General features: G+C 56.2%; 5 protein-coding genes and 1 long non-coding RNA gene across 16 annotated transcripts in view; 3 read left to right on the forward strand and 3 right to left on the reverse strand.

Moving 5' to 3' along the window:
- Positions 1–4694: 4694 nt before the first annotated feature.
- On the forward strand, positions 4695–48711 carry PDE6B (phosphodiesterase 6B). Of its 2 annotated transcripts, none has more exons than XM_033213369.1 (22): positions 4695–5162; positions 12846–12998; positions 13383–13472; positions 31793–31933; positions 32021–32095; positions 32731–32795; positions 34484–34550; positions 34789–34836; positions 36307–36456; positions 36793–36936; positions 37628–37693; positions 38984–39130; positions 40681–40788; positions 41052–41161; positions 41652–41739; positions 42323–42423; positions 42665–42772; positions 43500–43563; positions 43894–43968; positions 45341–45424; positions 46635–46788; positions 47868–48711. In XM_033213369.1, exons 1-22 carry the CDS (start codon positions 4695–4697, stop codon positions 47927–47929), a joined length of 2568 nt encoding a protein of 855 aa, XP_033069260.1. In that variant the 3' UTR covers positions 47930–48711. The 2 variants fall into 2 exon arrangements, with proteins under 2 accessions (XP_033069260.1, XP_033069261.1); XM_033213370.1 differs by having other exon boundaries at positions 47871–48711.
- On the reverse strand, positions 39766–42781 carry LOC117085002. Its single transcript, XR_004437748.1, has 2 exons — positions 42738–42781; positions 39766–42654 (listed from the first exon to the last, which is right to left on the reverse strand). It is a non-coding gene; the product is annotated as an uncharacterized LOC117085002 (long non-coding RNA).
- Positions 48712–50255: 1544 nt separating the features above from the next.
- Positions 50256–52533, reverse strand: ATP5ME (ATP synthase membrane subunit e). The gene is made up of 4 exons (XM_033213382.1): positions 52386–52533; positions 52085–52139; positions 51474–51572; positions 50256–50341 (listed from the first exon to the last, which is right to left on the reverse strand). Exons 1-4 carry the CDS (start codon positions 52521–52523, stop codon positions 50316–50318), a joined length of 318 nt encoding a protein of 105 aa, XP_033069273.1. The 5' UTR covers positions 52524–52533; the 3' UTR covers positions 50256–50315.
- Positions 52534–52626: 93 nt separating this feature from the next.
- Positions 52627–60326, forward strand: MYL5 (myosin light chain 5). 3 transcript variants are annotated; one of them, XM_033213381.1, is made up of 7 exons: positions 52627–52972; positions 56886–56993; positions 57191–57266; positions 58199–58303; positions 58796–58874; positions 59434–59482; positions 60188–60326. In XM_033213381.1, the coding sequence occupies exons 3-7, from the start codon at positions 57203–57205 to the stop codon at positions 60287–60289; spliced, it is 399 nt and encodes a 132-aa protein (XP_033069272.1). In that variant the 5' UTR covers positions 52627–52972; positions 56886–56993; positions 57191–57202; the 3' UTR covers positions 60290–60326. The 3 variants fall into 3 exon arrangements, with proteins under 3 accessions (XP_033069272.1, XP_033069271.1, XP_033069270.1); XM_033213380.1 differs by lacking the exon at positions 52627–52972 and adding an exon at positions 56141–56248; XM_033213379.1 differs by lacking the exon at positions 52627–52972 and having other exon boundaries at positions 56827–56993.
- SLC49A3 (solute carrier family 49 member 3) lies at positions 60124–68147 on the reverse strand. Of its 8 annotated transcripts, none has more exons than XM_033213371.1 (10): positions 67676–68147; positions 65126–65284; positions 64681–64894; positions 64409–64485; positions 63316–63453; positions 63108–63224; positions 62245–62397; positions 61846–62003; positions 61380–61445; positions 60124–61016 (listed from the first exon to the last, which is right to left on the reverse strand). In XM_033213371.1, exons 1-10 carry the CDS (start codon positions 67823–67825, stop codon positions 60722–60724), a joined length of 1527 nt encoding a protein of 508 aa, XP_033069262.1. In that variant the 5' UTR covers positions 67826–68147; the 3' UTR covers positions 60124–60721. The 8 variants fall into 8 exon arrangements, 7 of the variants coding, with proteins under 7 accessions (XP_033069262.1, XP_033069264.1, XP_033069265.1 ...); XM_033213373.1 differs by lacking the exon at positions 67676–68147 and adding an exon at positions 65580–66173; XM_033213372.1 differs by having other exon boundaries at positions 60716–61016; positions 61418–61527.
- A 21020-nt stretch (positions 68148–89167) lies between these two features.
- Positions 89168–137490, forward strand: part of PCGF3 (polycomb group ring finger 3) — a 61748-nt gene continuing 13425 nt past the window's right edge. Inside the window, exons 1-8 of the mRNA XM_033213383.1 lie at positions 89168–89398; positions 112075–112113; positions 112415–112555; positions 114390–114507; positions 115959–116055; positions 118863–118918; positions 126274–126384; positions 127419–127507. Coding sequence (XP_033069274.1) covers positions 114399–114507; positions 115959–116055; positions 118863–118918; positions 126274–126384; positions 127419–127507 — 462 coding nt within the window. The 5' untranslated portion in view covers positions 89168–89398; positions 112075–112113; positions 112415–112555; positions 114390–114398. The remainder of the gene's footprint in view (positions 89399–112074; positions 112114–112414; positions 112556–114389; positions 114508–115958; positions 116056–118862; positions 118919–126273; positions 126385–127418; positions 127508–137490) is intronic.

Here is a 137490-nt window from a genome sequence, read left to right on the forward strand (position 1 = left end):
GACTGGGTCCCCTGGAGGAGTTTGGAGTTGCCCACACTGAGCCTCCAGGGATTCATCAGCTACAGTTCAGGTTTCCCTGCCCTGGAACAAGCTCCTGAGGTGGTTTCCACGGATGCATTTCTGCTCTGGCAAACCATGGCCCCTGTCATTGACAGGCCAGCGCCTGCCAGCCCCGCACGTACCAGGTACCTATGTCTTTGCTGCTGTTTTGGGTGTGGCAAGAACTGTTGATTTTCAGTCTGCTCAGCTGACTTGTTGTTCGGGTTGGGCAGCAGCTCCTGAGCGCCTCACGTGAGGCACCAGAGACCGGAAGTCCAGTTTGGGCAATGGCAGGTGCTAGACTCAGAAAGTTCCACGCGCCGGGGCTCCCCCAAAAGGCGTTCTTTCCCGAAAGGCTAGTACGGTCTTGAGCTGCAGCCTGAGGCTGGTCCTGCCCAGCCACCTTCCTTTCCTCTCCTTCCACAGGTGCCACAATCACACCCTTACCTGGGGCTCCCCACCTGCTCCTCCTTCATCTCCCTTCTACCCCACACAGGGAGTCCCCATCCCATAAATCCACTTCCTATTCCATCTTGATGTCTGCAGGAGAAGTCCCAGATGGCCTTGGAATGAACAAGGCCCTCCCTTCTCATGTGTGGTTCTCGAGAATACCTGAAGAATGTGCCAGGAATGTAACCACCTGGTCTAGGGAGGGACCGGCTGGACAGCCCTGGCTCTGCTCCTGTGCCTCCTAGGGCAGGATGTCCCGCACACTGTAGCCCCGTGAGTCAGGTCACCCCTGGCTATGGAACCCCAAGCACCTTTGGGATCCCTCAGCTGTGGCGTGAAGCAGAGCACACATAGAGAAGGCTCCTTTCGTTCTGGGCAGCTTTTCCGAGCCTCGGGGACCGGCTCACCATGGATCCTAGGCTGTTCCCTGCTGCCTGCCTGTGAGTAATAAAGTTGCTTTCATAACTGGTTGTGTGAGTGTTCTGTCTCCCTGGACTCGTGCATGTGGGTTGATGCTGGTTCATGGTATTGGGAGGTCTCTAGAGTGCTCCCCTGAGGCTGAGTCTGGGGCATGCTGGAGTCCAGGGCGTCAGTCGGGAGTCCGGGCTGGGTCCAGGGCACTGGTCGGGAGTCCAGGCTGAGTCTAGGGCACTGGTCGGGAGTCCAGGCTGAGTCTAGGGGCCGGTCGGGAGTCCAGGCTGAGTCTAGGGCGCCGGTCGGGAGTCCAGGCTGAGTCTAGGGTGCCGGTCGGGAGTCCGGGCCGAGTCCAGGGCTAGGGTGCCGGTCGGGAGTCCGGGCCGAGTCCAGGGCGTCAGTCAGGAGTCCGGGCCGAGTCCAGGGCGTCAGTCGGGAGTCCAGGCTGAGTCCAGGGCACCGGTCGGGAGTCCAGGCTGAGTCTAGGGCGCCGGTCGGGAGTCCGGGCTGAGTCTAGGACATGCTGTCTTAGTCTATCTGTGTTACTGTAAAGGATCACCTGGGGCTGGGTCATTTATAAAGAAAGAGGTTTCTCTGGCTTACGGTTCTGCAGGCTGTACAGGAAGTCTGGCACCACAGTCTGCTTCTGGTGACAGCTTCAGGAGCTTCCACTCGTGGGGGAGGTGAAGGGGACCCAGCATGCCAGGGTGGGAGAAGAAGGGGGGTGGGGGTGGGGGCCAGGCTCTAACAACCTGAGCTCACAGGAGGTGAGAGGGAGAACGCCGCCCCACAAGAGGGGCACCAGCTGTTCGTGAGGGATCCACCTCCAGGACCTAATCACCTCCCACCAGGCCCCACCTCCAACATCAGGGATCACATTTCAACATGAGGCTTGGAGGGGACCAAGGTCCAAACAAATCAACGGTGAACCTGCTTCCCGGCGTCTGCTTCCTGGGGGTCCCGACTGACGCCGGCCCCAGGGTCTGAGTCTCTTGGAGACTCTGGAGCTATGGGGTGAATCAGTGCTTCTCACAGGGACCTTCCTGTGGCCTTTTTTTTTTCTTTTTTTTTGAGACAGAGTCTCGCTCTATTGCCCAGGCTGGAGTACAGCGGTGTGATCTCGGCTCACGGCAACCTCCACTTCCCGGGTTCAAGTGAATTTTGTGCCTGAGCCACCCGAGTAGCTGGGATTACAGGCACCCGCCACCACACCCAGCCAATGTTTGTATTTTTAGTAGAGACGGGATTTCACCATGTTGGCCAAGATGGTCTTGAACTCCTGACCTCAGGTGATCTGCCCACCTCAGCCTCCCAAAGTGCTGGGATTACAGGCGTGAGCCACCGTACCCAGCCAATTTTTGTATTTTTAGTAGAGATGGGATTTCACCATGTTGGCCAGGCTGGCCTGTGGCCTTTTTGTGGGCTTCCCCTGCCCCTTTAAATCAGGCAGCCACAGCTCTCATCTGCTGACAATCCTCTCTGTTCAACTGTCCTTGATAATTTCATTCCTTTCTACCAGTTCAGTGATTGTTTCTCCAGAGAGTTGCCATTCGAACATTCATACCCATGCCATCTACGTTTTAAAGATTTTTTTGATGATCACTATGGGATAATAGGGGAGAAAATAATCTTTAAAAAGACTGTAGTTCTCCTAATCGTGAGATGCTTGCTGCAGAGTTTCGGGATCCATCCAACATGGGAAATCAGAGCCTCTCTGGGATGCTACAGGGCTAAGATGCACAGTTGCTCAGGTTGTGCACAACACAAGAGCACTCCATTCACATGAAAACATCTTCGTTATTTTGCAAATCGGCTGAGCACTGTGTAGACACAATTAGGAATTACCTTACATGAGGCTCTACTAATTTATGATAGCAATTTTTTTTGTGTTGTTACGGAAAATTGGGAGACAAAAATGAATTACTGTTTTGAGATCTCATGCAGCTGGGAAGACAGATTGGCCCTGGGGAGGCAGCGGTGGCTGCAGTTTGCAGAGAAGATTGCCGCTGAGGAGGAATCTGTGCACACAACAGGCTCCAATGATCTGCACAGGGCCACATGGGGCTTTGGCCGAGGACTAAGCTTCATATGCACAGCACAAAACCCCAAGAGCTGAGCAAGAGTGGCCAACTGGGAGCCCCTGCAAGCTGTACCAGGGCGAGGCCCCTCTGACCAGGTCAAGTGGAGAGCAATGTGAGCTCGTCCCTGGGAGTCGGGGACTGCACCCGGCAGGCTCTGGAGGCTGTTCTGGGACTGAATGCAAAGCAGGCGACCCTCTACCCTGGCCCCAAACCCAAGCACTGCAGCGGCCCCGCAACCCCTGCCCCCACCCACATCCCCACGCCCCTGTCCCCAGTGAGAATTCACTATTTTTAGGAAAAAGGGGAGGCCTCTCAGCAGTTCCCTGAAAGGAAGCGACTTTGTGACTAAGCGGAGGCAGAAACGTCATGGTACAAGGGCACGCTTCGCACGCCCAGCTGGGCCTACGGTGGACGGCGCAGCTTCTGCACTCAGAGCAGCCCCGAGACAGGCAGCTGCAGCCCAGGGCCCTTGCAGAAGCTTCCCCGGGGCCCGGCCTCGTGCTGAGAGAACTGTGTGCTCCAGAGGGCACCTGGCTGTCATTCACATGTGCTCACACATGAACACACACACCTACATGTGCTCATACTCATGCTCTGTGCACACACGTATGCGCACACTCATGTACATGTGCACACGCGTCTACCAGCAGAGTGCAGTAAAAGAACCACATGAAAACCTTGCACCCTGGTTAAAAGCATGGTGACAACACGGACAGACAAACTGGAACAGATGGGAAGAAACCTCAAGCCCAGGATCTGGCGGCACAAAGGTGCCTGGAAAGCGGCCATCAGCGTTTTCATATTCAGGGAAGTTAGGACCACTGCCACCCGCCTGCCAGGCTGGCGCCCATGCCAGACCCAGCCAAGGTGCTTCCAGCCACATCACCCCTGCCGGCCAGCGGGGAGCTGGCCCAGGAGCCGAGAGTCCTGTGGGAGCAGGCAGGGCTTGCTGCGGGGACAGCGGAGAGGAGAGGCCGGGCTTCACTGCCAGGCAGCCCCCACCATTCAGGTCCTCCTGCTACTGACAGCCATGTGGCCTCAGAGCGGCGTTACCCCGAAGCTTGTCCCGGCCGGGGCGTGACAGCAGGTAAAGGCTGACTAGCGACTCTGGATCCCTCAGAGCGTGGGGGAAGGTGCATGTGGTCCCACCTCCACATCCAGAGTCCCCTTGCTGGCCTCTGGGCATTTGAGTCCTGGGTGTGCTTACCCAGCCCCTCTCCCTGCACATGGTGAACTGTGTCTCCCGGAGGCAGGGCCAGGGCCCCACCACCTCCCCAGCACCCCCAAGCCCAGGTCTCGGCTCCCAGGAGGGCTTGGAGCCGCCTGTGGGACCAACCCAAACCCTCAGGCAGCTCCGCTGGCAGAGAGTGTCTTGCTGTGTGTGGGATCACCTCCTCAGGGAATTAGTTCTCAGGGCTTGGTCTGCTGGAAGCCAAATGCGTGCGCGCAGTCGCCCATGACCCCTGCAACAGGCAGGAGGTCCCCCAGCGGTTACTCCCAGCCCTCATTCCACGGGGTCTGGTTTTCCCGGAAGGTGGGAAGTCCTGGGGTCCCAGCAGAGGGAGAACAGGCCCCCATTTGTGGGAGTGAGTCAGCTGACCCGCCCCCGGGGTTCCTAATCTCACTAAGAAAGACTTTGCTGAGGACAGGGTTTTCCCGGGAGTCCATGCGTGCCGGGAGCAGCAGCGTCTCCAGGGACAGGCAGCCACCATGAGCCTCAGTGAGGAGCAGGCCCGGAGCTTTCTCGACCAGAACCCCGATTTCGCCCGCCAGTACTTTGGGAAGAAACTGAGCCCCGAGAATGTGGCTGCGGCCTGCCAGGATGGGTGCCCGCCGGACTGCGACACCTTCCGGGAGCTCTGCCAGGTGGAGGAGAGCGAGGTGCTGCTGGAGCTGGTGCAGGACATGCAGGAGAACATCAACATGGAGCGCGTGGTCTTCAAGGTCCTGCGGCGCCTCTGCACCCTCCTGCAGGCCGACCGCTGCAGCCTCTTCATGTACCGCCAGCGCAATGGCGTGGCCGAGCTGGCCACCAGGCTCTTCAGCGTGCAGTCAGACAGCGTCCTGGAGGACTGCCTGGTGCCCCCCGACTCCGAGATCGTCTTCCCACTGGACATCGGGGTCGTGGGCCACGTGGCTCAGACCAAGAAGATGGTGAATGTCAAGGACGTGGATGAGGTGGGTCTGTGCGGAGCCTCGGGGAGGCAGCTGTGTGCATCTCCTGCACCTGTCCCAGGTGTCTGAGGGTCAGCTCGGATGCTCAGGCCTCCAGGGAGGCCTCTTATCAGGGCACAGGCTTGTTCTGTGCAGAGGAGGGAGTACCTAGAGCCCCCGCCCGGCACTGTGCCCTGGCCGCCTGCCTCGCCGGCTCGGAGCTTTCGGCTCAAGCTGACATTGTGTGGCCACTGAGTTGGTTAGACCTAAGTCTGGGAGCCTCAGCTGAAGCAGACTGGGGCCCAAACCTGGGTGTCCCTGATTCTGCATCCACGTCCCATGGTGGGGACCATGTAGGTCGTGTGAGGACCCCTGGCTTCCAGGAAGACAGCCCAGGTTGGGGCTTCAGGGCTCTCTGGGCTGGGAGGGAGGCCCTGCCTTGGGATTTGGGAAGAAGAGGTCACAGCTGAAGGTGGTGCAGATGCCCAGAAAGGAAGGAGAGCTGGGGGAACCCCAAGTTCCCACTGTGGCGGAAGCAGCTTTATCCCATGGGAGCCAACACTGGCCGCCAGGGGAGGACAAACCTGGGAGCCACTGAGCACGGGGGTCCAGGGTGGGATGGGGAGGGACGAGAGACTGAGAATTGAGACAGGCTCACTGGGGTCACTGAAGGCGGGAAGGCCAGGGCCTGTCCATGCAAAGCACAGGCTGGGGCAGACGCTTCCTGAGGACAGAGGCGGCCCTGGTGGGATTGGAGAACAAGCGTGGTGTGAGGTGCCCGCCAGACTGGGTGAGGGCAGTGGCCAGCAGAGAACTGGAAAGGCCCTGAGGGGCTGCCTGGCATGGAGGCTCCGAGGAAAGGAGGGTGGAGAAGCCCCTTCTCCCTGTCCTGCACCAGTCCCCAGCTTCCTCTCCCCTTTTCTGTCCCCACGGCTAAGGAGGCTGCAAGGGGCCCAGGCAGCCTCGCTCTTGCTGGATGGGTCTTGGGAATTACCCACCAGGTCGCCTGCCCAGGGGCAAGTGTGGTCCCTCCTTCCCAGGCAGCTGGGGAGGGAGTGGCAATCCTCTTTTTTTTTTGAGACGGAGTCTGGCTCTGTCACCAGGCTGGAGTACAATGGCACAATCTCAGTCCACTGCAAGCTCCGCCTCCAGAGTTCAAACCATTCTCCTGCCTCACCCCCCGGAGTAGCTGGGACTACAGGCGCCCGCCATCGTGCCTGGCTAATTTTTGTATTTTTAGTAGAGACAAGTTTCGTCATGTTGGTCAGGCTGGTCTCGAACTCCTGACCTCAGGTGATCCACCTGCCTCAGCCTCCCAAAGTGCTGGGATAACAGGTGTGAACCACCGCACCAGGCCGGAAGTGGCAATCCTCTTATCCCAACGGCAGTAAGCAAGCGGCGAGGCAGTGACCTAGATTCAGTAATCCCTGGGGTTACCTTCGTCTCCACCTCCCTCCTAAGAAGTGGGGCACCCACAAATCAATCATGCGTCAGGAGCGTAAGTTACCAGGAAGCCAGGAAACTTCGCAGTGGTGGTGCCTGGGAGGGACACCAGCTGCCTCCTCCCTCCCCTATTCCCTCCTCCCTTCTCCCCTCTCTCTCCTACTGCCCTCCTCCCTCCTTTTCTGCTGTCCTCCCTCTCTCCCTTCCCTCCTTCTGCATACAATCCCCAAGACAACTTCTCGTCCCCACCCTGTCCCAAGCCCGGGCTGTGTCCTTCTCGCCACCAGGAGTTCATCCCCTGCTGCCACCACCCCTTCATGCCTTTGTCCCCACCCAGTTGATGGTATCTCGTTCCTGCTCTGCGGGTCCCCCTCAAACTGCTGGGCTGTCCTAGGTCCGTCCCTTGGCCTGGCCTGTTCCCCAGGGCTGTTCCGGGTCCTGCTACCCCCACCCCCCGTGCCATGGCCACACCTGCCCCAGCACTGACCTCCCCTGAGGCCTCTCCCCTGCCCAATGTAGCTGGTGCCTCTCTGAGGGGCTGGGCGTGGTGTCTGCCCTCCATTCTGTGGAGTCTTAGTTATCTCAGACTAAGGGAACAGAGACTTGAGTCTAAATTGCCAAAAAAAAAAAGCAAATTTTCATTAAATGCAAATTTTCATTAAGTGCATCTCAGCACCCTAAGCACTGCCAAGGGATGGGCTTCTGGGTTCACATCTCAGTTTACAGAAGGGGAGACTGAGGCAGAGCACACCTCAGTCTGGCCCACTGAGCCCTCTTCAGGGGGTGTGAGCCACAGTGGCCGTTTTGGGAGAGCAGCACATGGCTGTGGTGTGAGAGTCCCTGAGACAGGGCGTGAGTGGCCGGCATGCCACACCTGGGCCACCCAGAGCCTCGCCCACCTGAGCCCTGTCTCCCTGTTTACACTGGGGAAATAATGTCTGCCTCACAAGGGAGCTGCAGTGGCTAAACCAGCCTGCTCCTGAGCACAGGGCTGGCAGGCCCCGGGGAACCAGCTCCTCCCTGAGCTGCGAGCATCCGTCCTCCTGGAGCTGAGAGTGTCAGGCCAGGGCAAAGGCGGCAGTAGCCTGGCCTGTGGGCCCTCTTGTTCCCAGGGGCCTTTCCCAGGAGCCACCACGGAGGGAGGGGCTGCCCAGGGCTCACACTCTCGGGCCTACAGGGAGCCCAGGCAGTGCCAGGCCACGTGGGACCGGCTTCTGGGAGGTGCAGGGCTTCAGCTGATGGCTCCAAGGCCCTGTCTGCTCCCAGAACTACGCTTGTTGTGTCACGGCAACCCCTAGGGTGACACGGCAGATCCCAGGGCCTGCACAAGGAGGGTGCTGCCGGGACTCAGGACGGAGCACAACCTTCCTGGAGCCCGGCCCAGGCCTGGGCATGGGTTGTGAACCCTAAAACCTTGGGCTCAGGAACCACAGGTCCCAGAAGGTGGACACCAGGCCCTCCTCCATCCCTCCCAACATGTCAGAAGCCAACGGGGCAGCCGGGTGAGAGGCCCTGCCCAGCCACCCAGTGTCCACGGCCCCCAGACAAGCCTCTCGGCAGGAAGGAAGCACAGGTCGGGTGCAGAGAGGTAGGAGTGAGTGGGCCTGTGAGATAGCACGGCCTTCCCCGTCCGCCGCTGTGCACCCCGGGCAGGGACGCCGCCCACACCTGATGAGGGGAAGGCCCGGCCATCACCCCTTTGTGGCTCCTTAGAGCTGCAAGAGTTCACAGCGGGGGCAGCTGGGATGGAAGATCCTGGCAGACGGGGGCGGGGCGGTGCTCGGCCACAGCCACCAAGTGGGAGAGCAGGACTCACACCCCGGCTCTGACTCTGCAGCGGTTTCTGAGCCCAGCCCCAGCCAAACAGCCACGAACCCGCAGTGCTGCGCATGCAGCCTCACCCTCCACCCCTCTTCCAGCTCCTCTCCCTGGGACTGTCACGGGAACCCACCCCGAAGGCCCATCCCGGGACCCTAGTGGGTCCCCTGACTCCTGTCCCAAAACACCTCATCACAGGGTTCTGCACGTCGCCAGCAATCAAGACCCTTGGACTCAGTCCTGTGGTGGTCACTACAAGGCTGGACAGAGCGGAGGCGTTGAGAACACGGGCTGGGTGGGAACCTGGAGACAGAGGGAGGAGGGCGGCAGGACCGGCCATCAGCCATGCTGAGCATAGACGGCAGAGGAGGCAGGGGGCTTGGGCAGTGGAACGGAAGGTTGGGAGTGCTTTGGAGAAGCCACAGTGGGTGTGAAGGCCCCAGAGCCAGGTCCAGCTGCTCGGCTGTGTGAGCACACACAGCCCCCTGGCCTGCTAGAGGCAGAGCAGATGCAGGGGGTTCCCAGGAGTCTGACAGTCCACGGCTGCCGCCGCTCCCAGGTGAGGCTCCTGGCACATCTGACCAGGAGGCTCTGGGGAAGGCGGGAGGCCCGGACTGGACAGTGGAGAGGAAGAGACCAGCAGGCAAGGACTCCCCAGCCAAGCATCACTACAGGGGACACAGAGCCCAGAGGGTACCAAGGAGGAGAGACGGGAGGCCAGCGGGGGACCCTCCCACCAAGCATCACCACGGGAGGACACAGAGCCCAGAGGGCACCAGAGAGGAGGGACGGGGGTGACGGCGGAGGCCACGTGTTAATCTTCACCATGGTGTGGCTGCATTTCACAACGGGTAATTTCGAAGCTGGCAGTCGGACGGAGAGGCCGAGCGTCCGTCCCTGTGGCTGAGGGGAGTTTGCAGGGCTGTCATCCCAGGAAGTGAAGGCTGGGCTGGGGTCGGGCTGCTGGGCCAACAGGGGCGGGGAAGGGAGCCACTGAGGCTGGAAGCTGCACCAGCCAAGCTGGGACCAAGGTGGCTGCGGCCTGGCTGGTACCAAGGGCCCATCCATGCATGGGCAGCAGAGTGACCAGACGCTGAGGAAAGGAGAGCTGGTGTCAGTGAGAGAGTGGCCGGATGTTTCCATGTGGGACTCTTCGCAGTCTTGATGGCAGATTTACAAAAAGTAAACATTCCCTGTGGTGTCAGGGAAGCTGAGGAGGGCAGAGTGCAAGCTGGGGCTTGGTACAGATGTTCCTGGGAAGTCGCTGGACCAGCTGCTCCCAGAGGCCCGACAAGGTACAGGGAAGGAGGAACGAGGGGCAACCTCACTCCAAATCAGCACTCGGAGGAGCATAGCTTCTGGCAGAACCTCCGCGGTGGCCAAGCCCCAGTTCTGGCTGCCCGCTCTGGACCTCTAAGGAGCTGTTCCCCTCGCTCCTAAGGGTGTGGGGGCTGGGGAGACACCAAGGGGCTGCAGTCACAAAACCTCAGGGTGAAGGTCTCAGTGCTGGGGCCAAGGGTGTATCTGGCACAGGCCTGGAAGGACCAGGGAGTGAATGGGGTCAGCGGTGAAGGAGAGAGGCTGTAGGCATCAGGATGGTAATTGCAGCCCACCCACCTCAGCTGGGAGAGCTGAAATGGAGCTAGGCACCTGCTGAGACCAGTGATACAGCCAGGAAGGCAAGGGATGCAGGAGCGGCTGTGAAGGAGAGAGGACGGCATCGCACGGGCTGAGAGAGCATTTTACAGAGTCCCGAGTGCACTTAAATCCCAGGATGGGGAGAGACTATGAAGAAGAGAAGGTGACAAATAGTGTGAGGTTCTTGGGTGGAGGGCAGGCCGCAAGAGAGAGGCGGGAAGGCTCTGTGGCTGTTCCCATACTTTCTTTGTGAAACTAGAGCTGTGAAAATGTGTGGGGCAGAGAGAAGTGACGGTCAGGTCTGAGATCCAGGAAGAAACTGGTAGAGACAAGGCTGGCAAGAGAAGTGAGGCTGAACATTCATCAACCGTAGCCTGTGTGACTATGGGGCACCATCTGAAGGTCACGTTGTGTGGATCTCTGTGGCGCCGTCTGAGGGTCACATTGTGTGGATCCCTGTGGCGCCGTCTGAGGGTCACGTTGTGTGGATCCCTGTGGCGCCGTCTGAGGGTCACGTTGTGTGGATCCCTGTGGCGCCATCTGAGGGTCACGTTGTGTGGATCCCTGTGGCGCCGTCTGAGGGTCACGTTGTGTGGATCCCTGTGGCGCCGTCTGAGGGTCACGTTGTGTGGATCCCTGTGGTGCCGTCTGAGGGTCACGTTGTGTGGATCCATGTGGCATCAGCTGAGAGTCATGCTGTGTGGATCCGTGTGGCACATCTGAGGGTCACGTGTGGACCTATGTGTGGCACCGTCTGAGGGTCATCTTGTGTGATGCCATCTGAGGATCACATGTGGATCCAGGAGGCACCGTCTGAGCATCCTTTTGTGTGGATCCGTGTGGTGCCATCCGAGGGTTATGAGGGTCACGTTGTGTGGATCTGTGTGGCGCTGTCTCAGGGTCACGCTGTGCTCTCTCCAGAATCGCTGGTTTATGTCCAGGTGTCATGCTGTGACGATCAGCAGCCAGGGAAGGACCCCAAGTGAGAGCGTCAGTGAGGTTGGCAAGGGATGGGTTAAAAGGCTGGACTCCAGGTAGAAAGGGAGGGAAACAGTCACAGAGAATCTGAATTCAGCAGGGAGCACACATGGTGGCCACTGTAGCACTGATGGCTGGTGGGGGAGACACTGTCCAAACTGCCACAGGCACAACAGGCACCACAACAAGCAGGCAGGAGCGTGCTGTGCTTGGCTCAGGGGACGCAGGTGCCGAGATGAGCTCTCGGGGGACGCGGGTGCCGAGATGAGCTCTCGTGGGACGCGGGTGCCGAGATGAGCTCTCGGGGGACGCGGGGGCCGAGATGAGCTCTCGGGGGACACGGGTGCAGAGATGAGCCCTCAGGGGATGCAGGTGGTGAGATGAGCCCTCTCTCAGGGACCACCCCTCTGCTTCAGATCCAGTAAAGGGATGTTGCCCCCACTGCCCATGCTGCCACCCCTGCCAGGGCTCACTCACCTGTCTTCCTGCCGCACCGTCTTTTAAACGCTGGTTTTCCTTCAACGCCAGCCCACGTGGCTATGGGCAGCAGCTGCATCTCCAAGAATCAGGAGAGGAGGAGCAGGAAGGATGGGTGCCATTTAGGAGCATTCTGGCACCTCGGCCAGCCCCCAGCAGGCTTCCTCTGGGGAAGGGGTGGAGGGAAGTTGCGGGGAGTCTGCCCTCTGCCGCTGCAGGGCTGCCGTCCCTAGAAACAGCACGAGATGTGAGGCGCATCCTAGGAGCTCCTGTTCAGCTGGTGCAGTGGCTGAGGGCAGAGCCTGTTATTTTTGCCTCATGGACTAGTGAGGAGAAGGCCATAGAACGGCCCTGTGCCTGCTGCAGGTCACACAGGTGGGAAGTCCAGACCCCAGCAGGGCCGACCCCGGAGCCATTGATCTGGGTCACTGCCCCAGGGCACCCTGGCCTCATGTAAACAAATGTCAGAAACAGGAAGTAAGAGTCTGGGGTCACATCCAACTCTCTGAAGAACAGAATCCTGGTCGCCTGGGGGTGCCTGGTCTCAGTAACCCTCAGTGCATCTGGGCTGAGGCAGAGCTCAGCTGACCTGTTCCTTGGGGGGCCGGAACCTAAAACCAAAGAGAGGAGGGGCTGCTCTGAATCTGGTGGGAGTGAGGGTAGGAGTGAGGGTGGGTGGGGAGCCCCCAGGAGCCAGAGGCAGGCAAAGTTCTCATCACAGTGGGCCCCAGACCGCAGGGAGCAGACCCCTGGGAGTGTGGGCCTGGGAAGCCAGAGGGGTAGCGTCCAAACCCCAGGGCTGCCAGGACTCCCACCCCAGCTTGCCAGCTGCACCTGCCCTGGCTAAAGTGTCCCACGAACAAGCCCACAATCAGAATGGGCTCATCCTGCATCCTACCAAGGGCTGTCTCTTGGGGAAGAGTGTAGAGTGTCCTGCAGGGGGCTGAAGGCAGGAGAGGGTGGCAGACACCAGGAAGCTTCAGGGACAAGGTGAGCTGGCAGGCTCAACAAGCATCCAGGAGGCCCAACGCTGCTGGAGGGTGGCAGGTGTGGGACAGCACGGGAGGTGCCAGGCAGAGTGGGGCCACCCGTGAGGCCTGTATAGGTCTGCTGGACTGAGCACTGGGGGGCACCAGCGTCCTCCGCACAGAGGTGCACGGAGCCAGGCTGGAGTCACAGGGACAGGCCCAGCTCTCACCGCCCAGTGGCCACGTTCCAGTGCCCAGCAGGGTCCCCGGGCGCCTCACACCTGGAGGGCAGCGGCCTCCGCAGAGTTTGGCAGCAACCCCAGTGGTGCAGGCTCCAGGCCCATGCAGCGACAGCCTCTTTAGCCTCTTTCCTCTCCTTCGGCAGTGCCCTCACTTCAGCTCATTTGCTGACGAGCTCACTGACTACAAGACAAAGAATATCCTGGCCACACCCATCATGAATGGCAAAGACGTGGTGGCGGTGATCATGGCGGTGAACAAGCTCAACGGCCCGTTCTTCACCAGTGAAGACGAAGACGTGAGTGCGGGGGTCACCTGGGCAGCCGCGTGTCTGCCTCCTTGCCTGCCTGCCCACCTGCCCGCCTGCCTGCCCACGTGTTCTGTGCTGCGTGTCTGCTGGGCTGCTGGGCTCTACATGCTCGTCCGCACATCGGTGTGCTCCTGTGTGTCTGCGCACACCTCTGTGTGTGTGTGTGTGTGTGTGAGACAGAGAGAGAGACAGTTTGCGTGCCCGCCCTGTGCACCTGAGCTTGCGTGTGCCAGTCCATGTCTGTGTGCTGGGCACAGCTTCCCTTCGTGTCTGGGCAGCCTCAGGAGGGCCTGTTTCTCCTGCAAAATACCCACGAGGGCACATGTCTGAAAGCTGGAATTTTAACTCCTCTTGTGGCAATTCCCGTTTCAGGTGTTCTTGAAGTACCTGAATTTCGCCACGTTGGACCTGAAGATCTATCACCTGAGCTACCTCCACAACTGCGAGACGCGCCGCGGCCAGGTACCACACGCTGAGCACGGCTCCGCCCGTCTCGCTGCCTGCGCAGAGGCCGGTGGTGGCAGGTGGTGGTGTGCTCGCCTGGCCAGGTCCCGGGCTGGGCATTGCTTTGGGGAGAGGAGGCCCCATGGCTTCTGTGGTGCAACGCCCAGACGCATCTGCCACCTGCCTGCGATCTGGCCAGAGCGGGTGTGACGCACCTGCAGAGGGGGAAAGGGGCACCCTTCCTAGAGGCTGCCCCTGACCACCTTGGGAGGAGCCAGCATGAGTGATGAGTGAGCAGGTCCGGCCCTGGCTGAGAGGGCACAGGGTCAGATCCGGCCCTGGCTGAGAGGGCACAGGGGGCAGGTCCGGCCTTGGCTGAGAGGGTACAGGGGGCAGGTCCGGCCTTGGCTGAGAGGGCACAGGGGGCAGGTCCGGCCTTGGCTGAGAGGGTACAGGGGGCAGGTCCGGCTCTGGCTGAGATTTTGGGGAGGGAGGCCCAAGGACCTTATGGAGTCAGGTGTGCCAAGGTGTGTGGGAAAATGCAGGGGGGTGACCTCCAGGGCAGGTGGTCCTCCCGTCTAAGACCCTGGCTCAGGGGAGACCTGGATGGATAGTGAGTGGGCCAGGGGAAGGAGGCTCTATGTTGGGGCTGGGAAGCCGTCCACACGGTGGCCTTGGGGCTGAGCCACAAAGGAGAACTGTAAAGACGGCGGGTCACCTCCTGCCTTCCCCATGTCTTGTTCTGCCTGTGGACGCTGCCTGGCCCTGGTCACCTGGTGTGAGCCTGCTGAACATGGCGAGAGGCTGAGGTCTTTATCTCAGCATCTGGAGGGTTTAGGGGCCTCCTCCTGGCCCCAGGCCTGCCTCAGGGGCAGTCTGGAAAGGCTGGCAGGGCCCCTGACCAAGCACCCCCAATCCAAGCAGGCCTCCCACAGGCCAGGGCCGTGGGAACCAGGGACCAGGGAGACCATCTGTGTAATTTATCTGGAATTATTGCAAGGTTTGTCTCCTCTCCCCATTTACTAATTTATTCAACCATTTATTTATGTCAGTCTGGATTTAGGAGTATTGTATGCTTAGGTTATAATTCAACACGGTTTTGTTTATTTTCTTGCTCATGTGAGTCCAGCTTTGGCCACTGGGAGCTCTTCTGCTTGGCTCCTGTGCTCTTTTTACATGACCCCATCACTGTGGGGTTTTGCTTTGGTTTGTTTTTTGGTTTTTTGTGTGTTTTTTATTTTTGTTTTGTTTTGTTTTGTTTTTGAGATGGGGTCCATCTCAGCCCACTACAACCTCTGTCCCCAAGTTCAGGCGATTTCCTGCCTCAGCCTCCCAAGTAGCTGGGATCACAGGTGTGCACCACCACACCCGGCTAATTTTTGTATTTTTAGTAGAGACAGGGTTTCACCATGTTGGCCAGGATGGTCTCCAACTCCTGACCTCAAGTGATCTGCCCACCTCAGTCTCCCAAAGTGCTGGGATCACTGGTGTGAGGCACTGCGCTCAGCCTGGCTTGGTTTTGAAATTCCTCGATTTTTAGCTCTACTGGGTGCCTCCACTCATTGTGTATTTCCTGTCCTGGTCTTGCCATCAGCCACTTCTCCAGGGAGCCCGGCTCCTTCTGTTGGAAGCAGTAACAGGAGCTGCGGCCCGGGGGCCGGCCGTGCTGGTTGCAGGAGTCGCTGCTTCCAGGCCGTCTCGGCCAGCACAGCGAGAGGCAGCCATGCTCTGCCAGCCCTTGCGTGTCCCCTGAGTGTGCACAGAGCTGCAAATGTTCCTGCACGTGACCATTGCGCTCGGGCTGACCTCTCCAGCCCTGGTCCACAACAGCACGGCGCATTCTGGCTTCTTCCTCTTGCTGCTATGTGAATTCCCATGCAACAGTGGAATGCCTGGGAGCCGTCCTCCGCCCAGGCACTTAATTGTCTGATTCCAGTGCAGGGGTATAGCCGTGTCAGGATTGTTCACCCGCACCCCATGGAGAACAGTGTCACCGAGTAGAATATGGGGTTGATGAAGAGTTTCTTTTGCCTTCAGTCTTACTGAGGCCAGAAGGCGGCTTGCTCTGTTCCTTCCCACCAGTGATGAGTGAGATTTCCTGCTGCTCTGCAATCTCGCCAGCATTTGGTGGAACTGCAATCTGATGGGTGTATGGTAGCATCTCATTATTGTTGTAATTTACAATCCCCTAATGACAGATGATGTCACGTGTCTTTTCATTTACATATCTGCCATCTGTACGTCTTAATCTTTGGTGAGTTGTCTGTTCAGATCTTTTGCCCTGTTTGATTGGGTTATTTGTTTTCTTATCATTTAAAGAGTTTTATTTTTATTTTTATTTTTATTTACTTATTTATTTCTTTATTGGAGACAGGGTCTTACTCTGTCACCCAGGCTGGAGTGCAATGGCGCGATCTTGGCTCACTGCAACCTCTGCCTCCCAGATTCAAGCAATTCTCCTGCCTCAGCCTCCCAAGTAGCTGGGACTACAGGTATGCCCCACCACACCTGGGTAATTTTTTTTTTTTTAGAGACAGAGTCTTGCTGTGCTGCCCAGGATGGTAGGAGGGCAGCTCTGTGATGTTTTTCTGGGGGTCCACAGTTCACAGGAGGCAGAAATGGCAAGTCAGGCAGAGCAAACATGAGGGAATAGAGAGCGTGTCCCTTAAGTTCATGGGCAAATGTCTGAACGGCCGTTTCTAAAGGAAAGGGGGAGAAGTGGGGAGCCCAGGCTTCTGGGCAGGAGAGACGCCTCTAAGTTCTTATGGCTGCTATCAACTTGAGCCATTTAGGTGCAGAACTGGAAACTGTCAAGGGTGACTAAGCCCTGCTTCTGGCATGAGAAAGTTAAACTTGTATTCAAAAGTAATGCTCAGGCCGGGCGTGGTGGCTCATGTCTGTAATCCCAGCACTTTGGGGAGGTCGGGGCAGGCAGATCACCTGAGGTCAAGAGTTTGAGACCAGCCTGGGCAACACGGTGAAACCGTCTCTACTAAAATACAAAAAATTATCCAGACATGGTGGTGCATGCCTGTAGCCCCAGCTACTTGGGAGGCTGAGGCAGGAGAATTGCTTGAACCCAGGAGCTGGGTTCTCCTCCTCAGGTCCTCCTACCCAGGACCTGCAGTGAGCTGAGATTGTACCACTGTACTCCAGCCTGGGCGACAGAACGAGACTCCATCTCAAAAAAAAAAAGAAGAAAAAAAAAGGTGATGCTGAGACCAGGAGCAGTGGCTCCCCTCTCTAGGAAGGCTGAGGCGGGAGAATCACTTGAGGCCAGGAATTTGAGACCAACCTGGGCAATATAGCAAGACCCCATCTCTACAAAAACGGAAGAGTGATTTGCAAATATTTTCTACCTGGATGTGGCTTGTCTTTTAATTCACTTTACACTGTATTTTGCAAAATAGTTTTAAATTTTATTATAATAAAGCCCAATTGGCCAGGCATGGTGGCTCATGCCTGTGATCCCAGCACTTTGGGAGGCCAAGGCAGGCCAATCACCTGAGGTCAGGAGTTCGAGACGAGCCTGGCCAAGATGGTGAAACCCCATCTCTACTAAAAAAAAATGAAAATTAGCTGGGCTTGGTGGTGGGCACCTATAATCTCACCTACTCAGGAGGCTGAGGCAAGAGCATCACTTGAACCTGGGAGACGGAGGTTGCAGTGAGCTGAGATCGCACCATTGCACTCCAGCCTGGACGACAGAGCGAGACTCCATCTCAAAAAAAAAAAATCCAACTTAGTATTTTTTTTCCTTCATGGATTGTATTTTGTGTTGTATCTAAAAGCTCATCACTAAACCCAAGATCACCTAGATTTTCTCTTATTGTCTGCTAGAAGTCGTATAGATTTTTGTTTTACATTAGATGTGTGATTCATTTTCTGAAAGGTGTAAGGTCTGCATCTAGATTAATTTTTTGTGTTGTTGTTGGCATGTGGAAGTCCAGTTGATCCAGCGCCATGTGTTGATAAAGGCCACCTTTTCTCCATTGTATTTGCTTTTGCTCTTTTGTCAAAGGTCAGGTGGCTCTGTTGGTGAGTCTATTCCTGAGCTCTTTATTCTGTTCCACTGTCGTGTTTATTCGTCCATGATACCAGACCGTAGACCGTCTTGATCACTGTAGGTTTAGAGTAAGTCTTGAAGTTGGGAATGTCAGCACTCTAATTTTCTTTCTTCTGCAGTATTGTGCTAGCTATTCTGGGTTTGTTGCCTTTCCACATAAACCTTAGAGTCAGTGTGTCAATATCCACAAAATAGCTTACTAGTAGTGTAACTGGGACTATATTAAATCTGTAGATCAAGTTGGGAAAAATTGCCATCTTAGAAATAATGTATCTTCCAATTGATGAACACAGAATATCTCTTCGTTTACTCAGATCTTTGATTTCTTTCATCAGAATTTTGCAGTTTTTGCATACAAATCCATAATTTTATTAGATTTGTACCTAAGTATTTCATTTTCCCATGGTAAAGTAAGTGATATTGGGTTCTTATTTCAAATTCCAATTGTTCATTGCTGTTATAAAGCAAAGCAATGGACCTCTGTATTTTAACTTTGTATCCTGGGCAGAGAAGAGGTGAGGGTGAGGTGGTCAGCGCAGGAGCCAGGCCAGGCCGGGCAGGGGGTCCCTGAGAGCCCGAGGCCTCACTTTCTCCTTGGTCATGTCCAGGGGGCCCACCAAGTACTGTCACAGCCACACCTTTAAAACCGAGGTCTGGGCCGGGTGAGGTGGGTCAAGCCTGTAATCCCAGCACTTTGGGAGGCCAAGACGGGCAGATCACGAGGTCAGGAGATTGAGACCATCCTGGCTAACCCGGTGAAACCCCGTCTCTACTAAAAAATACAAAAATCTAGCTGGGCGAGGTGGCGGGCACCTGTAGTCCCAGTTACTCGGGAAGCTGAGGCAGGAGAATGGCGTAAACCTGGGAGGCGGAGCTTGCAGTGAGCTGAGATCCGGCCACTGCACTCCAGCCTGGGCGACACAGCAAGACTCAGTCTCCAAAAAAAAAAAAAAAAAAAAAACTGAGGTCTGTTGGGCTGTCTGGCCGGGGCAGGCCAGCCAGGCATCCCAGCTCCTGGGGGATCCATGAGGCCCTGACCACAGCCCCACACACAACCATCAGAGACACACTTTTTTTTTTTTTTTTCTGAGACAGAGTCTCACTCTGTCACCCAAGCTGGAGTACAGTGGCACAATCTCGGCTCACTGCAACCTCTGCCTCCCAGGTTCAAGCGATTCTCCTGCCTCAGGCTCCCAAGTAACTGAGACTACAGATGTGCATCACCACCCCTGGCTAATTTTTGTATTTTTAGTAGAGACAGGATTTCACCATGTTGGCCAGGCTGGTCTCAAACTCCTGAGCTCAGGTGATCTGCCCACATCAGCCTCCCAAAGTGCTGGAATTATAGGCATGAGCCACTGCACTGAACCCGGAGTTTTTTTGCTGCTTATTTGGTGTTTTTACCTAGACAATCATGTCATCTGCAAACAAAGATAGTTTTCTTCCCTCTCAGTCTATATGCATTGTATTTCTTTTTCTTGTTTTATTGCACTAGCTAGGACTTCAAGTATAATGTTAAATGTGAGTGGTGAGAGGAGGGAGAATCTTTGCCTTATTCCCAATCTTAGGAGAAAGCATCCACTTTCTCACCATTAAGAATGACATCACCCAGCTAGGCACGGTGGCTCACGCCTGTAATCCCAGCACTTTGGGAGACCGAGGTGGGCCGATCACCTGAGGTCGGGAGTTTGAGATCAGCCTGACCAACATGGAGAAACCCCTGTCTCTACTAAAAATACAAAAAATTAGCCAGGCGTGGCAGCACATTGCTGTAATTCCAGCTACTCAGGAGGCTGAGGCAGGAGAATCGCTTGAACCTGGGAGGCGGAGGTTGTGGTGAGCCACGATTGTGCCATCACACTCCAGCCTGAGCAACAAGAGTGAAACTCCATCTGAAAAACAAAACAAAACAAAAAAAAGAATGACATTGTCCAGCGCGGTGGCTCATGCCTGTAATCCCAGCACGCTGGGCGGCTAAAGCAGGCAGATAGCTTGAGCCCAGGAGCTTGAGATAAGCCTGGGCAACATAGTAAAACACCGTCTCCCAAAAAATGCAAAAATGTTAGCCAGGCATGGTGGTGTGTGCCAGCAGTCCCAGCAACTCGCCACTGCGCTCCAACCTGGGCAACAGACACTGTCTCAAAAAAAGAAAAGAAAAGAAAAGAAAAAAAGAATGCCTTTAGCTCTAGGATTTTTGTTGAATTTTTAAAGTCTAGTTGAGGAAGTTCCCTCTATTTCTAGTTTGCTAAGTGTTTTTATTCTGAATGAATGTTGGATTTTTCAAATTTTTTTCTGCATTAATTGATATCATGTTTTTTTTGAACAGATTTTGAATGAGCTTTGCATAACTGGAATAAATGCCACCTGGTCATGTAGTGTAATTATTATTTTCATACATTGTTAAATTGGTTTTGCCATGTTTTGTGAAGAATTTTGGCATCTATACGCTGGGCATGGTGGCTCAAGCCTGTAATCCCAGCACTTGGGGACTTTGAGGCGGGCAGATCACAAGGTCAAGAGATCGAGAGCATCCTGGCCAACATGGTGAAACCCTGTCTCTAGTAAAAATACAAAAATTAGCTGGGTGAGGTGGCAGGCACCTGTAGTCCCAGCTACTCGGGAGGCTGAGGCAGGAGAATCACTTGAACCCGGGAGGTGGAGGTTGCCGTGAGCCAAGATCGCGCCACTGCACTCCAGCCTGACGACAGAGTGAGATTCTATCTCAAAAAAGGAAAAAAAAAAAAAGAATTTTTGCATCTATATTCGTGAGCTACATTGGTCTGTAGTTTTTCTTTCTTATAATGTCTTTATCTGGTTTTGCTATTAGGATAATTTTGACCTCATTGAATAAGATAGAAGTGCTCCCTCTGCTTCTATTTTTGGAAGAGATTGTAGTGAATTGACATAATGTCTTTCCTCAATGTTTGGTCAGATTCACCAGTGAAACCATTACGGACTGGTGCTTTCTTTTTGGATGATTATTAATTGTTGATTCAATTTCTTTAATACTCAGAGAACTCTTCAGATTCTTCTAATTCTCCTGGTGTGAGTCTTGGTAGTTTGTGTCTTTCTAGTGATCAGTCTATTTCATCTAAGTTAAAATCAAATTTTGAGGCATAGAGTTGTCAAAATCATTATTTATTTTCTTCTGCTTGCTTTAGGCTTAATTTGAAGTTCTTTTTCTAGTTTCTTAAGCTTTGAGTATTGATTTAGATCTTTCTTCTTTTTTATTATGTGCATTCAATACTATAAATTTCCCTCCAAGCACTGCTTTCCCTGCACCTGACAAATTCTGATAGGTTGTGTATTTTTACTCTTATTTAGTTCAAAATCTTTTTTTTGACAGAGTCTTGCTCTGTCAACAGGCTGGCGTGCAGTGGCGCGATCTTGGCTCACTGCAACCCCTGCCTCCTGGGTTCACACCGTTCTCCTGCCTCAGCCTCCCGAGTAACTGAGACTACAGGCGCCTGCCACCATGCCCGGCTAATTTTTGTATTTTTAGTAGAGACGGGGTTTCACCGTGTTAGCCAGGATGGTCTCGATCTCCTGACCTCGTGATCTGCCTGCCTCGGCCTCTAGAAGCGCTGGGATCACAGGCGTGAGCCACCGCGCCTGGCTGAGTTCAAACCCTTTTAAAAGGTCTCTTGAGACTCTGGCCCATCTGTTATTTAGAAGTGTGTTGTTAAATCCATTTTAAAGTTTTCAGCTGGGCCGGGCACGGTGGCTCAAGCCTGTAATCCCTGCACTTTGGGAGGCCGAGACGGGCGGATCACGAGGTGAGGAGATCGAGACCATCCTGGCTAACATGGTGAAACCCCGTCTCTACTAAAAAAATACAAAAAACTAGCCGGGCGAGGTGGCGGGCGCCTGTAGTCCCAGCTACTCGGGAGGCTGAGGCAGGAGAATGGCGTAAACCCAGGAGGCGGAGCTTGCAGTGAGCTGAGATCCGGCCACTGCACTCCAGCCTGGGCGACAGAGCGAGACTCCACCTCAAAAAAAATAAATAAATAAGAGAAACAACCCCTTTATCATGTTGTGATGCCCCTTCCACTGATCATTCTCCTTGTTCTAAAGTCCTCTTTGTCTAAATTAATATAGCTACCCCAGTGTCCTTGGATTCATTTTAGCATAGGATTTATTTCTTCATTCCTTACTTTTAAACTGTGTGTGTCTTTATACTTAAAGTGGGTTTTTTATAGACAACATATATATATATATAGCGTCAGGTCTTAGTTCTTTTTATCCACTCTGAAAATCTGTCAAGTGGTGTATTTAGGCTATTCACACTTAAAGTGATTATTGATATAGTTGGATTAATATATATACCATATTCTGAACTGTTTTCTCTGCGTTGCACTTCGTCTTTATTATTATCATCCCCTCTTTTTTCTGCCTTCTCTGGTTTTAATCGAACATCTTATCCCATACTCTCTCCTCTCTTAGCTTATCAGTTATACTTGTTTTTCTTTTTCTTCTTTTTCTTTTTCTTTTTGAGACAGAGTTTCGCTCTTTTTGCCCAGGCTGGAGTGCAATGGCGCAATCTCAGCTCACCACAACCTCCGCCTCCCAGGTTCAAGCGATTCTCCTGCCTCAGCCTCCCAAGTAGCTGGGATTACAGGCATGCACCACCACCCCGGCTAATTTTGTATTTTTAGTAGAGACAGGGTTTCTCCATGTTGGTCAGGCTGGTCTTGAACTCCCGACCTCAGGTGATCCACCTGCCTCGGCCTCCCAAAGTGCTGGGATTACAGGCGTGAGCCACCGCGCCCGGCTATACTTGTTTTTCTAAAAAAAATTTAGCATTTCCCCAGAATTTGCAATAATCATTTATGACTACTCTAAGCCCTCTTCCAAATAGCATTATACTGCTTCACTAGAGTGCAGCTATCTTACAGCAATGTACCTACAATTTCTCACTTCCACACTTACAAAATTTCTGTCATTTATTTTACTCATCCATGTGCTATAATCATGTAATATAGTGTTACTATTATTACTTTGAATAAATAGTTATTAGAGAAATTAAGAAAAGAAAATATGTTACTTTCCTGTCATTTATTTGTTTTCTGCTGCTGTTCCTTTTTTCACGCATATGCGAGTTTCCGATCTATCTCATTCTTCCTGTTTCCAAGGAACTTCTTTGAACATTTTCTGCAGGGCCAGACCACTGGTAACACATTCCTCAGTTTCTGTTTATCTGAGAAAGTCTTTATTTCTCCTTCACTTCTGAAGGAGAACTTTACTGGATATAGAATTATAAGTTAGCACATTTTTTTTCTCAACGCTTCCAATACTTCACTCCACTCTCCTTGTTTGCATCGTTTCTGATGAGCTGTTTCCAACGTCTGCTTCCACTCTTGGTCAGATGTTCCCCCACCCCCAGCTTCCCTCGAGGTTTTCAGCTTGGTTTTGTGCACTTTGAATATGATGTCCCTTAGGATCCGTTTTTTGGCATTTGTCTTTTTTCACAGCCACTGAGCATCCTAGACGTGCGGTCTGGTGTCTGTCAATAATGTTGGCAAATCTCAGCCATTGTTACTTCCAACATGTCTTCCCCTTCGCTCTTTCGGCTCCTCCCGGCACCCGCCGCCCGCTGTATCTGTCTCTCCGCTCCGCTCCCTCCACGCTCCGCTCGTGGTTCCCTCTGCGTTTCTCCTTCCGGACGGGCCGCGGCGCTCTGCATTTCCGCCTCGCTCTGCATTTCCGCCTCGCTCTGCATTTCCGCCTCGCATCTCCTGTGCTCCAGCAGCCTCCATCTCTTTGCTTATGTTACCGTCTGCTGTCGCCTGCTGCCTCCTTTTTCTAGTAGCTCCGTTAGCATATTGATCATCGTAATTTTACTTTTTTTTTTTTTGAGACATTGTCTTGCTCTGTGGCCCTGGCTGGAGTGCAGTGGCAGGATCTTGGCTCACTGCAGCCTCCGCCTCCTGGGTTCTAGTGATTCTCCTGCCTCAGCCTCCTGAGTAGCTGGGATGACAGGCACCCAACACCGCGAACCAGCTAATTTTTGTATTTTTAGCAGAGATGGGGTGTCACCATGCTGGCCAGGCTGGTCTTGAATTCCTGACTTCAGTTGAACTGCCCGCCTCGGCCTCCCAAAGTTCTAGAATTACAGGCATGCGCCTCCTTGCCCAGCCTGATCATAGAAATTTTAAATTCCCAGTCTGAAAATTCCCAACTTTGTGTCACATCTGAGTCTGGTTCTGAGGCTTGCTTTGTCTTTTTGGACTGTTGCTTTTTCTCACCTTTTAGCGTGACTTGTAATTTTTGGCCAAAGCAGGGACTGGGGCAAATCAGCCTTGAGTGTGGGGTTTGGGGTCCATCTGGCCCCGAGCTGGGCTGTATTGAACACTGGCTGCAGCTGAGGGTGCCGGCAGCTTCCACGCCCTTGCTTGTGGTTTGCTTTTGCTCCCATGTTAGCTTGAGCTGCCATAACAAAATACCACACACCAAGCGCCTTAGACAGCAGGCATTCGCTTCTGACACTTCTGGAGGAGGCGAAGTTCTAGATGAAGGTGCTGAGCAGTTCTGTTTCTGGCAAGGGCTCTCTCCCTGGCTTGCTGTGTCCTCATCCCATAAGGGCACCAATCCTCTCGTGGGGACCCCACACTCGTGACCTCACCTAACCCTAATCATCCCCCAGGGCCCTACCTCCACTCACCCTCGCATCTGGGGTGAGGGCTTCACAGATGCATGGGGGGAGGGGCACACAATCTGGTCCACAGCAGGGACCACCCAGCAACAGACCTCAGTTTTAAAAGTGTGGCTCTGGCCAGGTATGATGGCTATGCCTATAATCCCAGCACTTTGGGAGGCTAAGGAGGGCAGAACACCTGAGGTCAGGAGTTCCAGACCAGCCTGGCCAAAATGGTGAAATCACGTCTCTACTAAAACATACAAAAAATTAGCTGGGCATGGTGGTGTGTGCCTGTAACACCAGCTACTCAGGACGCTGAGGCAGGAAAATTGCTTGAACCCAGGAGGCAGAGGTCGTAGTGAGCCGAGATCATGCCACTGCACTCTAGCCTGGGCAAAAAGAGCAAAACTGCGTCAAGGAAGGAAGGAAGGAAGGAAGATCCAAGAGTCAGGCGTGTTTGCCCATTCTGTTGTCTGGTCACCCCAGCTCTAAACTAGGCAATAAGTGAATTGCCAACACCTAGGAAACCCTTTGTTTCTAGCTTCTCAGCCTGCAGGCGTGTGGAGACCAGCTCAAGGTTCTAACACGTGACCTTGTGTCTCCATGCGAGACTTTTGCACCAGACGTTGCCCAATCCTAGGAAAAGCTGTTTCTGGGCCTTCCCCTCCGAACGGCATTTTTAGGCATCCTGACGTGCAGAAGGCACAGGCCTGCCTCACGGCTCTTTTTGAAAATAAAAGCTTGTGATGAGCAAAGATTAGCCCCCAAGTTCCACCCAATGCCTGCACTTCGTCTGCCTCTTGAGCTGTGGAAGGAAAGCTGGTCACTGGGATTAAAGCAGCCTCCAGGCATTCACCCCTCCCTCTGTCTAGGGCTGTCACCTGGACAATCAGGAACTACCTTCTGTCCCAGGCACCCTCCGGACTGGAGGCCCCTGCCACTCCCTTTCTGAAAAGCCTCTCAGACACTCCCATCAGAGCCAGTAGAGGCCGCAGGGAAGCCATGGGTTAGGCCCTGCAGAGTTCAGGTTTCTCTCTGACCTGTCAGGACAGCCGCCAGTTGGGCTTAGTGGAGCAATTCCCACGGCCCAGCCGTCTGAGCTGCAGCAAAGCTGCGTGAAGGGCCTGTGGGTGCAGGGCTGCGGCTCCCACCTCCATGCCGGCCATGAGTCAGGACCCGATGGCTCCCTGCAAGGGCAGAGGACGTGCCCCGACTCAGGTCAGGCGTGGGAGGAGCGGGGGAGTCTTCCGTCTCAGCAGGTCTGACTCTTGCATCCTGTGAGCAAGCAGAGCCATTCAGAAGTGAGAGGCAGCCAGGAGGGGCGGGCGTGGTCTGTGCACACCCGGCAGTGGCGGGAGCCTGTTGAGCTGGCCAACTTCATGACTTAGGGCCCCACCATGATGCGCTAGATGGAGCTGTGCGGAGAGACACCCTAGCACAGCAACCCGTCTGCTGTAGCGAAGCCCCGAGCACAGGCAACAGTGACCCACAGTGGGGGCAGGATGGGTGAGCCTGGATGTCTATCACCTTTTCTTTTAATATAACTTTCTTTTTTTTTCCTTTGAGACAGAGTCTCGCTCTGTCACCCAGGCTGGAGTGCAGTGGCCGGATCCCAGCTCACTGCAAGCTCCGCCTCCCAGGTTCACGCCATTCTCCTGCCTCAGCCTCCCGAGTAGCTGGGACTACAGGCGCCCGCCACCTCGCCCGGCTAATTTTTTGTATTTTTAGTAGAGACGGGGTTTCACCGTGTTAGCTAGGATGGTCTCGATCTCCTGACCTCGTGATCCACCCGTCTCGGCCTCCCAAAGTGCTGGGATTACAGGCTTGAGCCACCGCGCCCAGCCAATATATAACTTTCTTAATATAACTTTCTAGTTTATAGGTTACATGATTGAATTGTAAAAATGGCTATGTTTAAAACTGGCTCTCAGAATTCCTGAGGATTCAACAACCAGCTCAGAATCTCACCGTGAGTGAGATGAAGCCCTCGGCCCTGATGCCAGGACACACAGTAGATCTGGCGGTGTCAAGGCCCTGGGCCCGGCAGGGAAACGTCTCCAGAAACAAGGCTCCTGGGGCTGGGGTTTCAGTAGGGACAAAGCCCATCCTAGCCACCAGGCTTCCAAGGGACGTTGGGGGCACCTGCTGCTGCTTTGAAAGTCCAGGAGTGCCATTCTCGGATTCCCCAGGCGCTCGCTGGGGTCTCTCACGCTGACCGCAGCCTGGGAAGACTGTTCGCTGGTGGGCCCACAAAGGCCTGGGGTTGGGACCACGTAGGCCTGGGCGCTTCCTCCCACCACGGCCATGGCCCCGGGCTCAGGCGTCGGGGGAGACGCTGGCCCTTCTCCGCGGGGTGGGCAGCCAGTGAGGATCCCATCTTCCCTGGCCCCTTAGGACCTCCTGGCCCCTCCTTCCCATACGTAATGAGAGGGCCGTGAGACAGCAGCTCCCCTTCCAGGGCCACATGCGTGTCTGCGCCTTCTGCCCCGCCGTGTCAGTGGGTCCCTCACTTCCAAGTACACCAGGCGGCCACCACTGTCACCCTGGTTTTACCCTGGAGCATTAAACCCAACCCCAGTCAATGCAGGAGGGGCACAACCACAGCTTCCATGCAGCCCAGAAGCCCAGGTCACTCGAACCATCCATGGGGGCTTGTGGATGCAGCAGGTGGTACGGGGGTGCTGGGATGCTGGGCACAGGCTCGGGGCAGGAGGGGCCCCACGGGACGCTGGGCAGAGGCTCGGGGCAGGAGGGACCCCCGTGGGATGCTGGGCACAGGCTTAGGGCAGGAGAGGCCCCCACTGCCCAAGGAGGGGATGAGTCCGGAAGACTCCAGGGTAGGCCTCGAGCCACACCTTGGAAAGGGGATGGGTCCCGCCCAGCACTGGATGTTTGACTTCACAAGTTCTCGACATTTTTAAGTCGAGACATTTCATGTAAGAATTGGGGTTTCTACATCTCTTGAAAGGCTGGGAGCTCAACACTGCTGGGTCTCCGGCCTCCTGGGCCACTGCCCGGGACAGGCAGACCCCAGGTGCGAAGCCTCAACCTGCTTTCTGCTCGCAGTCAATGGCCTCCTTCAGAGGCCTCAGGGCTTCCCTTTGATCTGGAGTTAGAATCGGGGGACGCTGCCCAGGAAGATGTCTGGGCCACCTGTGTGGGCAGAGAGGGCCCAGGAAGGCCCAAGGGTGGGGTCAGGGCACCAAGGGAACAGAGTGGAGGGGGTCCCCCAGCCCAGAACCACCCAGGCACCAAGACTCCCAGCAGTCAGGACAGAAACAGTTCCGGCACCCACACATGGGAGAGAGGGCCGGCGTCTGGAGGCTGTGGAGGCGAGAAGGCTGGCTTCAGGAGGCTGCGTAGATGCAGTTTCAAAGGTTGGAAGAGCCATTCCGAGGGCAGGGGTGTTGACGGGGGCACAGAGGAATGCCCTGAGCCTGAGCTGGCAGCGAAAATTTGCCCACTGCACACTGAAGATGCCTACACTTCAGTCAATTGCTGTGTGCACCAGCAGGCTTTTAACCGGAAAAATTTTTTTTTTTTTTGAGACGGAGTCTCGCTCTGTCACCCAGGCTGGAGTACAGTGGCCGGATCTCAGCTCACTGCAAGCTCCGCCTCCCGGGTTTACACCATTCTCCTGCCTCAGCCTCCTGAGTAGCTGGGACTACAGGCACCCGCCACCTCGCCTGGCTAGTTTTTTGTATTTTTTAGTAGAGACGGGGTTTCACCATGTTAGCCAGGATGGTCTCGATCTCCTGACCTTGTGATCCGCCTGTCTCGGCCTCCCAAAGTGCTGGGATTACAGGCTTGAGCCACGGCGCCCGGCCTTAACCAGAAAATTAAAAGTAAAAACAAGGAGGAAAGGCAGAGGCCTCAGGGTGGGGCTGCTGGGCTCAGACCACCTTGGACTCAGTGTTTGCCCTCACTGAGGCTCCAATGTCAACAGCAGTGAGGCTGTCACAGGCAGTGCAGGGGCTGAGGACGTTCGACCAGCCATCGACACTGTGGGGGGAGGGCTAAACCCTTTTTCCAATGTCCTTAGATGACTCCAAAAATTATATGTGAAGCCCAGCCCTCCCCTGAGCTCCAGCAGAGCGAGCTGCGGCTGTGCCCAATGTCCGGCCAGAGCTTGGTCTCCAGCAGAGTATCTGTGTGGTGGTCGCACAAGCGGCTCACACAGCCACACACAAGGGGCTCCCACAGCCAGGCACCCTTCGAAAGTGTGACAGGGGGCCGGGCGCGGTGGCTCAAGCCTGTAATCCCAGCACTTTGGGAGGCCGAGATGGGCGGATCACGAGGTCAGGAGATCGAGACCATCCTGGCTAACACTGTGAAACCCCGTCTCTACTAAAAAAATACAAAAACTAGCCCGGCGAGGTGGCGGGCGCCTGTAGTCCCAGCTACTCGGGAGGCTGAGGCAGGAGAATGGCGGTAAACCGGGAGGCGGAGCTTGCAGTGAGCTGAGATCCGGCCAGTGCACTCCAGCCCGGGCGACAGAGCGAGACTCCGTCTCAAAAAAAAAAAAAAAAAAAAAGAAAGTGTGACAGGCATTACTGCCTGCAACCCTCCCCGCACCCTGAGTGCAGAATGTCACTCTTCCTGTTTTACACGTGGGGACACTGAGATCCAGGAGTGAGCTGGCCTTCTGGAGGTCACAGGGCTGGCGGAACGTAGTGTCCTCATCGCTGTGTGTTGGGGAAATGAGGGCTGAGGTGCTCACCCTGCAGTGGGCGGAGGGACGTGCGGGGTGGGGGTGGGAGTGAGCCGCCCTCCCTGTGGCACACGTGTGGAGACAGGCCTCCTGGGGGCCACTGGCTGCAATCACACAGAGCCCGGAGGTCTGTGTTGGGCAGTAGCGCCACTGACAGCGTGGACGCAAGGCCCGCACGGGCATCAGCACCTGCACTCCCAACCTCACACAGGCTGCGGCCAAGGGGGCCTCGTGAGGCGGGACCCCCCGTGGGGTCAGACTGAATGGGGAGTGGGGGCCCCGGGGGGTTAGTGGGTCCCCAGGGAGGGCCTCCTGGGAAGGACTTGAGGCCAAGCCTTGGGAGGAGGAGGGCCCAGGATGAGGGCCTGGAGGCAGAGGCCAGGGCCCGAGCGAAGACGCTGAGGTTCACAGGAGAGAGACTGAGCGTGCGAGGGATGCATAGGGCGCAGGGGGTGGGACCAGGCCTCCACCTGCAGCTCTGGGTGAACCAGGCACGTGAGGAGAATGCACCTGGCAATTCCACATGTCTACAGCTGAACGTGTCTCCAAGCTGCAGGCCCTGGGATTATGAAGAGCGGGTTCTCCATTTACAGCCCAACTGTCTCCTGAGCCGCAGGCCCTGGGGCTATGAAGAGCCATCTCCATTCAGCAGGTCCCGGGGCTATGAAGTCTCCATTCAGCAGGCCCCAGGGCTATAAAGAGCAACCTAGCGGTCGGTCGCCATTTGCACCTGCTGTTTTCCTAAGTCCTGTTCTGGACCCACTAACTCCAGTGACTAAACTGACTTCTGCACATGTGCACGGGGCCAAAGCTCCTGACCAGTGCAGGGACACGGAGGGCTGGACATACTCAGATAAGGGCTGGGAAGCCTGGGAGCTTCTGCTGAGGGTGGCATCAGCAGCAGTTCCATGACCAGGACTGCAGCCAGGGAGGCTCAGTGATGGTGACTGCAGCCAGGGAGGCTCAGTGACGGTGACTGCAGCCATGGAGGCTCCGGGACCGTGACTGTGGCCAGGGCAGGAGAGTGCGGAGGCCACTGAGGAGGGTCCGCGCCCATCGGTGAGGCAGGAGTCAGTGTAGGCTGCAGACGGAGCGGAGATTGGAAGGCAAGAGTCAGGGTCATTGGAGAAACATGGCTCAGGAAAGGCTTCAGGGAGAAAAAGGTGTTGGACACCGTGTGGAGAGAGGCCAGTGCTTGGGGGCTGCTGGGGGGCCGGGCCTCAGCAGGGAGGGAGGGAGGGGCTCTGGAAACAGCAGAGCTGGCACTGAGGACGCCACCAGGGAAGAAGAGTGACGTGCATGGACCTGGAGGATGCCATTGGCTGAAAGAAGCTAGGATCTCACTCATGTGTGGGATCCAAAAACCCTGAATTCATGGAAACAGAGAGTGGAAACGGGGCTGCAGGAGGCCGGGGCAGGAAGAGAGATAGAGAAAGCAGAGACATTGGTCAAAGGGTGCAAAGAGTTCATTAGCTGGAGCTATGGGCTTCCAGGTCAGCCGTGCTGCTTGGCGGCCACCGCTGCCATTAACCACAGTACACAGGGTGCCCGGTAAGTGCAGTTTGCTTCCGAGGATTTATTATGTGGGAAAAGTTTTAAATTAAAATAACAATAAGAATGTAAAACAATACAGTAGAACAGCCGTTTTCATGGCATTGCATTGCACTGGGTGCTGAGTCATCGGAGATGGTTTAAGGTGTGTGTGCAATCTCTGTGCAGACTCTAGGCCATTTCATATCTGGGACTTGAGCATCCTCAGATTTTGATATCAGAGCGGCATCCTAGAACTAGTTTCCCTGAGGATACCGAGGGATGACTGTGTTGTATACCAAATTGCTAGAAAATCGATTTGCAATGTTCTCACCACAAAAAGTAAGTTGGTGAGGTGATGGATATGTTGAGTAGCTTAATTGAATCTTTCTGCAACAAATACATAGATCAGAACATCACACCAAACCCCGTAACACATAAACCCCATAAATACACACAATTATTCAAATGAAGATAAACTAAAATCATTAAAATCAATGTATTGGGAAATAAAGCTACGAACGTCTCACTGCCCTTGGCAACAGGAGAGCCTAGTCCTGTTCCCACCATGAGCTGAGTGCCAGGGGATAGAACTTCAGAAGGCCTGGCGGGGAGAGAGCCGGGCTAGGACGCCGCAGCGGAGGAGAGGGAGCTGGCACCACGCAGTAGAAGACCCAGCGGCCGCCGTGAGTGTGAGAAGGCGGGGCCTGGAGGGGCCTGGGTCTGGACCTTGACCAAGGAGGCAGAGAAAGGTGGACCCAGGAGGGCTCTGGGGTGAGTCTGAGCCTGGCAGCAGCACTAACCCAGCAGCCAGGGACCCGTGCGGTGGGACGTCCTGCGCAGGGTCTGGCCAGGACCTCGTGGAGTGCATCAGCAACGCTTCACTCTCAGATGCTTAGCGGAAGCCACAGGAGGCCCCACGTCCAGAAACCATGGCCTGATGTTCTCAAAGCCCAGCTCGCCACAGGCGGTTCGAACTGCAGCAGCCGAGAGGAAGAAGGGCTGGTCGGATGTCTGCCTCTGTAGGTCCAAGCGGCGGATTCCACTTCCCACTCATCCACTTGTGAGTGATCAGAGGATGTTTACCTCTGAAGGTCAAAGCAGCAGATTCCACTTTCCGCTTGTCCACGTGTGAGTGATCAGGGACGTGACCGCAGCCTGGAGGCCTCACTGCCAGCCAGTTCCCAGGCCCCGCGCATGTGGGTGCCACACGCTCAGATGAAACCTGGCCATGGAGCCACCAATCAGGGTCTGTGCCGGGCTCCATGGCTGGGCAGGTGGTCAGATGCGGGAGCGCACCTATGTGTCAGGCTTGAGTTGACCCCGTGCTGCTGTGGTCAGACAGGTGTGAGGGTGGGGTGGCCGCAGGTCCACAGGTGTGCCCCTCCCTGCAGGTGCTGCTGTGGTCGGCCAACAAGGTGTTTGAGGAGCTGACGGACATCGAGAGGCAGTTCCACAAGGCCTTCTACACGGTGCGGGCCTACCTCAACTGTGAGCGCTACTCCGTGGGCCTCCTGGACATGACCAAGGAGAAGGTGAGGCTTTGACGGCTCAGGGACCCCCTACCTGGCCTGGCCCAGGTCCCGCACTGACCGCCCCACCCTCACCTCTTCTCTGCCCAGGAATTTTTTGACGTGTGGCCTGTGCTGATGGGAGAGTCCCAGCCGTACTCGGGCCCACGCACACCGGATGGCCGGGTGAGTCTTAGGGGAGGGGCCCAGGGCCCGTCCACATGCCTCTGTTTCCCTGGCTCCAACTTCAGGGCAGGAGAGGGAGGGATAGGGGTGGGGTTTGGGGAGGTGGGAACTGGCGGGTGGGCTCCCGGGTGCCTGTCTGTCGTCTCCACCAGGCTCCCCTACTGCTGCGCTCCAGGGATGGGGTATCCAGGGCTGGTCCCCGAATGAGGGCCGCCAGGCTGGCTGTGAAGGCCCACATCGGCTCTGGTTGCGGGGACTCCTGCTGCCCCATCTCCCTGCGTGGGACCTCCTGTGCACGTGTAGGATGCATGTGCGTGTGTGTGAGAGTACGGGCCCAGCTTGTGCGTGGGATTGTGTGGGACACAGACTGGGAAGACAGATCTAAACCACGGCGTGTGATGCGTGTCCCGTGAGTATTGGTGACGGTCTGCTTGTGTGTGGACGTGGCTGTGAGTGCGCCCGCGTTCGTGTGCACAGCGGAGACATCTGTTCATGTGTGTACACATGCACGGTTACATGTGTGGGGGTGTGCATGTGTGTGGCTGTGTGTGGCTGTGTGTGGCTGTGTGTGGGCATGTGGGAGCCCCTTGGAGCTTGGCCAGGCAACCCACCGACCAGGGTCTTTTGTTTTTCAGGAAATCGTCTTCTACAAAGTGATCGACTACATCCTCCACGGCAAGGAGGACATCAAGGTCATTCCGTAAGTGCCGAGTTTTGCCAGAAGCATCCCCGGGGGAGGGACCACCCCTCAGACCTGGGCTCAGCCTCCAGGGCCATCCTCCCAGGGCCTCCCATGGTGTGGTCAGCAGCGCTGGCCTGGTCCGGCCCCACCTGTGGTGCTCTGTGTGCCGTGGGGCATAGTGGAGTGGGGGGTGAGACAGAAGCCAACTCACTGTTCTGGGAGATGGTGAGGAGGACGTGGGCAGCGGAGGAGCCTGAGTCACTGTGGACATCCAGAGTGGACGTCCAGTGACCAGGCAAGCTGTCCAGGTGGCCTCGTCAGCACCAATTGAGCATGAAGGCCCCAGGACCTGACCCTGTCTTCACCAGCCCAACCCAGAGAGTGGAACCTCCAGCCGGGAGGCCGAGTCTTGGCCCTGTGGGGCTGGAAGAGGAGGGAAGTCCAGTCCGGAGGTCAGGGCAGAACTTCAGCCGAGGGAGGGACAGCTGCGTGTCCCAGTGGCCCTGTGATCCCACAAGCCTATCGGGACCCCATCCCCAGACCTCAAGCAGGAACCAGGATCCAGGTGCCAGGCTTGAGCACAAGTCAGGGTCAGGGTGGCAGGGCAGGCACCAACGCTGAGTCCTAGAAGACAGGCTGAAGCCACACGGCCTCCAGAGAGGGAAGGGTTCCAAGAGGGAGGGGCCCCAGCATGGCAGCATGAGGAGGAGGAATAAGGAAGCACAGCCGTCCTCCAACCCACACCCTCGCCTCCTCAGCCCCCTGGAGCTCAGAGAATAGAGTAAATGCTGAGGATGGCACACTGCGCCAGAGACCCTCAGACCCCTGCACACATGCCCGGTCCATCTGACTCCTGCACATACACGTCCAGCCCAGCCCGGTCCCTCTAACCCCTGCACACACATGTCCAGCCCGGCCTGGTGCCTCTCACCCCTGCACACACATGTCCAGCCCGGCCTGGTGCCTCTCACCCCTGCACACACATGTCCAGCCCAGCCCGGCCCCTCTCACCCCTGCACACCTAAATCCAGGCCAGCCCTGCACTTCTGACCCCTACACACACACGTGCAGCCCAGCCTGGTGCCTCTCACCTCTGCATACACACGTCTAGCCCAGCCCGGCCCCTCTCACCCCTGCACACACAAGTCCAGCACGGCCTGGTGCCTCTCACCCCTGCACACACATGTCCAGCCCAGCCCTGCCTCTCTGACCCCTACACACACACGTCCTGCCCAGCCCAGCCCCTCTCACCCCTGCACACACACGTCCATCCTGGCCCGGCCCCTTTCACCCCTGCACACATACACGTCCAACCCAGGCCTGGCCCACCTGACCCCTGCACACACACGTCCAGTCCAGCCCGGCCCCTCTCACCCCTGCACACACAAGTCCAGCACGGCCTGGTGCCTCTCACCCCTGCACACACATGTCCAGCCCAGCCCTGCCTCTCTGACCCCTACACACACACGTCCTGCCCAGCCCAGCCCCTCTCACCCCTGCACACACACGTCCATCCTGGCCCGGCCCCTTTCACCCCTGCACACATACACGTCCAACCCAGGCCTGGCCCACCTGACCCCTGCACACACACGTCCAGTCCAGCCCGGCCCCTCTCACCCCAGCACACACACGTCCAGTCTATGTGTCCCCTGCACGCACACATCCAGTCCAACCTGGCCCATCTGACCCCTGCTCTCTGCCCGCAGCACACCCCCAGCCGATCACTGGGCCCTGGCCAGCGGCCTTCCAAGCTACGTGGCGGAAAGCGGCTTTGTGAGTCCCGTGCTGTCTGGAGCCCCCACAGCCTTACCCTCGCTGGGTGCAACGATGTGTGCTTGTCCTTGTCTCTGCCACATCCCAGGCCCCTGGCCAGCCTCCATGTGCCTCAACGAGCCCCCAGCTGCTCTGCTTTGCCTACTTAGAAGCTCACCTCAGGGCCACAGAGGCCATTTTAGATCATGATAGACCCTCAGCTGCTTTGGATGAAATCGTTTTTCTGATCCTTTTTCAGATTTGTAACATCATGAATGCTTCCGCTGATGAAATGTTCAAATTTCAGGTATCTGTCCATGCCTCGGTAGAAATTATACTTGCTTACAAAAGAAGAGATTTTGATTCAGCAATGATGAAGTGAATTAGTTTTTGCCACTTAAGAAACAACCTCAGCCAGTGTGGTGGCTCACGCCTGTTATCCCAGCACTTTGGGAGGCCGCGGCAGGTGGATCACCTGAGGTTAAGGGTTCAAGACCAACCTGGCCAACATGGTGAAACCCTGTCTCTACTAAAAATACAAAAAAGAATTAGAGGCTGGGCACGGTGGCTCACACCTGTAATCCCAGCACTTTGGGAGGCCGAGACGGGTGGATCACGAGGTCAGGAGATTGAGACCATCCTGGCTAACATGGTGAAACCCATCTCTACTAAAAATACAAAAAAAAAAAAATTAGCTGGACGTGGTGGCGGGCGCCTGTGGTCCCAGCTACACAGGAGGCTGAGGCAGGAGAATGGCGTGAACCCGGGAGGCAGAGCTTGCAGTGAGCTGAGATCCGGCCACTGCACTCCAGCCTGGGCGACACAGTGAGACTCCATCTCAAAAAAAAAAAAAAAAAAAGAATTAGAATTAGCTGGGTGTGATCTCAGCTACTTGGGAGACTGAGGCAGGAGGAATCGCTTGAACCCGGGAGGTGGAGGTGGCAGTGAGCTGAGATCACACCACTGCACTCCAGCCTGGGCGACAGAGCAAGATTCCGTCTCAAAGAAACAAGTTTGAAGCCCCAGCAGCTGGCCAGAAGCCTGTATTTCATGCTCACTGTCTGGAGGTCGGCTGAGGCTCAGTGGGGCTAAGCTGATCTTAGCTGGACTCGCTGGGTTCGCTGGGCCGGACTGGGCTCAGCTGGACAAGGGTTTGAGTCTGCTCCACGCACGTTCATCTGGTGCTGCATGGGCAGGGTAGGCTTACTCCTGGGGAAGGTGGAGGGCCAATCGGGCTGGTCCAAACACACTTTGTCCCTGGGGGCCTCCTCTGGGAACCAGCCCACCGTGCATATTTCACTGGCCCAGCCCAGGACCTGTGGGATGGGAGACAGGAGCAACCACATCATTCCCAGGGTCCAGGGCACATGAAAACATGAGGCCCCTTGATTAGCGATTAATTATGAAGAACTTTAAGAGGGTGACAGCAGAGCACTGAGCCACACACGGGACGGAGAGCGGGTCCTCGGGACTCCAGCCCCACACGCGCCCGTGAGGCCGTGACCGCAGCCCCCACACACACATCCGTGAAACCAACCCTGGTGGGAGAACGGCCTCCACCTCCTCCAGTGGGAAAATATCATGACACAAAAACCATGGACATAAACTCCAAATGCAAAGAGGGAGAGAGGGAGAGAGGAAATGCAGAGAGCAGAGGCAGGAATGAGAGTCCAGTGGTCACGGCTCTAGGGGAGAAGACGTGAGGTCACTCTCCCCCGCCACACTGGGTCAGGGCCAGCCTCAGGGCGGAGCTCAGCTCTGGCCACTGCTCCCGCAGGAAGGGGCCCTGGATGACTCCGGGTGGCTCATCAAGAATGTGCTGTCCATGCCCATTGTCAACAAGAAGGAGGAGATCGTGGGGGTCGCCACGTTTTACAACAGGAAAGACGGGAAGCCCTTTGACGAACACGATGAGGTTCTCATGGAGGTAAGCACCTGGGCAGACGTGGTTCCGCCGGGGATGCCCTGCCAGGGGTGGGGCCTGTGCCGTGGGGGGGCCTCCCCGCCACGCATTCAGCCGTGTGTGCGTGCTCGTGTGCGTGTTGTGTACGTGTGGTGCAGCGTGCGGCCAGGGAGAGGATGACAAAGGGCCCCCCGGGGGCAGGGGACTCTGCAGGGCACCCGGGAGACCCCGCACGGAAGCACTACCACACCACGGTGGCAGCCCAGGACCTGCCTGCCGAGCCACGGGGCCCGGCACACGGGCACACGGGAGGGGGCGCGCCAGGAGCACTGAGCGCCGGTGACACTGCCACCCCTCCAGTCCCTGACACAGTTCCTGGGCTGGTCAGTGATGAACACCGACACCCACGACAAGATGAACAAGCTGGAGAACCGCAAGGACATCGCACAGGACATGGTCCTTTACCACGTGAAGTGCGACAGGGACGAGATCCAGCTCATCCTGGTGCGGCGGGGGCAGGTCGTCCAGGGGTCAGCCAGGGGTTACGGCTGTGCGGTGGGAACAGGTCACCAGGGGTCACAGATGTGTGGCAGGGGCAGGTCGCCCAGGGGTCATGACTCCCTCTGTGCAGTGGGGGGCCAGGTCACTCAGGGGTCACAGTGGGGCCAGGTCACTCAGGGGTCATAGTGGGGGCAGGTCGCCCAGAGGTCACAGGTGTGCAGTGGAGGCAGGTCGCCCAGGGGTCATGGTTCCCTCTGTGCAGCAGGGTCAGGCTACCCAGGGGTCACAGCTCTCTCTGTATGGCAGGGGCACGGCCCTGGGGCCAGAGCCGAGGACAGCCCTGGCATGCCCCCTGAGATTTCTCTGTCTGCATAGCCCCGGTACCCCTTCCCTGTGCTCAATCTCCCCAGCCAGGGGCCTTGTGTGGCCAGAGCCCTCCTGGTCATCATGAGAGAGTCCCATCATTATCCCTGAGGACCGTACAGCAGTGCCCAAGAGACAGGACAGGTGGGACAGTGAGCAGGCCATGCCCACAGTCGTTTGTCTCCAGATCAGAGGCTGCCAGGGCCTTCCCAAGGAGAAAGCATGACTCTTGGCAGCACCTTCCTCCAGCTCACACGGGGTGGTCGCACTGCGGTCACCCTGTCCCACACGCGAGGCTCCTTCTTGTGACGCATCTGTGTCTCTGTGCTAGCCAACCAGAGCACGCCTGGGGAAGGAGCCTGCTGACTGCGATGAGGACGAGCTGGGCGAAATCCTGGTAAGAACCTCGCTCCCATCCCTCCCGTGGAGGCCGGCCACGTGTGAGGCTGGGAGGAAGAGCTCTCCATTCTCCGGGACCCGAGGGTGCTTTGCACACACAGTGACATCGGGGATGTTGGTGCTGTGTGTGTGTATACTTGTGTACCTAAGCACCTCAGTGTACGTGTGTCTACCTAAGCCTGGCTTTCAGTCTCAGCCAGTGTGTCTCTGAGTGTGTTTGCAAGACCAGAATGTGGGTTTGATGTCTGCACTCCTGAGTGTATCTTCGTGTCTTCCTGTCTCCTCTGTGCTTTGCCAGATGTTTAGTCTTCACCAGATGTTTAGTGGGCCTGACTTGGACTAAGTGCCTGTCTATGTCATCTCTGCTGTTGAGTGCCTAGGTGCCTGCAACACCCAGTGTGTGTGCATCTGCATGTGTGCACACACGGAGGTGTCTGTGTGCATGTGTGTGCACATGTGGGTATGTAGTGTGCATGCGTATGAGTATACACGTGTATATATGTGGGCGTGTGTGCACGTGTGTACACACGAGATGTGTGTGCACACATGGGTGTTTATGTGTGTGTGCTCGTGTGTGCACAGGTGGGTGTGTACTGTGTGTGCATGTGTGTGCATATGGGTATATAGAGACACATGCTTGTGTGTGTCTCCCAGAGACCATTGCTGGATCAGTGTGGGGATTACATGGTGTCCCCATCATCCTGTGTCTGTCTGTGCAATTCACCCAGAATCTCCCCGGGCCGTGCGCCTTGTGAGGAGGCCTTGGGCCGAGCTTGGGAATGTGCCAGTGAGTCCACTGTTGTGTGTGTTACCTCATGGCTGTGTGTGAGCCTACATGTGTGAGTCTGCACGTGTGTGCCTGCGTGTCTGTGGGTGTGCCTGGGTGCTTCTGTGTGTGCCTGTGTGTCCACACTGGTGCCTTTGTATTCACGGGAGTGGCCGTGTGTCCAGGTGTGCCTGTGTCACGTGTGTGTCTGTATCCGTGTGTGTGTGTGTTTCTTTTCATGTGCACGCCTTTGTGTTTTCTTATTTCAACAACATCACCCTGTCCACCCAACTGGGCAAGTTCTTCACTGTTGGGCCGCAGGGTAGAAGAGGGGAGAGTGAGGCTGAGTCACGGGGGCTTGTGAGCAGCCTGGGATACAGGCTGGAGCGCCGGAATGACACGTCTCCTCATAGATGCCTGGGGTGTCTGAGGCTTGACAGGGGATCCCAAGGGAAGAAAGGATGAGAAGTAAGTGGGAGCTGTGGCAAGCCAACTTCCCTCAGCCCACAATCCCTCCCACAGAAGGAGGAGCTGCCAGGACCCACCACATTTGACATCTACGAATTCCACTTCTCTGACCTGGAGTGCACTGAACTGGACCTGGTCAAATGTGGCATCCAGATGTACTACGAGCTGGGCGTGGTGCGAAAGTTCCAGATCCCCCAGGAGGTGGGAGACACTGCAGGGCGCATAGTCAGGTCCCTGAGGGCGCCCAGGATGTGAGGATGGGGATGTGGGCAGGGCCTTATGTTCCCCAGAAGGTGAGGGGGATGGGATTGGGGGTTCCAGATCCCACAGGAAGTTTAGAGGGCAGACATGTTCATCACAGAACAGGTAAAATGCATACGGGAAGTAAGCATAAAACAAATAATTGGATGGCTGGATTGATGGGTGGCTGGGTGGGTGGAAAGCAGGAAGGAAGGAGGGAGGTCAGGAAGGAAGGAAGGAAGGCAAACAGGTAAGCAGAAAGAAACAAAGAATAAATGAATGGATGGGCAGGTGGCCAGTGGTGGTTGGATGGTCGGATAAATGGATGGATGGACGGGTGGGCCAGTGGCGGTTGGATGGTCGGATAAATGGATGGATGGGTGGATAGGCCAGTGGTAGTTAGATGGTTGGATAAATGGATGGATGGGTGGGTGGGCCAGTGGTAGTTGGATGGTTGGATAAGTGAATGGATGGATGGATGGATGGAGAAGTGGGTGGATGAGTGATAGATGAGTAGGTGGGTCAATTCATGAATTAATAGATGGGTCGATGAATGGGCGAATGGATGGGTGGACAGCAGATGGATGGTGAATGGGTAGATTTGAAGTTTTATTATTAGGAGTTCCAAGCAATTTGATCACTAGGCACATCATCTGGCAATAACAGGGGATTTGGTGTGGGGTGCGGAGGAAAGGGGGGCATCCCATCACCTAAACAGAGAGCACAAAGTGGCCCTCCAGGTTTGGCCACAGCGGCGCTCCTTGGAGACCCCATGGGAAGGACGGGATGGCTTTCCCAGCCCTCGTCCACAGCTCTGTGCCCTCCCTGGGTTCTCCTGCTCTGCCCTGCTTCCAACATTGCATCTCAGGGGGCTTCCCACAGCCCAAGGAAGACAATCAATCCTCTTTTCTCATGCCCCTGTGAGAACAGGTGCAGCAGGCTGGCATTTTCAAAATAAATTTTACTAAATACTAAGGGAAAACACTCAAGAAAAGATGTATAGAAATATGTGCAGAATGAAAGATATTTCCAAATAATTTTCTGACCCTAAAAATCACAATGGCTGTAGGAAGAGCTCCCAGTGACCATCATTCTCTTGCCCTGCAGACATCGGCTCTCCCATCCCAGCCTGCAGCCCGCATATTCTGCTCATTCAAATGTCCACGCCTAAAACTGACATCTTAAAATATGCTGTATCCCCAGGGGTCCTCCTCCCAGCTTGAGGCCAGGCAGTCGGATGGAGGCTGGGCAGCCCCTGAAGGCTGGGGCTGTTCTCAGCTCCTGCCCTGCCTGGCTCCACCCCATAGGTGCCAATGTGGCAGCTTCCTACCCAGGAAGGTCAGCGGAGGCCAGGGGGAAACGCAGGGATGGGGAAGGTCGGGGAGTCCAGGAGACAGGGTGTGGGGATGACGGCACGGAGCAGAGCTTCCACCATGCAGTCAACCACATGTACCACTCTGGTGGGACTTACACACTGGCCGCCGAGCCCTGTGTCCTCTCCGCTCCCCTAGGTCCTGGTGCGGTTTCTGTTCTCCATCAGCAAAGGCTACCGGAGAATCACCTATCACAACTGGCGTCACGGCTTCAACGTGGCCCAGACGATGTTCACGCTGCTCATGGTGCGTGGCTGCCAGAATGACCAGGGTTGTGCGGGCCCTCCTGGTACCAAGGGCAGCGCTCATGCACCCGGAGGGATGAGATGGGGGTCCTCCCAGGGCAGAGGGATGGAGGAGGGCAACGCCCTCTGACACCGCGCACCCCGCCTCCCAGTCCTGCAGTGGTTGGAGGGCACCCGGGCTGACTCCTCTGCCATCCCAGCCCCTCACCACTCCCCACCCTGCTGGAGCCAGGACTGGTGAGCAAGGCGGCCCTGTCTCTACAGACCGGCAAACTGAAGAGCTACTACACAGACCTGGAGGCCTTCGCCATGGTGACAGCTGGCCTGTGCCACGACATCGACCACCGTGGCACCAACAACCTGTACCAGATGAAGTAGGCACCGCAGGCGGGCGTGTGAACTAGCCCTACATCAACTCCACGCCCTTGGCATGAATCGGGCTCCGCATAGCAGACTATGTAGAAAGTGGAGTCCACCGCCAGGGCAGTGGTCCACACCCGTACTCCAGCACTGTGGGAGGCCAAGGCGAGCAGACTGCTTGAGCCCAGGAGTTCGAGACCAGCCTGGGCAACATGGCAAGATCTCTCCTCTACAAGAACTTTTTAAAACATAGCTGTGTATGGTGGCGCACGCCTGTGGTCCCAGCTACTTAGGAGGCTGAGGTGGGAGGATCACTTGAGCCCAGGAGGTCAAGGCTGTGTTGAGCCATGACTGCACTACTGCACTCCAGCCTGGGTGACAGAGCCAGACCCTGTCTCAAAAAAAAGAAAAGAAAGAAAGTGGGGCTCATCTGGAGGGGCTGCAGAGCACAGGGTGGGCTGAGGGCAGGTGCCATGGGCCTCACCCCCACCGCCTGTGTAACAGGTCCCAGAACCCCTTGGCTAAACTCCACGGCTCCTCGATTTTGGAGCGGCACCACCTGGAGTTCGGGAAGTTCCTGCTCTCCGAGGAGGTTGGTATCCTCATTTTCGGTGTCTGCTGTGGGCGCTGGGGATGCAGCGTCCGCAGGACCGCAGGGCCCTATCCTGCGGAGCAGGGTTCTGATGCGGAGGGTGAGCACTGGGTGGGTGAGCACTGGGTGAGGGCGGCAGAGAAGGCCCAGGGCGGAGGCTGGGAGCTGGTGCATCGGAGGCTCTGGGAAGACGCTTGCGGGGCTGGATCCACATCTGGAAAGGACCCCTCGTGGGGTGGGGGTGGAAGCCGAGGGGGAAGCGGCCTGGGACCCACCAGCGGGGGAATGAGGGGCAGCTGAGCTCTGAGTGGCCCCCGAGGACCTGGACCCTCAGCGGCCCCCTCCCTGCCCTCCCCGGTGGTGACCTCTGAGGCCATCTGCGTCCCAAGCTGACGACCCCGGGCGGGAGCCGCTGGCGGAGGATAGGGCACCCAGAGGAGGGCCCTGAGCAGCAGGCGGATTTAGGGGTCCCGCCCACCGAGGGCGTGAGAGGCACAGGCAGCTGGGGCGGGGGGGGCGGGGTCCCCGGGCACCCCGAGAGGTGACCGCAGGGCGCCTGACGCGCTGGGCACGACCTCCGCAGACCCTGAACATCTACCAGAACCTGAACCGGCGGCAGCACGAGCACGTGATCCACCTGATGGACATCGCCATCATCGCTACGGACCTGGCCCTGTACTTCAAGTGCGCGCCTTCCCGGGAGGGGCGCCTCGCGGGGCGGGCGGGAGGCCTGGGACCCCCAGCAGACACGGGGGCGCAGCGGCCGTTTAGCCCGGGGGACGCAGCCCCGGATTCTGTCCCTGCCCGCCGGCCCCGCACGCCCCGATGGGGCCTCGCTCCGGCTCCGCTCCTCCCTGCAGAGGGGCGCTTGGGGCGGGGTCTCCACACTTGCTCCCACCTGCACCTCCCTTGTTCCTGGGTTCAGGAAGAGAGCGATGTTTCAGAAGATCGTGGATGAGTCCAAGAACTACGAAGACAAGAAGAGCTGGGTGGAGTACCTGTCCCTGGAGACCACCCGGAAGGAGATCGTCATGTGAGCGCGGGCGGAGGGGGCACGAGGGCTGTCCTTCCCCCGCAGGGACCCGACCCACTCATCAGCTGGTGAACCCTGCAGCCCTCCCTAGACGCTCTGGAGCAGGAAGAGCCGGTCGCGGCAGCTCCTAGAGGCCTGTGAAACGAATGCACCGTCCTTATTTCCCCGCGACTCTCAGGGAGACGGTGCCGAGGTGGGGAGTATACAGGCACTGCCTTGGTCTGTAGCCCTTGGCAATAACTTACTTCATTTTGACTTTCCACTTTTTCACCTGTAAAATGCTGATTCACAAACAGTGCCTCCCCAGCCTGGTCCCAGGGACCCAGTAAGAAAATGCATATAAACCAGGTCTGGTGCAGTGGCTCAGGCCTGTAATCCCAGTACTTTGGGAGGCCAAGGTGAGTAGATCACCTGAGGTCAGGAGTTCGAGACCAGCCTGGCCCACAGGATGAAACTCCATCTCTACTAAAAATATAAAAATTAGCCGGGCATGGAGGCGGGCGCCTGTAATCCCAGCTACTCGGGAGGCTGAGGCCCAAGAATCGGGAGGTGGAGGTTGCAGTGAGCTGAGATCGTGCCATTGCACTCCAGCCTAAGTGACAGAGCAAGACTCCATCTCAAAAAAGAAAACACATATAGACCACCTGCCCTCAGCAGATGCCCATCAGCACGCAGGCCCATCAGCACGCAGGCCCATCAGCACTCATGCTGGCTTGTGTGTCTGTAGGGCCATGATGATGACAGCCTGCGATCTCTCTGCCATCACCAAGCCCTGGGAAGTCCAGAGCAAGGTTAGGACACAGAGCCCTCCAGACCCAGAGTCCACACCTCTCAGCACAGGGGACTGCCGGCAGGAGAGGTGGAGGGCGGTGGGAACCTCGCAGACGAAAGACCATTGTTTGCAAGGAGCGCTGAGGGCTGCCTCCTCCTCCGCCTCTGGGCGTGGCAAGGGTGGGGGTGCTGCAGTGTGCCCAACCAGAACCCTGTTTGGTGAGGACCCTGGGGGTCTGGGGAGGAGAAGACCGAGGGAGAAGACCGAGGCTCAGAGCCTCACAGGGCAGGCCCAGGCCCCTCCACATGGGCTCAGAGCTCCACAGACAGCTGCCTTCCTGTGCCTCCAGGTCGCACTCCTTGTGGCTGCTGAGTTCTGGGAGCAAGGTGACTTGGAAAGGACCGTCTTGGATCAGCAGCCCATTGTGAGTGCTGCTTCTGGAACCTTCCACTCCTGAAATGGGCGTTAGAGACCCCTCTTGGTCCTCGGGAGCCTCAGGTCCTGGCTTGGGGTCAGGCAGCGGGTTCTGAGGTCCTGGGGCTTTATCTCAGTTTGTGGGGTCACGTGACATGCGTATGGGTGGCTCGGATCTGGGTGCAGCTGTGGATTGAGCGATGCTTACGCAGAGGTGACGTTGTTGGCACTGAAGGAACGAGGGCCACCGGCTCATCACCAAGAGCCTCTGGGTCCAGGCAGCTCTGCAGGTGAACCCCAGCGGGGCCTCGAGCCGTGTCCCAGGAAAGCCCTGGGGAGGGTGCTGGGGCAGAGAACCCATGGGGAGTGTCCCTGCCCACGCCGTGGTATGATGGACAATGCCAAGGTCCTCAGGTTAGCAGCGGGGTCTGGATACCTGCTGGCAGCAGGAGAGGCGCCAGCAAATGGGAGAGGTAGGATAGGCGCCAGGGAACAGGAGAGGCAGGGGAGGCGCCAGGGAACAGGAGAGGCAGGGGAGGCGCCAGGGAACAGGAGAGGCAGGGGAGGCGCCAGGGAACAGGAGAGGCAGGGGAGGCGCCAGGAACAGGAGAGGCAGGGGAGGCGCCAGGGAACAGGAGAGGCAGGGGAGGCGCCAGGGAACAGGAGAGGCAGGGCTGCCCCAGCCCCACGTGGACCCGGTGGGAGCTGTGCTTTCTCACAAACCTGCTCCAGTGGGTGGTGACGGGCTGTCTGGAGCCTGCAGTGGAGAAGGCTTAGGCCAGATGCAGCCTCGGCAGGAATGGGGGCCCTGGTTGGTCAGCAAAGCCCCACAGGGGAAGGACAGGCAGCAGGTTCATCCCCTGGACCCGGCCTCTAGAGTCCTGTGTGGTTCACCCTCCATGGGGAGGCTGTGAGGGGACTGACAGATAGCCCAGGGCACTCGGGGTCTGACACTAGAAACAGCTCCAGAGCACATCTGTCTGCCTCAGGCGAGTGCATGGCAAGGTCCTGGTCAGCCAAGTATCTGGGCAGTGCAGCTTGTCCGGGCTCGGCACTGTGTACAGCGCCATCCCCCTCCCTGCCTCTCCCCAGCTGCAAGAAGGGTCCCCAGAGCCAAGAGGGAGCGGCCCTCAGGGGACCATGGGCTGGAGCCAGCAGCAGCTGTGGGAAGGAGCTGCCCACAGTTCCTAGGAGCTGTGGAGCAGCTGGCCAAGGGGGAGGGTGTCAGCTTCCCCTCCCGAGAGCCAGTTTCTGTCAGGCAGGCTCCTTCCCAGGCTGTGTCTCCATGAGCACATCTGTGTCGCAGGGTCAGGGGGGCTGGGCGGGGTCTGAGGAGCTGCCTCCCCGGTCACTGTTCTCCGGCCCTCTGCTCCTCCCACCAGCCTATGATGGACCGGAACAAGGCGGCCGAGCTCCCCAAGCTCCAAGTGGGCTTCATCGACTTCGTGTGCACATTCGTGTACAAGGTTCGTGGTTCACAGGTGTTCCGAGCTGACTGGGGCAGTGTGGTTGGGAGCAGGCAAGGGGCCGTTGGCTGGAGTCGTGTGGACTCACACAGGGGCCCGGCAGGCGTCCTCACTGGAGCAGGGATGCCAGTGCCGGCTTCATGCCGCTCTCGAGAAGGAATATCAGTGTCCGTACCCCCACAGGTGCCCCCGCCCATCCTCACCCTGCTGCACCCCTGGAAGCTCTGAGCCCTTTCCCAGCCCAGAATGTCCTCCGATGGCCTCCAGGCCCACCCCAGAAGTCCCTCCTCAGTGGCCCCCGCCGCAGCCATCACACTCTGTTTTGGGGGCCCTGGCTGCAGCCCTGTGGGTTCATTCGTTCCATGTCTGTGAACCCTCGAGGGGAGGCTGGGTCGGCCTGTCTGCTGGTGTGCCTGCCCGCAGTGGCGTTTGGAAAAGCAGGAGGAGCCACATCCCTGCCAATCTGCCACAGTCCAATGCCAGCTGAGTCTCCAAAGATGCAAGGCAGGCAGTGAGGGGGAGACACGCTGGGGCAGGGGTCTGACCGTGGGGCCCCTGTGTGATGGCCACAAGAGCCACCTGCCTCCAGCCGCTCTCCCTGGTGATGGAATCCACGCCCCAAGGAGGATGCCATGGGTTCCACATGAAGTTGTCCTGGAGTGGGACATGCCCACTCCCTGCCCCGGGTCATCAGTGCTAGGGAGAAGGTGGGACAAGGGAGGATATTTGGGCCTGAAGTGGCCACAGGTCACGACCCCACGGCAGGTGCCCCCCACTGCCTTCCCCACCCCACCACACTCCATGTGTGATGTGCGTGAGTGCACACGTGTGGTGTGTTGCATGATGTGTGCCATGTGTGGGGGGAGGGACGGGAGAAGGCACTGCAGGGCCTGCTGTCCACCTGCGCCCACCACTCCTCTGCCCGGCACCCTGCCCCCACCCTCTGAGCTGTTCTGCTCATTCTTGGGTTTCTCTCCCTGCAACACTGCATCTTAAGCATTCACACCCTAAAGCTCCCGGCTTTAGTGTCACCAACACAAGCCCCGAGGTTTCTGCCTTCATAGGGCTCTGCTGGGAAGGTGTCCCCTCCACGGCGCTCCCTCCTCCTGCCAGGCAGTTCCCCTATGAGGGGGAGCAGCTGGGGAAGGGCTATCTTACTTTTGGAGAGCAGGAAGGACAGGACTCGTGGTGACTTCTCGACCCCCCTCAGGAGTTCTCCCGTTTCCACGAAGAGATCCTGCCCATGTTCGACCGACTGCAGAACAACAGGAAGGAGTGGAAGGCACTGGCTGATGAGTACGAGGCCAAAGTGAAGGCTCTGGAGGAGGAGAAGAAGGAGGAGGAGAGGGTGGCGCTCAAGAAAGGTCTGGCTCTGTGTGGCCTGCAGGGCAGGGACTCGGTGACTCTCCCAAAACGAAGTGAAAAGACAGGGTGCAGAGCAGAGTTAAAATGAAGAAAAGCAGAGCCACTTTCAAGCAGCCCCGAGGTGGACAGGGCCATGGTGCAGGGAGCGGGGCCACGGCGGGGGAGAGCAGCAGCTGACTCCATCTCGGTAGCAAACCCGAACTGAAAAGTTTCCTGTTCCTAGCTGATGAACCCCATTTTTCACTAAAGAAGTAACCACGTTACGTTCTTTATAAAAGACTTATAACAAGTTGTAACAAGTCAGCACACCCCCAAGTTCAAATCCCAAAGGCATCGTGGTCTTGCCATTTGCCCGCAATTGGCTACCTTAGCTCTGAGGTTTGGCATGCTATTCCCACTACCCCATGCTGCTCCCACTATCCCGTGCTGCTCCCACTATCCCGTGCTGTTTCCGCTACCCCATGCTAGTCCCACTATTCCATGCTGCCCCCACTACCCAAAGATATTCCAGCTACCCCATGCTGTTGCCACTACCCCATGCTACTCCCACTACCCCATGCTATTCCCCTACCCCATGCTACTCCCACTACCCCATGCTATTCCCCATCCCATGCTATACCCACTATTCTGCACTATTTATTCCCCTACCCCATGCTATTCCCACTATGCCACGCTATTCTTCACTACCCCATGCTATTCCCCTATGCCATGCTATTCCCCTATGCCATGCTATTTCACTTCACTATTTCCCCTATCTCATGCTATTTCACTACCCCACACTATTCCCATTATCCCATGCTATTCCCCTACCCCATGCTATTCCTGCTATCCTATACTACATAAACAAGGAGACTTCAGGGCTGTGGAAGGCCACAATGAGCATAATCAGGGCACAGTGTCAACAGGGGCTAAAGCACTAAGAAAGGCTCAGCCTGGCTAATCAGCTTGGACTGGTCACAGGCCCAGGCACTGTCCTTCCTCCTGCAGGGGTTGGTAGAGGTCACACCAGGCAGGAGGGAATGAACAGGGCTGGTGTGCACAGGTGGTCCCACTCACCATCTTCCATCTTCCCTTGCAGTAGGCACAGAAATTTGCAATGGCGGCCCAGCACCCAAGTCTTCAACCTGCTGTATCCTGTGAGCACCAGGCCGGTGGGGACCCAGTGGCTCCCTCAGTCTACACCCACTAGGATGTGGGTTCTGCCTGTGGCCATTTGCTACCAGAGGTTAGGTAGTCTAAGAAAATGACTGAAGATCATTTTGAATATTTTAATTTTTTTTTTTTTTTTTTTGAGATGGAGTCTTGCTTTGTCACCCAGGCTGGAGTGCCATGGCACAATCTCAGCTCACTGCAACCTCCACCTCCCAGGTTCAAGCGATTCTCGTGCCTCAGCCTCCCGAGTAGCTGGGACTACAGGCGCCCACCACCACACGTGGCTAATTTTTGTATTTTCAGTACAGACGGGGTTTCACCGTATTGGGCAGGCTGGTTCAAACTCCTGACCTCAGATGATCACCCCGCCTCAGCTTCCTGAAGTGCTGGGATTACAGGCATGAGCCACCACACGTGTTTTTATAAACTGAAGCCAACTGTGAATAAATTGTAGCTTACATTACTCATAGTTTTTGGATAGTTACCACTGGGAGGTCTTTGAAAAGGGTCCATCCATGAACTCTGAAATCACCGAGCACATTTGCAGCCACACGTGTACATATGTGTATACAGGTAGACAGATGGACACAGGCCGTTTCTCATCTGGTTTAGAAAAACACACATGCTCAGAAATTCAGAATAAAATAAATGGAAAACAACTTGCCCATTATTTGTGGTAAAATGATAGCAGAAGCCACACTATATTTGACCCATCAGAAAAATTCTGCCAGAAAGGTCAAGGCCACAGGTAGAGCGGCCATCCAACTTCAGTGGTCTGAGCAGAAATGATCTGTAATGAACACCACGCAGTGGCTCTGATGGCTCCAGACGGCACCAGGAGGGGCGGGCGGGGCTGGATGCCGATGCCTATGCACCCCCATGACTAAATATTGGTGAGCCTGGAGTAAAGGACAGAGGCAAAGAAACAGACTTCCCAGTTGAAATGGGAATTATGTTAAATTCAGGATGTTCAACTCATGATGGGAGCTCCAAAGCATTTGCTCCCGACACCAATTGACACTTAACTAGATGGGGTCATTGGGGTGGGCGTGGGAGAGCAGCAGACATGCCCAGCACAGCCAGAGGCCTGCAGGAAGGGGGTGCTGGGTTTTTTGTTTTGAGACAGTCTCACTCTGTCACCCAGGCTGGAGTGTAGCGGCATGATCTTGGCTCAATGCAACCTCCACCTTCTGGGTTCAAGCAATTCTCCTGCCTCAGCCTCCTGAGTAGCTGGGATTACAGGCACCCATCACCACAACCAGCTAATTTTTGTATTTTTAGTAAAGACAGGGTTTCGCCATGTTGGCCAGACTGGTCTTGAACTCCTGACCTCAAGTGAGCCGCCCACCTCAGCCTCCCAAAGTGCTGGGATTACAGGCGTGAACCACCGCGCCCAGTCTTCATTTTCATCTCACTGGTCAGAGACCCCTGGTATCCAGAGCCTGGGACTGGGATGAGGGGCTCCTAAGAGGTTCTGAAGGACCCTGCAAGCAGCCCCTCTGGACGCCAGGACAGGATGTGAAAGCATCTTGCTCACTCAAACCTCACCTTAACCAAATGTCCTGAAAAGCTTGTAGGCTGCTTCTCCCTTTGGCCTCACATTTGCAAATGAACTCATTTTACAAACTGGGGCTCCAAGCCTAGATTTGTTCAAGGCATGTAACTGGGAAGTAGCAACTTCAATCTATCCATTGCAAACCACCAGGCCAAGGGTCAGAGCTGTTGGCAAGCTCACAGCCAGGAGGGGCGAGAAGCCCAGGAAGGCTGCAGGGGAGGGAAGTCGCTCAGGCACCACAGGACCACCTCCCGGCACAGCTCCAACAGCACTCAGGCTCTGTCCTCATGAGGTCCCATCATTTTAGTCCCAAGTCTGACCCGGACACCTCCTGGGATCAAAGGGAGGATTTGTGAAGTGGCAGGTGGGGGTGAGGAGTTATCGTGGAGGACCCAGCTTCCTCCAAGCTGTAAGGGCGGCAGCCAGTGCCCACCTCTCCCCATCCAGGGGTCTGGGCTGCTGACAGCAGCAGCCTAGAACTCAGAATCAAGACAACCCCAGTACTCATGAGGCCTCCAGCTGACTGACCATTACAGATACCCTTTGGGGCGCCCACCTGGATGCCCTAGACAGAATAGGTCGCGCGTGTCTGTCCTTCCTGCTGTGTTTATATGATGCATTCTGGGTCTGTGAAGGGTCACGTGAATTAATACTTTTGAAACCCCCTCCCTGTCTTCCACCTCATGTGAACTGGGAGATGGACAGAACTTCAACCTAGGAGTTTGACAACCAGTGACAGCAAATGAGAAGGAGCCAGAGTATCACACAGCACAGGAGGCTTTATTCATCCACTGCTGCTCCAGAGAGAGGGTCACAGGGTCACTTTAATATGCTGTCATCTTGGGCTAGAAGGTTAGAAGAAAAGCACATGTTACTACACTCAGGCAATCTAAAAAGACCACGTCAACTTCCCAGTTGTTTTTGTTTTTTTGTTTTGAGATGGAGTCTCCCTCTGTCACCCAGGCTGAAGTGCAATGGTATAATCTCAGCTCACTGCAACCTCTGCATCCCAGGTTAAAGCGATTCTCCCGCCTCAGCCTCCTGAGTAGCTGGAATTACATGTACCCGCCATCATACCTGGCTAATTTTTTTTTTTAGACAAAGAGTTTCGCTTTGCTGCCCAGGCTGGAGTGCAGTGGTGTGATCTCAGCTCACTGCAACCTCCGCCTCCCGGGTTCAAGCACCACCTCCCAGGTTCAAGCAATTCTCGTGCCTCAGCTGAGTAGCTGGGATTACAGGTGCCTGCCACTATGCCCGGCTGACTTTTTGTATTTTAGTAGAAACGGGGTTTCACCATCTTGCCCAGGCTGGTCTCGAACTCCTGAGCTCAGGCAGTCTGCCTGTCTCAGCCTCCCAAAGTGCTAGGATTACAGGCATGAGCCACCGCACCCGGCCATGCCCAGCTAATTTTTGTAGAGACAGGGTTTTACCATGTTGGTCAGGCTGGTCTTGAACTCCTGACCTTAGGTGATCCGCCCGCCTCGGCCTCCCAAAGTGCTGGGATTACAGGCATGAGCCACCATGCCTGGCCAGCTTCCCTGTTTTTATTTTTATTTTATTTATTTATTTTTTTTGAGACAGAGTCTCGCTCTGTGGTCCAGGCTGGAGTGCAGTGGTGCGATCTCAGTTCACTACACGCTCCGCCTCCCGGGTTTATGCCATTCTCCTGCCTCAGCCTCCGGAGTAGCTGGGACTACAGGCGCCCACCACCTCGCCCGGCTAGTTTTTTGTATTTTTTTTAGTAGAGACAGGGTTTCACCGTGTTAGCCAGGATGGCCTCGATCTCCTGACCTGGTGATCCGCCTGTCTCGGCCTCCCAAAGTGCTGGGATTACAGGCTTGAGCCACCGCGCCCGGCCGCTTCCCTGTTTTTAAACAATCCACATCTACTTAGCTCTGCTTAAATGTCCTCCTCCATCTTCCTTATCCCTGCACAAACCTGGGAGGGACAATGTATAAGAGCCAGTGTCACACGTACCTTCTGCCAATTCTCTGGCAATCCGTTTCAGTTCATCCTGCCTCTTCTTCTCCTCTGCTTCTATCCTCCTCTCCTCTTCTGCCCGAGGTTTTAGGTAACCTATTTGGGGGAATGCAGGGGAATAAACTTCACTGGAAATGCTGCATAAAAGGAACTGAGTCCACAGGTCAAGGTATCTTCAGCGACACTGTGAACCAGAAGCACCTGCGGTCCCCTCTCTTTATGTCAATGAGAGTCAACGTCTGACCTTCACCCTAAAGAGTCCAATCCAGAGGCTACAGGGTCCCTGCTGCCCACCCCCTCATGCACTGGCTCACTCGTCCTCTGTGAACAGTGACTGCCTCCCGTCAGACCTTAGCACTCCAACACCCACTGAGCACCCGTTTTCAACAAGCAGCAGCCGTTTTCGAGTCCCCCGCCCGAGCCTCAGAAGCTTGAGCTTTGCGTGAGCTGTTTCCACTCTAGGGGTCACGCTCGGTGGAGGCCACGGTCCTGCAGCCTCGCATGCGTCCCAGCCCCGCTTCCAGGGCTGGAGTTCACCAAATGGCACAGGAAGAGCTCCACAGGAAAGCCGAGCAGATCCCGCCCCGGCCCCGCCCGCGGTCACTCACTGTAGCGCGTGGCTCCGTAGGCCACACCGAGGAACAGAGCGGAGTAGCGGCCGAGCTGCGAGAGAGGTTGATCAGAGGCGGCGGGAAACAGACTCGCGGGATGGGGGTCGCGGGAGGAGAGGGGTGGTGGGGTCGCCGGGCAGAGGTCGCAGGAGGGGTGGGGGTCGGGTCGTCGGGCGAGGGTCGCCGGGCGGGGATCATGGGGGCGGGGGACGGGGGTCGCAGCCCGCGGGGTGGGAGCTGCGGGGAGGGACACGGAGGGGCCCAGAGCACTGGGCGGCGGCCGCAAAGCCTGGATCACCTTGATGAGCGGAGAGACCTGCACCGGCGGCACCATCTTGTCCGTGACCTCCGCACCGGAAGCACAACCCGCAGTCGGAAGAGGACGCCGCAAAGCCCGCAAAGCCTTGGAGGCAAAGGCGGAGCTGGACGGACGCATGCGCCGTCAGCAGCGAGCGAACGGGGCGGGGAGGCGGGGCGCGCCCCCTGGCGGCCGGAGGGTGACCGCGCGCGCCCGGGCGGCGGTGACGTCATGTGGTGCGCACGCGCGCAAGGGCCGGGGCGTGCGCGGATGACCACCGGCTGCGCCCGCGTGGTTGCTGTGTGAGGCGGTGTCTGCGCCGAGTGGGCCGGGGATTTCTTTTCGCCGCAGGGCTTGGGGTCGGCTGTCTCCCCGCGTCCTGCTGAGGTCCTGTCGTGCGCATCCTGGCCGTGTGTCCACACCCCAGACTGCGGACTGGGGCGCACTGTGTCTTCCTGCGGCGCGGAGCGTCCGGGACTTGAGGTCGGGGCGGCTGGGGCGGGTCCGGCCCGGCGGTCCGTGCCCACCTGAGGGCGGCCTGGGCAGGGACCTGGGGGTCCTGGGAGCGGAGTGTGAGCCGAGTGCAGGTGGGTCCCCGGGCAGGTCTTTCCCCTACAGGGCAGTGACCCTCTGGCCAGTGCCTGTCGCCGGCCGGGCCGCGCTGGACTCCGCAGCCCGCGGTAGCATGGCCTCCAGGCCGCTCTGCCTGTGGCTGCTCTGCCTGTGGCTGCTCTGCCTGTGGGCACCGGACGCCCTTCCAGCCGGAGCTGGAGCTTCCTCACCCCAGGATCTCCCATCGCTTCCGTCCCAAGGAGGGGCTGGGATCTTCTTGGGAAGACCAGCCCCCAACAGAGGCTGCTCCCTGGGTCCCCCGACTCCAGCCTTCAGGACTCCACAGCTCCAGGGGCCCGCCCTGGCCCAGGCTTGGGGACCACTGAGCCCCTCACTGGTCTTTGCTGGCCTCTGTCCACCTCCCAGTAGCTGTGTGTCTCCCACAGCTGCTCAGAGATACGGCCTGCGGTGCCCATGCAGCCTCCTCGCTGTGCCCGGGGTGCTGACCCGCCAGCCCCATAGACACCAGGCCTGGAGTCTGGGCAGGAGCCTTGCCCCTCCCACGTTCTGGATCTTCCTGGCGGCAGCCATGCTGCCCGTGTTGGGCCATCCACGGGCCCCCTTTGGCCCCATGCAGTAGTGACCCAAGGCCTCCTGTGTCCCCTCTCCTGGCCCTGCACTGCTACGGGCAGAAAGCAACTGGAGAACTATGGCTCGGGCCTCGCTAAGGTGCAGCATCACAAACTCCAGGACTCCTGAAGCGGGCATAGGGAGGACCACAATCCTGGCGACCTGGGCTGCCTGCCCGGGCCTGAGCCGCCTCTAACCCCTCTCCTGGCTTGTTCTGGGGTCCAGGGCCTGGGCCTCTCTGGCTGAGAAACTGGGAAGTCACTGGGCTCTGTTTCCTGGGCTGGGTATACCAAGACCAATCCTATAGGGCAGGGGTTGCCATCCCCCAGCCACAGACCAATACCAGCTTGTGGCCTGTTAGAAACCGGGCAGCGCAGGATAAGGTGAGGGAGCACGACCGCCTGAGCTCCAGCCACCGCCAGATCAGCCTGGGCATCAGATTTCCACAGGAGCATTAACCGTACTGTGAGCTGCGCACTTGGGTCTGGATTGCGCTCTCCTTGTGAGAATCTAATGCCTGATGAACTAAGGTGGAACAGTTTCATCCCAAAACATTCCTCCCCAACACAGAAAAATTGTCCTCCATGAAACCTGTCCCAGGTGCCAAAAAGGTTGGGGACTTGCTGTGGGGCCACCCTGATCTTTCCTCCAGCTTCTGTGAGGTTGACCTGCAGCCCCTGAAGACTCCTGCCTGAAGCCTCTGCCTGAACCCTGTCCTCAGGGGGCCAGAAGCAAGCCCCAGCCCTCCCCAGACCTCCTATTGCTTGTTGAGGAAGCCGCAGGTGCACACTGGATCCACCAGGCACAGAACCATTCTGGCCCTCAGCAAAGCCCCCACCTTCCACCAGGGCAGATGGCCTTGAGTGACAATGGGTGGTTTCCCTTCACTGGATTTTAAAATAAACCAGACTCCTCAGCAACTCCTGCTTCCAGAGTCAAAAATAAGTGTCTCTGGGGCCCGAGGTAGGGGGTGAGGGGGGACATACCAGCAGCTTCCACCGCAGGTGGGGTGGGGCAGGGCAAGGCACCAGCAGAGAAAACGCTCCGGCAAACACACACCGCCCAGGGAAGACCCGCTGAAGCCGGTGGAGACCTGCCTTTGCTCAGGGCCTTTCTTGAGAGCTCAGTGGTGGGAAGGGTCCCACCTGGCCCAAGACACTGCCCGTCGGGGCCTCTGCAGCTGTCAGGTCAGCTGTGGGTGCAGAAGCCGATACTCCCCCGGCTCAGGCTTTGCTGCTATCTTTAGTGCTGTGCTCAGACTCCAGTGGCCTGGGAACCCTCTGCAGGAAGCTCTGCAGCCTTTCTCACCTTCCCGGTGGCCTCGGGGGGCCTCCCAACCATCCTTCCCCTTTCGGTGTGGTTCTTCCCACTCCTGCAGCCCAGCAATGTCCCTTCAGGGTCATACCCAGACCCCACTGGATTAGCAGCAGGGGATACCCTGGCCCTTGCTCCCAGCCCCAGGTTCCCACATCTGGTCACCTGGCCCCTTGCAGTCAGCCCCAGGTCCCTCCTGGGCAGGTCATGCCTCCCAGGGACCTCGACCTCAGGCGTCAGTGCTGTGTAGGGACCGTTGGACCTGGGGATGGAGGCAGGCAGCATCTCAGGGGATGCTAACTGTAACCATGTGTCCCTCAGAGGGTAGGACCTCTGCTCAAGAGACACGCAAGTGGCACCTATCTTTTTAGCTTTGCAGACACAGTGGCGCCCCCAGGGGATTCCACCCGACTGCTGTGGCTGCATACACTCACTCCCACCCCACCCCTGCAGCACCGAGGGGCAGCTGCCCTGGGTCCTACTACCTGCTGCCTCCCACCCAGACACAGGCCTGGGGGGCTCCAAGAGCTAGTTCTCCACTCAGTCTGCAGGCCTCCTCCTTGATCCTGCTTGGCCTGCAGACCCTCCTCCCACCCCTTGAACCAGGGTATCTGGATTGACTCTGTGGTGGCCTCCGATATCTGGGACCACCAACAGACCCCGGGCCAGGTCCCTTCACCAGACTCTGCTCTTGAGGCCATGGTATAGGGGGTAAGACCAGGCTCAGGGCCCTGAAGTTCCCGTCCCAGGCCATCTGAGCAGCGTGGCCATCTCTGTGGCTCCTCCATCCCAGAAATGTCATCACCCATGGGCCAAGCAAGGAGCTCCCAGCCACGAGGTCAGACCGGGTGGTCCCAGGGCCAAGGCTATGGACTGACTTTTCTGTCACTGAGGCAGGGAAGGGCGTAGACACCCCTGACACACAGAGTGTGTGTGACCAGCTGGTGTCACCCACAGCAGCTTGGTGCAAATCCAGAAACAATGCCCCTTCCTCTGGCTCCGGCAGTTCCAGGGTGCCCAGGCCCCCAGGCAAGAGCTTGTGCAGGTGGCCCTGGTGACACACAGAATCCTTGGGAGAACTAAGCACCCCCAGGGGTGGGGGACATGTGGGGTAGGAGGTGGTCCTGGCCAGAGGTGCCTGGGGAGGCTGGGGGCCTTGCAGGGTGGGGCAGGGCAAGGGTGTGAGTCACTGCCGGGCTGCCAAAGCTCACTCTGCAGTTGTCCAGTTCCCTGGGGTAGCCCCAAACCTGTCCTTGTAGGGAGTGGCAGCCGGAGTCTGAGCTGTCCTGGGGGACCAAGCGGGAGCTTAAGATGGGCAAGACCTGGGGCCCTGGGCAGACGCATCGAAGCAGGCAGAAGCAGGCATGGTGAGCAGGCCGCTGTGCATGCCTGGGGTAGGCGTGTGGGTGTGAGCTGTGCCATGCGCGTGTACATGTAGACAGAAAAGACATGGTCGTGTCTGTGCATGCCTGTGAGTGCAGGTGTGGGCATGTCCTGTGTGTGCATGTGTGTGTGCATGAGCATGTGTATGTGCGTGTGTGTGTGACCATGCAGGTGTGGGCATGTGCTGTGTGGTGGGAGGTACATGCCCCACACTGCTGCCCTGGTGAGAGTCTGGAGCAGGATGAGGGGGTTCCTGGCCTTCATGAAATCCCAGTACCCAAAACAAGCCCACCCAGAGTCCACTTGCCCGTCAAGCCTTCAGAGGCCAAGCTGGCTCCTGCTGGACCGCGATCCCTGACCACTGTGCTCTGTGGGTCTTCTGGAAGCCACTGTCTCTCCCCCTACTCCCAGTGCTGCAGCCAGACACCTGCAGCTGCCCTGCCCCCAACCCCAGCTACCCAGGCTTGAGGCTGGCATGCTCCTTAGCTGCCTGGCCCCCTCCAGCCCCACCCAAGGGCTGAGGTCCACCCTTCATCTGAGTTAAGTCTCTCAAAACTCTGGGTGCTCTGGAGGGTTTCCTCAGCCGGCCCAGGACCCTCAGCCATGGTGCTCCCATCACAGGCCAGCAGGAAGACCAAGAAGAAGGAAGGGGGTGCCCTCCGGGCCCAGAGAGCCTCATCCAATGTCTTCTCCAACTTCGAGCAGACTCAGATCCAGGAGTTCAAGGAGGTAAGACTTTCCTGCTTCACTGGGAGCCCCTGTCCCCAGAAGCCTGTGCTGGGAAGACCCCATGTGGGCTGGCTCCAGGGCCAGAGGATAGGAGTGGGAGCCTATCCTCAGTCAGGGGTGCTGAGGAGCCGGGAGCAGGGGGCAGGGGCAGAGCCCAGCCGGGTCGGCAGCACAGCAGCCCTGGCCTTGCTTCCCAGGCATTCACACTCATGGATCAGAACCGAGACGGCTTCATTGACAAGGAGGACCTGAAGGACACCTACGCCTCCCTGGGTAGGTACCCAGGCAGAACGCCTCAGAGACCTTGGAGGAGGCGAATACAGAGCATCCTCCAGTCCCATACGCTGCGGCCCCTCCTCCTCCAGTGGAGCCAGGGCCTGGGCTTTAAAGACCCATCCGATGGCCCTAAAGGCTGCGAGGGGATGGCCCTGGCCTCCCTTGGTTCCATCAGAGCTAGCAGAGAGCGTCCCAGGGTGAGACAGGGTGGGTGGTACAGCCCAAGCCTGGAAACTCAGAGTGGGCTTTGGGGCAGCAGGCTCCAGGGCAGGGCTGACGCTCCGGTAGGACACCACGACGCTCCGGTAGGACACTCTGGTAGGCAGGCGGCTTGCCCCAAGCCGGACCACAGAGCTGACAGAGGGCATGGAGACACTGTCCAGCCTCTGCAGCACAGCCTGAGTGTGGTGGGGCACACTGCCCTCCCCAGCCTCAGTTCTCCCTGTGGCATATTCTGTTCCCAGCAGCTGCCTCTGACCTGAGGCAGGAGGACAGGGGGCTTCGGTCCCACCCTGGGATCTGCAGAGTGGCTTCTCCTTGGGGTGGGAGGGTCGCAAGTGACCCGCCTTCCTCTCAGCCCTGCTTATGCCCAAGTAAGAAGAGCAGATCCCAGCACCTTCCCAAGCTCTGTGTCACCTCCCTCTCCATCAGCCCTTAGTCCTGGGGCTCAGGGTTTGGGGTAAGGTGGGCACAGCTAGCCAGATGCACCCACTGCCCCACATGCCTGGGCCAAGTGCCTCCTTCCCGCTCCCTCCCCACCCCTCCCATCTGCCTGCCTGGCCTTGTGCTGGGGTCACCTGCAGGTGGGGCCTGGCCCTGTGCTGGGGTCACCTGCTGGTGGGGCCTGGCCCTGTGCTGGGGTCACCTGCTGGTGGGACAGCAGACGTAGCAACAAGCCCTGCCCTGTGACGCCCCCGCATCTGTGACAGGCAAGACCAATGTCAAGGACGATGAGCTGGACGCCATGCTCAAAGAGGCCTCGGGGCCCATCAACTTCACCATGTTTCTGAACCTGTTTGGGGAGAAGCTGAGTGGTGAGCACTGGTGGGGCAGTCCTTGCCCTCCTAGTTAATTCCTGATAGTTAGAGATCCAGACATTTCACATAAAAATCCCTCTTTTCCTATCTCTGGAGAAGCCCTAGGGCCTGGCACACTGGGAGCCAACAACTGTGGGGCCCCATCAGCCATTCCAGAGCCATGTGCTCAGGCTTACCCTCCTGCCCCACATGCTGTGTGACCTGCCGTTGGGACCTCTGTCCCTCACTCATGCAGCACTCACCCCCAGCTCCAGGCCTGGGCTGACCCTGGGCACTCCAAAACTCACTACATCCCAGGGCAGGAGTGCCCGACAAGGCCTCCTTGAGGCTCAGGAAAGGAGAAGGCCTCAGGCAGAGGCCACCTTGTGGGCAGAGGCTTGAAGTCACCCCCTGCTTGGGGCAGGGGTCTCCCCTCCTGCCATCTGCCCTTGGCAGCCGAAGCAGGACTGCCACCCTGAAGGCCCAGGGCTGAAGGTGCCTTTGTGGCAGGTACCGATGCCGAGGAGACCATTCTAAACGCCTTCAAGATGCTGGACCCAGACGGGAAAGGGAAAATCAACAAGGAGTAGTGAGTGCCCAGCTTGGGCGGGGGCGGCCGGGCCACCGGGGGTCCCCAGCAATCTCACCCTGTTCCAAAAGGGACAATCACCCACCAGATGCCACGCCCACCTCCCTACCTCTGACCACCTTCAGGACCCTGAGGAGCGAACCCAGGATCCCAGCTAAGTGGGAGGCCAGCCCTGCCCACACAGGGACCAGCGGCCGGTGCCCAGGGGGCGGCTTCCCCTCAGCCCCACTCCTCCATCTTCAGCTTCTGCCAGGCGCTGGCCCGTAACCTCCTTCGGGCTCTGTCCCCATCAGCAGCCCCCAGGCGGGCCCCCCAGAAGTGATGACCCCTGAGTGTGTCCTCTAAGGTCCCTCAGGCTCTGTCCCCATCAACGGCTCCCCCAACCCTGATGATCCCTGAGTGTGTGTTGGGAAGCGACCTGCCCCAGGGCCACACTCCTGCGGGAAGGGCAGGAGTGCAGCGAGCGGGTGCAGCCTGGGGCCCCTGGAGCACCTGAGCCCCACAAGAAGGCTCCTGCGCCCCCGCATCAGTCCGCGCTGACCCCTTTCCTCGTCCTCAGCATCAAGCGTCTGCTGATGTCCCAGGCTGACAAGATGACAGCGGAAGAGGTCTGGCCCGCGGCTCCCCTGCCAAGCCCACGAGGGGAGGGCGGGGCTCCCGGGGTCAGCTGGGTGGAGGCGCGCGCGGAGCCCGAGGGGCTGCAGCGCCGCGGTTAGGACCCAGGACGGAACAGGCCCCCGGGGGGGCTCCCAAAGTGCCCGTTTGAGGGACGGAACTGGCTCAGAGGGGTCAGGTCAGCGGCTGGAGACCCCTCCCCTCTGTTAGATCAGCGGCTGGAGACCCCCTCCGCCGCCCGAGCGTCTGTCCCAGCCTGAGGGGCGGGGCTCACAGCTGTGCGGTACCGCAGCCGCCCCCCACGCCTGACGCACCCCTCCCAGCCCCAGAGGGCGAGACCAATGCCCGGGCACCCTCAGGACCCCCGCACCTCCCCCAGACCCCACATGGTCCTCCCCGACGCTGCTGAAGGGCCGAGCCCAACACCCGCGCCCAGGCTATGGCTGCCGCCGCCGCCGCACCGCCCCCAGCACCGCCCCCAGCACCGCCCCCAGCACCGCCCCCAGCACCGCCCCCAGCACCGCCCCCAGCACCGCCCCTCCCCTCCAGCCCCGCCCTCATCCCCCGCCCCGCCCCACGCCCCCGCCCCTCCCCGCTCCCTCTCCCCTGTCGCAGAAACCACACCCGGGACCGCTGCAGGTGCGCGTTTGTATTTCGCTCCCGGAGCCCGCAGGGGGCCCTTTCGCCCCCGCCCGCAGGTGGACCAGATGTTCCAGTTCGCCTCCATCGATGCCGCGGGCAACCTGGACTACAAGGCGCTGAGCTACGTGATCACCCACGGGGAGGAAAAGGAGGAGTGAGGCCGGGCCTGGTCAATAAACCTGGACGCTAGAACCCTGCCTGCGAGTCCGCCGGGGCGGGAGGGCGCGTCCGTGGCTGCTGGGCCCTGCGCGCGAGGAGTCGCTCGGCAGCAGACAGGGTGGGGGCTCCGGGGCCCTCTGGGGTCCTCTAGCGAGGTCCCCCGCCCTGAACTCCGGAGTCGCCCTGCTGGGCCTCAGGACCCCAGCCCTTCCCCCTCCCCCTCAGTCCACACCCCACCTTGAGTCTGCACCGCCCACGGCCGTCCTGCCTGGTCCAGGTCCACACAGCAGTAGCCCTCTCTCTCAGCCGCGCATCAGTCTCGGGGCCCAGGAGCTCCCCGCAGGCCCTTAGTGTGCCGAACGCCTTGGGTCCCTGCGCCCAGCTGTCTGGCGTGGTGGGCACAGCCCGGGTGACCCGATCCTGCCTCCCCTTCACCACACGTCCCTGGTCAGTCTCTGCGTCTTGGGGCTCTGGGAGGAGGAGGCAGGGCCCAGAGAAGCGGCTCCAGGAATGAGCTGGCCCTGAGCTTCCAAGCTGGGAGTGCCATGCTGGGGCCTCAAGGGGTAGTTTCCGGCGGGGACTCCTGGTCCTGGGCGCCTGGGCACGCGTTCTGGGTGGAGGAGGACTTGCCAGACTCTGCCTGCAGGCGCCGGTATGAGGTGTGGAAGAAGAGTACCAGGATGCAGCTGAAGAGGTTGCACAGGCCGGCCATCAGCAGCACAGACACTGGGGACACATAGCACAGCTGTCCCCACAGCCAAGCCCCAAGGCCACAGATGGGCAGAGCCGGACGCTGGCCTATGGTGACACCACTACCCTTGACCACAGAGTGACCCCAGACAGAGCCCACTCCCAGTTGTTGACAGCCCTGAGGGGGTGTTTGCAGACCCAGGTCCTGAGAGAGGTCACCAGCATGGGGTCTGGGATATGGGTGTGCCAACCCACCTCTGATCTTGGCCACATCTGTCCTGGCTCACCTGTCCTGTTGCCCAGGGACTCCCTGCGTGGGGCTCACCTGTCCTGCTCTCCAGGGCTCCCCACGTAGGGTTCATCTGTCCTGCTCCAGGGGACTCCCCACATGGGGCTCACCTGTCCTGTTCTCCGGGAACTCTCCATGTGGTGCTCACCTGTCCAATCAAGTGGATCCTCCCCCTGCTGGCAGGTGGAGAAGGACTGCTCCGGGCATTGCACAGTCAGTGCTATCATCGCCAGCATGATGAGTATTCCCTCGGCCTGCCTAGACACACATGGCCCTCAGCCCCTGCTGCACTGCCCATCCCCTCGGAGCCAGGTGCCACCTTGGGAAGTGTTGACATCAGTGCTGTCCCTTTTGCCACCACCCTCCCGAAGGCAGCACGCAGCTTCGGTCACAGGCCCTATCAGCTGGCCCAGCCTGCACACAGCAGGCACTCAGAACGTGCTCAGCTCTTGCCGGAGCAGACAGGTTCCCCACCTCCCCGAAAAGGGGCCTGGACCACACGGTGCAACCCCAGGGGTGTAGGGGTGGAGCAAGGGGAGTATCTCTGGGGTGCAGCAGGGGCAGATGGATACTCACCCCAGCACAAAGATCAGGCCTACGGCAGCCCCCTCCCCCACGGGGAAGGAACACTCGACTGCCAACTCCATGGCCACGGGGGTCACCGACAAGCCAAAGAGCCCAAGGAGCGAGCAGGTGGTGGCCAAGGCAAAGATCTGTCCCTGCAGCAGGGACAGCTGGGAGCAGTGGAACGGCAGGCAGACAGGTGGAGGGGGTGGCGGTCAGAATTGGACCTGGTTTCATGGGACACGGGGCACGGGGCGGGAGAACCCATCCCACCCAGGGGCCACCCTGGCTGGCAGAGGCCGGGCATAAGAGAGTCCAGACCTCTGTTCCAGCCAAGCTGCCAACTGCCCTCTCTGGGCCTCACCACCCACCCACCCCCGCAGGGCGGTCTTGGCTTGAGGAGACCCTCACCAGGGCAAAGGCCATGCAGGCCAGAGAGACCAGGCACAGGCCGATCTTGGTGGCCTCAGTGAAGTGCTTGGTCCGGTCCATGTAGGGGCCGAGAGCCAGCGCCCCCAGGATCCCAAACGCGATGAAGAGAGCTCCACAGAGGCCAGAAAACCCCTGGAGGAGGTGAGGAGAGGCCAGGGCCCCGAGAGGCCGCCATTATCATAGGTGCGCACCATCAGGGCAGGGGCTCAGGGTAGGGCCATGTGCTGTGCCCAAGGCCCAGACACAGCAACACAGGTTCCAGCCGCACCGCTGGCTGCCTGTGGGGTAGGGTTTTCTGCCCTATGTTCCCCACCCCACCCCAGAGCAAAGCCATCGCTGAAGGGAAGAGCCTGTCGCCACAGAGGCCCCACAGGGCCGTGGTGCCTGTGGCCCTGGCAAAGGTGGAAACATGCCCCCAATCCTACACCGGGCACTGATCCCAGAGGGCAGAGGGCAGAGGGCAGAGGGCCAGCTCAGAATGTGTGAGCAGAGCAAGGCCCTCCCTGCGGCATGTCTAGATACCAGAAGATGGCTCTGTCCTGCAGACCCACAGGGTGGGGCCTTGCTGGGAAGGGGCACTGGGAGCCCTGGGGGCCCCATCTTCCCCAACCATGCACCATCAGTCCCTCCACTCCATCCCACAGCTGCACCACCTCGCTGCAGCTGTGCCCACCACCTGTGGGCATAATGTCACCCAAGGCATCTCGGGAGAGCCCACACACAGAAGGGCGTCCATGTGGCCCCCGCCAGGGTCGGACACGGAGCACCCCGGAGGCAGCAGTGACTCTGTGGCCGTATGGGGTGGGTGAGGCAGAACCCCCATGGGTGGGGCCAGGGCTCACATTGGAGTAGCCGCTTGCACAGAGGATCTGCTGCAGGAGGGTTGAGAAGCTGTAGGAGATCCCGAGGCATCCCCCGAAGCACACAGCCAGGATGACATAGGCCTTATTCTGCACCAGCTTTGGGGAAAGACTGTCTCACCCATCCCCTCCTCAGCCTCTCGCCCCAACCCCCAAATCCACCCTACCCCGGGGATCCCACAACACTGACCAGCTTGAGCCCATCCAGGAACTTCTCTGAGGTGGAGCTCGTAGCCCCGGCAGAGGGCGGGGTGGGGGGCACGCTCTCCCGGAGGCAGATGGTAGACAGCAGGCAGACAACGCCGGCAGGGATGGCGTAGACACCGAGCTGGGGAGGGGTGTGTGTGTGCACAGGGAGACCATGCAGACTGGCACGCACACACGCCACAGCCCTGCCTGCCCCAGGTGCCACCTCTCAGCTCCTCCTGCCCCACCACTGGCTGCCTCCCAACCTCTGGTCTGCAACCACCCTCTGCGAGGCCCAGGCTGGGAGGGGCTTGCTCGACTTCATCCTCGCCTGCTCTAGGGGCTGATAGGGAGCCCTGGCTGTCAACACATCCCTCACCAGTGACACCCTCCTGGCTGACATTAGCCCAGCACCCCCAGGCTCCAGACTCATCTCACTGTCAACTGCACAGCCCGTGACAGGGCTCAACACACGGACACCAATGGGTGCAGAGGCACAGGTGCACACATGCTTACCCTCAGTACATACCCACAAGCACAGACACACCACACACACCCGATGCACATGCATGAGCACACACAGGCACACACCACACAACACACATGGGCACAGGAACAGAGACACGCACCGCACACACCACACACACTCGATATACATAGGCATGCATAGAAACATCACACACTGGCCGGGCACAGTGGCTCACGCCTGTAATCCCACTTTGGGAAGCCGAGATAGAAGGATCACAAGGTCAGGAGTTCGAGACCAGCCTGGCCAACATGGTGAAACCCCACCCAACTCTATCAAAAAATAAAAAAAAAAAAAAAATTAGCTGAGCATGGTGGCGCCGCCTGTAGTCCCAGCTACTCCAGAGAGATGAGGCGGGGAATTGCTTAAACCCAGGAGGTGGAGGTTGCAGTGAGCCAAGATTGTGTCACTGCAGTCCAGTCTGGGCGACAGGCTGACTCCTTCTTGGGGGGCGGGGCGGGAGGAATCACACACAGGCATAGGAACACGGACATGCTTGGGCTCAGGAACACACAGACATGCATGCGCACACACCACACAGGCCAGGCACGGGTGCCTCATGACCCCTCACCATTAACGGAATGTCCTCACCCTCCTTGACCAGCGCAGGGGACAGCACGTTGGCCACAAGGACGCCCAGGGGGTTTGCTGGGTGGGCGGATGCACAGGGACCTGTGTCAGCTCGGCTGTGGCCTGGCTTCATCTCCAGCCCACAGGCAGAACCTTCTGGGCCCCAGCTCCTCCACCCTAGCCGGAGAGCCCAGGGAACCGAGTATCTGTGCGTGGAGCCAGAAGAGACCGCGGGGTGAGCCCAGGCAGGCGGCCTCCCTCCCCGGAACTCACATATGGTGGCGAGCATGTTGGCCGTGGCTCGCTGGTGCTGTGGGAACCACAAGGCAGCCACCTTGGCTGGAGAGAAGATGACCAGGCTCTGGGCAAGGGCACAGAGGCTCTGGCCACCCATGAGGAAGGCAAATGGGTTTTGGGTCCCAACAACCACGCAGGGCACGATGCGTAGCACACTTCCAGCAAAGTTCAGCCACGCGCCCAGGATGGTCTGCGAGGAGGGCGTCAGGGACGGGGTCAGGATTGCTGCCGCGGACCCAGGTACCCGCCGCATCCTCCCAGCACCTGCACTTCCCACCGCCGCCACCCCGACAGCTCTGCTGGGTCCCCAGCTGTTGGGACTGATGGGCCCTGGTCTGGGGAGGAGGTCTTGACCCTCGTACCCAAATGCAGGGGCCTTCACCCTGTCCCAGAGCGGGCCATGGTGTGGGGTCTGACTCACCGCCCCACGGAGCCCGACGGAGTCCAGGACCCAGATGGCCACCACGCCAAACAGGGTGGATACCACGAGATAGACCAGGGACAGCCAGTTGATCTGCGCCATGGACAGGACGAAGTGCTCGGCAATGATGTCAGCCACAGGTGCAAAGCTGAGCCATAGCTGCAGGGGCCAGGTGGGAGTCAGCGCAGAGCCACAGACCCCGGATCTACGTGCTCTGGCCCCAGCCAGCCTGAGGGAGCTAGAGTGCCAGCAGGCCTGTGAGGCCGAGGGGATCCAGCAAGCTGGACACAGGGCCCTCCTGCCCAAAGAGAGCGCCACCCTGCCTTCCCCGAGGGAGGGCACCCAGCGCAGGGTCAGAAAGCATGCCCTGACCGGGGACCAGCCTGAGGGGCAGACACTGAGGCCAAGGACCTGGCCAGAGCCCACAGGACCACGAGCCCCACCCAGACCAGACCTGGGGCTCCAAGGCAGGCCGGGGAAAGGTGGGCATGACAGGGTCTCAGCTAGAACCTCTGGGATTGCAGGCCAGCCCCACCCAAAGCCAGCCCGACCTTCCCTCCCAGAAGGCCCAGGTGTTTGGGCAGAATGTTGACAGAGCGGATGCCATTCCCCACCCCGCAGGCATTATCAGGTGCTAGGGCTCTCCACCCCACAGACGTCTGGCACACAGCACTAGTGCACACTGCGGCCGAGGGGAAGGCCTCCTAGAGGAGGTGAGACTGGCTCATCCCTGAGGGGAGGTCAAAGTGGAGCCGGTCACCAGGGCTCACTACAGGAGGGAGGAGGGCATCCACGCGTGGGCCCCGAGGAGGCTGTCTCACTCAAGGTCAACTTCCGTGAGTCCACCGAGCTCCAGGCCACACCCTCCGGCAGAGCAGCCAGACCCAGGCTCCGCCAGGACAAGGTCTGACTCAGCCCACGGGACAGGACAGGGAGCTTGGACAACAGCCACCTTGTCTTCCTTTTTCCACAGGACAGGGCCAGGGGCAGATCTCCCAGGCACAGAACGAGCTCCCCAAGTCCAGCTGATGGCTGCCTGGCCGAGCCCAAGGAGAGAAAGCCAGGCGTCCACTGACAAAGCCTGCCCTGCAGAGCCAAGCCTGCCACTCCAGCCTCAGCCCTGTCCTGCTTCCTCGGGGGCCTGAGTGAGGCCCACAGCTGACTCACTGAACAGAGATGCGTCTGAAGCGTGCGGGGCAACGTGGGAGGACGATCTGTCCAACTCCCTTCCTCCTCTCCCAGCCTCGACCCTGCCCTCGCTCGCCCCCTTGGGTCCTTTGAGTCTCATCCAGAGCACTGGGCTTGGCTGCCTTCTGGGGTGGGTGTTGACCCAAGCTCTGCTCCGCCCGCCCCTTACGCTGCCCGCTGGAACCCGGGAGCCCTGGTCACTGGCTGCAGATGAGTAACTCCAGCCTCAAGGGCACTTGGCTGGAGTGAACGTGGTGCTCACGGCTCACTGTGGTGACCCAGGCAGAGACCATGACGACTCTTGGTGTCACGGTGAGATTTCAGTGTGCTCCATCATGGCTTGTGGGTATTGCTACAACGGTGAAGAACTGCAGTAGGAGGCCCTTGACCGTCCACGGAATGCCCCACACCCAGGACACCTACTGACTCTCGGACCATTGAACCAGCTACACCCTCAGACGCTCCACCCAAAGTCACTTATGGCTTCCCCAGTGCCTGGACACGGTGGGCCAGGACGCCAAGCCATGGCAGTGAGTTACGGCATGTGCTGGCATCTGTGGGCAGCAGGCAGCCCCCAGGTCCATCCAGCAGATCCCAGGCCTGTCTCATCCGGGAGCTGGTTCTCCATACCTAGCCAGCAAAGGAGGAGGGGAGAGGCCCTGGGGTCCACCTGGAAGAACCCTGACCCAGGCCTAAGAGCGGCTCCTGCTCCTGACCCTGAGCTTCTTGACCATCCCCATGACCCGGCGCCTCCCTGAGCTGTGGGTCCTGCTGCCAACTCTAGCTGTTCATTGCACATTGCCCAGATACTGCCCAATCAGTTCCTGAGGCTCCCTGGAATGGTTGATGAGGGCGCACAGGGTGGGAAAGGCTGCAGCGTGCAGCACAGGAAGGGAGTAGGGGCAGGATGGAGCCCAGCCCAGCCCAGGAGCTGCCCCTCACTCAGAGTCAGGTGGAGCAGAGTGTGGCTCCAAGCCCACCTCTGCTCTGTGCCTGCTGTCCTGGGGCTGGGAGGCGTGGAGGGAGGGAGGGCCACCGCAGGGCCACCTGTATGTGACTGGCTGGGGAAGAGGGACCCAGGCCACTGGCTGGAGCCACTGAAGGCTGGGAAGGGCTGGGACTCCATGACTGGCAGATCCCCCTGGGCACCCAGCCCTCCTGCTCTGTGCCCTGGGCCCCGACACCTCCAGGACAGACAGTGCCTCCAGTGCCCACACCCCCTAGCCGCCCCCAGAAGGCATCCCCTGGCCCCAGCCCCAGCCAGTACCTGGCACCTCGGGCTGTGGCCACAGGAAAACGAAACTCGGCTGGTCCGAGGAGACCAAGGGTCCCAGAGCGCCCTGTCCCTGTCCCCGCCCCTACCATGGCGTTGCAGCAGCTGACCAGGCTGACCATGAGCAGGAACACCCAGCGGCGAGCGTAGGTGCGGTGGCCCTGTTGTGCGCACAGGGCCCCGGGCTTGGCCAACCCCGTGTCTGCCCCCGTCTGTCCCGCCATCGTCCGCGGCTCCATGGGTCTCCACCGGTCCCGCGGGCCGCCTGGGCTTAAGGACCTTCCAGCGTGGGCCGGGACCGCCCGCGGGTGGAGGTGGGGATGGGCGGGGCCACGGGGCCAGTTCCGCCCCAAGGACTATGGAGGAGGGTCCCGCCCCGGTGCAGTTAAAGAAGACCCAAAAAAGGGGAGGAAAGCAGGGCCAAAGGTGAAGTTGGACCCTCCTCCTTTGGCCTCAGTTTGGAAGTCCCTGCCACAAAAACCGAACATCCCCTCCAGAAAGGGCCCCCGGTAACAGCCTGTGTGGTCCTCAGGGTGGGCGCAGGAAAGGCGGCCTGGAAGTCACTCTGCCCAGCAGAGGCTCTGCATTTCCTGAAGAGGGCTGTGGACCCCAAGTTCCTGAGGTTCAAGCCAGCCACAGGAAGGGGCCAGAGGCCAGCCTGGAGGAAGAGGCTGGGCTCGCTTTGCACGGAGCCTCAAATCAGACCAGTCCCTCTAGTGCCCCTGTGGAAAGCAGGCATGGGGCAGGAGGGGCCAAGGGCTGCCCGCCAAGGTGGGAGGGAAGGCTGGGAAGGCCTGTGGGCCCTACCCTGGGGTAGGCAGTCCCCCCCACACATGCCGGATTGTTACCTGCATTTTACAACGGAGGACACGGCTCTCAGAGGAGTAGACACACGTTTCTGTTTGTTTAGGATGGAGAGGCCTGTGTGTTAGAAGGCAGAGAGGAGGGAGTTTCGGCTTAGTCTTGTCTGCAAGAACCTGCTGATCCCACAACTGTACCTGGCCCACCCTGGGAGAACCCAAGGGGCTTCAGGCCCTGTTGCTGAGGCCAGTATAGGGGTGGGGTGGAGGCTGGTCTGGTCAGATGTGCAAACAGACCCCAAACAAGAGGCCTCTTGACCCTGAAACACAGTCCTGTTTTCTGATACTCACAATATTATTCCTGTTTTTTTTTTTTTTTTTTTTTTGAGACGGAGTCTCGCTCTGTCACCCAGGCTGGAGCACAGTGGCGTGATCTCGGCTCACTGCAAGCTCTGCCTCCCGAGTTCACACCATTCTCCTGTCTCAGCCTCCCGAGTAGCTGGGACTACAGGCGCCCGCCACCTCGCCCGGCTAATTTTTTGTATTTTTCATAGAGATGGCGTTTCACTGTGTTAGCCAGGATGGTCTCGATCTCCTGACCTCGTGATCCGCCCGCCTCGGCCTCCCAAAGTGCTGGGATGACAGGCGTGAGCCACCGCGCCCGGCCGGGTTTTTGTCTTAAACATTCATCTCCTTTGCCAGGGTCCGTCCGTTGTCCACACCTGAGTCTGAACAGGCTGATCATGAGGCCTCAACTTTCACTGTGCAATCGTGTGCAGAGATTGGGTATGTGTCTCAGATAGAGCTGTGCACGTTGGGATTTTTCTTTTTTTTTGCATAGAGTCCCATCCAGTAACAAAGAGAAAATGGGGCTCACCCAGGGGTGTCCTGAGACAGGCGGGCCCCAAGGGAGTTCCACTCTCTTGAGACATGTGATGGGGCCCTGTGATCCTTGCTCGCTTTATCTCCTCTGCCTTCCTCCCATCTAGCCTCCCTCCTCATCTTTGTTCCCCATTCCTCACCAGTTCCTTCTGTTCTCCTTCTCCTCACCTCTTGCTCGCCCTGCCCTGAGGACCTAGCCCCCTTACAACCTTCCTTCATAGCCCAATGCCAATGTTGGCCTGGGGCCTTCAACATCCCCTAACCCCACCTGGCAGAGGGGAAGTTGCAGTGCAGGCTTCCCTGTTGAGGGACCTCACTATTGTGGAGCACTGCCTCTGACAGGTGGTGTCTGAGCCTGTCACCATGAAATGGGGCAGCCACAGTAGCTACTTTCATCATTCAGTCTCTGTTGAGCATGCATTGTTGAGGGCTCCTCCCCTCTACATGTCAGAACTCTTGGGTTGAGCAGGTGAGCTCAGCAACATTGCAGAATGCAAGATTAGCACACAACAAGCAATTGCATTGATGTATACCAACAAGAAACATGAAAACCGAAGTTAAAGACATTTATAATTACTCCAAGGAAAATTAAATACTTTGCTATAAACTTAGCAAACCATCTACAGAACTTGCATGTAAAATTAAAAACCATGGACCAGGCGTGGTGGCTCACGCCTTAATCCCAGCACTTTGGGAGGCCAAGGCAGGCAGATCACAAGGTCAGGAGTTTGAGACCAGCCTGGCCAATATGGTGAAACCCGTCTCTAGTAAAAATGCAAAAATTAGCCAGGTGTGGTGGTGTGCACCTGTAGTCCCAGCTACTTGGGAGGCTGAGGTAGGAGAATCTCTTGAACCCAGGAGGCGGAGGTTGTAGTGAGCTGAGATCGTGCCACTGCACTCCAGCCTAGGCAACAGAGTGAGACTCCATCTCAAAAAAAGAAAAGAAAAAAATTACACACCATGGCTGGGCAAGGTGCTTCACGTCTGTAATCCCAGCACTTTGGGAGGCCAAGGTGGGTGGATCACCTGAGGTCAGGAGTTCAAGAACAGCCTGGCCAATATGGTGAAATCCTGTCTTTACTAAAAATACAAAAATTTGCTGAGTGTGGTGGTGCACTCCTATAATCCCAGCTACTGAGGAGGCTGTGAGGTGAGAATTGATTGAACCCAGGAGACAGAGGTTGTAATGAGCTGAGACTGTGCCACTGCACTCCAGTCTGGGCAACAGAGTGAGACTCTGTTTCAAAAAAAAAAAAAATTGCACACCATTAATAAAAGACATCACCAATAAACACCTAAAGACACGGATAGGCATTAGGCATACAATGTTCATGGACTGGAAAACCCAACAGAGTAACAATGTCAGTTCTTCCTAAATTGATCTATACATTTAATTAAATTCCATCAAAAGGTTTTTGTACTCGTAGACTGGGAAAAATATTTGCAAACCACATATCCAACAAAGGTCTAGTATTGAGAATATATAAAGAGCCCTCAAACCTCAACAGTTTAAAAACCCAATTGGGGCTGGGCGCGGTGGCTCAAGCCTGTAATCCCAGCACTTTGGGAGGCCGAGATGGGCGGATCACGAGGTCAGGAGATCGAGACCATCCTGGCAAACACTGTGAAACCCCGTCTCTACTAAAAAATACAAAAAACTAGCCGGGCGAGGTGGCGGGTGCCTGTAGTCCCAGCTACTTGGGAGGCTGAGGCAGGAGAATGGTGTGAACCCGGGAGGCGGAGCTTGCAGTGAGCTGAGATCTGGCCACTGCACTCCAGCCCCGGCAACAGAGTGAGACTCCGTCTCAAAAAAAAAAAAAAAAAAAAACCATTGGTAGCTAAGTATGGTTTCACATGCCTGTAATCCCAGCTACTCAAGAGGCTGAGGCCGAAGAATTGCTTGAACCCAGGAGATGGAGGTTGCAGTGAGCCAAGATTGCACGACCACACTCCAGCCTGGGTGACAGAGTGAGACTGCATCTCAAACAAACAGACAAAAATCCAATTAGAAAATGGGCGGCCTGGCGCATTGGCTCACGCCTGTAGTCCCAGCACTTCGGGAGGCCAAGGTGGGCAGATCACAAGGTCAGGAGATCGAGACCATCCTGGGCTAACACAGTGAAACCCCATCTCTACTAAAAATACAAAAATTAGCCAAGCATGGTGGCAGTTGCCTGTAATCCCAGCTGCTTGGGAGGCTGAGGCAGAAGAATCGCTTGAATCTGGGAGGCAGAGGTTGCAGTGAGCTGAGATCGCACCTTTGCACTCCAGCCTGGGCGACAGAGCAAGACTCCATCTTGGAGAAAAAAGGAAAAAGAATGTAAAGTGTTACAGCCGCTGTGGAAAACAGGTTGGCAGTTTCTCATAAAACTAAATATGCAATCACCATATGGTCCAGCAATTGTACTCTCAGGCATTTATCCCAAGGAAATAAAGATTTATGTTCACCCCAGCTGGGCATGGTGACTCATGCCTGTAATCCCAGCACTTTGGAAGACTGAGGTGGGTGGATCACAAGGTCAAGAGTTTGAGGCCAGCCTGGCCAATATGGTGAAACCTCAATTATACTAAAAATACAAAAATTAGCCGGGCATGGTGGCAGGTGTCTGTAGTCCCAGCTACTCAGGAGGCTGAGGCAGGAGAATCGCTTGAACCTGGGCAGTGGAGGTCACAGTGAGCCGAGATTGTGCCACTGCACTCCAGCCTGGGCAACAGAATGAGACTCTGTCTCAAAAAAAAAAAAAAAAACCCAAAACAACAACAACAAAACACTTATGTTCACCCCAAAAAGAGTGCCCAAATGTTCATAGTAGTTACTTGTGATAGCCCCAAACTGGAAACAAGCCAGGTGTCTCTCAGTCAGTGATGGCTGAGCAAAGTGGACTCAGCAGGAACCAACCGTTAATACACAGAACAACCTGATGAATCTTCAGGTAATGACGCAAAGTGAAAAAAAAGCCAAGCCTAAAAAGCACACCCTCTGTCATTCCATTTACGTTCCATTTTGAAAATATAGCGTCTTAGAAGTGGAGAACAGGTCAGCAGTTGCAAAGGTTTAGGGATAGGGGTGTGGGGCAACAGGAGGGACCCTTGTGGTGTGGAAGCATTTTGTATCTCGAGCGTGGCGGACACAGGAACCCACACGTGCGAGATAAGTACACCCACACGAATGAACACAATGAAAACCGGGGAAATCTGAGCAGCACGGGCGGATTGTGTCAATGTCAGTATCATGAATATGATATTGTACATTTGGGTTCTGCAAGCTGTTACCTTTGAGGGAAAACTGGGCAAAGTGTACAAGTGATCTCTCTACTACGCATGAGCATCTATAATTAGCCGAAAATAAGAAGTTTAATTTTTAGCCGGGCGTGGTGGCTCGCGTCTCTAATCCCAGCACTTTGGAAGGCCGAGGTGGGCAGATCAACTGAGGCCAGGAGTTCGAGACCAACTTGGCCAACATGGCAAAACCCCATCTCTACTAAAAATACAAAAATTAGCCAGGCGTGGTGGTGGGCGCCTGTAATCCCAGCTACTCGGGAGGTTGTGGCAGGAGAATTGCTTGAACCCAGGAGGCAGAGGTTGCAGTGAGCTGAGATCATGCCATTGCACTCCAGCCTGGGTGACAGAGCAAGACTTCATTTCACACACAAAAAAAGTTGACCGGGCTCGGTAGCTCACGTCTGTAATCCCAACACTTTGGGAGGCCGAGGCAGGTGGAGTATGAGGTCAGGAGATCGAGACCATCCTGGCTAATACAGTGAAACCCCGTCTCTACTAAAAATACAAAAAATTAGCCGGGCGAGGTGGCGGGCGCCTGTAGTCCCAGCTACTCGGGAGGCTGAGGCAGGAGAATGGCGTAAACCCGGGAGGCGGAGCTTGCAGTGAGCCGAGATCCAGCCACTGCACTCCAGCCTGGGCGACAGAGCGAGACTCCGTCTCAAAACAAACAAAAAACACAAGCTGTGCCCCAGCACCTTGAGCATGTGCCATCAGAACTGTCTGAGGCTGTGTCACAGGCACGTCCTTAACCTTGGCAAAATAACCTTCCTAAGTTGGCCGGGTGCGGTGTCTCATGCCTGTCATCCGAACACTTTGGGAGGCCAGGCAGGCGGATCACTTGAGGTCAGGAGTTTGAGACCAGCTTGGCCAAAATGGTGAAACCACATTTCTACTAAAAATAGAAAAACTAGCCGGGTGTGGTGGCACATGCCTGTAATCCCAGCTACTCAGGAGGCTGGGGCAGGAGAATCATTTGAACCCGGGACGGGGAGGTTGCAGTGAGCTGAGATCGAGCCACTGCACTCCAGCCTGGGGGACAAGAGCGAGACTTCGTCTCAAAAAAAAAAAAAAAAGTTTATTTATTTATTTATTTTTTTGAGACAGAGTCTCGCTCTGTCGCCCAGGCTGGCGTGCAGTGGCCGGATCTCAGCTCACTGTAAGCTCCGCCTCCTGGGTTTATGCCATTCTCCTGCCTCAGCCTCCAGAGTAGCTGGGACTACAGGCGCCTGCCACCTCGCCCGGCTAGTTTTTTGTATTTTTTTTAGTAGAGATGGGGTTTCACCATGTTAGCCAGGATGGTCTTGATCTCCTGACCTCGTGATCCGCCCGTCTTGGCCTCCCAAAGTGCTGGGATTACAGGCTTGAGCCACTGAGCCCAGCCAAAAAAAAGTTTATTTTTAAAAAATCGCATAGTATAAGTGCACTCATTTGGAAACAATGACTTTTTCTACTCTCACATCTAATGAAACAGTTTTGTTTAAATTTCTCCATAAGCACCTTCAGCGCACTCATCTAAGCTGCCTGGGTTTTGGATCCGGGTACAGCACCATCCTGGGATCTTCACCTTGAACCCAGAATTGTCTGTGCACCTTTAGATGGTGACCTCCACACAAAGGCACCCAGCATCTTGCTTTTCAAAAGGATCTTCGGCCAGGTTCGGTGGCTCATGCCTGACATCCCAGCACTTTGAGAGGCCAAGGTGGGCAAATTACCTGAGGTCGGGACTTCGAGACCAGCCTGGCCAACATGGTGAAACCCCGTCTCTACTAAAAATACAGAAAAAATTAGCTGGGCTTGGTGGTGAGCACCTGTAGTCCCAGCTACTTGGGAGGCTGAGGCAGGAGAATCGCCTGAACCAAGGAGGCGGAGGTTGCAGTAACCTGAGATCACACCATTGCACACCAGCCTGGGCGGTGGAGTGAGATACCGACTCAAAAAAAAAAAAAAAAAAAAGAAAAGGATCTTCAAAAGTTTATTTAAATAATCCTTAATGTACACAGTTATGGCTAAATTTGCATTTCAGTGCTGTTATCTCTCTTCTTGTAACCCAACATAGACTTCTGTCAGCATCCCAAACTAGCATTCATTAATTTCGGGCTAATGTGTCTTCCCTAAACAATATCTTGCTCACAATGAAGCCACTGGGAACAGTTGCTCTGCCATGACTGAAGGAGGAGTCAGGCTGCCTTTTGCGAGGCTGTCAGGGAGGGAATCTCACGTGCTGCGCCTGCCTGTCTTGCTGCTCCTCTGCTTGGTTTTTATCTGCTCCTCCTAGAGAACCTCAGCAATGTGAGGGCAGGAGCCATCTGCCCACCCCAAAGCCCTGGGGGAAGGACTGCCCGGCACAGCTCCAGGATAAAAACAGCTCCAGGGTAGAAACCATGGGCCCATGGCCTCTCTGCTATGGGTCCCTCCACCGCCCCAGGCCTGCCGGACAGGTTCCTCCACAGGGTGCCCACTTCCTGTGTGGAGCCTTCTGGACCTGTCTGGTTCCATGGGTACCTGCCCCGTCTCCACGCGCCTGCATGCCATCACTCCCACCTGTCTCTGCTCCTCCCTCCAGGGCCTAGCTGCCAATAGCCCATGCGGGACAGCGCCTGTGGCCGGGATTGAGTCAGCACACACAGACCCGGATGCACAGACTGCCCCAGAGTGACAACGTGATGGCATCCTCAAGCATGAGGAAGACCCATCCCTTTCCAGAGATGTGCACAGAAACGGGAGCCTATTTATTTACTTAGACAAGGGAGGGCTCTGGCCACGGTCAGGCCACATGCCACTCCAGTCGGGCCGCCAGAGAGGAGGCCTCCATGTCCTCCTCCCCTCCCCACCCCGCCTGGGGGCTCCCGTGAGCCCCGAAGTCAGGGCACCTTGAATCTGGAGTCCAGGGGACCCTTCCTGTCTCTCCTCCACAGAGGATTTGGTGTAAGCAGTCGAAGGACCTGGTGTTCTCATTTGTGTGTAAACAAAAATTAAAATTCTAAGCCCCTAACCAAAGGATGGACCCTCCCCTTGGCCAACGACATTCCAAATTATCCAGAAAAACTGCTTCAGGCCATGAAGGGAAGTGGGAATCAGACCAGCCTCATAAACATCAACACAGAGACCTTCAGTCTCTTTGAGTCTGATAAGCATTTACCGGCTATTCTCTCTGAAGCCTTCTCCCTGGAGGCTTCATTTGCAATAAAACTTTGGTCTCTACAACCTCTCATTTTAGCCCAGGGATTCCTTTCTGTTTGATTCCAGGTCTTTAGATGATAACTCTTTTAACCAATGGCCAAATAGAAAATCTTTAAATCTACCTATGACCTGAAGCCCCCCACCTCCTCACATTGTTCTGCCTTACCAGACTGAACAATGTTACATGTATTGATCAATGTCTCACGTCTCTCTAAAACGTATAAAACTAAGCTGTGGGACGGGCATGGTGGCTCACGCCTGTAATCCCAGCACTTTGGGAGGCCGAAGCGGGTGGATCACCTGAGGTCAGGAGTTCGAGACCAGTCTGACCAACATGGTGAAACCCCGTCTCTACTAAAAGTACAAAAATTAGCCAGGCTCAGTGGCAGGCGCCTGTAATCCCAGCTACTCCAGAGGCTGAGGCAGGAGAATGGTGAACCTGGGAGGCGGAGCTTGCAATGAGCCGAGATCACACCATTGCACTCCGGCCTGGGCGACAGACAGAGACTCTGTCTCAAAAACAAACAAAATAAAAACAAGTTGTGCCCCAATACCTTGTGTGCCATCAGGACTGCCTGAGGCTGTGTCACAGGAGCGTCCTTAACCTTGGCAAAATCAACTTTCTAAGTTGGCCAGGAGCGGTGTCTCACGCCTGTAATCCCAGCACTTTGGGAGGCCAAGGCAGGCGGATCATTTGAGGTCAGGAGTCTGAGATTGGCCTGGCCAAAATGGTGAAACCCCATTTCTACTAAAAATACAAAAATTAGCCAAGCGTGGTGCCGCATGCCTGTAATCCCAGCTACTCAGGAGGCTGAGGCAGGGAGGGCAGAGGTTGCAGTAAGCCGAGATCGTGCCATTGCACTCCAGCCTGGGTGACAGAATAAGACTCCGTCTCAAAAAATAAAATAAAATAAAATAAAATATTTATATTATATGTATTATATATTTATGCAATATTATATAATATATAATATATATGTGTATACGTATGCATATATACACATGTACATATATACACATATATACACATGTACATATATACACATATATACACATGTACATATATACACATGTACATATGTATACATATATACACATGTACACATATATACATGTGTACATATATGTGTATATACATATATATACACATGTACATATATATGTGTATATATGTATATAAAAAACAAACTTTCTACATCAATTGAGGCCAGGCAAGTGGCTCACGCCTGTAATCCCAGCACTTTGGGAGGTCGAGGTGATTGGAACACTTGAGGTCAGGAGTTTAAGAGTAGCCTGGCCAACATGGTGAAACCCCTCAAAAATACAAAAAAAAACCTAGGCGGGGTGATGCGCGCCTGTAATCCCAGCTACTTGGGAGGCTGTAAAAAGTAAAGTAGAAGTTCCTCTTCAAAGACTTTCCTCCCCGTCTAATTAGGAATAAATAGTAACTTCTCTTAGAAGCAAAATTTATTCAAAGACCTGTGCTAACATTCTTAACTATCTGCTAGCTGTAATAAAGAAATCAATGTACTTTACTTTCTTAGCTCCCACAATTTAGCCTATTATTTGCCCTGGCATGCTTATACTGGTCCAAGTAAGCATGAGTTCAAAGCCTGTTCTTCTTCATTGTTTGAAGGTGTTTTTACCTTTCTCAGCATTCCACAAGTTACTTCCTCCTTCTTTGTTCTCCTCTGCCCTCGCCTCTTTTAAAAAGTTCTAAGTTGCAGCCAATCGGGACAAATACACAATGTGAAGTCCTGTTCCAGACAATGGAAACCAGACACACCAGGAGGGTGGGTGCGTCGGGTTATAAATTATCCTCTCTCCTTGTTTGGTGTACTCTTGTGGCAAAACTGCTGGCAAGTGTACCCTTTCTGCAGGAAGTAAAAATGGCCTTGCTGAGTAAATTAAATTTATTTTCAAGTGCTATTTCTTTACGGCACCAGGGAACAAGCATTTCAAACAAGGCTGAGGCAGGAGAATCGTTTGAACCGGGGAGGTGGAGGTTGCAGTGAACTGAGATCCCGCCACTGCACTGCAGCCTGGGTGACAGAGTGAGACTCTTGTCTCAAAAAAAAAAAAAAAAAAGAAGAAGAATTTGTGTGTGTGTAGGGTTTAAAAAGTTATCCAATATTGTGTACATTGTGTGATCAGGTATCCACTTTCTTATCCACATGGTGTGGAATTAGTGTGTGTGTGTTATAAAATGAGCACGTGTTAAATCAGAGACTTAAAGTGTCTGAGATTTTGCTCTGCTCACAAGTTAACAAGCTGATCAGCCAGTTTCACACATACATGGACACGGGAAAGGTTAGCTCCTGTCAGAGTCAAAAGCATTCACCACTCCTGGCAACGGCAGTCGCCGATCCCGTCCCCATGTCTCAGGCTCGGACCATGCGGGTAGAACCTGGACAGGCAGCGGGTGCATGTTGGGGAAGTTGGGGAAGAACCCCGTTCTCTTATCCTTTTTTTTTCCAACGGAGTCTCGCTCTGTTGCCCAGGCTGGAGTGCAATGGCGCGGTCTCAGCTCACTGCAACCTCCCCGTCTTGGGTTCAAGCAATTCTCCTGCCTCAGCCTCCTGAGTAGCTGGGATTACAGGCATGTGCCACCACACCCAGCTAAGTTTTGTATTATTAGTAGAGATGGGGTTTCACCACGTCGGCCAGGCTAGTCTCGAACTCCTGACCTCAGGTGATCCACTCGCCTCGGCCTCCCAAAGTGCTGGGATTACAGCCGTGTGGCTGCTGGGGGCCTCCACATCCTCCCTTCCAGAGAGACAAACCTGGTCCTTTCTCTGGAGTGTAAGTAAGCCTTCTCCAGGGACAGAGGTAGGTGGGGGGTGTTGTGCGGGTGGAGGAGGTCTTTGTCCTTTCTGCCCCGAAATATCTCCAGAGAGGGAGACTTCCTGAGCCTCACTACCCTAAGGCATCTCCAGAACAAACATCTTTTTTTTTTTTTTTGAGACGGAGTCTCGCTCTGTTGTCCAGGTTGGTGTGCAGTGGCACAATCTTGGCTCACTGCAGCATCTGCCTCCTGAGTTCAAGCAATTCTCCTGCCTCAGCCTCCCAGAGCAGCTGGGATTACAGGCACATGCCAATACATCTGGCTAATTTTGTATTTGTAGCAGAGACAGGGTTTCACCATGTTGGCCAGGCTGGTCTTGAACTGACCTCAAGTGATCCGCCTGCCTCAGCCTCCCAAAGTGCTGGGATTATAGACACAAGCCACCGCGCCCGGCCTGGACAAACATTCTTTTTTTTTTTTCAGACGGAGTCTGGCTCTGTCTCCCAGGCTGGAGTGCAGTGGCCGGATCTCAGCTCACTGCAAGCTCCACCTCCCGGGTTTACACCATTCTCCTGCCTCAGCCTCCTAAGTAGCTGGGACTACAGGCGCCGCCACCTCGCCCGGCTAGCTTTTTGTATTTTTAGTAGAGATGGGGTTTCACCGTGTTAGCCAGATGGTCTCGATCTCCTGACCTCGTGATCGCCCGTCTCGGCCTCCCAAAGTGCTGGGATTACAGGCTTGAGCCACCGCGCCCGGCCAAGGACAAACATTCTTAACGTGGTTTCAGTGACTCTGAGGACCTGGACCATGGAGAAACACGAGGTGTGGAGAATTGCCTCCCAACAGAGTCTAACCTGCTTTAAGACTTTGAGATGGAAGCCCGGCACAGTGGCTCACGCTGGTAATCCCAGCACTTTGGGAGGCGAGGCAGGCGGATCACGAGGTCAAGAGATAGTAGACCATCTCTGGCTAACATGGTGAAAACCTGCCTCTATTAAAAATACAAAAAGTTAGCCGGGTGTGGTGGCAGGCACCTGTAATCCCAGCTACTCGGGAGGCTGAGGCAGGAGAATCGCTTGAACCCGGGAGGCGAAGGTTGCAGGGGCCAAGATCGTGCCATTGTACTCCAGCCTGGGCAATAGAGCAAGACTCCATCTCAAAAAAAAAAAAAGACTTTGAGATGGATATTTAATTTTTTTGCATATGGGTGTCTTGTGGTATCTTTTGGCAGGTAGGTATTGTGTGTGTTTTTGTGCACACAGCTGTGTGTAGTGTACGTTTCTAATTTTTCTATAGGTATGACTGATATCTAAACTTTTGTGTATTGCGTGGCGTAACTACTGTGTGTATATTATCAAGTTTTTATTGACTATGTTGGAAATGAGCATCTATTTTTGTTTTTTGGTTTTTTTTTTAGATGGGGTCTTGCTCTGTCACCCAGGCTGGAGTGCAGTGGCGGCATCTCAACTCACTGCAACCTCCACCTCCTGGGTTCAAGTGATTCTCCTGCCTCAGCCTCCAGAGTAGCTGGGATTACAAGTGTCCACCACCATGTCTTGGCTAATATTTGTATTTTTAGTAGAGACGGGGGGTTTGCCATGTTGGCCAGGCTGGTCTGGAACTCCTGACCTCAGGTGATCCACCCGTCTTGGCCTCCTAAAGTGCTGCACTTATAAGTGTAAGCCACCACGCCTGACCAATTTTGTTCTTTTTAAGGTTGTTTTGGCTATTCTGAGTCCCCTGAATTTCCATATAAATTTTAGGATCAGCTTGTCAATTTCTGGAAAAAGCTCACTAGGACTTTGATATAGATTGTGTCAAATGATGAGGTTGGAAGACACCTTAACGATATTGTCTTCCCACCATGGATACAGGAGATCTTTCCATTTACTTAGATCTTCTTTAGATTATTTTGGTCATGGTTTGTAGTTGTAGCCTTCAGAATATTTGTTTTGCATTCTTTGGCTACATTTATTAGTAAGTTGCTTTTTAAAATTATTAGACTTTTTGTTTCAGAGCAATTTTAGGTTTATGGAAAAATCTATCAGAAAGTATGGCGTTGGCACATACCCCTCTCTCCCCCAAACCCTGCGCTCTACTTCCCCATTATTTACATCTTGCATGAGTTTGGTACATTTGTCATGATTGATGAACCGATATTGACACGTTCTTCTTAATTGAAGTGCATCCTGAAGCCCACACTGGCTGCTCTTTGTGTGGTGTGTTCCGTTGGTTAGTTAGTTTATTTGTTAGTTTGTTGGAGACAGAGTCTCCCTCTGTCACCCAGGCTGGAATGCAGTGGTACGATCTCGGCTCACTGCAATCTCCGCCTCCTGGGTTCAAGCGATTCTCGTGCCTCAGCCTCCCAAGTAGCTAGAATTACAGACGTGCGTCACCACGTCCGGCTAATTTTTGTATTTTTAGTAGAGATGGTTTTGCCATCTTGGCCAGGCTGGTCTCGAACTCCTGACATCAAGTGATCTGCCTACATCAGCCTCCCAAAGTGCTGGGATTACAGGTGTGAGCCACCGTGCCTGGCCATTGACATTCGATTTTTAACATACACAATTAACTGCACATTCTTCCAAGAGAGGCCAAGGGCATGCAGCGTCTCCCGGCTCTTCTGAGCAGCCTGGGCTTTAGAGTGTGCTCCCTGCTCACCACACTACACGCAGCTTTCTGGTGGTCATTACTGAGTGTTAGTTTTGTGTAAAAACACACATACACAGGCTGGACATGGTGGCTCACACCTGTAATCCCAGCACTTTGGGAGGCCGAAGTGGGTGGATCACCTGAGGTCAGGAGTTCGAGACCAGACTGACCAACATGGTGAAACCCCGTCTGTACTAAAAATACAAAATTAGCCAGGCGTGGTGGTGTGTGCCTGTAATCCCAGCTACTCAGGAGGCTGAGGCAGGAAATCGCTTGAACCCAGAAGGCAGAGGTTGCAGTGAGCCGAGATTGCCCCACTGCACTCCAGCCTGGGGGACAAGAGCGAGACTCCGTCTCACAACAAACACAACAAAAAACCACACACACACACAGAGACACACACACTGACACACACAGACACACACACACACTGACACACACAGACACACACACACACACACATAGATGAACGACTGGAGTTATTTCTCCGTCGATGGTTAAATAATACTTGGGTTCAGTTATTGGTGATGTGCCGGCTGCTCGGGGTCCGGCTCTTCTGATTCTTCTGTGGGCGTCCTGCCTCCCCATATCCAGCATCCTACTAGGTGTCTGAGCATGTTCCTAGCACAATGTTTGCATCTCGACCTGCAGAGTTATGTGAGTCCTCCAGTCTGAAGCTCCTCGCACTCTGTCTTCCTCTGCTCTTGTGGGATCGTTGCATCTGCGATTTCAGCCCTGCCTGGCTCCCCTGTGCTTCTGCGGCTTCCCTGCCGCCCTGTCCTCAGCACCGTCACTTACAGCTCCACCAAGCTCTTCAACTGGTTTGTGAGTTACCTCACTGACTGGTTTTCATGTGTGTCCAGGACTATAAATTTTATTTCCAAGATTTCTACCTGGTTGATTGAAACAGGCATTCATTGATGCGTTCACTCTGAACAAACTCCCATGAGGCCTCCTCTGCAGGGCACCTGCAGGCACTGCTAGCTCCCAGAGGGGTCTGGCGTCTGGAGGGAGAAACGGAAGGAGACCGAAGGGCGCCTGAGGTGGGCGGGCGGCACAGGCAGCAAGCGAGGGCGGCAATCTTTTTTTTTTTTTTTTGAGACGGAGTCTTGCTCTGTCGCCCAGGCTGGAGTGCAGTGGTGTGATCTCGGGCTCACTGCAACCTCTGCCTCCTGGGTTCAAGCGATTCTCCTGCTTCAGCCTCGCAGGTAGCTGGGATTCCAGGTGCCCACCACCTCGCCTGGCTAGTTTTTTGTGTGCATTTAGTAGAGACGGGGTTTCACCATGTTGGCCAAGCTGGTCTCAAACTCCTGACCTCAGGTGATCTGCCCACTTTGGCCTCCCAAAGTGCTGGCATTATAGGCGTGAACCACCGGGCCCGGCTGATTTTCAGCATTACCAAATATCTAGTCAGTGTCTGTCGCCACGATTGTTGCATAATATGCTTTGTTTTGTTTACAGTTTGTGTGACTCAGGATCCAAATCAAGCCGCAGGTCTACACTCACTTCCCTTCGACTGTCGTTTCGCTCACCATATCTTCAATCCCCTGCACATCAATTGTGGAAGAAACAGTTCGTAGTCCTGAGAGTTTCTGCTTACATTCCAAGGTGTCTCCCACCTGTCCCTGAATCCCATAAATCCATGTGAGACCCGGAGGCCTGATCAGTGTCTTAGTGCAGGTCCCCAAGAAGCAGAGCCTGAGCTAAGGGGCTTGGGCTGGGTGGGGCTGGGAGCTTTCCTCAGGCGACCACCTTAGGGAGTCAGAAAGGGGCAGAGAGTGTGAAACGGAAAGAAACAGCAACGTTGAAGAAAAGGTGCATAGCAGGGCTGCCTGAGTCCCAGGGAGAGCTCCCCCTGCACTGTGGGCCCCAGGGGCTCCCCTCACTCTTGCCAGAGAAGGCCTGGGACAGAGATCTACTGGGGGACCTCCTAGGGGGCAGCTGGAGGGGCAAGCATGGGTGGTGGGACGGAGCGCCTACTGCACCTGTATTCAGGGTACAATTTTTTTTTTTTTTTTTTGAGACGGAGTCTCCCTCTGTTGCCCAGGTTGGAGTGCAGTGGCGCGATCTCGGCTCACTGCAAGCTCCACTTCCTGGGTTCACACCATTCTCCTGCCTCAGCCTCCCGAGTAGCTGGAACTGCAGGTGCCCGCCACTATGCTCGGCTAATTTTTGTATTTTTAGTAGAGACAGGGTTTCACTGTGTTAACCAGGATGGTCTTGATCTCCTGACCTCGTGATCCACCCGCCTTGGCCTCCCAAAGTGCTGGGATTCCAGGCGTGAGCCACCGCACCCGGCTTCAGGGTAGATTTTTAAGCAAGATCTCGTTGTAGTCATTGTTGCTTTCCTACCCGGAGGCACATGATGTCCGGCCGTCTCTCTGGTAATGTTCACATCAATGACAGTTGTTACCTGTGTCATTATCTTACTGGGGCTGTGAAAGGGGGAGAGTTTATTCTATAATTTCTTCATTTACCAGCTGCAATGTTCCTAGAGAGAAGCAAACACTCACCAGGTCTTTGGCTGCCCTGAGGTGCCATGTGCATAAGGGAAGATGAGCGGCTGGTTGACCCCTACCCTTCACCAGTTTCGTAAATAACAAGCTGGCACCCCAGAGCCCGTCCACAGCATCTTTTTTTTTTTTTTTTTTTTTTGAGACGGAGTCTCGCTCTGCCGCCCAGGCTGGAGTGCAGTGGCCAGATCTCAGCTCACTGCAAGCTCCGCCTCCCGGGTTCACGCCATTCTCCTGCCTCAGCCTCCCGAGTAGCTGGGACTACAGGCGCCCGCCACGTCGCCTGGCTAGTTTTTTGTATTTTTAGTAGAGACGGGGTTTCACCATGTTAGCCAGGATGGTCTCGATCTCCTGACCTCGTGATCCGCCCGTCTCGGCCTCCCAAAGTGCTGGGATTACAGGCTTGAGCCACCGCGCCCGGCCCACAGCATCTTTTTAAGTGGCATTATGCATTCGTGGTGTAAGCATCCTTGGTGTGCGTCAATCAGTGGCTTCAGTCGTGGCCAGCGCAGGTCTCTTTGGGTGGCCTCAGGTCCTGCTGTCCTCACAGCTCCTGTTTCCTCGTCCATCTCCTGATCCACTTCCAGGCACATTCAATCCTCCTCTTGCTCCTGGAGCCTCTGAAACAGTGACAGCTGCTTCTACACACAGACTTCATTCTGCACCCGCGTGGTTTCCAGGCCAGCTTCCACTGATGGGGTTCCTTCCTTATCATGGGTCATATTTTCCTCTTTGCATGTCCGATAACTTTCAATTCGATGCAGGCGTTGTTCACTTTCCCTGTTGAGTTCTGAGTATATTTGCATTCCCACTAAATATCCCTGTGCTTTGCACTGTACAAAGTCAAGTTATCTGGAGACACATTGGTCTTCTCCAGCCTTCTGAGCTTTTGAGTCTGGACCAGCGCAGACTGCTCCTGTCCCACAGCTGACCGCCCTGCCTGGTGCCCCTGGGGCCACGAGGACATCCTGGGGCCGGTGGGAGTGCAAAGACTTCCAGCCCTGTTCTGCCAGCTTCTTTCCGCAGTCCTTCCCAGCTCCAGACAGCTCCCGCATGCCTGCCCCATCCTGGAGCTCTGGCTGTGGGGAGTCCCTCCTCTCTGTCCCTGCCCTGTGGGACTCTGGTGCGTGGGCCTCTCTGACTTCCAGCTTTGCCTCCTCTGCCCCAGCTCCTCTCCCTGAGTTGCAGCCAGGGTGCTTCCTTTAGGAAGGAAGCACCCTGGCTGCACCCCATTCGCTTCTCTCTCAGGGACCATGTCCCATACTCCCTGATGCTCGGTGTCTGAAGATCATTGGATGTATTTTGTCCACTGTTTCAGCTGCTTCGGGAAAGAGGGTAAACTCACGCCCTGCACACACATGGTGATGGCACAGAGATTGAGGCTCTGAGCTTTGCCTCCACCTGGTGTGAAAATATGTTATCTTCTGGCTTTGCAGTCTGCGCTGCCCATCTCAGTTTTGATCTGCTTTGTAGTTCTACGTGTCTCATGAGGGAATTCAGGGAGATACAAAATTCTTGCTACTGCCACCATCTTCCCAGAATCCACAATGATTTATTTATTTATTTTATTTTGAGACAGGGTCTTCGTCTGTCATCTGGGCTGGAGTGCAGTGGTGCAATCTCAGCTCACTGCAACTCCCACCTGCCAGGCTCAAGCTATCCTCCCACCTCAACCTCCCAAGGAGCTGGGGCCACAGGAGCACCACCACGCACCACCATGCCCAGCTACTTGTTGTTGTTTTAGGAGAAATAGGGTTTCGCCATGTTGCTCAGGCTGGTCTTGAACTCCTGGGTTCAAGTGATCCACCAGTCTTGGCCTCTCAAAGTGCTGGGGTCACAGGCATGGGCCACTGCACCCGCCTATTTTTATTTTTTAACTTTTTATTTTTTTAAGAGATAGGGGCCAGGCATGGTGGCTCAGAATCCCAGCACTTTGGGAGGCCGAGATAGGTGAACCACTTGAAGTTAGGAGTTCGAGACCAACCTGGCCAACATGCCAAGACTCCATCTCTACTAAAAATTCAAAAATTAGCTGGGCGTGGTGGCTCATGCCTGTCATCCCGGCTACTAGAGAGAGGGTGAAGCAAGAGAATTGCTTGAACCCGGGAGGTACAGGCTGCAGTGAGCCGAGATCGTGCCACTGCACTCCAGCCTAGGCGACAGTGTGAGACTGTATTAAAAAAAAAAAAAAAAGAGATGGGGTCTCACTATGTTATTCCAGGCTTGTCACAAACTCCTGCGCCCAAGCAATCCTCCTGCCTCAGCCTCCCAAAGTGCTGGGACTAGACACGTGAGCCACATTGGCTTCCACAAAGCAATTTTAGCGCAGGCAAATGGGTAGAATGTTCAAGGGTAAATGGGTAGAACTTCAATAGTCTCTGCTCCGGGTAAACGGCAGCAGCTGTGTGCCCTTTTCTCCTCTCGCAGGAGAGCATATCCTGGATACCGGAGGTCACTCTGTAACAGCATGTGGTGCCATCTGTCTCTTCTTTATCAGCTATCCAAGGTGTGGAGGTTTAAGAGTATATCCGATAAACCATGTGGATGGCCATGTTTTCAATTTTTCTGTTATACATTATGCTGCAATTAATAGTCTTGGTCACCCATCTTTTTTATTCCTGCCATTTATCTCTGGAATAAAGTCCTACTTGGGGGCTGCTGGGCTGAAAGATAAATGCCCATGTACTTTGCTGGATACTGTCAAACGCTCCTCTGCTCCCACCACTCATGTCTGAGAGCCCTGTTTCCTGACAGTCTTGCCAACAAGGTAAATGAGTGTCAGGGAGAGCCCTGGGCGGAGTGAGCTTGGGGAAGCAGGCAGAGGTGGGAGCAGCAGAGGTGGGAGCAGGGACCTCAGAGGAGGTCCTTATCATCATGTGCTGGGCGGGAGCAGGGACCTCAGAAGAGGTCCTTATCATCATGTGCTGGGCGGAGTGCTCCCACCTGGATGTGATGGGACCTGCTGGTTGGCCACTTTGTTCAGGATAGACTGGGGGTGGGGGGCCCAGGCCTGTGGCACCAACTCCAGCAGGACAGGGCGGGTTTGGGCCAGAGAAGCCTTGGAAAGCCATGGCTGGATGGTGGGAAGTTTCCAAGACAGCGCTGGCAGGACTTCCTGATGAGCTGGAGGCTGGAAAACAGGAGGAACTGGGAACCAGTCCACATGTCTGTACCCCAGCAACAGAAAGGGTGGTGACAAAGGCAGTTGGATTTACCCCACAAAGTCCTGGAGCATTTGGTTGAGATATGGGGGTGGGAGCAGATGCCTGATGTGTTTAAGAGAGAACTCGAGGAGGGAAACTGGAGAAAGAGTTCTGAAGAGTGATGCTGTGAAGACAGCAGAGAAGCACAGGGTCCAGAGAGCTCTTTCTGTTCTGCTCTGTCCTTAAGGATGGGCAGCCCCTCTGCAAGTTTGTGAGTGACTAGAATGATCCACCAGAGAGGCACCTGATAGCCCTAGGAGGCCCTAGTGACTGGGCGGGCGGGGAGGGAGGACCAGCACCCTGGGGAAGGTTGGGGCCCCCCTGGGGGGGGACAGGGGCCTCCCCTCTCCCCCAGTCTGCTTGTGCCATGATTTTTGCCTCCTTTCTTTACAGCTCTACTGAGGAATACGTACATGTATGTAACATGTGCACACGCCTGAACTCACACAGGTCAACACACACTGCCAACACCCTAGGCTTCTTTGGCACCGACGCCCCCACCCTCGGGCCTTGGTTGAGTGAGGTCCCTGGAGGGTGCAGGTGGGAGACCTGGCTGGCTGCTGATGGGCCACGGATGGCCGGTGTGGGCATGAGAGGAAGAGGGTACAGAGGACTCCAGGGTCTTGCCTCAGGACTGGCAGTGGGGGCTGGGGGGTTGCTGGGGTACACAGCAGACTCAGAAGGGCCTGGGGAAGCCATCCTGCCATGTGGCGTTTGAGGTTCCTAATGACATTCAGCAGAAACAGAGCTGGACACAGGAGCCCAGGGCTCAGGGTCAAGGTCCGGGCACCACTGGCAGCCACCCAGGAGAGTAGTGGGCCCCCCAGAGGTAGGGTCTGCACCTCCCTGAGGAGGGGCCTGGGGCCTGGAGTGAGTTTTGAACTGCAGCTTACCGCTCTGCCTCTTCCTGGGGCCACCACACACAGTCCAGAACCGCTCCTGGCCTGCTGGCCACACCCCCTTGCACTTCAGCACCAATACCTTGCCCCTGCCCTCCTTCCAGGATGACCCTCCAGCCCTCCCCTCCACATCTGGGGCCTGCCTCCTCCAACTGAAAACAGCAGTCAGGGCTCTTGTAGAGGGCCAGCACCCCAGCACCCCAATCCCAGGCAGCCCTCTCCAATGGGCCCCTCCCCTGCACTGGGCCACCCCTTGGCTCCACAGAGCCCTCCCTGCCTCCCCTCCCGCGGGGGCGGCAGCGGCCACATTTAGTCCCTCTCCTTCACAGCAGCACACCTGGGAATGCTGTGCACATTCACATCTCTGCTTTCTGCCCTCCTCCCACCCCAATAACACACCCACCCAGTGCTGGAGGTTTCAGCAGGCCACCAGCTCTTCTCAGGCCCCTCTCAGCGCGGACTCTAGCTGCTTCCCCATGCCCTGCGCCATACCTGGGCCCTGGGCCCTGGGCCGCCTGCCCGGTGGCTGCGCCCGGGATCCGACTCTGGACTTCTCTATGTGGACGGTCGCGGGGCCACTCCCTCAGACCCCCTCTCCAGGCGGCACGAGCTAAGGACTCCCCACTCCTGCTCCACGCCCGCACCCCACAGCCTCGCAGTGACTCCCCCTGGGCCTGCAGGGCCTCGCCTCTCCCCACGCATCGTCCACACTGCCCGGCGCCCCCGCCGCCCGGAACCTCGGTAGTCTAGCTTCCCAACCAAGACCCAGCCTGCCCTCACGCCCTGGGCCGCCCGCCCAGACCCCGCAAACCTGGAGACACTAGGACCCCGCGCGACTGCAGGCCCGCCTCAAACCCGCACGCGCTCGCCCAGTCGTCCTGAAGCTGGGCATAACCCTAAATGCAAGCCTATCCTTAGACCAGACCCTAACTCCTGACCCTGACCCCACCCCTGATCCTGACCCTAACCGTAAAACCAACCCTAACCCCTAATGCTGACCCGAACCCTAAACCCGGTCCTAACCCTGACTCTAACCCCTAACCCTGACCCTAACGCCGACCCCTAACCCTGCCGGGAGGGCGCTCAGTCCCGGCTCCCAGAAAGGACAGCAGCACCCGGACCGGACGGCACCCCGGAGGGATCCGGACTTGAGGACTCCACTGCTCCTGCGCCCCAGCTCACGATCTTCCAGGACCCGGCGGGCCCCTGAGCGCAGCGCGGCCCGGTCGCTCTCCTGACCACGCCCCTCGTGGCCCCGCCCTATTCCCCGCCCCTGCCCCTCGCACCCGGCTGGTCCCTTCCCGGAGTCCAGGCCCGACGCGCCTGCGCCCTCTGACCACGCCCCTCCCCGCCCCTATCCCCGCCCCTTATCACTCGGCTCCGCCCACGCCCCTTGCGGCGGGGTGGGAGCCCAGCCGCACACCGCGCATGCTCCGAGCGCGGCGCCCCCGACGCGGCGTTCGGCTCGGCTCGGGCATTTCCGCCTCTTTGTTTTAAACTCCGGACGGGCTTTTTTCTCCTCCTCTTGGGGGGGACCCAGAGGGAGCGGCGCCCCCTCCCCCCCTCCGGCGCGGACCCCGCGTGCGCCTTGCTCGCCCGCAGCCCGGAGACCGCAGGTCAGTGAGTCCGCCCCGCCTGGCCTGGGCCCGCGGCGCCGGCTCCTCAGGCTGCGGCCTCGGCCCGTGTCCGGCCCGGAAGGCTCCGAACCCCGGGCCCGCGCTCCGGCGTTCCCGTCGGCCTGGCCCGGGAAGCCCTTGGCAGGCCCCGGAGAGGGCTGGAGCCCGGGAGGGCCGGCACCCCAGCCCAGGAAGGACTCCGGGAGGTCGAAGACCCCAGCCCAGGCAGGACCCCGGGAGGACCAGACCCCAGCCCAGGCAGGACCCAGGAGGGCAAGACCCAGCCAGGCAGGACCCCGGGAGGACCAGACCCCAGCCCAGGCAGGACCCAGGGAGGGCAAGACCCCAGCCCAGGCAGGACCCCGGGAGGGCAAGACCCCAGCCCAGGCAGGACCCCGGGAGGGCTGGGACTGCAGCCCAGGCAGGACGCAGGGAAGGCAAGACCCCAGCCCAGGCAGGACGCAGGGAGGGCAAGACCCCAGCCCAGGCAGGACCCCGGGAGGGCAAGACCGCAGCCCAGGCAGGACGCAGGGAGGGCAAGACCTCAGCCCAGGCAGGACCCCGGGAGGGCAAGACCCCAGCCGAGGCAGGACGCAGGGAGGGCCAAGACCCCAGCCAGGCAGGACGCAGGGAGGGCCAAGACCCCAGCCAGGCAGGACGCAGGGAGGGCCAAGACCCCAGCCCAGGCAGGACGCCGGGAGGATGAAGACCCTAGACCAGACAGGACCCAGGGAGGGCTGGGACCCCAGGAGGGTGGGGACCGCAGCCCAGGCAGGACCTGAAGAGAGTTGGGCTCTGGGACTGCCAGGACCCCCAGAGTGCCAGGACACCATGACAGGTCATCCAGGAGGGTCTGACCCTGGGGCAGGTCACCGAGAAGGACTGCGACCCCAAGAAGGGTCACCAAGGAGGGTCAGACCTGGCCACCTGGCAGGGCCCAGGGAGGGCTAGGACCCTGGGAAAAATCACGGAGAAGGGCCAGATCTAGGGACCAGGCAGAACCCAAAGAATGCCGGGACCCTAGAATAGGTTCCCCAGGAAGGTCCTGCCTTAATGTGGGTTACAGACGAGGGCCAGGACCCCATGACCATCAGTCAGGAGGACCTGACCCTGGAGCAGTCCTGTGAGTCCTGTGAGCACTGCTCGGACCCTGAGACCACCCCATCTCCTCTGGGGGGCTGGGACCCTGAGACAGCGCTGTCTCCCCCGGAGGCTCGGACCCTCAGACAGCCCTGTCTCCCCCGGAGGCTCGGACCCCAGACAGCCCTGTCTCCCCCGGAGGCTCGGACCCTGAGACAGCCCTGTCTCCCCCGGGAGCCAGGACCCTGAGACTGGACAGAGAGAAGGGCTCCTGACATGGACAGGCTCCTAGATGACCAGGACCTCAAATGGGGTCACTTAGGGTCAGGACAGTGGTGTGGACGGGGAAGAAGGCTAGGCTCTCAAGGAGGACCTGATGAGAGCTGGAACTTCCAGACAGGTCCTCAGAGGGTAGGGACTCCTGAACAAGTCACTGAGGAGCATGTAGACCCCAAGACTAGGCTATAAGGAGTACTGGGACCCTGGAGGGGGGGCTCCAGCAGTGTCCTGAATCTGCCCAGCCCCTTCAGCTGGACGCACCTGCTGTGAAGGCCAGGCATCTGGCATCCTGGTACCTGAGGCCCTTTCCATGAGACCCTGGGCCAGCCCCACAGCCCCTGCACACCAACTGCCTAGGTGGTTCCTGGGGCAGGTATGAGCCAGGGGCTTCAGGGTTCCAGGAGCTCCCAGCCTACAGGCTCCATGCCTCAGGGTGACACTGTGCTCTCCCCTCTCAGCCCCTTGTCCGGGGCTGCTGTCCTGTCCTTGCCTTGGCCATGGTCTGTGTCCAACACCTTCAACCCCTCCTGCCCCTCTCCCCATCTTGAAGGTCACGTGAGTGCCCCGCTTCCTCAGTATAGAGGCGATTCCTGTGTCCGGTAGACTCGGCGGAGGGGTGGGGTCTGAGCTGGGATGTGGAATCCTGGGCATATTTTGGGGACAGTTGGTCCAAGTCAGGAAAGCTGGAGCAGGCAAGGCTATTTCCTACTCCCTCTCCAGTAAGGGAGGAATTGAAAGGATCGTGGTGGTGGTGGGGGGGGTAGTTTATTTATCTGAAACCTTTGAATCAGCGTTTCATCGAGAACTAGTGGGTGTTCTCCTTTAATTTGGAAGGGGTAATGAAAAAGTGGGGTGCAGTTTTTATACTGCATGAGCTATTCAGAAGCGAGCAATCTATGCTGTCCTTTGACTAGGGAAGGGTTGTCTAGTGAGATCTTGTCAAGGGCGTTTCAAGAAGGTGGTCATCCCAGGAACCCCGCTCCCAGGGGGTGCCGTGTGGCTGCTCCGTGTGCCGCACGTTTTCCAAAAGAGTGAATGATGCATGAACGAGTGAATGAAAGGCAGGATCGCTCTTCAGGCACATCCCCTCGGATTAGGCGTGCGGGCTTGCCTGGAAGTTGGGCAATAAGATGAGGTGTAACCGTAAAACTGAGCTATCTGGACTCCCAAGAGAGACCCTGTGAATTAGATGGTTCGGGATTTCATCTCTGCCACAGCTTCACTTCTTGGTTACTTAGGAGAAAACCGTGTTAGGTTTTCAGCTTAACATTTCGGGGTACTCAGTGTCAGCCACATTGTGTCCCCGCATGGTCAGCCTGGGCCTAGAAGCTTTTACTCGCCCAGTGTAACCGCCAGGGACGTTTTTACTCAACATTTCCTTCCGATTTGCTCTTTTGACATATCCTTTACTGTTTTTTAAACTTCATTTGCTTTGTGAAATTGTGGAGAGGCTTGTGAAGCTGAGTGTTCAGGTTTGTTTGGGTCTGTGCTGTCTGGTTCCCAGGTTTTTAGAGGTGTGGCTGTGCTGAGTGGCTGTATTATTTATATATTGCTGTGTGGCAGATTACCCCAGAACCCATGACTTAAACTAACAGTCCGATAGTACTGTCTGTGGGTCGGGACTGCAGGCAGGCTTTGGCTCAGGGACCTCCCATCTGGGGTTGTGTCTCCTCTGAAGGCTGGACTGGGGAACGTCCGCATCCAGGCTGTGTCATGTGACTGTGGGCTGGAGACCTCAGTTCCTTTCTCTATATGGCAGCTCTGAGGGAGTCCATGCCAAGTCAGAGAGGGACAGGAAGGACGTCCCAGTCTTTGTGGAGTGACATTCTACCACTTTTGCCAAATTCTCTTTGCCAGGAGTCATTAGGCCCCTACACACTTGAGGGGAGGGGACTCCAAAATGGTGAGCATACGATGGGCAGATGGGGTCACGGGAACACCTTAAAGCCTGCACAGCACGGCGGTACTGTGAGCCTGGCACCTGTCAGGGCACCGGAGAGACATCCTGTAAGTAAATCAGCGATCGCATGTGGGGTCACGTATTAAGACGAGGATGTGACCATTCAGCTGTCTCTTTAATTGGTGTGGGTTCCTCCAGTGTCACCGTCATGACTGAGATATTTGTGATATGTAAAGGAAGATAAATTACAGATAGAAAAGATTCTTAGGAATTAACTTGCAATTTGGAATACCAGTAGCAAGCCGTAAGACCCCCACAAATTAAATTGCAGGGTGTGTGTCACTGATGTCAAATTCTTTCCGACAGCTTCAGGTGCGATGATTGTACTTGTTCCCAGAGTCCCCTCATTTTCTTCATGCCAGTGATTTTGCTCCAGAAATTATCAACCGACTTCTGTTAAGTTTTCCTAAACCATTTTAAATATGTGGGGGAAATGTTTTTACTGGTTACGGTAGACCTTGTGCACGCAGTTATTTGTGACTTCATAAAAATGCCGTAGGAGACATGAGACCCTGACTATGTTGGACATTTGACCTGTGTGAGGACTTAACTCCAGGGTCCAGGCACTACTGCGAGCCAGAGCCTCTGCTCCCAGCAGACACCCTCTGCTCCACAAGGAGCCGGACTCCATGCCTCCCTCGGGTTCTGGGCTGGAGCTAGGGCTGGGAAGGGGACCTGTCCTGGACTCTGGAGACCTCAGCCGCCCCCTCCCACCACGCCACACTCTCTAGATCTTCAGCGGCTCTGTGACAAAATCGAGGAGCTGCAGGGTGTGGCAGGGGCCCTTTGCCACAGGCTAGAATTGTTTACTTGGGTTTTTTGATTTGGATTATAAAGTGAGTGTTGTTTTGATGTATACTGTTACTCTTTATTAAATGGCAGGATTTATTTTGTTTGCAGCCTTATTTGGTTTATGGTTAGAATTGAAGTTGAAAATGTAATTTTTCTACAGAATTAGCCAAGCGTGTGTAATTTTTCTGCAAAAATTAGCTGGGCATGGTGGCAGGTACCTGTAATCCCAGCTACTTGGGAGGCTGAGGCAGAAGAATCGCTTCAACCCGCGAGGCGGAGGTTGCAGTGATCTGAGATCGCACCACTACACTCCAGACTGGGCGACAGAGTCTGGAGTCGGAGACTGTGTCTCGAAAAAATAAAAAAAATAAAAAATGAAGAAAATGTAATTTTTATTTTACCATTGAAATATAGTGAGGTTTAGGGACAGTTTCCTATTGTTTATCTATTTTTTATTATGATATTTGCTGTTAATATTGTAAAAATATGGTACGTTCATTGTGCTTCAAAAATTGAAATTATTTTTGATTTCATACATTGATAGTTTATCATTGAATTTTAAAAATGTGAGGCCTTAAGAAAAACAAAACAAAGCTGTCTTTCCTGATCTGCCATGTTTCTCCCGACAGAACTGAATTATGTAAACGCCAAAATGACAAAGAACAATAGTGAATGTTGCCTAGGTGCATTTTTGTAGAATTATACAGTAAATTAAGCAAAACTCCCTTCGATGGGAACTAATACTCTCTAGAAAATATAGCCCTTCAACCTATTATTGTATTGACTTGCTTTTTTTTAAGATAAAGTCTAATATTTTTGTTTGTTTTTGTTTTTTTGTTTGTTTTGAGTTGGAGTTTAGCTCTCGTCGCCCAGGCTGGAGTGCAGTGGCGCGATCTCGGCTCACTGCAACCTCTGCCTCCCGGGTTCAAGCGATTCTCCTGCCTCAGCTCCCTAAGTAGCTGGGTTTACAAGCGCCTGCCACCACGCCCTGCTAATTTTTTGTATTTTTAGTAGAGACGGGGTTTCACTATGTTGACCAGGCTGATCTTGAACTCTGACCTCAGGTGATCCACCCACCTCAGCCTCCCAAAGTGCTGGGGTTACAGGTGTGAGCCACCGTGCCCGGCCAATAAACTCTAATATTTAGGTACATTTAGAGAGTGGATTTGTTGGCTTGGTTTTTTTTTTGTTGTTGTTGTTGTTTTTGCAAATTCAGTGATATTTGCTGGGCTTTGCTACATTAACAGCAAATTCCAGATGTTTAATAAGAAATAGATGCAAAGAGAGGAAGTCTGTCTGCAGACCTCCTTGAAACTCCCTGTAATCCATGGGTCCTGTTGGCCTGGTGGGTCTCATGGGGGCTGTGGGTCTTGTGGAAGCTGCGGGCCTCATGGGGGCTGTGGGCCTCGTTGGGGGCCTGTGGGCCTGGTGGGGGCTGTGTGGCCTCTGTAGGCCATGTGGGGCTGTGTGGGCTCATGGGGGCTATGGCCTGGTGGGGGCTCATGGGTCCTTTGTGGCCTGGTGGGGGCTGTGGGCCTGATGGGGGCTGTGTGGGCTCATAAAGGCTGTAGGCATGGTGGGGGCTGTGTGCCTCATGGGGGCTGTGCCCTTGTGGGTCCTTTGTGGCCTCATGGGTCCTGTGTGGCCTGGTGGGGGCTGTGTGCCTCCTTGGGGCTGTGGCCTTGTGGATCCTATGTGCCTTGTGGGTCCTGTGTGGCCTGGTGGGGGCTGTGGCCTTGTGGGTCCTGTGTGCCTCATGGGTCCTGTGTGGCCTAGTGGGGGCTGTGGCCTTGTGGGGGCCGTGGCCTTGTGGGTCCTATGTGGCCTCGTTGGTCCTGTGTGGCCTGGCAGGGGCTGTGTGCCTCCTGGGGGCTGTGGCCTTGTGGGTCCTATGTGCCTTGTGGGTCCTGTGTGCCTCGTGGGTCCTGTGGGGACCTGTGGTGGGGGCTGTGTGGCCTGGTGGGGGCTGTGGCCTCATGGGGGCTGCAGCCTTGTGGGTCCTGTGTGGCCTGGTGGGGGCTGTGACCTGGTGGAGGCTGTGGCCTTGTGGGTCCTGTGTGGCCTGATGGGGGCTGTGGCATCCTGGGGGCTGTGGCTCCGTGAGTCCTGTGTGCCTTATGGGGGCCATGGCCTTGTGGGTCCTGTGTGGCCTCGTGGGTCCTGTGTGGCCCCGTGGGGGCTATGGCCTTGTGGGTCCTGTGTGGCCTTGGGGCCGTGGCCTCATGGCTGCGTCTCCTGTCTGGGTCCTGTGAGCTGTTACATTTCCAGGTTCTTGATCAGGCCTGGCCCATATTAGATGCTCAATAAATAGTAACCAGAAGCTGATCCTTGTGGATACTGTGTGGAGCTCCTGTGTGGAGCTGTTCTGAGGCGTGTTAACTTACCGGATTCCTGATGCCGCCCAGGAATCAGACCATAAAAGCTGTGCTTGTTTCTCAGCATGAGCCTGGCATGGCAGAGGGCGCACAGGGCAGGCATGGTTGGAATGTGAGGGCCATGAGGGCTCACCTTAAAACTTTTTAAATGTTAAGTGATTTTAATTTACTTTTTCACCCAAATTTTTACTAAGAAAAAAATCGCAATAGAGAAAAATGTAGAAAATTATACAATGAGTACTTACTGTGGTCCAAATGTCTGTGTCCCCCAGAATCCATGGGGGACCCTAACCCCCAAGGTGGTGGTGTCGGGCGTGGGGCCCTCGGGAGGCTCTGCCCTGATGACCAGGCCCCTTTCTGTCATTGAGGACATGAGAGAAGGTGCTGCCTGTGAGGACTCCGACCCCACCAGCCCTCAAATCTGCCGGCACCTTGATTCTGGACTCCCAGCCTGCAGAACTGAGAAGTGAGTTCTGTGGTTTGTCAGCTGCTCAGTGTCAGGTGCTTTGGTCACTGAACATACCAGGACGGCACCCTCTACCACCCAGACCCACTCGTGGCCGTTCGGCCACGTTTGCTTCCGCTTCTTCTCTCACTACATCCTGGACTCACCTGTGAGCGGCTCTGGACAGGAGCCTTGCTGGGAAGGTGAGAGTCCCAGCTGAGAGCAAGAACCAGGGGAGGCCCCCACACCGCTGTGGCCCCGCTGTGACCCCGGGACGGGGAGGCCCCCACACTGCTGTGGCCCCGCTGTGACGCCGGGACGGTGGCGCCTATTTCACAGCGTTAGCTGATTTCCAGGCCGCCTTACCTCTCCCCAGCTGAGAATGTCTCCATGTCTTCCAGAACCAGAGTCAGCCAGGGCCTGGCCTTGCCCTGGCCCTGCTGGCTGTGCCAGGTGAGACCCCCTGGCGCTGGAGGTCTTGTCTCCCTGTCCGTGGACTGGGCTCATGTCCTTCCCACCCCACTGCCTTCTGCCAGGCCGGCGGAGACATGGCTCCTGATGCCCTCTTCAGTCTCAGCTGGAGAAAGCTGAGACTGGAGGGACTCTTGTCATTAAGCCAGGCACATCTGGGCACTCCCGATTTTGAGGTAGCTTATTTGGGACCTTAATTACAGCTTCAAGAGTCCCTTTACAGCAGTCCGTGGGTCAGTATGTGAGGAACAGGACGAGGTCTGTGTACACCAGAGGCCCAGAATCTTGGTGCCGTTTCTGAATTCTGCCTCCCACAGTCTGGCCTCTGGTCACCCCAAATTTATATCCCTCCCACATGCACACTGCATTCACCCCTTCCTTTATGAGGTTCCCAGGATCCCATTGAGGGTGGCATCAGCTCAGAGTCCCGAGGGCACCCCCAGGGGATCTGTTCAGCTGCTTCCAGCCCTACAGTGAGGGGGTCCCACTGCCTCCGGGCCTGTTTTTACTTTGTCCTGCTTCTGTGCAGATTGAGCAAGAGAACCTGGCGGTCAGCGCCAGGATGCTGTAGACCCTGAGGGTGAGAACCGGGCGTCGGTGCCGGGGCGCTGCAGACCCTGAGGGTGAGAACTGGGCGTCGGTGCTGGGGCGCTGTAGACACCGTTAATTGCGTTCTGACCTTGCCTCTCTTTTCCTGGTGTTGTCTGGCTTTACCATCTCCAGCTCTACCTCCTGAGGGTCACGTCATAGCCCCAGCCCCCCCGGCCTCTGTCCGTGTTCTCCTGTCTGAGGGCCGTGTTCTCCCGTCTGAGGGACGTGTTCTCCCGTCTGAGGGACGTGTTCTCCCGTCTGAGGGCCGTGTCTCCAGCCACCTCCCCGTGGTCCCTTGCACCCGTTGTTGCCTCTGTCTCTGGCCGTCTTGCCTCTGTCTGGGGTTGTCCGCTGCCTTCGCAGCCTCGCCCTCCTCGCCTGGGTCTCCTGCCTTGGTCTGTCCCTCTTCTTCCTCGCCGTAGGTGTGTTTTTCCAGAGTCATCACTCCCTGGCCACTGTTGTGCTAGTCCCAGCTCGAGCCTGATTGCAGTCGGCAGTGGCTGAGCCGGACTGGGACCAGTGCTGCCAACGCCGCCTGGTGCAGAAAAGGTGTTCGGCAGGCATGTTCTGAGTGCACGTTGGAACTCAACCTTCCTGAGACCTCTGGAAACACCTTTGCTGCTTCTCATCCTGAGTAGTCGAGTGGCTGGGCAGGGAATTCTGTGTGGAAGGTCGTTTTCTTCAGAGTGAAGGATGCTGTCTTCGACTTGTAGAATTCAGTGTTGCCATTGTGAAGCCGGGCACTGAACCCCAGTCCTTTGTGGGGCTTCTGCCCCAGGGAGCTGCGGGCAGCTCTGTGCCCTGAGACCCCGTAGTCGGGGGGTGGCGGTGTGTGGCGCTCTGTGGCCCCTCATTCCGGCGGCCCGTGCTGGTGAGGGATTCTTTCAGCTTCGGAGGTGAAGGCCTGCCGCGGGCCTGGAGAATGACGAGAATGATGCGAGGCCTGTGTTGCTCATTGCCCCACTGAGGACGTAAAATTAAGGCATAATTCAAAGCTTCTTCTCTCACTTTTCTCTCTTCTTTCTACAAAACCTATTCATGAGATGTTGGAACTTTTCGCTCACATATCCTGTCTTTTTCTAGTGTTTGGGAAGATTTTCTCAACTTGATCATTCCAGTCCTTCTCCTGAATTTTAATATTGCCAGGCACATGGCTGACACAGGGAGATGGGCAGGGAACAAAATAAGTCAGTAAATTATAAGGTTGGAGCCCTGCTGCGTGGGCACGTGTGTGTGTGGATGTGTGTGCATGCATGTATGTGTGCGCGTGCATGTGGGGGGGTGTGCATGCATCCTTGGGTGTGTGTCTGTGTGTGCATGGGGGTATGCATGTGTGTGCATGTGTGTTGGGGTGTGCATGCATGCATGGGTGTTTGTGCATGGGCTTGTGTGTGTGTGCTTACTTTTTTTTTTTTTTTTGAGATAGAGTCTTGCTTTGTCACTCAGGCTGGAGTACAGTGATGCAGTCTCGGCTCACTGCAACCTCCACCTCCCGGATTCAAATGATTCTCCTGCCTCAGCCTCCTGAGTAGCTGGGACCACAGGCACCTGCCACCTCGCCCAGCTAATTTTTGTATTTTTAGTAGAGACGGGGTTTCACCATATTGGCCAAGCGGCTCTCAAACTCCTGACCTCGTGATCTGCCTGCCTTGGCCTCCCAAAGTGCGGGATTACAGATGTGCGCCACCGCATCTGGCCATGTGCGCTTACAAGGTGGTCTCTGCAGCGTCACTGAGATGACATTGAGAAGAGGCTTGATAAGGTACAGGAGGGCGTGTTCTGGGCACAGGGCACCATGAACAGCAGGGCCGAGAATGTCCTGTGGTGAGTGAGGAGTCCACGCGGCAGGGGCAGAGGCAGGTGTGGGCTGATGGCAGGGCCGGGGCCTGACCTCCATGGCCCTGAGGAGCCTCTGCGTCCACTCGGGCTTGTGTGTTCGGGGACCCTGTGGGTGCTGCGTTGAGGTCAGTGAGGCCTGGTGTGGCAGAGACGAGGGTGCTGTGTGGGTGCTGGGTGTCCTTCAAGGCACAGCAGATTGGTTTCTAGTGGGTCCCAGTGTGAGGGAGGCGCAGGTGGCTCAGAGGTGTCTGGGGCTCCCCGGGGTACAAGGCTGTCAGAGGAGGTCAGGGCAGAAAGGTCCCAAGGGATGTGCCGGCCACCCACTGATGTGCACCCGTCAGACGTCTGGATGGGAGTTCAAGGCAAGATCAGGCTGGAGGTGCCTGGAGAGGAAACGTGGAGTCGGGGGTCTGTGGGGCAGCCCTGGGGGCGGGACTGGGGGCCAGGCTGCTGAAACGCCCCCGGCTCCCCGGGTGTAACCTGCCTGGGCCTCCTGGACGGCTGCAGGCCTGCGGGGCCTGTGTTGAAGGGGGATGTCACTGGGCTGCACTCTGAGGCTGGTAGTGACTCTTATCTGGGTCCCACCTTAGTGAATGTACCTCAGGTCTTTGTACAAACTCAAATATTTGTATAAACACTTAATTTAAGAAATGAGAGCTGGCGCTCCCCTCTAATCCCACCTACTGAGAAATGTCAGCCCAGCAGTGAGGCCTGTCTGGTCTCAGCCCTGTCCGTGTGAGCTCTGTGCTGTGTGCGTGGCCCCCACAGCACCGTGGTCCATGGAGATGGGGTCGGCTGGCTCCGGCTGGGGGTTGGGGGCCTGGCAGGACCCTGAGTGGGGCTAGGAGGCAAGGACCAGGTGGGGGCTCGATGTCACAGGCGTGGGCAGGAACCCGTGGCCCTCTGAGAGCTTCGTGGCCACAGTAGGGGCTGGGCCATGGGGGAAGCGACTTTATTGCCTGGGGTCAGTTCCTGGCAGGGATTCTTACTGTCTTTCTAGACACGGACCCTTTTGAGAATTAAATTCAAAGCACTGTCATGTTATATCATTGTTTTTCATTTTCTTTTTTTTTGGAGATAAGAGTCTTGCTCTGTCGCCCAGGCTGGAGTGCAATGGCACGATCTCGGCTCAGTGCAACCTCTGCTATACAGATTCAAGCAATTCTGCCTCAGCCTCCTGAGTAGCTGGGATTACAGGTGCCCGCCACCATGCCTGGCTACTTTTTGTATTTTTAGTAGAGACAGGGTTTCACTGTGTTGGTCACACTGGTCTTGAACTCCTTACCTTGTGATCTGCCCATCTCGGCCTCCCAAAGTGCTGGGATTACAGGCGTGGGCGACCTCGCCCAGCTGTTTTTCATTTTCTTAGAAAAACTTTTCAGGGTGACTTAGCTGTTCAGAGAACCATGCAGAGTTCCCTTTTCCTCCTAACCTGGCTCATCTCCAGCAGGAAGGAGCAGAGAGTGCTTGTGGTGTGGTTCTGTGTGTCCACACGAGGTTGATGAGAACCCTCGGTGCCTGGACTGTCTTCTCGCCAGGTGCAGCTCCGGGACGTGGTGGTGCTGGAGAGTGGTTTGTGTCTGTACCTCCCTGGCTGCTGTGAGCCGCCTCCCTGGGTCCTTTGTCCTCAGCACGGGTTGGCGAGGGAGCCGTGTGTGTCTGTGGTGCAGGTGTGACACGGGGTCCTGTCAGGGAACAGGAGCAAGGTGTTCATGCCATAGGGAGGTGGAGAAGGGACGCTGTGTGAGTTTGGCAGGTGCCGAGGGCTGCAGCAGAGCTGGAGGGGCAGGGCGGTGCAGATGGGGCGTTTGGGGTCAGGCCAGCCGTGGAAAGACTACAGTGGACCAGGTGTGGACCAGTGGACAGAGCGCGAGGCGTCCAGTGGCCTGGCTGGGCCTCGTCCATGTGCTGCCGCAGGCATGGAAGGGACCCCAGCCCAGCTCCCTCCCTTGGCAGTAGGGGCATGGGGGCTGCATTACACAGGAAGGGACTGCCTGGATGATGGGAATGAGTGTCTGGGATTGTAGCTGTGGTGTAGCTCAGTGTTATGAACAGCGGGTGTTGGGTTGGGGGCATCTGTGGGGCCAGTTTCAACAGTGTGGTCACTTTTGTGAAAATAAATGAAAACAGGTTTTGCAGAGCCCGTTGGTGAAGGCAGGGGTGCCTCTGGACGGCCTTTCCCTCCTGAGTGACAGCCCTGGATGCACTGTCCCCTCATGAGGATGCCGATGTGGCCCTGCTGCCAGAGTGTGCCATGCACGAGGGGGCCGGGCCGCACACAGCACCCGTGTGTCACTGAGGAGGGTGACTGCGGGAGAAGCACCATGTGTCACCGAGGAGGGTGACTGTGCGGGAGGACACAGTGCCACAAGGGAGGGCAGCAGAGTGGTTTTAGCTCCGGGAGGTGGGGCAGCCCGTCCAGAGAGGTGCAGGGTCTCTTGTCTGGTGGACAGGAGCTGGCCCACCTGTGAGTGGGTAGGGCCTCCTGCCAGGGAGTCTTGTGCATGGCTGGGAGGAGGGCGCAGCTGAAGTGGATGCAGCCCCGACGTGAACAGGATCCCACGTGGACGAGTGATGATGTGCGTGTGGACCCCACGTGGACACAGCCCCGACGTGAACAGGATCTCACATAGATGGGCGATGACGTGCGTGTGAACCTGGCGTGGATGGGTGATGACATGCGTGTGGACCTGGCGTGGACAGGTGATGATGTGCATGTGACCCCACGTGGACACAGCCCCGACGTGAACAGGATCTCACATAGATGGGCGATGACGTGCGTGTGAACCTGGCGTGGATGGGCGATGACATGCGTGTGGACCTGGCATGGACAGGTGATGATGTGCATGTGGACCTCATGTGGACACAGCCCCGACGTGAACAGGACCTCGCGTGGATGGGCGATGACGTGCGTGTGGACCTGGCATGGACGGGTGATGACGTGCGTGTGGACCCCATGTGGACACAGCCCCGACGTGAACAGGACCTCGTGTGGACGGGCATGACATGCGTGTGGACCTGGCGTGGACGGGCGATGACGTGCGTGTGGACCCGGTGTAGTGGGCGATGACATGCATGTGGACCTGGCGTGGATGCAGCCCCGATGTGAGCAGGACCCCGCGTGGACGGGCGATGACGTGCGTGTGGACCCGGCATAGATGGGCGATGACGTGCATGTGGACCTGGTGTGGATGCGGACCTGGCGTGGATGCGGACCTGGCGTGAACAGGACCCTGCGTGGACGGGCGATGACGTGCGTGTGGACCCGGCATAGATGGGCGATGACGTGCATGTGGACCTGGCGTGGATGCGGACCTGGCGTGGATGCGGACCTGGAGTGAACAGGACCCTGCGTGGACGGGCGATGACGTGCGTGTGGACCCAGCGTGGACGCAGCCCTGACGTGAATGGATGTGGTTCCTACGTGACCGCGCTGGCACAGGAAGCAGAGGGTGAGGCCCCGCTCTGCTGTCAGGAGGACATGTCAGATTTCTGTCTCTAAGATGCTGCTCAGACTTGTCTGGAGGGTGAATTAGTGGGAGGGTGGCTTGGAGAAGGCTGTCCTGGGCGGGTTTCACCACTTGGACGGGAGCTCTGTCATGGGCTAGGGAGTGGCCGAGGACAGCAAGGAGGAGAGGATGACCCCATGGGCAGCAGGAGCTCAGACGGGAGGTGTGGAGCAGACAGGACTCCACGTGGCACTGCCCCTCCCACCTGGGCTGGGCACCTGCGAGGCTGAGGACACTGGGAAGGGAACGCTGCCTGTCGGGCGGTAGTGACGATTTCATGGGTGTGTGTGAAACCAACCTCGCTGCACGCTGCAGCAGTGCGGGCCCTGACTCTTCGTGCTCCCCAGTGGGGCTGCTCCATGCAGCACAGGACACGCCTGCGGCTCTGTGCCCGCTAGTCTCAGGAGCTGTTTTCTGGAAAGTTCATAACTCAGCAAAACTGACTCACAAACAACAGAAACTTCAAGGCTGTCCTAAGACATGGGTGGCAGAAGAAAATGTGCCCTGGGGTGGGCTTGTGATGCCACCTCTTCCTCCGGGCAGAGTCGCCCCAGAGGAAGGCTGGGCTGGGCAGTCAGCCAGACGGGGGAGGGGGCTGAGGCGTCAGACAGGGGAGGGGGCTGAGGCATCCAGGCTGCAGAGGGTGCTGGGGTGGACGGCGGAGGAGAGAGGGAGGCGGTGCCTGAGGAGGCTGTGGGCGAGGCGGAGCAAGGGCAGACCCTCATAGGACAGAGAAGCCCCCGGTGAGCAGGGCTGCTGAACGCAGGCCCCAGGGCCTGTAGGATCCTTAGGGAGACGGGTGGCTCTGTATGTGGGCATGGAGAGAGGCCCGTGGGAGACGGGTGGATGGATGTCTCTGTGTGTGGGCGGGCAGAGGCCTGTGGGAGAAGAGTGGACGGGTGTCTCCACATGTGGGCACGGGGAGAGGCCCGCAAGAGATGGGTGGATGGGTGTCTCTGTGTGTGGGCACGGGGAGAGGCCTGTGGGAGGTGGGTGGACGGGTGACTCTGTGTGTGGGCATGGGGAGAGGCCTGTGGGAGGTGCGTGGACGGGTGACTCTGTGTGTGGGCATGGAGAGAGGCCTGTGGGAGACTGTAGGATGGGTGGCTCTGTGTGTGGGTGTGGAGAGGCCTGTGGGAGGGGGATGGGTTGGGTGGCTCTGCGTGTGGGCGTGGAGAGGCCCGTGGCAGCTCCTTCGTTGCAGAAACCGCATCAGAGCACATCTCACGTAGTGCAGGACACATGGGGCGTGGGACAGCATCTGCATGAGAGCAGCATCTGTGCGTATGCAGTGTTATTTAAGGACACGCCCACAGACACGGATGGACACATCCTTACACGGAGAACGGCCATTGCCTCTGAGTGTTCAGGATGATACGTTTTTCCTTAATATCATCCTTCGCTTTGCTCATCATACTGAATATGTATGTATGTGAGTTTTACTGCAAAGCAAAACAAACAAGCCATTGTGTTATCCAGACAGCTCTGTGCTGCGGGCGCGACTCAGGACAGCGGCTCCTCCCAGCGTCCGGTAGTGGCAGCTCAATGACAGGAGCCGGAGGCCGCTCCAGGCAGCGGCGTGGCTGGTGTGCAGGGTGTTTTGGGGGTGTCTGAGCTGGGTGGAGAGGAAGGCATATGTCACGCTGAGGCATCAGAGACACATCCACTCACATCGGGGCTGTGCCCGCGCCGAATCCATACTCACGTCATTGCTGCCCGCGCTGAATCCACACTCATGTCATTGCTGCCCACGCCGGGATGTGTCTGAAGAGTGTGGTGACAGCCGTGTACACTGTGCATTTCTGAAGGCTCCTAGCCGCTGCAGTTGCCAGGAGCCATGGAGCCATGTGACCTTGAGGTCCAGCGGCAAGGGGAGGGTGCATTTCGGAGGCTGGAAGTGGCACCTGGAGGGGCTGGCCCTGGGTGTGATCGCTGAGAGGAGGGAGGTGGAAAAAGATCTGGAAGATGCCCACAGGAAGCAGGAGAAGGTGAGTGACCAGAGTGGGGTGCCCAGAGGGTAGCCCAGGGCAGACCAGAGGAGGGGGCGGGCTTCGCACCCCCGGGAAGGAGGGAGGGGCTCTGTGAAAGTGAGAGCTGTGTGGACATGGAGCTTGTGAGTCTGACTGGGAAAGACAGAGGGTTCCAGATGGTGCGGGAGCCCCTTCGGTCTGGCTGTGTGGGGCAGGGTCCTTACCCCCAGGTGAGAGGCCTTGTAGGGCAGATTCCTAGAAGATCCTCAGGACGCAGGAGCGGAGGCTGCTGGCTGGATGAGGATGGAGCCGAGAAGTGAGCCGGCAGCCCGGGCCTGAAGGACAGCACAGGGGCTTGTGTGAGGCCACGAGGGGCTGGAGTACAATGCCCGTGTGATCCAGGTCTGGTGTGTGACGTGTCAGGCCCCACGGCACCCCAGGCTGGCTGGCTCTCCAGAAGGCCTGTGGTCTCCATGGCCGCAGTATGTTCCGGGGACAGGGCAAAGTGGAGTCAGGAGAGGGAGGAGGTGCGTGGGGGCGTCCAGGGATCCAGGGGTCTCCGGCCACGCTCCCCTCCCCAGCAGCTGTGAGGACGGTGCGGGCTACTGTCTCCCCAGGACTGTAAGTGTCAGGCATAGCAGCTGCTGTTAACAGTCAAGGAATGTTCGGGTCAATTCGAGAACTTCAGGGCCCAACAGCAGAGCCCTGGCAGACAGACTCAAGACAGGTGGTGGTTGTCAGCCAGGAGGGGGCGCGGAGCCCTGGGGGTGGTCAGGCCCATGTGGCCTTGGGAGACAGTGAAGAGATGGGATCGGCCGCAAGAGACAGGGAAGTGGGTGACAGGGAGGCCCAGGGGCTGCAGCAAAGGCCCCGGAGGCTCTTCCACACCAGAGCCCATCTTTGGCCATGCCGGCCAGGTCAGGGGCTCAGTCCCACGGGCCACCACAGCCAGCAGCACAGGCGGGAGGGTGAAGCCCCATGGAGCACCCTGGCGGACAGTGGTGCTGTGGGGGCCGTGGACCAGAAGACGGAGCCCGTGTTCTGTCTGGATGGGTGGGGTGGCAGCTGCCAGTTCAAGGTCTGTCTTTTGTTTATTTACTTCATAAAATGCTCCAGGTGTTTTGTGAGAAATTATTCTTGGCCGGGTGTGGTGGCTCACACCTGTAATCCCAGCACTTTGGGAGGCCTTGGTGAGCGGATCACCTGAGGTCAGGAGTTGAGACCAGCCTAGCCAGTGTAGTGACACCCCCGTCTCTACTAAAAATACAAAAAATTAGCTGGGTATGGTGGTGCACGCCTGTAGTCCCAGCTACATGGGAGGCTGAGGTAGGAGAATTGCTTGAATCTGGAAGGCGGAAGTTGCAGTGAGCTGAGATCACACCACTGCACTCCAGCCTGGTGACACAGCAAGACTCTGTCTCAAAAAAAAAAAAAAGAAAGAAAAGAAATTATTGTCTTAGTGTTGATAAATTTGCCTTTATACATACCAATAGTTGTGCACACTGAGAGAATAGGCAGTTTGGGATCTGAAACTGGCCTGGTGACACCGCAGGCGTGGGCAGGCAGGCAGATGCGGGCACAGGCGGGCGCTTCCCGCACTGTTGAGGCCACCAGAGCCTGCGCTTCTGTGGTTGGTTTTGATGAGGACTCCCTCCGTGTCGGAGGCCGTGTGAGGCACGTATCGCGGACCGCTGGCTGCGTTGTGAGGCGTGCACACGTGGAGCCGTGACAATCATGGGAAGTTCTGTTTCCAGCTTTAAGCTTTTGTTTAAATCTCTGCATATCAGGAAATGATAAATTAAGACCAAATGAGAAGTTGTGGACTAGACATGGGGTGTGTAGGCTGCTGGGAGGAGGGGCAGCAATCCCAAGGGGTTGTGGGGCCCACGGGACCATCTGACACAGTGCGTGGCGGAGCTGTGTTTCCCTGTGGAGGAGGGAGTAGGAATGGGCTCTGGGCCGCGGCTCCATGGGCTGCCGAGGGCTGCTGTGGGTTCTGCTCTTATTCGCCCAGGGGAAACCTGAGTCGCTGCCCCTCCTGTCCAGCCTCAGCACTCGTCCCCGGGTCCCCCAGCAGGTGATCACAGATGATGACAGAGCCTCCCGGAGCCACCTCAGTTTCCCCAGCCGGCCCCTCACTGTCCTCCCCATCTCAGGAGCCCCGGAGCCACTCTCCGCCAGGCTCTCTGTGGCTCCAGTTAACCCTCAGGTCGTCCCAGCCTCTTCCGAGCCATGGTTAGGATCGTTAGGATCAGCCCCGTCCACTGTGTGTCCATGGAAGTGAAACAGGCCACCAGCAGCAGGTGGCCGTGGGCGGGACGGGTTGTGGGGCAGAGGCTGGAGTGGTCTGGGCGGGTGCACACCTGGGCCGTGTGGTGCTGCGGCCGTGGCTCCTTCATGCCGGGGTCAGCAGCCATCTTGGGTTTTTAATGTGCATTTCCCAGTTTACTGACACAATTGAGCATTTAAAACATGCTTACTTGACGTTTCTCTGTTGTGAAGCTCTCTATTGGCTAGAGTGGGGCTGGCGAGCTCTGAGGGAGGGAGCAGATGGTAAATATGGTGTGCCTCAGGCCTCCCGCCAACGCGCCGCGCTGTGTGCTGTGTTGGGAGCAGGCCCTGCGGGGCCGCAAACCCGCGCACACAGCCACGTTGGCCAGGCCCTGGTCTAGGTTGTGGCGCTGGAGGCACTGCTACAATTTCCCTCAGGCCTCGTCTTTTTTTCTCTGTGGTGCTTTTGGATAACTCAGGGTGCTTCTCTTTGACTTGTCATTTCCTTCGTGGTCAGTTTTGTTTTCTTCTCATAAATCTTTTCCTCACCCACAACCATGACGATACCCTCCTTAGCAACCTCCAAAGGTTCACAGTCGCCTTTTCCAGTGTCCTCACCCACCCGGCCTTGGTTATTTTCGGGGTGGGATGGTGCAATACAAGCTGAGAGTTTGGCTTTTTTTTTTCTAATTTCAGCACTAGGAATGATGTTTGTGGTCTGTGTTTTTAATTGTAAGATACACACTAAAATTCACCAGTTTCATTGTGCAGTTTGGAGACTTTTCACCCCTGTCCAGTCTCACAGACTCGCGGACTCGCCGGCAGTGCTGGCCCAGAGCTCGGTCCCCACAGGCCTCCCTCAGGCCCCTCTGGCCAGTCCCTGCCCGGCCTGGACTGTGCATCCCGCCTGCATCCTCCCACCAGACTTGCCGTTGTTCTGGAATTGTGTGGCGCGTGGGAACATGCTCCTGCGTCTGCCCCCTCCCCCGTGGCATCATGGGCGCCTGCGTTCACTCTCAATGCCGAGCCGCGTCTGTGTGTGTGGGGGTTACGCTGTGTTTATCAGCTGCCTCCTGATGGACTAGGTGGTTGTTTTCAGTTTGGGGCTGTTAGGAAAATGGCTGCTTTGAACATTCTTGTATAAGACTTTGAGAGGATGTGTGTGTTAGTGAGTGTCTTTTTTTTGTTTGTTTTGAGATGGAGTTCCCCAGGCTTGTTCCCCAGGCTGGAGTGCAGTGGCGCGATCTCAGCTCACCACAACCTCCACCTCCCAGGTTCAAGTGATTCTCCTGTCTTAGCCTCCCCAAAAGTTGGGATTACAGGCATGCGCCACCATGTCCGGCTGATTTTGTATTTTTAGTAGAGACGGGGTTTTCTCTATGTTGGTCAGGCTGGTCTCGAACTCCCAACCTCAGGTGATCTGCCCGCCTCAGTCTCCCAAAGTCCTGGGATTACAGGCATGAGCAACTGCACCCGGCCGTGTCTTTTTTTTTTTTTTTTTTTTTTTTGAGATGAAGTCTCACTCTGTCACCCAGGCTGGAATGCAGTGCTGTCATCTCAGCTCACTACAGCTTCCCCCTCCCAGGTTCAAGTGATTCTCCTGCCTCAGCCTCCTGAGTAGCTGGGACCACAGATGCCTGCTACCACGCCCAGCTAATTTTTTGTATTTTTGGTAGAGACAGGGTTTCACCATGTTGCCGGGCTGGTCTCGAACTCCTGATCTCATATGATCCGCCTGCCTTGGCCTCCCAAAGTGCTAGGATTACAGGTGTGAGCCACTGCACAACCAGCTGAGGGTCTTCAACAGACAATTTATTTGGTTAAAGGTATTTCCTTCTCTTCTTAGTTTGCTAAGAGTTTTGTGTTTTGTTTGTTTGTTCATTTGTTTGTTTTTGAGATGGAGTCTTGCTCTGACGCTCATGCTGGAGTGCAGTGGCATGATCTCGGCTCACTGCAACCTCTGCCTCCTGGGTTCAAGCGATTCTCCTGCCTCAGCCTCCCGAGTAGCTGGGACTACAGGCACCTGCCACCACACCGGCTAATTTTTTGTATTTTTTAGTAGAGACAGACTTTCACCATGTTAGCCAGAATGGTCTCCATCTCCTGACCTCATGATCTGCCAGCCTTGGCCTCCCAAAGTACTGGGATTACAGGCGTGAGCCACTGTGCCCGGCTGAGTTTTGTTTTTTTAAAATCATAAATGGGTAATAATTTTGTCAAATGATTTTTATGCACCTGCTGGGAAGATCATGTGATTTTTCTCCTTGTGTCTTTTGTCATAAATTGTATCTTTTTTCCATACGCATTAAGCTCACTTTGTTTTCTAGGACTCTGAGTTTGTCAAGAATGATTATCTTTTTGTATATTGCTAAATAAGGGTGACTAACCTTTTTCTTTGGATTTTTACCTCTACGTTTCTTGGTGAGGTTAATGTTGAGTTCTTGCCGTCTGCCCTTGTCAGGGTCTGGTTATGTCAGGCTCATAGCATGAGTTCTCCAAGAAGAGTTTGAGACTGAATTGTTTGTGCCCTGAGCATCTGGTGAAACCACCTGCAGCCCTCCGGGGCCTGGCGCTGTCTTGGAATGGACTTTCTGACCATTGACCTGGCTCCCTGAAGGTTCTGGAACTTTCTGGGTTTCCTCTGCTGGTCTCAATGCTGGTCAATTACTGTTCGAGGAACTTATCAGTTTCACGTAAACTTTCCATTTTATTAGGGTCAAGTTCATCATATCCTGTCCGTGCTCAGACGTCACCTGCTTTAAGTGCACCCGGTTGAACAGTGCACAGCCAGCTCCCCGAATCGTGGGTCCAGTCAACACAGATGGAAAATGTTTGGGAACCAAAACAATAAAAAAAAATACAACAATAACAATAATGCAGATCTTAAAAATACAGTAGAACAACTATTGACATAGCGTTTACAGCATGTTAAGTATTGTAAGTAATCTGGGGATGGCATAGAGCGCGTGGGGTGGTGGCGTGCGCAGCTTCTGTGCAGACTCGACACCACTTCACGTCCAGGACTTGAACACCTGTGGATTTTGGTATCAGAGCGGCGTCCTGGAACTAGTCCCCCGCGGATACCAAGGGATGGCTGTGTTTGTCACCTTCTAACCATAGTAAATAATTGACCTGTTTGTTAGTTATTGTCTGCCTTCATTAGAATGCTGGCTCCAAGGTCTGTGTCTTGTGTTTTCACTGAAGTCCCAGAACTCCTGTCAGGAGCTGCCAGCTGTGCCAGCCAACGCAGGAACAACTGGCCACAGTTTAATTAAAATTAAATACAATTAAAAATTCATTCGGTTGGCCAGGTGTGTTGGCTCATGCCTGTAATCCCAGCACTTTGGGAGGCTGAGGTGGGTGGATCACTGGAGGCCAGGAGTTCGAGACTAGCCTGGGCAACATAGTAAAAGCCCGTCTCTACTAAAAATACAAAAGGCTGGGCATGGTGGCAGACGTCTGTAATCCCAGTTACTTGGGAGAATGAGGCACAAGAATCGCTTGAACATGGGAAGTGGAGGTTACAGTGAGCCGAGATTACACCACTGCACTCTAGCATGGGTGACAGAGCAAGACTCCATCTCAAAAAAAAAGAAAAAAATGGGCTGGGCATGGTGGCTCACACCTGTAATCTCAGCACTTTGGGAGACTGAGGCAGGAGGATCACTTGAGCCCAGAAGTTCACAGCCAGCGAACTGCCCTGGATAACAGACTGGGACCCTGCCGCTACGAAAAATACAAAAAGTAGCCAGGTGTGGTGGTGCATGCTTGTAATCCCAGCTACTCAGGAGGCTAAGGTGGGAGGATTGCTCAAGCCCACGAGGTCAAGGCTGCAGTGAGCCAAGATCGTGCCACTGCACTCCGGCCTGGGTGGCAGAGCAAGACGCTGTCTCAAAAAAAAGAATAATAATTATGAGATCCTTTAGTCCCACAAGCCACAGTTCACACAAGTGCTCCACACCATGTGTGGTCAGCAGCTGTGCTGTTGGGCAGTGGAGATGTGGAAGCCCCCAGTGTTGCAGAATGTTCCGGAAGCCTGGCTTTGAGCCTGGCTTCATTCTCTTCATCTTGTTTCTCTTCTCCCTCCCTCAAGTGCCTCAGACATGCCTGCTGATCTCCCCTTATACTTGCCTGGGAAGACTGTCTCTGCTCTTTCCCTTCTTCCTCCCTTTTTATGTAAAAGTTAACTGAGCTTCAAAGACTATTTAATAAAAAGTGCAGTTATGGGAAACTGGAAGAGTAGAAATGATACAAATGGGGTAGAAAATGAAGAGCATGAAAGTATTTAATCTCTGTCAGTAAGCCACAGACACTGTACGTCATCCCAGGCCCCCACTTTCCACAGTCTGACTCCAGCCACCCGTTTCCCCAGCTCAGATAGGAATGTGGGAGAGGCCACTGAGGTTCCTGGGGAAGCCTTCCCGCATGGCAGTCACCCTGGTGCCCCATCCCAGAGACGGGGTCCCCACGTGGTGCCCTGGGTCCTGTGGCGCCTGCTGCCTGCCTTTCAGGTGGGGACCATGTCCCTACCCTGCCCCTCCCTGTCTGTCTACGGCCCCAGGTGCCCTCCCTCGCCCCAGCGGAGCGCTGCGTGTGCCGTGTCACCATCCTGTCCCCACAGAACGCATGTGTCCTTATCCCTGCCGAGCCCAGGACCAGGCTCAGTGCCTGCACTGCGGCCCTTGGTGCACATCTGCCAGGCGCAGGCAGGTCTGTGACTGGGAGAGAACACAGCGCTCTGCCTCGTGGACCCGGCCCTCACTGCCTTGCCTCAGAGGCCCTGCATTTCCCCAGATCACCCCTGAAATTCACCCCTTCTCTGGGGAGCTTCCACAGACTCACATCCTGCCCTCCTGGGCCCAAAACAGCATGGTGGGGCCCCTAGCTGCCCCCCACCCCCGTGGGCCACGTGTCCACTCCTGCTGTCTCCGATGCCTTGGGCCTCCCAGGTGGAGCCTGTTCTTCAGGGTCCCTGAAGAACTTTTATTTTAAGCGAAGAAAGACCAGTGTAACCGAGCCAGGCTTGGTGCCGCGGGTAGGCGGGGCCGTCCGCCTGCAGTCCGAGGGCAACCCTGTTGTGCTTTTTCTCCACAGGCCTCACAATGTAGCAGGGACCCCAGGCGTCGTGCTCAGGTAAGTGCGCGTAGGCTGACTGCCCTCCTCTTTCCGCGCCTGCGAACTGCCGGACTTGGCCGAGACCACGCTTTGTGCATGGGGTCGCCGTTCCTTGCAGCGCCTCTTAAACGCCGGCTCTGAGGACAGGCTGGAGCCGTGCGTGGGTCCTTAGCTTTTCTCGCGGTCAGTACTTCTGATTGACCCCATTCCGCCTTTTGCTCGGTGGGGCTTGGTTGCGAGTTCTAGTCTAAATGGCGGAGTTGTGGCAGTCACACAGCCACGACACGAAGTGAACTAACAGATGCCATTTCTGTGCTAGAAAATGGAAAAAGAGCCAGGGCCAGAAGGAGGGTGCAGAAGCGAGCCCGCGTGCGGAGCCAGGAGGCAGCGTCGCGTGGGAGTGCTGGCCTGAAGCCTCCATGCCCCGGCAGAGGGACGGACACGTGGACGTCTAGCGGAGGTGAGGCCCGCGCCCCCGACCCTGGGGGTCCTGCTGACTCCTTGCCCTGCCCTGTTGCCTGTTGTGGGGAGGGTGGGCGATCATGAGTAGCAGGCAGGTCAGGACTCCGTGAAGCATTGGTTCACTGCTGAGTTTTCCTCGCCCCTCCTGTAAGAGTCCAAGATCCAGCCAGCTGTGGAGGGCCCAGGCCTTGATGGCAGCACGGGGTGCAGAGGGCTGGTTTCCTTCTGTCACTGGTTCACTTGGGTGCCCTCTGGACAGCATGTGGCAGAGGAGCAGTGCGGCGTGGGGGCGCAGCCTGGGACCTCTGCCCAGTGGGTTGTGAGGCAGTTGACTAGCACTGGGAGATCCTCCGGCACAGGGCAGGGCTCTCTCGCTCCTTCCGGGTGGGCGTGGTGCTCAGGGGCACAGGGCAGGTCTCCCCCCTCCCGGGTGGGCGTGGTCCTCAGGGGCACAGGGCAGGTCTCCCCCCTCCCGGGTGGGCGTGGTCCTCAGGTATGCAGGGCGGGGCTCCCCCTCCCGGGTGGGTGTGGTTCTCAGGGGCTCAGGGCGGGGCTCCGCCCCCCTCCCCTCTGTCTCCCTTCCCCTTCCTGGGCAGGCTCCATGTCCTCAGTGCGCATCAGGTCTCCCGAGCCTCACAGCCCCACAGGGAGGAGGAGGGGAGGATTTGACTTTGGAAGTCTCTGTGACCAGGTGAGGACCGCAGGCGTAAAGGTGGTGGCATAGTGGTCGGGGACAGGCCTCACCCACAGGCATGTGACCCCTGGATGAGCCCAGCCTTCGGCTGCTTCGTGGGGCCCCCAGGCCCGCGCCTGCAGCAGGCGACGTGGGGCTCAGCAGAGAGCTCCAGGCTGGGCCTCTTGGTGGCGGTGATGACGGAAGTGGTGTCACGCATGCAGCAGTTTGGGTCGCGGCTTTCCCTCCTCACTGAGGGAAACGTGTGCCTGCTTCCCCCCTGGCGAAAGGTCTGGGGAGCGAACTCCCAGAAGGGGTGCACCCCGGCCAGCCTGAGTCCCCGCCAGCCTCCACCCGCGCAGCGGCCCTGCTCTCTTGCCTCGAGCGCAGAAGCAAATCACCAGGCTCTGCCTGCCGGCCTGCGGTGAAGTCGGGGGTCACCTCCCTGAAGCCGCAGGTCTGGTGGGCGAGCAGAGCGGCTGCGGCAGCTCTCAAGGCAGGGCCTCCGCCAGCCACTGTGGCCTGGCCTGGTGCCCGCCCTGCGAGGGTAGAGTGGTGCCCCGGGGCGACGCGGCCCCTACCCCGTGCTGCCTCAGGCTCTGGGAGACAGCCTCAGACACCCCGTGGAAGCGGCGCCGGCCCCGGAAGTGAATGGGGAGGAAGGGGGAAGGGCGCGCAGCCCAGACTCTAAACTGGGCCCAAGGGCCGCGCTGTGAGCCGCACAGGGTCCAGGTGCCCAGAGCCTGCTCAGCCTCATCACATCCGGCAGCTCTGCCCTCGCGGGCTCCTCCTGCTCCCTCCGCTTTCACAGAAGACAGAGGGTCCCGGGATCCTGCCTCTGTGAAGCTTTATGGACCCTCCTCAGTCCTCACTGCGGGAGGAGAGGAAGGGGTGTCAGGCATAGAGAGAAGCCAGTGCGAGGGGAGCCGGAGGCTTTTGAAAAGGTGGGCTTGTCCCAGTGCACACAGACACTGGATTGCTGACCATGCCCTGCACATGGGAGCCCGGGACCCAGTGAGTCCAGGAGGCTCCTGCCGCCAGGGCCCCGGGGCCTGCACTTTCCTCTCAGCCTGCATGGTCTTCCTTGGAGGGCCGCTAAGCCAAGGATGAAAGGCTTTGGAGAGTTTCAGGTGTTAATTAATCGCGTTTTGTCTTGCAGAAGCCAAAGATGTTGACCAGGAAGATCAAGCTGTGGGACATCAATGCCCACATCACCTGCCGCCTGTGCAGTGGGTACCTCATCGACGCCACCACGGTGACGGAGTGCCTGCACACCTGTGCGTGCCCCACCCAGGCCACCCAGGGAGGGCGTACCCTTCCCAGCTGTGTGCTCTTCAGAACCTTGGCTTTTGTTTTACTATGAGCTTTGAGCCCAAGCCCCGACAAAAGCAGGACCCAGGACCAGGAGCAGAGAGGATCTTGAGGATAAGTCAGAAAAGTCATTTCACACTAAAGATCCTGTGGGTGGTTTCAAAGCAGATGAGGCCTCACTTAGGAGAGCTAAACACAGGAGAGACCGCGTTCCTCCCACTGAGCAGCAGGGCCAGTAGTCGCTGTGACACGGTGCTCACTGCGGGCGGTTTCCAAATCTCCAAAGGAGTTCCTTACATCCTTCAAAGGGGAACCCGCCAGTGTGCTCCTCACACTGGATGTGCGTCCTCACACCTGATGAGCCTGTGCGTTGGTGTTAGAGGGCTCACAACTGGGCTGGACCTGGGTGTTTCTCTAAGTGTGGCTGCAGCTGACAGGCAGGTGTCATCAGTCAGGCTGAGGCTCAGTTCTTGTGCTAACATGAGGCCTCATGGCTGCTGGCCCTGCTGGTGTGGACTACCGCTGTGTGCGTCTCTTGATGGCTGAGGAGCATTTCACTTAAACAGGATCTTTAAAATAAAGTGTACACTTATAATACAAGTGATGCTTGTGTATTTCTCATTTTAGAAAATAAAATATTTGCCAAGTTGATAGAATTTTGACTTTAACGTTAATCGTATTTTTAGATACTGGTTAGCATTTTTTTTTTTTTTTTTTGAGACGGAGTCTTGCTCTGCCACCCAGGCTGGAGTGCAGTGGCCGGATCTCAGCTCACTGCAAGCTCCGCCTCCCGGGTTTACGCCATTCTCCTGCCTTAGCCTCCCGAGTAGCTGGGACTACAGGCGCCCGCCTCGTCGCCCGGCTAGTTTTTTGTATTTTTAAGTAGAGACAGGGTTTCACCGTATTAGCCAGGATGGTCTCGATCTCCTGACCTCGTGATCCGCCCGTCTCGGCCTCCCAAAGTGCTGGGATTACAGGCTTGAGCCACCGCGCCCGGCCTGGTTAGCATATTTTATGTTAGGTTATTTTCATTTGATTTTATCTAGTTGTACATGGAAGATACTGTCATCTTTGAGGACAAAATATTGTAAAATTATCTGTATTAGCCCATGTTCTGATGACCCACAGCTCTCTCACCTTTGAGCATCATCTCCCCATTCTAAGTGTTTCTTCCCACTTGAATCCTAACCCTGCCTCTTTGAGGAAGCCCATTGACAGGGCAGTTAAAACTTTCTCATTGCTTCTGATACCAGAATGGCAAGATGTTTCCTTTCAGAAGCCAAGAGCCATAAGGAGGACAGCAGTGAGCATCTGCACAAAAATGAGCTCAGAGATGTCCGTGTTCAGTGGAGCACACGGGTGGGGTGGGTGCCCTGGCTCTGGACTCTCTCTTAACACACTTGTGCTTTGATGCCAGTCTGCAGGAGCTGCCTGGTGAAGTACCTGGAGGAGAACAACACCTGCCCCACCTGCAGGATCGTGATCCACCAGAGCCACCCCCTGCAGTACATCGGGTGAGTGTGGGCCTCCCCAGGCCACAGTAGGTCAAGTGAGTGCCCCCCAGGCGTCTCTGTGAGTGTGGGCCTTCCCAGGCCACAGTATGTCGGGTGAGTGCCCCCAGGCGTCTCTGTGAGTGTGGGCGTTGCCAGGCCACAGTACCATGGGTGAGTGCCCCTGGGCATCTCTGTGGGTGTGGGCGTTGCCAGGCCACAGTACCATGGGTGAGTTCCCCTGGGCATCTCTGTGGGTGTGGGCGTTGCCAGGCCACAGTACCATGGGTGAGTTCCCCTGGGCATCTCTGTGGGTGGGGCGTTGCCAGGCCACAGTACCATGGGTGAGTGCCCCTGGGCATCTCTGTGGGTGTGGGCGTTGCCAGGCCACAGTACCATGGGTGAGTGCCCCCGGGTGTCTCTGTGAGTGTGGGCCTTCCCAGGCCACAGCGCTATACCCCCATCCTGCCTTGGCAGCAGCCTCTCCTGACCAAGGGCACCCCAGGAGCTGCACACGAAGAACCTGGGTCCAGCACTTACCAGGCCACCCTGCCAGGCCTGCCCAGACTGTGCCTGCAGATACATTTCCATCTATACTTAGTCAAGTAGTCCGAGTGCAGTGGCTCACACCTGTAATCTCAGCACTCGGAGACCAAGGCGGGCAGATCACCTGAGGTCAGGAGTTTGAGACCAGCCTGACCAACATGGAAAACCCCATCTCTACTAAAAATACAAAATCAGCCGGGTGTGGTGGCGCATGCCTGTAATCCCAGCTACTCGGGAGATTGAGACAGAAGAATCACTTGAACCCAGGAGGCGGAGGTTGCAGTAAGCGGAGACTGTGCCGTTGCACACCAGCCTGGCAACAGAGCAAGACTGTCTCAAAAAAAGAGAAAAAACACTTAGTCAAGTTAAATCATTGGAGAACCCTCAAGACCCAGGTTGAATGTCATGAGTTTTATGCAGAATTTGCTGAAGTTAAATTTGATGTGAGCTGGCCCTTGGATCCACCTTTCACTTTTCTGCCGTGGAACAGGTGGTCCTGGGGCCCTGGCCCTGCTACCCCTGGCACATGGCCGGGGTCTGTCTCCCTGTGCCACGCTCTTCTGCCCAGGGTCACAGAGAGCCTCGACTCACCACTGGGCCAGCCACTGTTTCTGGAGAAGGCAACGCTGGCCTGGACGTGAGCAGGAGGCCAAGGGGCCAGCCAGGTGGAGCATGCGGTTCTCACACAGATTTGGGGGGTCGTTCAGATTTGGGGAGTTGCTCCAAAGGAAGGGAGATGCCCGCCGTAGCACAGGGGGTAGTAGAGATAATTCTGAAGACACATTTTGAAGGAGGAAAGGCCAATGTGTTTGTTTTTCCCTTTTATTTTTATTATTTTTAAATTTTATTTATTTATTTATTTTTGAGACGGAATCTCGCAGTCACCAGGCTGGAGTACAGTGGCGCCATCTCAGCTTGCTGCAAGCTTCGCCTCCTGGGTTCAAGCGATTCTCCTGCCTCAGCCTCCCGAAGAGCTGGGATTACAGGCACCTGCTACCAAGCCTGTGTAATTTTTGCATTTTTAGTAGAGATGGGATTTCCTCTTGTTGGCCAGGCTGGTCTCGATCTCAGCGTCTGTGGTTCCAGCTACTCAGGAGGCGGAGGTGGGAGGATTGCTTGAGCCCAGGAGGCAGAGGTTACAGTGAGCCAAGATCGCACCACTGTACTGCAGCCTAAGTGACAGGAGGAGACCCTGTCTCAAAAAAACTAAAAAAATAAAAAGAACATACCAAAGTGGGAACTAGATTTTAAATACCATGCTTATGTAATCTTTTCACAAAACCTCGATCTAGATCATAAAGACGACAGGAAGGGCCTCATCTTAGGACAGAGTCTCTCTCATTGTCCAAGCTTGATTGCAGTGGTGTAATCTGGACTCACTGCAACCTCCGTCTCCCTGGTTCAAACGATTCTCCTGCCTCAGCTTCCTAAGTAGCTGGGACTACAGGTGTGCACCACTGTGCCTGGCTATTTTTTGTATTTTTAGTAGAGATGGGGTTTCACCGTGTTGGCAAGGCTGGTTTCAAACTCCTGACTTTAGGTTATCCACCCACCTCGGCCTCCCAAAGTGCTAGGATTACAGGTGTGAGCCACCGCACCCAACTCTTACAGACTTTTCTTTACATTATTTGGAAACATTCTAGAAAAGCCTCTGTTCAGTGGAAATCCCACAAAGACCAGGATACCCCAGGAAGCACTTGGTGGGAGGGGCAGGGACAGTGTCCCCTGAGCGCACGGGACGCAGGGAACCTGGGGTGTCCGCAGGGACAGTGTCCCCTGAGTGCACGGGACGCAGGGAACCTGGGGTGTCCGCAGGGACAGTGTCCCCGGAGCGCACGGGACGCAGGGAACCTGGGGTGTCCGCAGGGACAGTGTCCCCCGAGCGCACGGGACGCAGGGAACCTGGGGTGTCCGCAGGGACAGTGTCCCCTGAGTGCACGGGACGCAGGGAACCTCGGGTGTCTGCAGGGACAGTGTCCCCTGAGCGCATGGGACGCAGGGAACCTGGGGTGTCTGGCAGACAGAAGCACGGGTTCCCAGAATAACCTTATCTGTCATTATTTTGAATGTTTGTAAGCAGCCAGAGCCCAAATTAAATGATGCATTAATCCAAGTCATACATAGCTTTTGGTGACACAAACATCTTTTCATTTGTAAACTAGAAGTAAAATTCCAATAGAGTTCCAGACTGGTGATTCTGAACTTTGGTATTGTTAAATGGAAAATGTACAAGAATTGTAGAATTAACATTTCTAGCTAACTCCACCTTTCTGTTCTTTTGCTAGTCATGACAGAACCATGCAAGATATTGTTTACAAACTGGTACCAGGCCTCCAAGAAGGTGAGTGTCCGACTGTCTCGCTGATCTCTGAGGTCCCAGCCTGGCCTCTGCAGCCGCTGCTCTCCTGGAAGTTTGGTTTTCGGATGGGAGGCCCCTTTCCTTTTGGCCGAATCACTGTCTTCTCATCCCTGCTCTCAGCCCATCTTTATCTCCTTGGCTGGTCTCTTCTTTTGTCTATCTAGGATGCGTAGACGTTTTTCTACTCCTTCTCTGTATTCATTCAGCAAGTATGGATCGCATGTTTAGTGCGTGGGACCCCCAGGGCTCAATGCAGCTCCTGCCCCGCCCAGGTCCCTGCCTTCTTCCTGGGCCCTGTCCCAGGTCCGCCTCCCCCCATCCCACAGCGCCAGCCTCCCCACAACAGAGGAGCAGCACGTTGGCAGAGCGGGTAGCTGGTGTTTCTGGAAAAACTTCACCATAAAGTCAAATTTCATTTAGAATTAAAAGAAATACCAAGTAGCACAAATACCCTGCAAGTGGAAATCGGTTGCTTGGGGATCGCTCAGCTGGAAGCTCCCTGGCTCCCGACGCTCGCACGGTGGTGGTGGCCCTCCGCTGGCGACCGGGAAGGAGGCCAAGGAGGGGCCAGGTCAGCGCCAGGTGGGCTGTCCTGGCATTCTGCTCATCAGACCTTTCAAAGGCAGATAGAGAAGCTGAGAGTTCACTTGGGCTGGTTCTCACTGTATCTCAGAAGACAGTTAGAATTCAAAACACGCTGAATATGCCAGATCTATAGAAATCGTATCTCACCTTTAATGCATGACCCAGAGAATGACACTGTTAAGAGGCTTCTTTCCCTACTCACAGAGTTCAGTCATGCAGGAAGAATTTAGATTTCCTGAGTAAACGTAGATGAAACATGTCTTTTAATATCTGAAAGTTTTTTAGTCCTGGGAAAAGGCAAAGGATACATTCGAGTAAAATGCTGACACCTTAAGAAACGTTTGCACCGAGTGTTTCAGACGCGTAGCAGTGGGTGGGATTGGGGCAGCACCCTGAGTTTTGTGACCCCCACCAGTGCTGACACTTTAAGAAACATAAGTGGCCGGGCACAATGACTCATGCCTATAATCCCAGCACTTTGGGAGGCCGAGGTGGGTGGATCATCAGGTCAGGAGTTTGAGACCAGCCTGACCAACATAGTGAAACCCTGTCTGTACTAAAAATACAAAAAAAAAAATTAGCCGGACGTGGTGGCAGGTGCCTGTAATCCCAGCTACTCAGGAGGCTGAGGCAGGAGAATCGCTTGAACCCGGGAGGCAGAGGTTGCAGTGAGCCGAGATCACACCACTGCACTCCAGGCTGCATGACAGAGCAAGACTCCATCTTAAAAAAAAAAAGTTTGTACTGGAGTGTTTCAAACGCATAGCAGTGGACGGGATTGGGGCAAGAACCTCGAGTTTTGTGACCCCCCACCCCCTGCCAGCAGTTTCCAGGCTTTGCTGCACCTACTGCTCCCTCAGCCTCGCCCTGTGGCCTTTGATCTGTAAAGGGTGCAGTACTATTCCCAGAAGATAAGGGTTCTTCTTAAAGCTCATAACCACGTACCTTTATAACGTTCAGGAAAATGGTGGAGATTCCTTAAAACCAAATAGTCCCTCAGCGCGGACATTTCCAGTTGTCTCATCGATGCTGTGGTTTTTGGTTGTTGTTTGTTTATTTATTATTATTTTTTTGAGACCCAGTCCCTGTCGCCCAGGCTAGAGTGCAGCGGTGCTATCACAGCTCACCGAAGCCTCAACCTCCCAGGCTCAAGTGCTTATCCCACCTCAGCCTGCCGGGTAGCCGGAACTACAGGCAAGCACCACCATGCCTGGCTAATTTTTGGTAGGGATAGGGTTTTGCTGTGTTGCCCAGGCTGGTCTTGAACTCCTGGTCTCAAGCAGTCCTCCTGCCTCGGCCTCCCAAAGTGCTGGGATTACAGGTGTGAGCCCCCACACCCAGCCTGTTTCTGTTTATTCCAGTCAGGATCCAGAGAACGCCACTGGCTCATGGGCCTCTTTCTGGTTCCCTCCAGCCTCTGCCTTCCCATTGTCCTGGGCTGTCCTGTGGCAGTAGACCTGGGTCGCATTCCGGCTGTGTTTTTGGCAAGCCCGCTTCTGGGAGTCCATCAGGGCAGGTGTTGTGCACGTGCTGAGGAGGGTGGCACTGAGATCTGCATGCCGCCCCGTTCCATCCCTCGTCTTTGTGTGTTAGTTGGAGTGCTTCCAGAAAACCAGAAAGACACACTTTGCTATTTGGTCCATTTTGTGTAGGAAGGGCTGAAAAAAAACTATTTCTTTCATTTGTGTTCAAAACAGCAAGCTGGTTTCCCTGCCTCTGCAGCCCCTGCAGTCACGGGTTTGACCTGTGTGTTCTGCATGCGCCGTGCTCGTGTCCTTCCTGATGCTCCAGTCCTCATCTGCAGCCAGCGGGCACCTCTTCACGCCCTGGGGTCTTGGGTGGTCCCTGTCCAGGACTCAAGGCTCTCGGGGCTGCCCTGCTTCTTTGCCCAAGAGCCCGGGTTCCTCCTGGGGGGCCGGGGTATCTCAAGGCCAGCAGACCCGTGCACAGTGGCACCTTCCTGTGGAACTTGAGCTTGTGCAGGGAGGGCACAGTGCGTCCAGCCTGGAGCAAGTTGTGTGTTCTCGTCCACCTCAGCACACTCTTGTCCGGCATGGTTGCTGCCAACTCCAGTCTACACTGAAGAAGTCAAGAGGCAGGAGGTTCCGGAGTGCTCCAGATTCACATCCCCAGGGCACAGTGGCCCCGAGCCTTCTCCCTGACAAGCTCCTCTCTCTGGCCACCGTATTTTCCATGGAGTCAATATTCTTCTTGTTGTTTCTCAAACTTTCAGTCATTTGTGGCTCTTTAGAAGGAGGATTCTAACTTTAAAACTCTTAGCAGTGCACCTGTTTTCTTGATGGAGGCTACTTGCAATTTGTTTAGTTTTATCTGTGGGGCAGACCATTGTAAACCTGATTTCCCGACCAGAGGCCTCTTCCTGAAATGTGCATTAGCTGCGAGGATGCCGTGGTGTGGCAAGGCGTCAGCCCTCGAGGGTCCAGGTGCCTGTTTTGGAGGAGACGCCAACCGGGTCCAGCCCCTCCCACCTGGGCGCTGGGCAGGCCCTCCACACCGTCCTCGCTCCCGCCCGTGGTGGAGGCTTGCTGGAAGAGAGTTCCCTGCTAGATCACAGGTGGGGTTAGGGTTTTAGTGGTTTGTTGTTTCTTTTTGTTTTTATAAATTTTTTTTTTTTTTTTTTTTTTTTTTTTTTTTTGAGATGGAGTCTCGCTCTGTCACTCAGGCTGGAGTGCAGTGGCCACGATCTCGGCTCACTGCAAGCTCTGCCTCCCGGGTTCAAGCGATTCTCCTGCCTCAGCCTCCTGAGTAGCTGGGACTACAGGTGCCCGCCACGTCGCCCGGCTAGTTTTTTTTTTTTTTTTTGTATTTTTAGTAGAGACGGGGTCTCACCGTGTTAGCCAGGATGGTCTCAATCTCCTGACCTCATGATCCACTCACCTCAGCCTCCCAAAGTGCTGGGATTACAGGCGTGAGCCCCTGTGCCTGGCCTATCAAAGTGTCCATTCTCAGTCTCTGCCCATTCTGGGCTCTTCTACTCGGTGGCCGTGTCGTAGTCTTTGGTGTGCCAGGCTCCTCTCCGTTCCTGGGGAAGGCCGTGAGGCTCGCACGTACCAGTCCTCTCCAGGCTCTTCTCCGTTCCTGGGGAGGTCCGTGGGGCTCGCCCTACGAGTTCTCTCCAGGCTCCTCTGCGTTCCTGGGGAGGGCCGTGGGGCTCGCGCGCTCACCAGTTCTCTCTACATGGATCCTGAACATGTCTGTCACCTCTTGCTTTAGAAACGTGGGGACCGGACACAGTGTCTCATGCCTGTAGCCCTAGCACTGTGGGAGGCCGAGGCAAGAGGATCCCATGAGCTAAGAATGTTTCTTTACATTTTTAAATAATCCAAAAAAATCAAAAGCATCGTATTTTATGATGTGAAAATGTAAGAATTGAAATTTCTTTTTTTTCTTTTTTGAGATGGAGTCTCGCTCTGTCACCCAGGCTGGAGTGCAGTGGCCGAATCTCGGCTCACTGCAAGCTCTGCCTCCCGGGTTCACGCCATTCTCCTGCCTCAGCCTCCCGAGTAGCTGGGACTACAGGTGCCCGCCACCTCGCCCGGCTAGTTTTTTGTATTTTTAGTAGAGACGGGGTTTCACCGTGTTAGCCAGGATGGTCTTGATCTCCTGACCTCGTGATCCACCCGTCTGGGCCTCCCAGAGTGCTGGGATTACAGGCTTGAGCCACGGCGCCCGGCCAAGAATTGAAATTTCATGGTGTGTAGTCTGATTGGAACCAGCCCCCCTGGCTCAGTGGCAGTCTGCCTTCACCCGTCCGTGGTGCAGTTGAGCGTGCGCTGGGCGCGTGCTGCCTGCCTGCTGGTTGGTGGCTTTGAGCAGCTCTCTGTGCGCCCTGGCTGGAACTCGTCATCACCGCGTCAGGACATTTTCACGGCCGCTGCGTCGGCCTTCATGTCAGAACGAGGAGAACAGAAAAGGGGACTTCAGAGTTGCGCTTCGAAGCCACAGTGAACTCTGGATTGTTTTGTTGTTGAACTGTCATTGTTGATGGCAAAGCACTGAGTTTCTCATCCGTGATACTGTAGCTATGCCGAGAGCAAACAGCTGACGATGGAGTCACCGACTCAACACCAGCAATATTCCCCCTTACAGGAAAGCAGTATTTAGACACCAGCAATACTCCCCACTCACAGGAAAGCAATATTTAGAAAATACTGAAAATTTAAAATGGAATGTCTCATCACAGCAGAATTTCTTCTCAGAAGGGAAAATGAAATAAGGCTGTAGTCAGAGTAAGTTTCCAGTTGTCTGATGCGTTAGCCTTGTGCCAACAGTGAGCTCATCAGATCAGGCTGGACTGCCACGGCTGAAGAGCGGTGTCCGGAGACAGTGAGCTCTTATTCATTCATTCATTCATTCATTCACTTTTGAGACAGAGTTTCACTCTTGTTGCCCAGGCTGAGTGCAGTGGCAGAATCTCAGCTCACCGCAACCTCCGCCTCCCAGGTTCACACAGTTCTCCCATCTCAGCCTCCTGAGTAGCTGGGATTACAGGCACCTGCCACCATGCCCGGCTAATTTTTTGTATTTTAGTAGAGATGGGGTTTCACTGTGTTGGCCAGGCTGGTCTCGAACTCCTGACCTCAGGTGATCCACCCGCCTCAGCCTCCCAAACTGCCAGGATTACAGGTGTGAGCCACCACCCAGCCCCAGTAAATGTTTGAATGCCTCTATACACCTGACACTGAGTGCTACTATTTTTAATCCTTTTTTATTCTTCTAGGTGAAAATTAAAGAAATGGGAATTAGAGCCGAGGGTCTGAAGCTGAGTTGTTTTCCACTGTGTCCATGGGGCTCTCTCCTTTGCACAGACCCATGTGACCTTTCTGTCATTCCCATTACAGCTCTTCTGGAGACTCTGATGGGCACAGCCTCCTGCTGTCAGCCCCCATCTTCCAGGCCTCCATTCCAGCTGCTGGGATGTGATTATTTAAGGGAAACATTTTCTTTCAAGTTGCTCTCAGATTGTCCAGGTTAATCTTTCAGCATTTCCCTTGTGAAGCTCCAGCACTCCATGCACCTGAGGCCGGCCACAACTATCCCCCAGGCTCTCAGGGTCCCCTCCTGTCTCTGCCCAGGCTCTTGGGGTCCCCTCCTCCCTCTCTGCCCAGGCTCTCGGGGTCCCCTCCTCCCTCTCTGCCCAGGCTCTCAGGGTCCCCTCCTCCCTCTCTGCCCAGGCTCTCGGGGTGTCATCCTCTCTGTCCAAGCTCATTGCCTCACGCAGGCATTGGTGCCTGCATGGTTGGTGTTTGTGAGGCAGCTGTGTAGGTTGGGATATGTCCAGGGTGTTTTCCTGGCCTGGCTGAGCACATGGTATATAGGGAGGACAAACGTGGATAAAAAGTTTGGTGAAGAATTCCTTGGTCATGTAACACGTAAGTTAGTTTTCAGAGTGATGTCTGGGTTGCGGTTTGAGCAGCTTTGTTCTAACCTTTCTTTGCTGCCTACTGTGTTCCTGAGCAGTGACCCACGTCGTCCACTCTGTTGCCTGGGTGTGAACTTAAGGTCACATTTAGGGGGCCTTTGCTGAGAGTCCGTTTGCTTTTCCCTGGAACCTGCAAGGTTCTGGCCTGCTCTTGCTGGCCATCCCTGGAGGATCAGGCCTCTTCTGGTCCGACCAGCAGAGACCGCCTCAAGCTGGAGTGACCCAATGGCAGGTGTGGGTGAGGAGGGTGCTGCCTGTCTGCGGCCGGGCAGTCTCTTCCCTGGAATTTGTGCCTGTGATTGTGGGCGCAGACACCAGGGGGCACTCTTAACCCACTGCCAGGCAACGTGGCGCCAGAGCCCATAGCTGTGAGCAGCCGTGGCAGCAGGCTGTGGACTCAGGCACCCGGGACACATGGTCCCCGGGGCTGTCGGGCCCTCGAGGGCTCTCTTGGGGTTCCTCAATGGTGGCCTTGGGTGCCTGTGAGCTGGCAGGGTCTGCCACCGCGCAGACGTGTGGGGAGAACCCAGTGGCAGGTTCATTCTCTGAGCTGCGGGTGTCCAGGCAGTTCACTGGCTCAGCCATGAGGCCAGCAATGATGTTTGATGCGGCACCCATGTGGCCGCAGTGTTTATCAAGCCCCGGTGATGGTTGGTTCTGCGACATTGGACACTCACAGGCGGTGGCCGAGGTGGGGATGACGGTCCCACAGCTGGGATTCCTGGGCTCCGTGCCTGTCCTAGGCCTGAAGCAGCCGGCCTGCGACTCAGCATCCCATGTGGGCTGGTGGGGCGGGTGCCCGGGGGGTGCACCTCCTGCTGCGCTGAGCCCCGAAAACATCCCAGTCTTTTTTTTTTTTTTTTTTTTTTTTTTTTTGAGGCGGTGTCTCGCTCTGTCGCCGGACTGGAGTGCAGTGGCCGGATCTCAGCTCACTGCAAGCTCCGCCTCCCGGGTTCACGCCATTCTCCTGCCTCAGCCTCCCGAGCAGCTGGGACTACAGGCGCCCGCCACCTCGCCCAGCTAGTTTTTTGTATTTTTAGTAGAGACGGGGTTTCACCGTGTTAGCCAGGATGGTCTCGATCTCCTGACCTCGTGATCCGCCCGTCTCGGCCTCCCAAAGTGCTGGGATTACAGGCTTGAGCCACCGCGCCCGGCCTACATCCCAGTCTTAATTTGCTGCTTTCTTATTAGTAGGCTTCAAACTTCATAATGCAAATCCGTAATTGTCTTTATGTGATGTTTATGAACAGAAGTTTAATATAATCCATTGCCTGTGTAAGATTAAAAACTGTGTGTTGATTTTCCATAGCGGAAATGAGAAAGCAGAGGGAGTTCTATCACAAATTGGGCATGGAGGTGCCTGGAGACATCAAGGGGGAGACCTGCTCTGCAAAACAGCACTTAGATTCCCATCGGAATGGTGAGTGCCCTGTGTGCCCATCGAGAAGCCCCAGGAATCCCTGCACGAGGCCTTTTCTTAAAGAGCCGTCACTGTCTGCCAGGCCCTCCCACACGTACTCAGGGGAGAAAATGAAGGAACCTGAGGGTGCGGGGAGGTTAGGGTTCGAGGCGTTCCTCCTCACTCCTGGTACCAGTGGGAATGTGGGCAGAGGGGAGAAGCAGGGGTCCTGGAGGGGTGAGGCCAGCAGGGGAGAGCAGGAGGGCCCCCCGAGAGTGCCTAGGGGGCAGAGGTCAGGGGTCGGAGAGCCTGTGGAAAAAGTAGTGGGAGGTGAACTTCTGAGACTTGGCTTGGCTTGGTTTACTGTAAAATGGCAAAATAATGGTTTGGTTTCTGTGTAAAGGGAATGGTATGTTCAGATCTGAGCGTATCACAACAGATTTTCATGTTTCATTGAGGACATTGTATTTTCCTAATGGACCACACAAACTCTTAAGAAATGTTTAGGCTCCTCTGTGTATCTGTGACAGTTGGAGGGGTAAGAGGGGCCTGACTCTGTCACTCCCATGGCTTTGCGGGTCCCAGGAAGCGCAGCCGTGAGGGGTGCTTAGGAAGCGTGTCTGGGAACCAAGCAGTCCTGTCAGAACCGTTTTACCTGAGGGGAAGTTTTCATTTTAAATGCAGTGTTAGAATAGTGGATTTTTAGCAGAAGGCTTTCAGATGGAGGGATGATGGGATCAGCACTGAGCAGCTCTGGGCGGGCCTGGCCAGGTGGGTGCGAAGCATGTCTGTGTCTCACACCAGCTCCGGCTGCCCCGTCCCTGTCTTCTGTGCTCCCCACTCCTGCACCCACAGACCCACACGCCCATTCCACCTCCTGGGGAGACCCCTGCAGATGCTTTGCAGACGGCTTTCCTTTGACTTTTACTCTGCTTCGGGGGTCCAGAGTCTCCTAATGGAATGAATTTTTGACAGCATTTGGAGTACAGTGGAGTTTTTTAAATGGCTTGACAGTTTGGATTTCATGGTGCACTATGTTCTGTTTGTGCTAAAAGGTGAAACCAAAGCAGACGACAGTTCAAACAAAGAGGCCGCGGAGGAGAAGCCGGAGGAGGACAACGACTACCACCGCAGCGACGAGCAGGTGGGCGGGGCCCCGGGCTTCCAGATGCTCCAGTATTTGGAACCATGAGCAGGTGGGCGGGGCCCCAGGGCTTCTGTGTTAGTGCTCCCCAGGGACCCTGAGCAGGTAGGTGGGGCCCCAGGGCTTCTGTATTAGTGCTCCCCAGGGACCCTGAGCAGGTGGGCGGGGCCCTGGGGCTTCTGTATTAGTGCTCCCCAGGGACCCTGAGCAGGTAGATGGGGCCCCAGGGCTTCTGTATTAGTGCTCCCCAGGGACCCTGAGCAGGTAGGTGGGGCCCCAGGGCTTCTGTATTAGTGCTCCCCAGGGACCCTGAGCAGGTGGGCGGGGCCCTGGGGCTTCTGTATTAGTGCTCCCCAGGGATCCTGAGCAGGTAGGTGGGGCCCCGGGGCTCCGGGACGCTCCTGTATTAGTCCTCCTGTAATAGTGCAGTGCCAGGAGCACCGAGGGAGGGCTCACACCAGAAACCTTCCCTCAGGATGAAGTGATGCCCAGCACCCAAGGGCTGCAGTTTTCTTCCTCCCGACTTCTTCCTTTGTTTTTCTTTTTTAAAAATTACCAGAGGAGCACGTGCTTAGGGTAAAGCATGGCAGATAGAAAACGTGGCAGGTCAGCGGCCGGCTCTGGCCTCTCAGCCCCATGGCCCGAGTTGTGTGCCTTTTCCCCCGGGCACGTCTCTGTGCGTCTGTGAATGTTGTGTGAAAGAAGGCAAAGCCCGGCAGTGTGTTGAAAGTGAGAGTGAACGTTGAGGGCCTCTTCGTGTGTCATTTACTGTATTACCAGATGAAGACAGAAAAACTACATGGTCACAGACACGCAGTAAAAGAATTTAGTGGGCTGGGCGCGGTGGCTCAAGCCTGTAATCCCAGCACTTTGGGAGGCCGAGACGGGCGGATCACGAGGTCAGGAGATCGAGACCATCCTGGCTAACACAGTGAAACCCCGTCTCTACTAAAAATACAAAAACTAGCTGGGCGAGGTGGCGGGCGCCTGTAGTCCCAGCTACTCGGGAGGCTGAGGCAGGAGAATGGCGTAAACCCGGGAGGCGGAGCTTGCAGTGAGCTGAGATCCGGCCACTGTACTCCAGTCCGGGAGACAGAGCGAGACTCCGCCTCAAAAAAAAAAAAAAAAAAAAAAAAGAATTTAGTGAAATTCCATACCCGCGTCTAGAGAACTTTTTTTTGGGGGGTGGAGTTTTGCTCTTGTCTGCCAGGCTGGAGTGCAGTGGCACCATCTTGGCTCACTGCAGCCTCTGCCTCCTGGGTTCAAGCGATTTTCCTGCCTCAGCATCCTGAGTAGCTGGGACTATAGGCGCCTGTCACCACGCCTGGCTAACTTTTGTATTTTTAGTACAGATGGGATTTCACCACATTGGCCGGGCTGGTCTTGAACTCCTGACCTCAGGTGATCCACCCGCCTCAGCCTCCCAAAGTGCTGGGATGACAGGCGTGAGCCACCGTGCCCGGCTGAGTAATGGGACCTTAACTTTTTAGTTTATACTTATGCATTGTTTAAAAGGTTCAGTGAGCATTACAGAAATAGACACGTGTGTCCAACGTGGGATGTGATGGCGTTACCTTTTGGGTCAGTAGAGAAGAGCAGCCAGTTCAGAGAAGAGGTCCGGAGGGGCAGGAAGAGAGGAAATCGCCTCCTTCTTTAATGACCCCTGGTTTCACTGCCGTGCTTGGTTTCTGGTGTTTAAGTGCCTGATGCTTCCTCTGTTGGTGGCTTGGAGGCTCTTCTGGAACTACACTGTTCTTCTCTCTGTGGTGTTGGTCTCGTCTGCGCTGAGGCCCCTGGGTCTTTCCTGGTTGGCCTTTGTTAGTTACTTGTCCTTAGAGCAGTTCCCCCGTGGTGAGGAACCCCCTGGGATCTTGTGGAAATTCGGTTTTGGGGTCTGCTGGGAGGGCTGGTGTTCCAGAGGGGTGCGGGCTGCTGGTCCCCTTTCCTACAGTGTGGTTTTCCACGGATCGATGTAAAGCTGTGTGTGATGTCCTCCTCCAGTTTAATCTCTGTTTTGCAGTTTTAAATTTATATCAGTGCTTATTTTTACTAATATTTACCTTTTCTTTTGATCCTTGATGTGCTAAAGATGTATTTGTTGCTTTTCAAAGAGCCAATTTTTTTTTAATTGATCAAACATTGAATTTTCTTTTTTTCTTTTTTGAGATGAAATTTTGCTCTTGTTGCCCAGGCTGGAGTGCAATGGCACGATCTCAGCTCACTGCAACCTTTGCCTCCCATGTTCAAGTGATTATCCTGCCTCAGCCTCCTGAGTAGCTGGGATTACAGGCATCCGCCACTACGCCCGGCTAATTTTGTATTTTTAGTAGAGACGGGGTTTCTCCATGTTGGTCAGGCTGGTCTTGAACTCCCGAACTCAGGTGATCTGCCCGCCTCAGCCTCCCAAAGTGCTAGAATTACAGGCATGAGCCACCACGCCCTACTGAATTTTCAATTTTCTTTTTTCTTTTTTTTTTTTTGAGATGGAGTCTTGCTCTATCGCCCAGGCTGGATTGCAGTGGCCGGATCTCAACTCACTGCGAGCTCCGCCTCCCAGGTTCACGCCATTCTCCTGCCTCAGCCTCCCGAGTAGCTGGGACTACAGGCGCCCGCCACCTCGCCCGGCTAGTTTTTTGTATTTTTTAGTAGAGACGGGGTTTCACCGTGTTAGCCAGGATGGCCTCGATCTCCCGACCTCGTGATCCACCCGTCTCGGCCTCCCAAAGTGCTGGGATTACAAGCTTGAGCCACCGCGCCCGGCCTTTTTTTTTTTTTTTTTTGAAACAGAGTCTCATTCTGTCACTAGGCTGGAGTGCAGTGGCGCAATCTTGGCTCACTGCAACCTCTGCCTCCTGGGTTCAAGCGATTCTCCTGCCTCAGCCTCCCAAGTAGCTGGGACTACAGGCACGCCCTGCCACGCCCGGCTAATTTTGATATTTTTAGCAGAGGTGGGGTTTTACCACGTTGGCCAGGCTGGTCTTGAACTCCTGACCTCGTGATCCGCCCACCTCAGCCTCCCAAAGTGCTGGGATTATAGGCGTGAGCCCCCATACCCAGCCTTGCTGAATTTTCTTAAAACATTTTTTTTTTTTTTTTTTTTTGAGACGGAGTCTCGCTCTGTCGCCCAGGCTGGAGTGCAGTGGCCGGATCTCAGCTCACTGCAAGCTCCGCCTCCTGGGTTTACGCCATTCTCTCGCCTCAGCCTCCCGAGTAGCTGGGACTACAGGCGCCCGCCATCTCGCCCGGCTAATTTTTTGTATTTTTTTTTAGTAGAGATGGGGTTTCACCGTGCTAGCCAGGATGGTCTCGATCTCCTGACCTCGTGATCCACCCGTCTCGGCCTCCCAAAGTGCTGGGATTACAGGCTTGAGCCACCGCGCCCGGCCTCTTAAAACATTTTTTATTTTCTGACATCTTGAGTTAAAAGTCTTTTGTTGGCCAGGCGTGGTGGCTCACGCCTGTAATCCCAGCACTTTAGGAGGCTGAGGCAGGCAGACCACGAGGTTAGGAGATCAAGATATCCTGGTTAACATGATGAAATCCCGTCTCTACTAAAAATACAAAAAACATGGCCGGGCACAGTGGCTTACGCCTGTAGTCCCAGCTATTCGGGAAGCTGAGGCAGGAGAATGACGTGAACCCGGGAGGCAGAGCTTGCAGTGAGCAGTGATCGCCCCACTGCACTCCAGCCTGGGCGACAGAGCGAGACTCCATCTCAAAAAAAAGTCTTTTGTTGTTCTTTGAGACAGGATCGCGCTCTTTTATCCAGCCTGGAGTGCAGTGGTACAATCACAGCTCCCTGCACCCTCCGCCTCCTGGGCTCCTGCCCAAGCCTCCAGAGTAGCAGACACTGTTGGCACACCACACCGGTTAACTTTTTAAATTTTTTGTAGCGATGGAGTCTTGCTGTGTTGCCTAGGCCGGTCTGAACTCCTGGGCTGAAGCAGTCCGCCTGCCTCAGTCTCCCAAAGTGCCAGGATTCCAGGCATGAGCACCCATGCCTGCCCAGTCTTTTTGTAAGTGCATTTCTGGCTGTGTGTTTCCTGTGTGCTCCTGGCTTCTCCCTGCAGACTTTTATGAGTAATATTTTCACTGGCATTCATTTCTGAAGAAGCTGTAATTTCATCAGAGTTCCTTTTTAATCGAGAAGTTTGTTCTGAAATACTCGAGTAACGTGGCCTTTTTGGGTTCCATCCACTCTCCTTTCTAGTCTCCTTCCCGAGCGGTCAGGGAGTGTTGTCTGCGCGGACCTCCGCCTTGGGGGATTGAGATCTTCTTTCTTGTTCACTTGGGTGCAGATTTTCCAGGGGACCTGGGGTGATTTTCCTTGGGCTGAGTTTGCTGGTTGGTGTGGTGGGTGAACAGGGAGACCCCGGGGGCCAGTGGTCCACGTCCTGCTCTGCCTTTAGCCAGGGCGTGGCCTTCACAAGTGACCTACCTCTGCCTCCGTTTCTCTGTCTGTGGTGTGAGGCGGTGATGAGATTGCCTCGAGGTTTTTAGGAAGATTAAATGATTTCCTACTTGTGAGTCACCTTGAGGTGTTAAGTTGAATGAATGAGAAGCAAGCAGGCATCCTGGGAGACTGTTAACTCCGACATTCAAGTTCGGTGGTTTTTCTTGTTGACACACCCCTTTAGATTCCTGTTTTCTCTGTTGCTCTGTAACCTCGCGGTGATGCTTTGGAGCCATGCTGCTGGGTGTGCAGGCTGATGGTTCTTACATAGTTTTGATGACTTGCACCTTTTGCTAGTGTGGATTCTTTTTTTCTTTTTTTCCTGTTCAGTGTGTTTTTGCTTTAACCCCCGTTTCTCTTGTACTAAGATCGCTACTGTTACTGTTGGGCTCTGCTTCCACCCTCCCTGTCATTTGTCTCAGGTGTGTTACAGAGGCTTTTGCTTTGCTTTTTTACACCCATCTGAGGTTATCTTTGATAGGGGAGTTTAACCCGTTGTCTGTGTTGTGAGAAAACACATCTTCTTCCCCTCTACCCTTGAGGGCCTGGATCCGGTTTTATTCTCTTCTTTCTCTGCTCTAATGGTTTGGAAATTTTGCATTCTCTTTCTGTCCTTCTTGTGGCTGCTCTTAAACTTGGATCCCGGGTCCGTTTGTGGGATTATCTGCGTCTGTAACTTTGTGATGAGTTCCTGATCCCCGTCTTGCAAAACTTGGAAGTCATCTGAGGGTTTGTTCCAGATTGTTTTTGGTAATTTTAAAATTTTATTTCACACTATTCTAGGAATCGCTTCTTTATCTTACTGAAGTTTTGATGCGACATTATAGTTATTTAGACTTAACCAGAGGTTGCGTGAGTTTTCTGGGCGTTTCTGGTGTCTTCCTGCTGTGTTTGGATTTGTGCTTTGCCACATCCTCATGTCACTTCCGAGCCCAGCGCAGTGGCCCCTAAGCTCCTGCCAGTCACAGGCTCTATGTTGTCCACCTCACACCAGTGACAGTCATTTCTTCTCTTAACTCTTAAACCCTTCTCAGTCATTTGGATGACCTGATTAAATTTATGTACTTTTCATACTAAGCATTAAAAACACACACACACACACACACACACACACACACACACATGAGGGAAGCATCCGCCACCCAGGCCCAGGCCATGTCTCTGCTCCCAGCCTTGTGCCTCCCCTGGTGGCCCCTCCGAAGGGCATGAGGGTGTGGATGCTGTGCCTGTGCCTGGAGGCTCTGGCCCCTCCGACCCCTGGCTGGGCTCCAGCTCTAGGTTTGTTCAGCAGCCAACTCGGAGCAGCCAAGGCTCAGAGTGGCATCCGCCGGCCATGCTGGCTTCACAGCCGACCTCTTCTCCATCATCGAACGGGCGCAGGCCCCCTCGCCCCTACCCACTGCTGGTGGGCACTCAGCCTCAAGGCACAGGCCTCCTGGGACCGGTGGCTCCTCCGAATCTTCCTGAGGGAGGCAAGTTTAGCCATCGCTGAGCAACGTAAAAGCCTGTCGGGGTATCTTGACTCACGACGTCTTCGAAACCAAAATACTTGACGAGGCCGTTCTTTCTGTTTTACAAGGGAGGGGATGGGGATCCTCCTGGAAGACGCTCCCCCCGCCCCGCGCAGGTGAATGGTGCTTCCCACACTTGACCTTGGGAGTTCGGAAATGGGTGGAAGCCGCCTCTTCCGCTGCCCTTGCTGTTCCCTCCTGAGGCCCCTGGTCATTCTTCTCCTCTCAGTTCTGCCTCCTGCAGTCCCTGCATCTGCCACCTTCTCTGTGTGACCCCATTCCTTTCACCGCCGGAAGCCTCAGGTGACTCATTTGTTTCACAGCTGTTCTTCGCTCTCATCTGTTTTTAAGCGTAAGCCATCGGTCTGTTTAATTCCAGAACTCTCGTTTCTGGAGCCTGACTTCTTTGGGAGCAGCCGGCGGGTTTCATGGATGCGCGGCCTGCAGCTGTTCTGCTCCTTCCCCCACAGCCACCGCTTCCAGAGCCTGGCTTTGCGTGGGCATCCTGAGGCCTCCGGGGACCAGGCAGCCAAGGGTGGGGTTTGTGGATAAGGAGTGAGGTGGGGGGCGGGCCTGCTGCCCTGAGCTGGGGTCCCGAGTGTCCACCAGGACTTGGGGGTGGGGTGTGGTGCAGTCTTGGGGGTTCAGGGGCTCTACATGGACTTCGACCCCTGTGCATGCAGCCTCCTCCGGTTCCAGGCCCGCAGGGGTCTTCCCACCAGACTGAGGCTGGGCAGACAGGAGGGGCCAGCACGTGGCCGTGACCCCGTCAGCGCAACCCCAGAGATTCCCACCCCCTTCAGGCCTCTGATCCAGATGCTCAGCCCCCGCCCATCTTCGTTTTCAGAGCTTCTGGATTGCTAGTCCCCTCCTGGTGCCTCTCTTTCTGGGGCTCTTCTGAACATGTCCCTGATGAAACTCTTTTCTCTCACTTCAGTAGGCTTTGTCCTCTGTTGAACCACAAAGGTTTGTGTTTGTGATTAGCTCAGTCACCTGGATAGTGGGAGACAGATCCCAGCCCTCACTGGAGGCCCCTCTGGGCCCTGATGGCTCACACACCTGAGCTGCCAGGTGGCCCAGGAGAGGGCGTGGGCAGCTTATCTCCCAGAGCTGAGAAGCCCCGGAGCAAATGGTGAGGAAATTAGAACAGAACTTTAAAGTTTTTTTTTATTTTTCTGAGACAAGATCTCACTTTCTTGACTAGGCTGGAGTATAGTAGCACAATCTCAGCTCCCTGCAGCCTCGACCTCCTGGGCTCAAGTGATTCTCCCACCTCAGCCTCCCGAGTAGGGACCACAGGTGTGAGCCACCGTACCCAGCCTAGAACTTAACGTTTAAGAAGACTCTTGGGCAGGCACGGTGGCTCACGCCTGTAGTCCAGCACTTTGGGAGGCCGAGGCGGGTGGATCATGAGGTCAGGAGATCGAGACCATCCTGGCTAACACGGTGAAACCCCATCTCTACTAAAAATACAAAAAATTAGCCGGGCGTGGTGGCGGCGCCTGTACTCGGAGGCTGAGGCAGGAAATGGCGTGAACCCGGGAGGCGGAGCTTGCAGTGAGCCGAGATTGTGCCACTACACTTCAGCCTGGGCAACAGAGTGAGACTCCATCTCAAAAAAAAAAAAGGACACTCTGAGCCGGGCGTGGTGGCTCACGCCTGTAATCCCAGTACTTTGGGAGGCTGAGGCAGGCAGGTTGCCTAAGCTCAGGAGTTTGAGACCAGCCTGGGCAACAAAATGAAACCCCATCTGTACTAAAATACAGAAAATTAGCTGGGTGTGGTGGTGGGCGCCTGTATTCCCAGCTACTTGGGAGGCTGAGGCAGTAGAATCGCTTGAACCTGAGAGGCAGAGGTTGCAGTGAGCTGAGATCAAGGCACTGCGCTCCAGCCTGGGCAACAAGAGTGAGACTCTGACCTCCTACAAACCCTACATTCAGCTTCCCTTGGAGCGAGCAGCTGCCCAGTGGACTTCAGGGGCCTTCTGGGTCCTGGGAGGAGTCACGTCTGTCTTTGGTGGTCCTGGCACCCACAGACCCCAGTGGGGCTGCAGAGCTGGTGTGGTCTGTGCTCGTCTTCACTCGTACGGAGTTGGAAACCCTTACTGGGCCTGTGACGTGGTGGGTATGGTGTCCCAGCACCAGAAACGGGAAATGGCTTCTATACCCTGAACAGGCCGGGGGGCCTGGTGTGGGGCCCCTCCCGCCCTCTAGAGGCTCCAGTGGCTCCTGTGTGTGGAGTTGGAAATGTGGTTGGTTTTCACTCCTCTGAGTTCTGCCTTCCTGGCCCACCGGCTCCTGTCCGCACCCTTGGGCTCCTGGGACTTCACACCCGAGAGCCGGACACCTGCTCCTGCTGCACGGTTGCTGGAAGTGGGCTCTGCCTGCAGGGACCTCACAGCCGGCGTGGTGAGGGTTGGCTGGTGGGGAGCAGAGAGCCCATGCATCCAAGCCAGACCCCCTGGACGTGGAAGGGGCAGAGGGTGGAAAGAGCCTCTCCTGGACTGCAGAGGTGAGGCAGGGGGTAGTGAGCTGGGAACTGGTGCCAAGCTGCCCCACGTGCCATGGGCAGGGAGTTCGGGGCAGAGTGAACGAGCTAAGGCTGGAAGTGAGGTTGAGGACCTTGGGGGCCCATGGTGAGAACTTGCTGTTCACCCAGAGGAGGGAGATGAGGCAGATGGAATGTGAGGTCAGGGTGTACTATGGGATGCAGCCTGGCGTGACTTTATTCCCAGATAAAGCCAGCTGCTCTGCAGTAAGGGGCCTGCGTGGCCAGGATGGCCATGCAGAGACTAGGCAGGCGTCGGAGCCGGAGGCCCAGGCAGGTGGCGATGTGTGTGCAGCACTGGGTTTGGGGCATATTTAAAAGGGAGGGAGTGGCCAGGCGCAGTGGCTCAAGTCTGTAATCCCAGCACTTTGGGAGGCCGAGGCAGGCAGATCACGAGGTCAGGAGATCGAGACCATCCTGGCTAACATGGTGAAACCCTGTCTCCACTAAAAATAAAAAATAAAAAAAACTAGCCGGGCGAGGTGGCGGGCGCCTGTAGTCCCAGCTACTTGTGAGGCTGAGGCAGGAGAATGGCGTAAACCCAGGAAGCGGAGCTTGCAGTGAGCCGAGATCGCGCCACTGCACTCCAGTCTGGGCAACAGAGCAAGACTGTCCCCCCCGCCCAAAAAAAAAGGGAGGGAGCCTGCAGAACTCGCTGGTGACCCAGATGCAGATGCCAGATCTTGGGCTCTTTTTCATTTCCAGGTGGATAAGGAGCTCAGTGTTCCCGGGCAGGCCGATGGGTAGGCATAGAAAACGACAGGTCCTTCTGTAGTGCCCACTTTACAATCAAAGTTGCATTTCGAGGTGTGTAACGTAACCGCTTGATGGTGACTGCCGTGTGCACACAGGGCCGTGTAGTGTCGCAGAGCACGCGGTGTGTGCACAGTGTGTGCGTGGCACGTGTTGGTACGCTGTGACGTTTTTACACTTAATTTCCCATCTGTTCTAATATTGGAGACTTTTAGGTGGTGACCGGCCCATCACTCTTCTAAGACATTGCACCTGTTCCCCTGGGCAGGTGTGTTCCATGATATCTGTGTTATTTCTGATTCCAGTCTCCTGTGTGTGGGGTGTCCAGCAGCTCATCGCACGTCTCTGGGCTCCTCTGCGTGTGAGTTGCTTACTTGTTCTTTGCCCATCTCTGTCCTGGGCAGCCTGACTTTTCCTCACGTGAGCTGCAGGGCTGCCTCTTCCCTCCCCTCCGCACTCACTGCAGGGACCATCTTTCCTTCTGTGGCTGTTGGCTTGCTTCAACCTACCATCATCCACAGTTTTAAAATTTGACATAATTAAATTTCTCGGTATTTTATTTTGTATCTTAAAAATGTTTCCCCATTCTAAGGTCATAAATACATTCTTCTACATTGTCTTGTAACATATTTGAAAGGTTTGCTTTTTCCAGTTGTAAGCCCCTGCAGTTGACCTTGTGTGTAGAATGGACGAGGTGGGTTCAACTTTGCCAGGTTTCC

The sequence above is a fragment of the Trachypithecus francoisi genome, unplaced genomic scaffold, assembly GCF_009764315.1.
Source record: "Trachypithecus francoisi isolate TF-2019V2 unplaced genomic scaffold, Tfra_2.0 Lachesis_group1, whole genome shotgun sequence".
Taxonomy (NCBI): domain Eukaryota; kingdom Metazoa; phylum Chordata; class Mammalia; order Primates; family Cercopithecidae; genus Trachypithecus; species Trachypithecus francoisi.

What these genes read in the sequence shown, in the direction of transcription:
- SLC49A3 (XM_033213371.1), bottom strand. Translation starts at nt 67,825, where the DNA reads ATGGAGCCGCGGACGATGGCGGGACAGACGGGGGCAGACACGGGGTTG. An exon ending in GTGAGGACATTCCGTTAATG is followed by an intron (nt 63,454 to 64,408) that starts GTGAGGGGTCAT and finishes ACCCCTCCCCAG; the next exon opens with CTCGGTGTCTACGCCATCCC. An exon ending in GTGCAAGCGGCTACTCCAAT is followed by an intron (nt 62,398 to 63,107) that starts GTGAGCCCTGGC and finishes CACCTCCTCCAG; the next exon opens with GGGTTTTCTGGCCTCTGTGG.
- ATP5ME (XM_033213382.1), bottom strand. Translation starts at nt 52,523, where the DNA reads ATGCGTCCGTCCAGCTCCGCCTTTGCCTCCAAGGCTTTGCGGGCTTTG. An exon ending in AGGTCTCTCCGCTCATCAAG is followed by an intron (nt 52,140 to 52,385) that starts GTGATCCAGGCT and finishes CCTCTCTCGCAG; the next exon opens with CTCGGCCGCTACTCCGCTCT. An exon ending in CTACGGAGCCACGCGCTACA is followed by an intron (nt 51,573 to 52,084) that starts GTGAGTGACCGC and finishes TCCCCCAAATAG; the next exon opens with GTTACCTAAAACCTCGGGCA.
- MYL5 (XM_033213379.1), top strand. Translation starts at nt 56,868, where the DNA reads ATGGTGCTCCCATCACAGGCCAGCAGGAAGACCAAGAAGAAGGAAGGG. An exon ending in GTTTGGGGAGAAGCTGAGTG is followed by an intron (nt 58,304 to 58,795) that starts GTGAGCACTGGT and finishes CCTTTGTGGCAG; the next exon opens with GTACCGATGCCGAGGAGACC. An exon ending in GGGAAAATCAACAAGGAGTA is followed by an intron (nt 58,875 to 59,433) that starts GTGAGTGCCCAG and finishes CCTCGTCCTCAG; the next exon opens with CATCAAGCGTCTGCTGATGT.
- PDE6B (XM_033213369.1), top strand. Translation starts at nt 4,695, where the DNA reads ATGAGCCTCAGTGAGGAGCAGGCCCGGAGCTTTCTCGACCAGAACCCC. An exon ending in ATGAAATGTTCAAATTTCAG is followed by an intron (nt 34,837 to 36,306) that starts GTATCTGTCCAT and finishes CTGCTCCCGCAG; the next exon opens with GAAGGGGCCCTGGATGACTC. An exon ending in GACCTGGCCCTGTACTTCAA is followed by an intron (nt 42,424 to 42,664) that starts GTGCGCGCCTTC and finishes TCCTGGGTTCAG; the next exon opens with GAAGAGAGCGATGTTTCAGA.